Genomic DNA, 126,294 nt, shown 5'->3' with positions numbered 1-126,294 from the left:
GCTCCTTCAGCGTGCAGCATTTATGGACAGGGGATCAAATTTGCAAAGTCAACAACAGCACCCGCTACGAGGCCGACCACACCCAGGCTGTGAAGTCAAAGAAACCTCTTACGTGTATTTACGGAGAGAGATAATTCAATGAACAATGTTAAAGTCACCAATGAGTAAAAAACATTGAAATGACGCTCAAGTGCCAGAAACAACCAATCGTGGATTATTTACTCAAAGATTGATTGCCCAAAAGTTCGAGCCATACTTCAGAATTTAAACTAAAATATTGTAATGTATTTTTGTTTTCAGCAAAAGGATTATAAAAATTCAGTTGAAACGTTAAAGGTGAAAAACAAACATATGAAACTATGGACTCTTTAAAATGTTTGTTCGCAGTCAGAAAAACTAATCAAATTCTTTATAATCTTTTAGCGAAACACATTAGCCAACGGGACCTTTTAGCCGATTATAATCCCTCTGTTTGATTTAGTGCATAATGTCACTACTTCATGACCATTGATTACTTCAATCTGTAGGCTACTGAAATTACAAAAACTTTGATTCGACAAAAAAACAATGTTTTTGCATAAGACAATATTTAAGTTTTTGCACAGTAAACAATTCAAAATATCTGACTATTGAAGTGACCCATGTAAGAAAATATTGTGATCAGGCCGATAAAAATGCATTAATTTTAATAAAAACATTTCAAAAGGACGACTCGAATTTTTTTTTCTCAGATTCGACACAGTCGTTCAGTTTGAAATAATTTTGTAATTTCTTCAACCATCATTGAAACCACTAAAGGCACTGGACACTATGATTGACTATTGTGGCAAAGACAAGTTTTCTCAGACAAAGACAAGTTTTCGTGTGTCCAAACGATAGGCTTATAACAATGAGTCCGTAAAAAGATTTGACTCAATTTCCATCGAAGAGAATAATGAAGGACACCATAGTCTGAAGTGTTTTAATTTAGTGAGAAATATCTCAGTTCTCAAAAACTACAATACTTCACATGGAGCCGTTTCTCACAGTTACTATTGTTATCAGTAATTGGTCGTTAACTGAGTTTTTATGCTAACAACTATTTTTGAGTAATTACCAATATAGTACGGTTTAATCACCCTTAAAATTAATTATGACAATAAAAGCTTTATTGTAGAGTCTCACAGCAGCTTCCGTTCAGCAGTTGAGGACAGCATTAGTTTAGTAACATTTCATTTCAAAATAATGTGGTAGGCTAATGCATTATAATGGAAACTTGAATCAGGTTTAATCCTCCAAAAAATTGAATCTGAAAAGCGTTAAATGTCAGTAACGTTTCTCAAATTGTGTATTTCTATTATTAGGGATTATGCTTCCAGCGGGACATCCTTATTCGGTCCGGATTTTCGGTGATAATTATCCCAAAGGCGCTCTCACCTTATGAAATGAAATGATCACATAACTGCAGGATTAAACACTTGAACGGTTCCAAAAACCAAATGCATACTTTGCCTTGAAAATGAGTTTGTGAGTTTATCAGGTACAGTCATGTTTATATAATGCATGATACAGCAAACAAATGCATGCACAAGTTTAGACATTGTTGTGTGTGTGTGAAAAGTTAAACTTCATGAACTTCTTAAGATGAAGAATTTCTCAGGCGATTGTCATTGTGTGGAGCTGTTCGTCATTTTCCTCAAGTTGTACAGAGTTGTAAAGTCGAGACATGAAAGTCTCATATCGATGCTGAGAGGTGGCTTCGGGTGCGGTGTTGACTTCAGTCGACCTACAATGCTGATAAATGATGATAAACTACTAATCAATAACTACCGATATACATCATGCAAATAAATGCATTCTCTCTGGCGCAGTTCTCATCATTCCATCCTATTTTGCCAGAATTGTTCCAGAAGTCAACGCAATGCTCATCCTCCCCTTCGTCTGGTTGGCCAGGAAGCCAGACATCAGTTGGTATGCCGCGTGTCCCGCTTGATATCCAAGTATAGGCACCCTCTGTGACTTGGTCGTTTAGCCCAATCCAAACACGATCCCCTTCGCTTTGAATGGAAATCAGTGAAGTTTTCCACATCTCGATGAGTAAGTGGTTGGTACTGGATTCCCGGATGGTCGCAAGATGGGCCTGGCTCTTACTGGTGAAGAACCCATTGCAGTGATCTTCAGCATCGTGCCACGATTTCCTCTGGCCGAAGAAGCGGTAGCAGTTCCCTTGGTATACTGACCAGAGAGGTGGACACTCGGCTTGAGAAAGACATATGACAGACAAGAACACGAGAGAAATTTTCCAGACGGTAGCCATGCTTCTAGATCGAGATGTCCTTCTTTTTCAGCAGTGAGGCTGTTTTATGGTTGTCTTTTCATTAAAGGCCTACTAGGTCAGGTCAGGTTTTGATGCTGTTTATTGACAAACTTTAAAAATCAAATCGTACCAAAGTACAATGTCCAACTGTTATCATGCAATCAACTTGACTTTCTTGTATCTGATTTAGAGTATTTGCTACGAAGACTTTATACCAATAATTGTATTATTTCTCGACAAAAGGTGCCTACGCCATTTTTGTATAATAGGCCCAGCCATTTTGTTTTTATATTATATTTTACGGGCAACTTGGGGTTGTTGCCAAATGCGAAACCAAATTGATCTTAGTAAACGTTGTAAAAGAAATTGTGGGGGTAAATGTGTGCATTTTGCGGATTACGCAAAAGCGCGTTTTTTTGAAAACATCATCACCATTTTGTTGAAAACGTGCAAACTAATAATTGTTGTTCAATATTGGTAATTAAGCCCATTAAAAAAACACAAACTTACTTGGTCACGACCAACGGAGAGCTGTCGATCGTATGACTCCCACTGGGGTAAATTTAGGTTCTGTGAGTGTGGTAATTTTCCACTAAAACTTGAATCTGAAAGACTTCAGGTATCTGAAAGCACACAATGATGTTGTGCAACAAATAAGGGTGTATTTTCCTTTATTATTTGCTTGCAACTTCGATGACGAATCTTGGCCTATATTTTTACTTGTGTGTCATTTTATGCATATTGGGAAACACCAAGTAAATACTGGTCTTTGACAATATTATTTTACAAAACATGTCAAGTACATTTTTTTAGTCCGCAACTGCATGGGCTTTAGTTTCAGGTAAGTGGGCAAAATTAACGTTACGTTACATATTTCTCATTATATATAAACTGCGTCAAATACTCATTTTACTTGAATACCCCCCCCCCCCCACCAACCTCATCCCCATGTTTTACTTTATTTTCAACCATGTTCACAATAGAACCCTGGGATGGAAACTTCTTACTTGGACCCTGATTGGACAACGAATTTACAATTAGAATGTGTTCCATATTTATACAGCCAGCCGCCGGCAACCAACAATGTACAAACAAGCTATTAAATCTGGTACCGTACTAAGAGTACGAAGATGTGAATTTCGAAAAGTAGCCAGACTATTTGAATTTGTATATACGTATCCAAAATTTTGGATATGCAAATGTTCAAATACCAGGGTGAGAGAGCGGTCAAACTTGTAACCGCTCGACACACATGGGGACGAGGTTGATCTTACTGGACTGGGCCCCTGTCTCAGGTTCCAGTTTGTCATATCCAGTGATTCCATTGGATGCAATCAAACAGCACACTGCTCTCAAGTCCGCAATAGAATTTGAAATGAAAAGGTCAAACTACACGCCGGTTTTTGTTGCCGGTCTCTGGCGTTATTCTCGAGCCTCGAAGAATGACGTCAGACGTTCGGTCTATGGGTGCGTTCGTTTAGCTTCCCTGGGTCGACCCCGGTGTGTGGCGGTTTTTTTTTCCAGGACGAATGTGTGCAGATAATTACCCACGTTCGGCCTGGGAGTAAAAACCAAAAATCAAATTCTTGCCATTACTTGTTACAAAGTAAGGTTTTATGCTAATAATTATTTTGAGTCATTACCAATATAGTTTCCCGGCACTCTTTAAGACAGAAAACTTCTTGAAAAGAGGGAGCTATCATACTTGAAGTAATTTACTTCGCCGTACAACACTGAATCCCCGGGGGCGGGGAGTGGGGGAAGGGAGCGGAATGTCTTGCTACATCCAGCAGGCTAAATAGCCGGGTTAAATTGAAGGTGTGTATATAGCCATTGCAAAACTTCATCAGTTAAACAACAAACAAAACGGAAAGCAAACAGTTACACCAAGTCTGAAAATCTCATATGAAATTCTAAAATCGCACCCGTGTCAAACCATGGAGGTAGAAATAGATTAATGTGAGTGGCGAGTGGCTGAGGATAAGCGCAATGTGTCGCGGGCAGCACTGACAAACTGCGTCACTCCGGACGTTAAAGCGTCAACATCTCCAGGTGCGTCCCACCCCACCCCTCCCACCAATTCTGTCCCCCGTTACGATTATGGCTAACTTTTTACACATACTGTTGATAGCACCCTCTTTTGAACCAACCTCCTTCAGCCAATCTTGTTGTTCAATCTTTGTGACAGAATTGAACTACCTGGTTACAGAATTGGGGCACCGGGTACGAGCGCTTGATGCAGCCATTTGATAACGATTTGGCAAACGTTCTAAGAGAATATAACACAAACTGTTTTAAAAAATTGGCAAGGCACCAAGTATAGACTAAACTGGCCTTGGGCCCATGTCTTTTATTCACGAATTAGTGTGACGTCAGGATGTTCAGGCTACAAGTAGGCTGACTGATTACTTGGAAAGGCAAACAACTTCAAGTTTCATAGAACAATGTTTAGCTAATAATGATAAGCAACCTGTGTCAGTAAATATTGATCTTGAAGTTTTAAAGTGTTTTATTGGTAAATAAAACAATGGGGGACTTTGTTCGCAGATTATATTCCCTCGATTTGATTTAGTGCATATATCATGTCACTACTGCATCCACTAATACTTCAATCTGTAGGTTACTGCACTTCGATTCGACACTTGTTGTTTACATTTATTTAGTCAAATTTAAAGTTTTTGCAAAGAAAAACAAAGTGAGAAATACAAATTTCAGGTTGAAATCAGTAGTTTTACCATCATTGAAACCACTAAAAAGGCATTGGACCCATTATTGGTAATTGTGGCAAAGACCAGTTTTCTCACTTGTGTATCCAAACATAGGGTTATAGGCTATATAATGATGCATAAAATAGCAAGTCTGTGAAAATGTTTACTCAATTGGTGTGTTAAAGGCAGTGGACACTATTGGTAATTGTCAAAGCCTAGCCTCCACAGTTGGTGTATCTCAACATATGCATCAAATAACAAACCTGTGAAAACTTGAGCTCAATCGGTCATCGAAGTTGCGAGATAATAAAACAAGAAAAAGAAAAAAACAATTGTCACACGAAGTTGTGTGCGTTTAGATGGTTGATTTCGAGACCTCAAGTTCTAAATCTGAGGTCTCGAAATCAAATTCATGGAAAATTACTTCTTTCTCGAAAACTATGGCACTTCAGAGGGAGCCGTTTATCACAATGTTTTAAACTATCAACCTTTCCCCATTCTCATTACCAAGTAAGGTTTTTTGCTGATAATTATATTGAGTAGATGTTTATGTTTTGGACACCCGCGGTGCTCGGATTAACGGCTAGTTTAACCACACGTCTGAATCCCATGTGTCCACTGCCTTTAATCACCCTTAAAATTAACGACAATAAAAACTTTAAATTGGAGCCTACACAGCAGCTTCCGTCCAGCAGTGGAGGAGAGCATAATATTTGAAAAAATATTTCATTTCGAAGTAGTGGTAATGTAAAGGTTTTATCCTGATTTAAGATGTGTTACTGTCAGTAACGTTTCTCAAAGTGTATTCCTATTATGGATCATTCATCCAGCGTGGACATACTTATTTGCTCCGTATTATCGGTGATTAACGGTGCTAAACCAAAGATACTTTTGCCTTTAAAATTAAGTTTGTGGTTTTCTTAGGTATATTATGCAATTACGGTACAGCAAACAGAAGTATGCATTTACACATTGTTGTGTGAAAAGAATTTCTCTTGGTGATTGAACTTCCTGATGTGGAGCTGTCTGTCATTCAAAGTATTAATGTATAGAGTTAGCATAGTCGAGACATGAAAGTCTGAAGTCGATGCTGGGGGTGGTATTTTTTATGTAGGTGTTGTGCAGTCAGTCGACAATGCTGTTCTTACAATTAATCAGTCACTACCGACACCCATCATGCAAATAAAAGCATTCTCTCTGGCGCAGTTCTCATCATTCCATCCTATTTTGCCAGAATTGTTCCAGAAGTCAACGCAATGCTCACCCTCCCCTCCGTCTGGTTGGCCAGGAAGCCAGACATCCGGTGGTCTTTGTCCCCAGCGGATTGATTGTGTCCCCTCTGATATCCAACGATAGGCACCCTCTGCGACTTGGTCGTTTAGCCCAATCCAAACACGATCCCCTTCGCTTTGAATGGAAATCAGTGAAGTTTTCCACATCTCAAGGAGTAAGTCGTTGGTGCTGGAATCCCGGATGGTCGCAAGGTGGCCTTGGCTGTCACTGTTGAAGAACCCACGGCAGTGCTTTTCAGCATCGTGCCACGATTTCCTCTGGCCGAAGAAGCGGTAGCATTTCGAACCGTATTTTGACCAGAGAGGTGGACACGTCACGGAGTGAGAGACACATATGACGGACAAGAACAAGACAGAAATTTTCCAGACGACAGCCATGATGCTTGATCAAGTGTCTGTCATGCACTTTTCAGCAGCGTGATCTACGTTTTTATTTTATAGATAATCTTGTCTGTTATAGCTATGAATAAAGGCCTATAGAAACGTGGGGCAACGCACTAAAGGGATTGTCAGGTCAGGTTTTGATGTTGTTTATTGACAAAACTTCCAAAGTTATTAATCGTAACAAAGTACAATGTTCAACTGTTATCAAGCAACCAACTTGTCTTTCTTGTATCTGATTTAATAGAGTATTTGCAACTGAATTGATCGTCTATCATACTAATAACTGTATTAATTATCGATAAATAGACCAAGCCATTTTTTGTGTTCATAAAATTATATTTTACGGGCAACTTGGGGTTATTGCCAAACTGAATGCGAAACAAAAATGATTTTAGTAATTGTTGTAAAAGACATTATGGAGGTATGTTGTGTGCATTTTACACAAAAGTGTGATTTTTTGAAAACATCATCACCTTTGTTGCAAACGTGCAAACTAATAATTATTGTTTAATTGGTCATTAAACCCATTTAAAAAGCAGCAACTTACTGGGTCACGACCAACGGAGAGTTGTTGATAGTATGGCTCCCTCTGATGTAATGTAGTTTTTGTGAATGTGGTTATTTCTCACTACAAACTTGAATCTGAAAGTTTTCAGGCATCTGAAAGCACACAATGACCTTGTGCGACAAAAGGGTGTGTTGTCTTTTATTATTCAATTTTGCTTTCATCAACTTCGATGTCAAAATTTGGCCCATACATTATTTTCACTTGTTTGTCATTTTATGCATGTTGGGAAACATCAATCGTCTTTGACAATATTACCAAGATTGTGTCACAAGTGCATTTTTCTAGCATTGTTAACTGCAGCATGGGCTTTGTTTCAGGTTAATGGACGAAAATACCATTACGTTACAAATTTACCATAAACTGCGTCATGATATACTAATTTCAACTTAAAGACAGTGTACAGTATTGGTAATTGTCAAAGATCAGTCTTCTCACTTGGTGTATCTCAACATAAATGCATAAAATAACAAACCTGTGAAAATTTGAGCTCGATCGATCGTTCGTCGGAGTTGCAAGATAACTATGAAAGAAAAAAACACCCTTGGCACACGAATTTGTGTGCGTTTAGATGGTTGCAATTGATTTCGAGACCTCAAGTTCTAAACTTGAGGTCTCGAAATCAAATTCGTGGAAAATTACCCCTTTCTCCAAAACTAGGTCATTTCAGAGGGAGCTGTTTCTCAGAATGTTGTATACCACCAACCTCTCCACATTACTCGTTACAAAGTAAGGTTTTATGCCAATAATTATTTTGAGTAATTACCAATAGTAAGTGTCCACTGCCTCTAACACGTGGAGTGATCGCAACGTGTTTTACCAGAACTCAGAATGGAATGAGGTATAAGTTCCCGATAGGCGGATTACCCATTACCCGGATCCGGTTCCGTGGTTCTGAACCATTGTGTGGAGTGACCTGGACTCATGAGAATGTCGTTGGCTGCGACCCGGCTACGCTTATAAAAGCCGCGTGGGGAGAGAATGCAGCTTCCCGACCTGGTAGATCTCACCCGACCAAACCACGCCCATGGAGATCCTCCCACTTGGCCCGCGATGGTCCCCCGTGATTGGCCACGCTCTCGGCGGCGGACACTTGTCCATAGTAGTAGCGCGCGGCGTCCATGTGTGAACGGGGTATAAGCAGGGCAAAAGAGAGGTTTCGGATACGGTTAACCGTATCCGTTCACGAGCCGCGTGTTGGATTTTGTTTCGCAAACTATAGGTGTTTCACTTGAGTGCGTTTGCATCATGAGTGTTTTTTTTAACAAACATGACCTATCGAGACCGTGTTGTGTTCACTGGTCTCATCGTTTTGCTTAAAAAATGAATAGCAATTTTCTACATTTTCTAGCACGATACGGATACGCGTCACGTGAATACACAAAGTGTCGGACGTATCAGTATCTGTATTCTGTGTTCGACGATTGCGAAACCTCTCTATTGACCCGATGTGGCTAGAAATTATACGGCTACAGGATTCGACTGCGAATCTCCTTTTAAAAACATACGACTTTTGCAGCCGATGATTTCACGAAACGCTATATCGAGTTAGGACGAGTAACTAAGGATGGGTTCAATGCGTCCTAACGTCTTGTGATACGGAACTTAACATTTCCTAAGTCTTAAGATTAATCCTAATGTGGAGGCAGCGTTGTGCCGTCCTTGAGGCAGCGAGAGGCAGACGGTGAGTTAGGAGGGCGCCACCATGCGGCGGAGTTTGGTTATGCCATTCTAATGCCTCCGTCGCTGGTCGGTTGCTTTTCCGACTTCCAATTACAGAGTCAATCCGAACCCACTGATGTTTCGAGGTTTCAAATTATTTTAGGCCTCGTTCGTCACCCCCCCTCCACACTAAGTTTTAGAGAAGAGTTTGGGATCGACGGCTGTCTGTGGACCAGACATATCGAGCCCGCCGGCCGCATGCCGCTTTTGAAAAGAGCAAAAAAGGGACAAAGCCAGTGTGGCGCCCTCAACTGGTAGTTTGTTTCTTACTGCCAAATGACTTTTGACCCCGATGCGGGAAAATCAAAACAAACTGTAAGAAGGACAGAACTATATCAGTATATCGTTTTGATGCCAGCAATGTGATTGCTTTCATCGTTCTCGTTGGGCCTCATAATAAATATCGTTGGTGTAAAGTTCTCTTAGTTTTATTAACGAGTACAAAATGAAGCTTTTCTCCCCAAAGTAGGCATGGCAGCTGGTGAGAATTTAGACTTTGTACCGCATCGGTTTTGGCATACAGATTCCGTGTACAAATCACATGTCAAACTTTACATCGTTGATATTGTATCTTTATTGGACTACCCGATGGGGAAAGGTAATGTTCACTTTGAATATTCATAGTGTGTTCTTTTGTTTGTTTGTCAGGGTGTTTGTATGTTTAGATGATCTTCCCATCAAGACAGGTCAAGGAAACTCGGCAAAGTCCGACTAGCTAGTACTAGGTTACAGGTAGGTGACTCCGATCCGAGTCCTACCTATAACCTATCATCCATATTACTCAATAGAACTATTTTGATTTCGACCGCTATCGTCTCCCGTAGGCGTAACCTCATAGGGTTACATCTCTCACGACATAAACGATGATGGTTCAATCGTGGATCAATGAATTTTGTAATCGCAAATCACATTTTTTTCTTCTTTTTTTTCTCCACAATTAGGCTCCACAATGTATGTGTCCTTTGATATCTCATTGTCCGAGGGGACGACAGAAAATCCTTTCCGCCATCTCAAAAATTGAAAAAAAAGATAAATTCTTACCGTAATTCAGTCCCCAACTACTCCGTTTTTCCATTGCACAACAAAGCCGATTGTTATGGTTGTCCCCGACCGTGCGCATATTTTTTTCCCAGGACAAACGTGGAGAATTATCTGCACACGTTCGTCCTGGAAAAAAGTAATAAAGTAGTAACCATCCTCCCTATTTGTTTTTCTAGGGAGGAGGGTCACATTATTGCAGCTAGGTTTGGTAGGATTCAAACCTACATTCCTGCCTCTTGCTACCGGGTAATCTCGGTACTTGGTAAGACATACTCTTGAATGGCAAGGGTTTTGGGTTTGCATCCCACCCGAGTTATATGCATGGTTTTTTGCCCACAGGACTCGGGGAAGTACCTGGTGGCAACTTAAAGCAACTGACTTGTTGAAGACTATTAAAAGAGAAACAAGTTAGCTCACAGCCTAGTCTTAGTCTTTTGGGGATTTGCCCATCAATTAAAATTACTGGTCAGATAATTTTATTATTGTAGAAGAGTCTTTTTCAACTTGGCTAAACAACAAGTAGACCCAAATGGGGTCTCCTTTTTAAAATCAAAATTGCCACTGTTTAGGCCTACTGTTTTTCCAATCTATTTTCTTTTTTTTAGGAGCCTTTGCCTATAAGAACCATCCTGTGTACAGAGTTGACATCTTGGGATGGATTGTGAGAGTGGAGGAAAGAGCAAAGATGTTCAACTATGGAGGTCAGTCATTTTTCACCATTGTCTCAATATTCATGGATGATATAACTGTAAGACACACAATCCTAGCCAAAATGCTTGTGCCTAACCTCACATAGATATTCAGCAATATCTCAAGAAATGCCACCACCTTTTGAAACTAATTTTTCACAGGTTTTATTGGACATCTTCCTTTAGTATCAAAACAATCAAAATGGTTCTTTAACATAAAGACCCTGGATACTATTGGTAATTGTCAAAGACCAGTCTTCTCACTTGGTGTATCTCAACAAATGCAAAACAACAAACCTGTAAACATTTGAACTCAATAGGTCATCACAGTTGCGAGATAATAATGGAAGAAAAAACACCCCTGCAGGGCCCTGGTCACACGAAGTTGTTTGCTTTCAGATGCTTGATTTCGGGACCTCAAAATCTAATTATGAAGTCTCAAAATCAAATTAAAATATTTTAACGTTACTTCAGGGGGAGCCGTTCCTCACAATGTTTTAAATACTAACAACAGCACTCCATTGCTTGTTACCAAGTAAGTTGTTATGCTAACAATAGCCTTGCTCAAGGCAGTCACATTATTCGCTCCGAAAAGACGCCGCTGTAAACCCACCCGTATACCCTGTGCGTGATCACATCGTACGACTACTGTGCACACAAGTCATTCGCACTCGTACCACTAACCGCATGCAGAGGCTGTCAGGCCGACAGCCTTGTCGGGTCTGTAACTTCCGGGTTTAATGTGTTGTATTGAAAAATTTCCACTAGTGGACAAAATTGGGGGGGCTCTCGGATATGCTAGTATGCAGTCCATGAATATGTATATCTTTCGTCAGACCTATCAGACAACACAGGATGTGAGGCAAATGAGTTATTCATTTTGACGTCCAATCACGCACGCCTATCATGCTCGCTGAGCATCCGTGGTGGTGGTGTGTGATGTAGACATGTCTCGTCTTTCGCGGGCATTATGGTAATGAGCTGACCATGGGAACTCTTCGCTTATTATAGTAATGAGGTCAGTGGCTTCAACACAGACCCTACAAGTCTGTCAGCCTGACGGCCGACGCATGCGGATAGTGTACGGGGGCATCGTGTCGTGTGATGTTACGCACAGTGAATACGGGTGGGTTTTTATACAGCGGCGGTCTTTTTTCAGAGTGAATAATTCGACTGCCTTGAGCAAGGCTATGCTAAAAATTATTTTGAAAATTACCAAGTGTCCAGTGCCTTTAAACTAAAGCCTTAAATGTGTACGCATAGGCCACTGTTCACTTGATGTAGATCAAGATGTAGATTGTAGGGCTAACCGCATAGGCCACTGTTCACTTGATGTAGATCAAGATGTAGATTGTAGGGCTAACCGCATAGGCCACTGTTCACTTGATGTAGATCAAGATGTAGATTGTAGGGCTAACCGCATAGGCCACTGTTCACTTGATGTAGATCAAGATGTAGATTGTAGGGCTAACCGCATAGGCCACTGTTCACTTGATGTAGATCAAGATGTAGATTGTAGGGCTAACCGCATAGGCCACTGTTCACTTGATGTAGATCAAGATGTAGATTGTAGGGCTAACATTAGAGTTTGCACATTTATCAACAATTCAAATTGACCAGTTCTGTTTGGCATTCTTGCCATAAAACTGTGAACTGATGTAATTTTCCTATGTCTAAAGTAGGCCCTAATCATTGTTTTATCAATGGATTTGTTTGAAAGGAATAACACCCCTATTGGCAATTGTCTTTATATCCACCTTCAGTCGACGACGGAACAGGAGTTGTTAATTGCTGTTGCTGGAAACCAAAGGGGAGAGATAAACCAGCAGGTAAAATACAATATACATAAATTATTTTATAGATGTTATTTGCATCAGGCTTTTTGTCATTTAACAACAATTGAAAGCTTTAATATATATTTTTCAAAAAAAATTTGGATGTTGAGAAACGGATACTAGCTTCAGATATTGTCCAACAAATCCACTAACTCAGACCAAGATACATGAATTAAATGGGGGCCATGGCCGATCTGTTGCCCCAGGTCTGGCCTTGATACCCCTTCATAAATGTTCAATGGAAGTCCTCTGTACAGTATGAAAATAGACTTTTCCTCTCAAAGTTGAAATCCGTTCCTTACAGTTTGCTAATTTTTCCTCAAAATACTAATTCTCTGAAAAAAACAGCTGTCAACCCAGATTCCTCATTCCGAGAATTCGTCACAGACAAAATACAGACCCACCAGATGCAGCAGTTAACGTGCATGGAGCTGGGTGACATCATCCATGTCAGAGGTCGTCTCAATCGTTATCGAAACAGAGTGGAGGTATCTGCATCCTACTTCAGTAAGTGTAATAGTTGGCAGTTTAACATTTGCAAATTCTGAGTCAAGTCACGAGTCATTATTTTTTAATTCTTGAAATAATTATTTCCATAAAACCTTACTTGGTCTTGGTTACGAGTATTGGGGAGATGTTAATGGTATAAAACATTGTGAGAAACGGCTCCCTCTGAAGTGAAATAGTTTTTGAGAACGAAGTAATTTTCCACAAATTTGATTTCGAGACCTTGCAGGTTAAAACTTGAGGTCTCGAAATCAACCATCTAAACGCACACAACTGCGTGTGACAAGGGTGTTTTTTCTTTCATTATTATCTCGCAACTTCGACGACCAATTAAGCTCAAATTTTCACAGGTTTACTATTTTATGCATATGTTGACATACATTAAGTGAGACGACTGGTCTTTAACAATTACCAATAGTGTCCAGGGTCTTTAAGTCACAGGTCATGGTGCAGTCAGACGTCACGTGGTGTCAAGTTAAGTCACAATTGGTCCAAACACAAGGCAAGTCACATACTTTGAATACAGCTGTATTATGCAGTCAGGCTTGGGCATCAACTTCAAATTACAAGTATCAAGTCACTGGGGCTTGAGCAAAAAAGAAGACCAGATTTAAAGTTGGAAGTTGAAGCAGCTAGCCGAACAAAGTCTGATGATGCAATGTGTAATTAAAAAAAAAAATGTTTATTGAGTCGCTCAAGTAGCATATGACTTATGTTGGTAACAAGTCAAGTCATTATTTCCAACTCAAAGTCGAGGCACAAGTAATTTTTGTGCAAGTCCAAGTTAAGTCACTGCTAAAAAAAAATCAAGCGACTCATGGCCAACTCGAGTCAACAAACCTGGTCAGTAATTCTGTCTCAACCACAATGTATAAAAAACCCTCATCTCAGTTATAACTGTTAGGCCACACATCAAAATAAACCAGTTTCTCACCCCTGCCTGCTTCCTCTTTCACATCTGCCTTGATATAGCATCCAGACCACTGGCTAATAATTCATGAAGGTACTCAAGAAAGTACTTTAGTATAAACATAGTCAAGTAAGTCATGAAATATGAAAGTACTCAAGTCTCATGAAACTATTCAAGTGCTCAAAAAGAGTATGCTATGAGGTATAAACTCAACTGAATACATTATGCATGTTTCGGGGGTTCTTTGTTTTTGCAGGAAAAGTTGAAGATCAGTCCTGCAAAGCTGAGATATACCGCATGGAAGAACTACCTAACATGTACCAGAATGTGTATGATCGGCCTTTTGTTCTCCCAAGCATTGTTACAAGTCAGTTGCGACTTGAGTCTGAAGAATCAGAGAGCGGAGTCCAAAGGGAGGTCAGTTGTTTTGGAGAAAATTTAAAACAGAGAGAGGAATAATCATTTATAGTATACACCACCTCGAAAATAAAATAAAAGACGCAAGATCATACGGTGGACTGAGAGGAGAGTATTGCACTATTGCAAAATCCAGTCATGTAAGATAGAGAACTTGTCATGCTTGTCCTTGGGTCAATTTCACACAGATAGTTATAACTTAGGACTAGTCCTAGGTGTTATTTAAAACTCAAGTCTAGTCCTAAGCTAGAATGAGTAACTCGTCCTTACTCAAGATAAGTTTAGTCTTCACTTTTTGTGAAACCCACCCCTGAATCTGGTAGTGCTACTTCTGTATGGTTGAATTTAGCGTGATATCTGAGTGACAATGATGATACATGTACTCGGAGAGTGGAAACCATTCAGAGAACTGTCGAGAGGAGCAAGCTTTTGTGGAAAAAACTCTGTAATGTTGTTCTCGCCTTACATGAAGTAATTCCCGTCCAGTTTTGTTAGGGCTTCTCGATAGGATGTGCAGGGCTCCAAAACCCATGGCACCACAGCCACTGCTGAGATATGCTTTTGCCATGGTGCCCTCTGCAAATTTCCAACTCAAATTTACATTTTCCTCATATAAGTGCCCTCTACCATAGTAAAATTGCGGTGCCATTTCAAAAATGGAGTTCAAGGTCTTAATGTGTGCTGTGTACCAATTTGATATTTCTGGTCGGTGTCGTAGCCACACTGGGCGGTGCTGGACGGGCCTGCCCACCAGAACTCACAATTTTTGCCCAGCAGTGCACTCTGAGCGCAATACAATGTGCTGCCCAGCACAGATCTGAGACACAGCTATTAAAATGATAAGGAGTATCAAATGCCATAGAGAAAGAACACAGACAAAAGGCCGTTCAACTTATTGCATGGCCCCATAACAAGAATAGTTTGGAAACCTTGTATCATGCCTTCCTGAAGCTTGCACCTCAGAAATGATGAATAATTTTTTGCTCGCTCGCCCTTTGGAATAAAATTGAAAAAAAGGATTTATAGCTCACCAATAATACTGGTCTAGCTTCAACCCTGTGCGGTGTCGTGGCCGAACGGTTAAGAGCACCAAACTCAAGCTCTGGTGCTTCTGTTCAGCAGAGTGTGGGTTTGAATCCCGGTTGTGACACTTGTGATTCTGAGCAAGACACTTAACTATAATTGCTTCTCTCCACCCAGGTGTAAATGGGTACCTGTGAGGGCAGAGATGTCTCTTGTGATTGATTAAGCCGAGTAGCGCATATCAATGTTGCACAAGGCTTTATGCTCCCCACCAGGGAGCTGAGATGGCTTAAGGAGTGAATTAAGGGCCAGTGACCAGGGGTAATAAGCACTTTGGGATGCCCTCCGGGTGTGAAAAGCGCTATATAAAAACAGGTTATTATTATCATTATTATTATTATTATATGATTTATTAATATTTCTCTATCTGAAAGGCTGACTTGGTGGATCGGTTATGCATTTATCTGCGCAGTCAACTAGGAGACCCTTCTAACGGATTCCAAAACTTCTTCCTGAGAGAATTGGAGACAATTGAAGCAGTTATGGACATAGCATCGTGTCCGTGTCTGGAGTACAAACAAGTAAGTGTTTGGTGTGTCATGGCCTAGCGGTTAAGAGCACCGAAAGTTCAACTGCCACATTATAAACCGATACATGTAGATCTGTATCATCAAGTTATAAGTGTGGGTACAATTGCAACCTCACCTGCATTGAAATTGGGTCACGTGGTCTGGTCACTCCTGAAACCGCTTCTAGGATTTCGGACATTTGCTCATTCACTACAACCAAAGCTCCTAAGTCTCTCCAAAAGGAACTTAGTAGAATTGCCATCCTCTGTAGCTATGTACAATGTACACCATATGGAATGCTCGCCACGAACTATCTTGGGGGTCTACTGACCAACCTTATCTGCAACTGTAGTTTTTGTTCTTAGAAGTTAACTTACAATGTATATGTGTTGCTCATTAATTTGCTTTTCACTCGGTGTTATGTCTTGCGTTTATTTTTGTTTTGTCTGCCCTGCACTATACCATGGCCAACTTTGTTGGTCATTCTAAATGACCTGGGCTTAAGTGTACTTTCTTTATCCTCTGCCTATTGATGTATTGTATATTGATTTGCTCAATAAAGACTGATTTACCCCAAGTTTTATCAAGTTTCAAATCACAAGACTACCGTAACTGACTTCGTAAACTTAAAATAGTTTGGGGTTGAAAATTGAACCATCCCAAATCCTAAACTAATATATTTTGCTTTGTGTGGAAACAAAGTTGCTATAAGAAGGTGAAATACAATCTGTACCAAAAGAAAAATACAAAAAAAAAACACAATACATTTAACCATGTATAACAGCTTGAAATGGTTATGCAAGTATCGAAGCATGATGCATAAAAGTGCTATAAATCCTGCTGAATTAACTCACCTTTTTTGGCCTTTCATTCCCCCAGGATAGTGTAGGAGGAAAGGCACCCATCAGACAGATCCGTAACATCATCAAACAATCAGTAGACCGCTTAGACAGAGAGGGCATAGTTATCAGAAGTGGAAACGAAAAAGAGATGTTCCAGGTAATAGACCCTTCCCATGAAATATGTAAATTGCACATAGCGCGTGCGCACTAACGTTTTGGTTGGCAAAATGAGGGAACATCACGCTGTTTTGCTCACTGGTAATGGGTGTGACGCAGACGCGATTGCGCGCCTGCTTAGTGCACAACTCTATGGCGTTTGCCAACCAACAGGGTCTGTACGCATGTGTGAATGTAATTAGCATATTTCATGGGAAGGGTCCATTATTATAGAAGAGTCCAAATTCACAGAATGTAAAATATAAAGCATGTCCCAGCTTTTAAAGGCAAGGGATAATTTTAGTTGTCACAGACCAGTATCCTCACTCGGTATATCCCAACATTTCCATAAAATAACAAACCTGTGAAAATTGTGGCTTTATTGTGAAATGCGCAACTGAGTGGTAACCAGGGGCAACACCCAAGGGAACCAGTCATCGAGAGTAAAAAGTTTATTGTAGATAACATTGGGTGCGTTCAATTAGTTTCCCTGTGTCGACCTGTGGTTCTCATTCGGGTGAGCCCCTGAAAAGAGCTAATCGAATCATCACTCGCCTTCTCGTAGTGACATCATGCACCTCGGGCAAGCCCCAAGTGACCCGTTCAACAAGCAGGGCACTTGGGGCTGACCCGGCTGAGCCCCTGGAATGACGTCAAAGCTATTCAAACATACCGGGGAAGCTAATCGAATGCACCCATAGTTGTTAGAATTACTGGTTCAGCTGCAATGAAGCTTATTTGTATAGAAAAACATCTAAATTTCCATTTGATTTCTTGCCCCTCACAGGTAGCTCAGGAAAGTTTGACTTCATGGCTAGAAAAGACGATCCTTAAAATTCTGAGAGCTGATTGTCAACTTCCCAAATGTAAGCTGAACTAAATTAAAATAATAAATTCAGGTAGGGATTGTGATGTCACTATATGTGTAAAAATTCCTTTGAGTGGTGGTGGTTGTGAGAAGAAACACTGGTTTGACAACTCGATGTTTCAATCAGTGTGCTCTGATCATCTTCAGGAGAATGCTGCATTCTGTCGCTGGATATTTCTCAAAAAAGTTTTTTGTAGGGGGTGGGGCATTTAGCCTCTAGGAAAGTGCGTGCCAACCTAGACTAAATTAAAGGCAGTGGACACTATTGGTAATTACTCAAAATAATTATTAGCATAAAACCCTTCTTGATTATAAGTATTATGGGGAGAGGTTGATAGTATACAAATATTGAGTGGCTCAGAGTGGAATGGGAGGAATATTATTGCAAGGTAAAATTTGGACCGTTCGCCTCGTGAAATGGAACAGTCAAAATTTTACCGAGCGAAAATGTTCCTTCCATTCCACGAATTAAAGCCACTCAATATTTGTTTTATACAACTGACATATAGATCCTTGTCATTTGATGTATTTTGAAAGTGTAATATTATGAAAAATCACACAAATTGACAACCAAAAATCATATAGCGCCGCGTATTGGCAACAATGAACAAATCGGATCACGACCTTGTGCACAGGTGCTCCTTTGTTTTAGCAGCGGCGGGCGACGCTGTACTGCTCAAAAACATCTTCGTGTGACCAAGGGTGTTTTTCTTTCATTAATATCTCGCAGCTTCGACAACCGATTGAGCTCAAATTTTCACAGGTTTCTAATTTTGTGCATATGTTGAGATACACCAACTGTGAAGACTAGTCTTTGGCAATTACCAATAGTGTCCAGTGTCTTTAAGTCATCTATTTTGAGATGCTGACAAAAGTTCTTCACTTTATCTCCCAGATGAGAAAGGCTGCCATTATTTGCACGTGATGGACCGACTGCACAACTTAAACCCTTTCCAGAATATTTCAGCTCAAGCTGTCAAACTGGCATTAGATCGGCTGGAGGAACAGAGCGAAGTTATCAGCACAACATTCAAGCACTTCATCCCTTTCAGCTGACCAGGAGAAAGAAAATGGGGACATTTTTCCTAGGGATAAGTTGCCTAGTGATTTGATCTTACAATCGCTAAACAAAATGTCATTTTCATTTCATTTATTCTGGTTGTGAAGCCATAGACTCTAAGAAAAGAGTGAACATAAGATAAGACTATAGTCTTAACTCTTTGTGAAATCCACCCCGGAGCTTCTACCAGGAATCATGTCCACACTCTGGCAATGCCATAATTTGAGTCCGGTTGCTAGACTTCTCAGCCATGACACTCTACAACTGTCATTTGTAATAACAGGAACAAGAAAAAATGAGACAATACTACAGTTGATTCAAATATTCAAGCAATCTTTTGTTATTAGTATGCATATTATTAGATTGATGGTATTGACTGGTTATCTTTACTTCAGAGTTCACAGGTACATGTTTAACTTTCTTGTGCAAAAAGAGGTACAACTGGTATAAAAGGCTTTACAGGAGATATTATACAAAGTATTAGACTTATTGTTACATATTGTGTAACCCTTTAGAGACAGTAGCAGCTTGTACCAAAATGCCCATAGCGGCCACTACAACATTTGACCTCCTTTTGGTCAAATAAGTCAAAGAAAAGGTATCGGACCGACTTGAAATTTTCCAACATAACATACGTGAAGAATTTACAAGTCTTAATCAAACCATTTATTTCTGTGTCTAAAGCCCTGTTCGCATTGGACTTAATTTGGGTAAACTAACAGAGCCATTTGGGTAACTTGCCCATTTTAAGTCCAATGCGAACATCCGTCCGTGACCCGAAGAAGCTGACATGTTTTGTCATGGAAGAATAATACTTTCGTGATTATCGAACTATTCAATGTTACGCAGGGGGCCAGCTCGGTTAGTTTACCTACGGTCTCGGTTAGTTTAGCCGAGTCAAATAAATCCAAGTGCGGAGTTAACCCATCGGAATGTTACCCAGCGTCATGGTTAAGTTACCTAAAATATTAGCCCAGTGCGAACACTGCTTTATTCATTTTCATGATATTTTGTTCATGATAATCATGGGACAAGATTAGCAATGTCTGGGCATATGGTCAGAAATAAGCGACTTCTAAAGGGTCAACCCATCTACTGTTTCCATTGTTCAGTCTTCAAAATAAACTCGGTCTGGATTTCATTAAGCACTAAGATTTATCTTCAGACGAGTTGTCAGTATCACTATATTGATTTGTATTGTGACATCACATTTTGCTTACCAGTTAACTCTTTCAGTGTCAACTTACTTGTGTGTTTTGAACTTACATGTAATAAATTATATTTTTTTTCACCAAACAAAATGTCAATGTGTTGCTTTGTAGGCCCACCTCCCAAAGTCATTTTAAAAGCCCTTTTGAGGTATGGCGGACACAATGATAGAACACTAAGGTGCAGATGCAGTGCACTACTATCATGCGCCATATCTAAAAAAGGCTAATAGTAAAATGTATCTTGCTGATTTGTGTTGCTTTGTACTTCCCAAAGCCAATAGTAATTCCTGAGAATGTCCTCTCATTAGGAGGGCTACATCTTACATTTGATGACCACAGCCTAATGATGATGATGATGAATGCCCTCTCATATACCATGATGACACTTTCTGAGTACATACATGTACAACAGACCTTATATGTAGGCCTATTTTTTAAAGACGTTTCTCTGAAGCGTGATGGAGCATTGTTTTTTTGATGGATTTGGCGCTAATATACATTTTTGCTATTATTATTTGTATGTACTGTATGATAACGGCGCTTTCTTGTACATGAAAATAGATCATACATGAAAGTACATGTACATGTACGACCTTGGCACTGAAAGAGTCAAGATTGATACACAGCTTAAGATCGATCTTAGCTCTTTGTGAAATCAGCCCTAGGGTACAGTTTATAATTCACTTATTATCAAAGTCTGGGCAATTTGTAGGAAAACATACATGAATAATTAATCACCTTATATTTAACAATTTACAAAGAAAATGCATAGTACATGTAGTACAACGTATCTAGCAGCAGATGAATGTAGTTTAAATTAACAGAACGTAGTAGTCAACAAAAGACATAATAATATAATTTACATTAGGACTTATAAAGCGCATTTTCCAATAATACAATACACTGCTAAAAAATGCTACAAAATGGACAGTTTATGGGCGAGAAGAGAAATAACAAGTTAAAATTTAAAACGCCTACATGTATGAGTGAGTTGATGTTGGGCATGTGGTTTGGTATACATGAACATATGTAGTTCCAGCATTGGGGACCAGCAATTAATTTAAAATTTTAAGTTTCTAGTTTTGGCAGGAAGTGCCAGGTTTTACAATGGCAATTTACACCATGTTAACGAGTGGTTAGAGACGTGTAATTTGTCCCAAATCACACGAGGAAAAAAAGATAACATCACACAAATAATAGGAGACTTTTGAGATGCTTGGTGGCAGCAGACTTACCAGGTAAAATCTATTGTTCTCGGTAATGTGCGCACGCTCAGAACTACGTAAACAATGGAATGTTACCTGGTTAGTCTGCTGCCACCTAGCATTCCAAAGTCTCCCATTAAATTTGTCATTTCCTCTCCATTTTAAACCTAGTAGCAGCGCCTTTTATTAACTTCTTCTTTTTGGAGAAACTGAAAACCCCCACAATTCTACAGCTAAAGTCAAATGTTGAGCTCATACCAGCTATTTATTGCCATGATTTTGCCAGCAACAGCAATTACTGTACACAATTCACATTTTACGGAAGTCAAATCAAATACTGAGTATACAGTGCTAGCACACATCGGTGTATGGGTAAAAACCAAAATTAATATTCAAATCATTTTGTTGTTTTTAATTTTGGCAAGTTCTGCACTATCGAGTTTAAACATGAAACATAAGAGGAAGTGTAAATTGTGCACATGACTGTGAAGGCATAACTTCCACATGTCAACATGGTCTAGTTGTTAGTGTCACATGAATAATGTTCTGTATTTGTCTACTGTGACAAACCACATCCGCACCACAAGCTTTATCTGCAGTCCACTTCCTAGTGAGTTTTTCATGCCCCGTTTTAAATAGCTGAATTTTTTTAATCAGGGATACAAAATAAAAATAAATAGTCTTTAGGCGTCCACCGGTATGTTTTAGAAACGGCATACTCAGTACTTTTCTGTAATCTGTGAAAACAAATCTAAAGGCAAATAACTTGGGTGGGATGTACACCCACAGCCTTTACATTGCTAGAGCAGATGTGAGGCAGTTTGAATCCCACATGTATGTGTTAGCAGTGCGTACTGCAGTGATTTAATAGATGTTAGTTTTGCATCAAGGATAAAGACTACAATTTGTTTTTACCCTGACACCAATGTACATATATAAAGCACTGTATACTCAATACCGTACTACCTAAAAACCTGTGATTATAAAAAGCTGTTTAAAAAAAAACTAATTATTTCAGTTACTGTACATGTAACTAATTATTTTAGTAGATAGTTTTTGTTTTGCTATTGCACGAAAAAATTAAATAAATTTAACAAAAGTTTTCTTATTCAACAATTTTAAACATTTCAGCAACTTTCCAAACTGACATGATGTATAATAAAACCATCTCCAAAACAGCTCCCTCTGATGTAACGTACAACTGCATAGTTTTTGAGAAAGAAGTAATTTCTCACTTAAATGAATTTGATTTTGAGACCTTCAAACTTTATTTTGAGGTCTTGCAATCAAGCATCTGAAAGCACACAACTTGTGCAACAATGGCGTTTTTTCTTCAATTATTTTATCGCAACTTTGATGACTAATTTGATGACCAATAAAGCTCAAATCTTCACAGCGATACACCGAGTGAGAAGATTGGTCTTTGACAATTACCAATAGTGTCCAGTGTCTTTAAAAGATACAAACCAATGCCTTTTTCTTTAGGTTTCATCCACTTATTCACTTTTCAGCGCATGACAAGTAAAACTCAGACAGAGACCTTTTTTAAGGTTACTGTGAAAGTTCTGAGATACACCAGCCCTGTGGTCTCACGATGCTGTTTGGGAAATTTTAAGCGCTTATTGATGATCAAAAAATAGATAGCAAAATCCAAAAATACAAGAGTTGTAAACATGCCTGCTTTGGCTAAAAGAAAACGTTTTACTTTAAAATGCTATTTAAAATTAATATTATTAAAATATTTAAAATCAGATTTTTACAGTACTGTGTTTAACACATAGAAAAGAACACGGCAATATTTTTTGTACAAAATAGTAACAGTTAATAGTAACAACAAATAAAAGACAAAGTTAATATTTTAGAAGCAATAAAAAAAAACATCTGAAGAGTCTAAAGAAGTCTGAACTAATTTGGAATTCACAAATGAGCGGGAACTTTGACAGCAAGTCTTTATGTAATTCACTTTTGTTTGCATTGTTGTTTCACTCGTCTGGGCCCAATTTCATAGAGTTACTTAAAAGCAGAAAATATTGCTTTTAAAAGCAGCAGCTGGTTACATTACTCTGGTTTAAGATACTTTTGTTATGCTTACATGTAGCTCCTTATTGTGTTTAAAGGCAGTGGACACTATTGGTAATTACTCAAAATATTTATTAGCATAAAACCATACTTGATGAGTAATGGAGAGCTGTTGATCGTATAAAACATTGTGAGAAACGGCTCCCCCTGAAGGTAATTAGTTTTCGAGAAAGTAGTGATGTTCCACGAATTTGATTTTGAAACCTCAGAATTAGATTTTGAGGTCTCAAAATCAAGCATCTCAAAGCACACAACTTCGAGTCACAAGGATGTCTTTTCTTTCATTATTGTCTCGCAACTTCGTCGACCAATTGAGCTCAAATTTTCACAGGTTTGTTATTTTGTGCGTATGTTGAGATACACCAAGTGAGAAGACTGGTCTTTGACAACTACCAATAGTGTCCAGTGTCTCTAAGCAGCTCTATGAAATTGGGTCCTGTTCTATGAAATTGGGACTAAGCATGCTTATTGCTTTGCTAAGTCAAGCAGTGTTTAATATAGAAACTGTGCTAAGCACCTCTCTGAATGCAGACAATTAGCGCAGATATTTTGTTCCTGCTACTGCGTGCACCAATTTTGTTCACTTGAACAAAGTACTGGTTTTCAAACATTTATTTTACATTTAAAATTGGCGATTAATAAAGAATTTAAAGGCGGTTCAACGGATTAAATATATTTTACTCACAAAAATCAGTACAAAAAAGACATCTTGATTAACATCATTGCATAATTAGTTAGTATAATTAGAATTTTAAACAGAGTTCTCTCACTGTCCTAACATTATATGTATTTTTGTTACACAATTGGATGTGAAACTAAAAGCACCGCTTTCAAAAGCTGAGAACTGGCAAATTGAGTTTTGAATGAGCCTCTTTTTTTAAGACGTGTGTATCGGAGCTTTGCAACTGCAAGAAGCTTCAATGTACATGTACATGTATTGTTGTTTAATACATTTATTTTATTTTCAAGGCAGGGTATACTTTTAGTAATTACTCTACAAGTTTTTGTAATGACCAAAAAACAAACTTTGTATCAAGCATTGAAAAGCGGTTGACAGAACAAAACACTCAAGAGATGACTCCCAATAGACCGTATTGAATCACCCCTGTTTGCTATGAAAGTTACTATCTTGTAGGGCAAACCGTATGCGCCTCCAAACGCGTACATCAATGAGGCACGCAGTACTCCCGGTTTGATTGCTACAGCAAATGCACGCACACAGGCACGTCACACGCGCACAGACACCATGTTGTAGGTCAGATATTTGAACGGTGACGTCATATTCAATACGGTCTATTTGTCGAGTGTAGTTTTAGCGAAAGAGATAATTTTCACCCCCCACAATTGAATCTCAGTACGGCTTCAAGCATCTGAAAGCAAATAACTCTAAGCAACAAACTTTTTGTACATGCAACTTATATGTAGATGACCAATTGAGCCAAACATTTTTACAGGTTTGCTATTTTACATGCAACATTTTGGGGTATACAAAGTTAGGATACTGGTCTTTGACAAAAAATTACCGAAAGTATACCCCGCCTTCAAAAGCTGCAGTCTGACTTAAAAAACTCATTCAACGTAAATTTTGTAAAAACATTTTTAGATCTGTCAACACTCCCAAACATATTCTACTTTAATATGAAAATATGAAAATTTTCTGTATCAAAAATTTAGATTTTTACATGTAAAAATTTTGATTGATACACAATTAACACATGTCATTATTGTTTTGAGTGAATGTACAGTTATTTCAATCCTGTGATTTGTAATGCTTAATTACAAACCTTGTTCTTGTTCCAACATGTCCAATGCATGCAGCCTGATGGGATTGTCCTCCATGTAGTCAGCCTCTTCTAATCGCTTCCATCGCCTCCTGAATATCATCAGAGAATGGAAACATAATATAGTCAGCTCTCTTTAATACAATACAAGATGCCGGTTTATATGAAATTTTCACTGGTCTCGAACTGTCCCATGCTGGTTTAAAATTAAAAAAAACAAAAAATAAAAGATACGACCACGGTCGTTACGAGAACACAGAAAATACAAGTAACTTTAGCTGCCGTATCATAGCAAAATATAATAGATGTTGGAAATTGCATACTTTTGTAGCAAGATATAGTTGTGTACCGCTCATTTAAAGTTCAGAAAATATTTATCTGATAGGACTGGCCATACAGCTCCAGCCAATCCCAACAGTAGGAACATTGCGCTGGTAACCATGGTAACCTACATTTCAAATGCACATTTTTGCACACTTGGACGACTATCCACAAAACAATTAGGATCAACATTTTATACGCGATACCGATTTTGTCACGTAATTGTCGCATGAGCAGTTGCTGTGATAATGCACAAATTGTATCATTGATATTTTTGTGTCGGGATTCTCGTACGATCTGTACCACGAAGCAACCGCTCCATTCTAGCCTATACAGGTGTGTAGTGCATGTTATGACGAATTTACCTTCCAGTATGCGCTAATCCTCCAATCAGATGCTCGAACTGGAGTGTGATATCAGGCTATAATCTACTCCTAGTTTTTATATTGCATATATATATTTATATAAATTCTTTATCACTCTCGCGATCTTGGAATACAGAAAAATATAGTGCGTCTGCGTCCCATATGCAACTCGGCCTTCAGCCCTGTTGAATATGGGACGCAGGCGCTTGTGTGATAACTTATAATGTGTACTATACCTGTTATGCGTTTTTAAACGACGATGTATGAAAAATACGAGGAAAACGGGCCAGTCTTCTGCGGACCTCGATTCACATTTTGGGGGGTAAAACCCTAAAAAACTACATTACTTTAAACGGGATCACTTACAAAATGTAGCTCACAATGTTTTATAATATCAAGAGCTCTTGTCTTCAGTGCGTTTTACCAAGTACATGTAAGTCATTCCTTTTTCAAGTAATTACCAAGGGAGGCCTATTACCCTACAGTAACTGGTTCACTTACCTCTTACAATAGCGAAACATGAAAATGGCGATGACTATGGCACCCGCAACCACACTCAGGATCGCAATGACTACGGGAATAACTGCAAGGTTAATAATAATCACATAAATCAACGTGTTAATAGACGATGTGACCTATGTTTACATTCAAACCGCCCTCTGTTGACAAAACACTACATGTATATACGCCATGTTTCGCCGGGCACTGAGTTGCGTAGTCATAGTAAGATTGCGTACACTTTCTAGCTGGCTGCCAAAACACAAAGGTTTTGCCCAGCGGTATGCGCGCGAATCATGTTATGGTTTTCGTGTGATGTCAGAGGTCAAATCATCTATACAGTGTATAGTACAATACGACCCTTCCCATGAAATATGTGAATTGCACATAGCGCATGCGCACTAACATTTCCGTTGGCAAAATGAAGGAACACCGCGCTGTTTTATACATGGCTAATGGCTGCATGACTCTCTGGCATTTGCCAACCAATAAAGCCTGTACGCATGCGTGAATGTAATTAGCTTATTTCATGGTAAGGGTCCATTGTAAGCCTCACTTGACCCCCCTGATACCTAAAGGTAGTGTCACATTAAATGTGGATACTGGTCTGAGACAATAACCAATGTGCAGGGCTTGAATTTGGGGGAAAAATCCACTTTCACCAATGGGCTCGTTGCTCAAGATTTGTACTGGCCCAGAATTGTCACTCATAACAAGTAGACCAGGGGTGGATTTCACAAAGGTAGTCCTAACTTAGCACTAGTCCTAGGCAATGCTAAGAGATAGGACTGGTCCGAACTTAGGACCAGTAAACTCATCCTAACTTAGGACTGGTATTGCCTAGGACTAGTCCTAAGTTAGGACTACCTTTGTGAAATTCACCCCAGAACAGTTTAACATGCAAACTGTTTTTATTTGAACAAGCACTACATGTACATGTATGGCATACAGTATTTAACAGGAGATTTCTCTCATTTATCTCTATCATGTCTATGGGCATGTATCACAAGAGAATTGAACGATGTTTATCAGACTCAAAGTCAATATTGCGATGAAATTTTACACAACGCACCTTGCGTGAAAGGACAACGATGTTAAAGACACTGGATACTTTGGTAATTGTCAAAGACCAGTCTTCTCACTAGGTGTATCTCAACATATGCATAAAACAACAAACCTGTGAAAACTTGAACTCAGTTGGTTGTTGAAATTGCGAGAAAATAATGGAAGAAAAAACACCCTGGTCACACAAAGTTGTGTGCTTTCAGATCCTTGATTTCGAGACATCAAAATCTAATTCTGAGGTCTCAAAATCAAATTCAAATATTTAAGTGGAAAATTACTTCTTTCTCGAAAACTACGTTACATCAGAGGGAGCCGTTTCTCACAATGTTTTATATAACTGACATACAGATCCTTGTCATTTGATTGGTGGAACTTACTTCATGTGACATTCACTATTACTCCCGCACCGGCGATCAAAAAGACCTATTCGCCCATGGGGAATAGCATTTCCCATTAAACAGTTAGGATCATCCTTGTTCCCAATGTTTTTTAGCAGTACAGCGCCGCCGTGCCGCTGCTAAAACATAGGAGCACCTGTGCAAAAGGTTGTGATCCGATTTGTGCATTGTTGCCGCTACGCAGCGCTATATTATTTTTGCTTGTCAGTAATTTGTGTGATTTTCCATAATGTTATACTTTTAAAATACATCAAATGACAAGGATCTATATACGTCAGTTATATAAAACAAATATTGAATGGCTTTAGTTCGTGGATTGGAAGGAATATTATCGCTCGGTAAAATTTGGACTGTTCCATTTCACTCGGCTTCGCCTCAAGAAATGGAACAGTCCAAATTTTACCTTGCGATAATATTCCTCCAATTCCACTCTGAGCCATTCAATATTTGTATACTATCAACCTCTCTCCATTGATTGTTAACAAGCAAGTTTTTATGCTAACAGCGATTACCATTAGTGTCTAGTGCCTTTAAATACCCTATAAAGTATGGAAAACTTGAGAAGATTCACAAGGGCCCTTCGGCAGTGAGTCCAAATATAGTTGTCCTTTCACACAAAGTGCAGCTTGTTAAAATTTACAACCTTGCTCAAATTATGCGAGGGACCTCCTGCTAAAATGCTGTCGTGTGAAAAGTGCTCAAAAAGTAATAGAGGAAAAGCAGATCAGATTAACTCACTTGTGCTACTTGCATTATTTGTCTGTTCCCCACCATGGATAGTAACAGATGGTTCAGATGGATCAGATTTGGCTGTTACTGTTGGTGGTTGGATGGTGATTAATTTTGTTGGGCAGAGATGTACTTTTTCCGATAGCTCCACGCCGCAAACCACCTGGTTTAGTTCTGTGGCCAGGATGTGTGCCGCAACGCCAGTCTCGGTAACAGTGTACAGAATAGCGGAGTAACTGCCTCTTGGATTATCTGGACTCACCTCCAGAGTGTAGACCCCTGGTTCTAGATCTTTGCTATAGCCACATATCGCTTCATCCTCACTTAAATGTATCACCGTGGACGACTGGGAAACGGTTGGAACAGTGCGAGGCCTTGTCGAGGAAATGCGCTGTAATAATATTTCATCATGGCACGGGTTTATGATAGTGATGAAGCTTTTCACTTGTGGTTGTTCTTTGTTGATGACTTTGTAAGTTGAGAAAGTTATAGTTTTACGAGTCAACTGTTCATGGGGTGGTACAGTCACCAAGGCGATGTCACTGGCCGGTACTCCTCTCTCAATATGATGCAACAGGAGAAAGGGTTTAGATCCTTTAATGTTGCCAACTTCATTCACGTTAAAACTCAGATCTCGGGTCTGACCGTTGGCGAGTGTCACATTCTCGCTGTCAGACCAGGAAATAACAGTGTTATTCCAAACTGCCACGGCACGGAAGGTTCCACTGACATCCCGGCTGTCGACAGCCACAGCCGTGTACCTCCGCCCAAGTGCAACCAGTGGGTAAAGGCTATCCATGGAGTGACCTAAACAACCACTTGCCTCGTCTGAGCATCTACTTTCAACTATTGCCATGAGGGGATCAGGGGACTGGAGATGACCACCTTTGAAATCATTGCTGGTTTGGTAAACGCATGACTGGTTGCGTAACACATTGCAGGACAGCGGCCTTACACCCCCCTGACTTTGCAGAGTAACATTATCTGCATTTTCGTTGAAGGTTATACTCTGTGTGGGCGCTGTGCCGACTACAGTGAGCTCTGATAAATTATCTTCCAGCAAACCATAAGAAGCAACCAAGTGGACCTTATCCAAAGACGCTATGGGCATCGCTGTGTAGGCGCTTAAGGTCTCACCAATTTGTACGAACAATGTGACGACGATGTCCAAGTCCGATTTTATGTAGAGAATATTTGTACTTGTATTTAGGAGGAATCGTTTGAAGCTTGTGAGAACTATTGAAGCAAATGGTTCGGCAGTAAACGTCTCTGAGTAACCTCTCCCATTTAGAGTTATAGAGCCGTTAGCCTTTGGACTACAAATAAAACAAATGAAAACAAATCTTTAAGATCTTTAAAAAAGATAATATTTAAGTAGGATTTAATGGTGGGAGTATTCAGAAATAACATGCAAAGGTTTCGTTTGAGTAGTATTGCTTCTGAAAAGAACCGGTGGTCGACAACTCAAAGTTTAAGCCCTGCAAAATAAAGTCAAAATAATAGTGGCTTCTTATTAGCGCTCAGGTCCGTCACATAGTGACGCTCATGGCGCTTCAACATTATTACCCCTGGTCACTGGGCCTTAAATGACCTTAAACCATCTTAGCTCCCTGGGAGTATACAACCTGTGCCGCCAAATATGTAGTGCACTTAATCACAAGAACCAACTCTGCCCTCACAGTTTGGTCCTCTTATCTGCTCAGCCACGACACCCCCATGTAGCGGTACGATCATCGCAACACACAACAAAATATGTATCAAAAACTTGTTTGAAACACTTACTCTAATCCACCAGAGACACAAGCAATCTGAAGGAAAGAACCAGCTGCTTCCAGTTTCCAACCATCAAGGGGTAGTGCAACAATGAAGTCCCGTCCACACATGTGGGTCTGTCGGTTCGGCTCTGTTGTTGACAAATAAATAACAACAATAACAAATACATGAACATGAATTAAATAACCTGGCATATAAGTGAGCACTATACAATTAGCTAACTACATGTAGTCTTGCTACATGTAGTTGTATCGGGTCGGTACAGATTGTTCATTTTGTTTTGTTTGTTTGTTCAAGTTTGTTTGTTTAAGTTTGTTTGTTTGGGGAAAACACAAGACCAGGAGGCTTTGGCTCAAAATGTTCATCTGTCCAGACAAAAATTTGATATTTACACCCCAAGTTGACAAGACCAGAATCCAATATAAAAAACACTCCGTACCCAAACTTTTACATGCGTAAGATTAACTGTTTAAACGAGCGCTAAGACATTGATACTATTTCTTCAAGATACAAACAAAGTCAGAAAGTGAGGCATATTATTCTTCATAATCTGATATTTAAAAAAAAACAAGACCACCGAACTTGTTCAGTCAAGAGTTTACTGGCCTGCTGACACCAAAACTAATGGCCTGGGGTCTGTGGTCCAGTGTACATTTCAAGCCCTGCTGTGTTTATTATAAATTACATGAACTGTATGTAGTGGTGGTAGGCAATACTAGGATGAGTTACTTTGTTCACATCAAAAATATTGCACTGGAGCAACCCACCTCAAATTATGTCAGTAGTTCTACTCGACTGACACACATGCTAATGATGAAGCTTTTGCCTTCAACTCGCTTGGACAGTTTGCGCGTGAATATGGTGAACGTGCATAAAGCCATCATAATGCCATTAGTCTTCTTGCATGGTTGCACTTCACTATCAAGATAGGCCCCTGACTGCGTATAATGACACTCGCCTGACACCAAGAGATGTGTGTACATCTACACAATTAAACTCATCACTCCTGTGGCCAAAATTAATGGGCCTTTAAAGGCACTGTACACATTTGCTCATTGCCAAAGAGCATGGCCAGTATTCTCAGTTGGTTGGTGTATCCCAACATGTATAGTATGCATAAAATAAAAACAATTAAAATCAGTGAACATTTTTTTACTGATGGATCATCGAGGTTGCAAGAGAATAGGGGAAAAAAACACAATAATGCACATACATGTATCTGTGTGCTTCAGATGCCTAAAGGCTTCAGACATAAAGTTTTTTTCATTATTTAAAAAAAAAAACAATGTACGTAATGTACAAATTTGTGTGCTTTCAGATGCCTAAATGCTTCAGGTATGAAGTTTTTTTTAATTATTTGAGTGAGAAATTACTTTAGAGGGGGCTGTTTCTCAAAATGTTTTGTAATATCAACAGCTCTCCATTGCTCGTTACAAAGTACATTTTTATGCTAACAATTATTGTGAGTATGGTATTCACCAATAGTGTCCAGTGCCTTTAAAGGCAATGGGCTTATGAACTGTGTGTATGTGCAGCTCAGCGTTAATTGTATTAGAGCTCACATTGATTAAGGTGTTCAATCAAGCTATCAGTAATCCGGACAACAAATTTCAAAGATATTAATTAAAGGCAGTGGACACTATTGGTAATTACTCAAAATAATTGTTAGCATAAACCTTACTTGGTAACGAGTCATGGGGAGAGGTTGATAGTATAAAACACTGTGAGAAATGGCTCCCTCTGAAGTGCCATAGTTTTCGAGAAAGAAGACATTTTACACGAATTTGATTTCTAGACCTCAGATTTAGAACTTGACGTCTCAAAATCAACCATCTAACATGTCTAAATGCACACAACTTCGTGTGACAAGGGTGTTTTTCTCTTTCATTAATATCTCAAAACTTTGATGACCGATTGAGCCCAAATTTCCACAGGTTTGTTATTTAATGCATATGTTGAGATACACCAAGTGAGAAGACTAGTATTTGACAATTACCAACAGTGTCCACTGTCTTTAAGTCAGAAAACAAAAGAGGGAAACTTTACTTCAGAAATTGTGTTACTTACAAATGTACAAGTAAGACAATTACTTGGTAAATTTATAAACGTGTGGTTATTTGATAAATTTGTACAAAATTGCTGAAGCGTACATGTAGCTATTCAGGAAAAACAGTTTCAACAATTTCAAACTATGAAATACATGTACGTGTAGGCCTATCGTTTGTGATTTACGCGCAAATCTGTGAACACAGTTCAATCTTACCAATGTTACACAGACCCTTGATCAAGACGGTTGAATACCCAAATTACACAGTATATTGGATGCAGTTCAGTGCATTTTCATAGAATATTACGATGTAACTATATTAATTTAATTTCTCTTGGCTTGGTCTTGTGAAAAGTAAAAGCCAGATTTCACTGACATGATTGATAACCAGTCAAGGAGGTCTACATTTTACAACAATGCACGAACAATGCATCAATATTTGTTTCATATTTTCACACACAAAAAGTTCTTCTTTGATTTTGTTTTTTCTTACAATAAACAGGGATGTGATGGGCCTTCTGAAAAAAAACAATGCATATAAGAGCACAAGGCGTGATTAGTTTGCAGACTACGAAACGTAAAAAACCCCATCCCGGCAATATAAGTACTGTCGAGGAAACTTGTCCATCACACAATCCAAAACAATCTTGAGAAAAACCTTCTTTTAAAAACAACAGGTTTGAAACCAACTTGCCATAACACTGATGTGAGATACTTACAGTCTGGTACCCTGTTTTCATTATGTGGCATCATACATGTATATCTATTCCATTGGCTTACTCTAGAGATACGGTTCTTTTCACAACCACCGCAAGTCATTAGAGATAGTCATTACATGGTGTTACCGCAAACCTTTCCATATCGTACCGACATTGTATTTCCACCATGCAAAGTTTCAAATCCTATGTGCAGCCTTGTTTCATTGGGACTAAAAGACGGGAACAATTTTTTAATGTATTTTTTAACGATGCTGCAAAGTATCGCTTGGAAGCGTCCCAAGCGTCCTATAATATGAACATGGGAGTCCTACATGTACATGTAGTATTCAAATATTAAATTTCATCACGACAGTAATACACTATGTAAAACAACCATGTAAAACACAATCTTATATCAATTATAAATTTATACATTTTATACATCCTATTTGTCCTCTTCGCTCTAATGGACAATGACTCAAACCACCTTTTCCAATCAATTCTATGATTAACGAGCCTTCCACTTCATTGCACCTTCGAACAGCTAACCTCTTCATATTCGCCAGGCTTACTCTCTTCAGATTTTCAAGGGACTCTTTAAGAATCGATTTTTTTAAATCTTTCTTTTGTAACAATTGTATATTATTTTCATATTTTGTTGTTGCGCATATAGAGGCAAATGTATAAAAATTGTATTATTGTTTACACTATAATTAGGAGTCCTAACATACATGTACAGTATATTTTATAAATAGGACTCCAATATCAAAATTTCATCAATCACAGACAGGGATAATTAATGGATTACCATTCAAATATTTTTCCTAAGTTATGTTTTATTTAAATATGTTTTATGAGCATCAGTTTCCCTAGTCATACCTGAAGCGTTGTATGTTCCTTGCACTACCGCTATAAAGAGACATGTAGCTACAATGGGGAGTCTTGCAGAGCATCCTAATGGCAACATCTTGTGTGTGTTTGTGTGTGAATACCTGTGTAGCACCAAGTCAACTTGTAGACAGACCTGAACTGCACCAGCTGCAAGAATAAAAATAACATCATCAAAATTCCATACTGGGAAACTGAACAATGATTAAAATAAGATTTTGCCTAACAAGTACATTCTACACTGTACTATACACATACGTGTACGTTACGTACATTATTTCCAAACCTGAACAATTTAAGGGCACTGGACACCTTTGGCAATTGTCAACGACAAACTCTTCTCACTTGGTGTATGCTCAACATGCGTTTAAAAATAACAAACCTGTAAAACTTTGAACTCAATTGGTCGTCGAAGTTGCGAGAGAATAAAGGTAGAAAAAACACCCTTGTAGACAAGTTGTGTGCTTGAATGGGTCTCGAAATCAACTCCAATATTTTAGCAAGAAATTGCTTCCTTCTCAAAAACTACATTACTTATGTAAGAGGGAGCCGTTTGGCACAATGTTTTATACTATCAACAGCTCTCCATTGCACGTTACCAAGTAAGTTGTTATGCTAACAACTATTTTGAGTGATTACCAACTAGTGTCCAGTGCCTTTAAGTTAGATTTTGCCCAAAAAGTACATTTAACACTTCACATTTATGTAAAGAAAAATCAAAATACTGTACATTATTCCCGATCCAAGAAAAACTATCTGAGCATCCTCCTCTTACCAGTTTTCATGGTATTATGCCTTTTTCTTAGAATTGCAAAAAAAATAATGATGCAATACATCTATACTATTAAAGCCGTAACCCGCACCATCTTGGATTGAAATTAGACGGTCCAGTGGCATGGCATCCTTGTGGAATTCAACACTGTTGTGTCGTTTCCGACGTCAGGTTGCAAGTCTACAAAACCCTGACTAAAACTCCCTCTTACTGATGGCTGTATATCAACCGATGCCCTAATTATCTTCATTTGTTTATATTAAAGACAGTGGACACTAATTGGTAATTGTCAAAGACTAGTCTTCACAGCTGGTGTATCTCCACATATGCATAAAATAACAAACCTGTGAGAAGTCAAAAAACAAAGTTGTGTGCATTCTGATGCTTGATTTCAAGACCTCAAATTCTAAACTTGAGGTCTCAAAATCAAATTCGTGGAAAATTACTTCTTTCTCGAAAACTATGGCACTTCAGACGGAGCCGTTTATCACAATGTTTTATACCATCAATTACTCGTAATCAAGAAAGGTTTTATGATGATAAATGTTTTGAGTAATTACCAATAGTGTCCACTGCCTTTAAGTATGCAAACATAAATTAAATCTTGATGAACATTGAAATTTTCACACCACACACCAATCTTCAATGACTTCAACTGGTCCCATTTGTTTTGATTTTTTTCTGTTTTCAAGGCAAACGAGAAAGAATGGTTTCCCGGTGAAGCCATACGTGGAAGAAGTATCTGCAGTGACTGCAAGTGTACTGTGAGACTCTGTGTATGACTCTATAGCCAGCAGTTGTCTTCATTTTATTCACAATATTTGTTTATGACATTTTGAAAAATACCAGGGTAATTTGCAAAAAAATAAAAAATAAAAAAATAAAAATAAAAAGTGTGGATAATTATTGGCTTCAAAAAAATTCCCCCTTAATATTTATAACAAAGCGTAAAAATAAAAAGTGATAATTGAATCACCAAGCTGATGTTGAAATTTTAATAATATGTATACTAATATTGATACGAGGGTTAAAAAAAAATCTAAAAAAAAAGAATTAGAAAAAATATTTAAGGCACATGGCTTCTTTAAGCATCCTGTATTTTTTTTCCAGAATGCTCAGCGAATGTTCAGTCACATGATTTGATCATCGTGAATTGTGAATTGAAATAGTGTTTGATGAAACTTTTTTGGTGGGCAATTTTTTTATATATGTATGCCCTCAACATTATGACATATTCTTGTACCATGTAGAAATGCCTAAAATACCAAACTTTTACATTTACGTACAAGTGCAAATAACAAGTGGAGCCTTACATGTTTCTAAGTTTTGGTCAAGGGAAAGGAGACTCTTTGCTTGGCAAATAAAAACCAAAAGTTCTGTATCTAGGGACTGTTTACATCGTGCACAGAGAGGTAAAAGATTTGCCACGATTTTAGGGACACCTTGAAAACATCGTGCACAGAGAGGTAAAAGATTTGCCACGATTTTAGGGACACCTTGAAAACAGGACCTCCTACGATACATTATTACATAATGGTTAAGTTAAAAATGAAATTGAGTGCTTACTGAAATTGACCTAAGAAAGGATGATAAAACATTCTGAAAAATTAAATGAATGAAATTGTGAAAGAACCCTAAAACCTAACAACCATGGTCTGAACTTCACAAGATTCTTGAATTGAACAAATTTAGGCTACTTGACATTGTAAGAACCTTTCTTTCATCTTTGCCACAATCAGATACTGTAACTTAAAATTTAACTGTGGAGCAATTGCTCCATGATTCAACTGATCAAAGGCGTATAAAATGCAAACTATGGATATTTCACACTGCTTATTTATGATGTCACATTTTGGAAGAAACATGTACCCGGCACAATTTGATTTCTTTTAGTCATGTCTACTTTGGCATAGAAATGCCCATACTCCTAAAACTATGAGGTTCGTTCCGCCATGGAGCTATGTTAATGTATATATATTGTGGCGGGACCGGGGGGTGGGGCCAAAAAGTCTGGTCTTGTTCAACAGGGACACCGGCCCCCGGGTTAATTATCACACCCCAAAATATATTTATGAGCCCTGGTGCTCAGGTGAGCGGCTACCCAAACACAAGGGGGGGACTAATAACGAGCGGCGGCTAAAGCCTGCGGGCGGTTCGTTTGGTGGAGATTTACCACTACCTAAACTTAGATTAACCTCAAATTATAAACGAGCAGTTAGGAAACCTCAAATAACCTCACGAGGATTCATAGGTTCCAAGGCACAATTAAATGGTTAATTTCAAGTACAACTAGACACGATTGCATTTGTGCACAAATGCAGAGGCTGTTTCGTTAAGAAAATTTCAAATTTTGTTCCACTTAATTTGAAATTTATTCATTTTTTTTACAGCAGTTACGACTAATCTAGGCTATTTAAAAATAATAATTTGAATTAAAGGTGCAAAAATTGAAAAAAATCATAAAAATTCATTTGATGACGTCATCATGACGTCATTTCACAATTCACAAGAACTTGTCAATATCCAACAACTTACCAAGTTTCAAAATGATCGCATAATCACTTACGGAGTTCTATTAGTTCAAAAAGTGCACCTTTAAGGCCGCGTCACGTGACCCCCGATTACGTCATTGATCTGAAACTTCACACATATGATGGCTGCCTGACAGTTAACATGTGTGTAAAATTTGAAGTGATTACAAAAACTTCACCACACACATCTTCAAAAAGTCCATTTTGACGAGTTTTCAACCTGCCGCTAGAGGGCGCTGTTGCAATTTGTGACGTCATCAATAATTTTTTTGAACTGCCCACCCTTGCTAGACACTTACGTCCTTGGAAAGCAACTTCATAACTTTTACCACTTTTGAGTTACAGGGCACTTCCGTTTTTTGCCCATTTCAACCGGAAGTAGAGGTCATGTGAGGTCACGCACACGAAACAAAATGAAGACCTAATTTATCCCTACCACATCCCGCAAACAGAAACCTACGGTCTCGTTTGGCTGATTTGATATAGATTTTCAAACATTTAACAAAAAACACCTTTAAGATGACGTCACGTGACCAGTGATGAGGTCATCATGACATCCTTGCTTTAGGATCATTATTGCACCATAACCTTCAATCCCTGAAAGTTTCATTGCAATTGCTCTTTGGGAACTATGCAAAAAATTGCGAGTACTGAATCAGACAAATAAAAAAAAAAACTAGACATAATTGCATTTGTGCACAAATGCAGAGCTGTTTCGTTAAGAAAAAAAAAAAAAATTCCACTTCATTTGAAATTCTCTTTGCATTAAAGTAGTTATGACCAATCCAGTCTATTTAAAAAAATAATATGGATTATACCATGTTCGGATAGCATTTTATGACTTAAAGGTGCAAAAATTGAAAAAATCATAAAAAATCATGTGATGACGTCATCATGACGTCATATCACAATTCACAAGAACTTGTCCATATCCAACCACCTTTAAAGTTTCAACATGATCGCATAGTTACTTGGGGAATTATATTAGTTCAAAAAGTGCACCTTTAAGGCCGCGTCACGTGATCCCCGATGGCGTCATTGATCTGAAACTTCACACATATGATGGCTGCCTGACAGTTAACGTGTACGTAAAATTTGAAGTGATTACAAAAAACTTCAGCACACACATCTTCAAAAAGTCCATTTTGACGAGTTTTCAACCTGCCGCTAGAGGGCGCTGTTGCAATTTGTGACGTCATCAATATTTTTTTTGAACTGCCCACCCTTGCTAGACACTTACGTCCTTGGAAAGCAACTTCATAACTTTTACCACTTTTGAGTTACAGGGCACTTCCGTTTTTTGCCCGTTTCAACCGGAAGTAGAGGTCATGTGAGGTCACGCACACGAAACAAAATGAAGACCTAATTTATCCCTACCACATCCCGCAAACAGAAACCTACGGTCTCGTTTGGCTGATTTGATATAGATTTTCAAACATTTAACAAAAAATACCTTTAAGATGACATCACGTGACCAGTGATGAGGTCATCATGACATCCTTGCTTTAGGACCATTATTGCACCATAACCTTCAATCCCTGAAAGTTTCATTGCAATTGCTCTTTGGGAACTATGCAAAAAATTGCGAGTACTGAATCAGACAAATAAAAAAAAAAAAAAAAAAAAAAAAAAAAAAAAAAAAAACAATAATAAACTAGACATAATTGCATTTGTGCACAAATGCAGAGGCTGTTTCGTTAAGAAAATTTTAAATTTTGTTCCACTTAATTTGAAATTTATTCATTTTTTTTACAGCAGTTATGACTAATCCAGGCTATTTAAAAAAATAATTTGAATTATACCATGTTCGGATAGCAATTTATGTGTTAAAGGTGCAAAAATAGAAAAAATCATAAAAAATCGTGTGATGACGTTATCATGACATCATTTCACAATTCACGAAAGCTTGCCAATATCTAACAACCTACCAAGTTTCAACATGATCGCATAGTTACTTAGGGAGTTATATTAGTTCAAAAGGTGCACCTTTAAGGCCGCTTCACGTGACCCCCGATGACGTCATTGATCTGAAACTTCACACATATGATGGCTGCCTGACAGTTAACGTGTGTGTAAAATTTGAAGTGATTACAAAAAACTTCACCACACACATCTTCAAAAAGTCCATTTTGACGAGTTTTCAACCTGCCGCTAGAGGGCGCTGTTGCAATTTGTGACGTCATCAATAATTTTTTTGAACTGCCCACCCTTGCTAGACACTTACGTCCTTGGAAAGCAACTTCATAACTTTTACCACTTTTGAGTTACAGGGCACTTCCGTTTTTTGCCCGTTTCAACCGGAAGTAGAGGTCATGTGAGGTCACGCACACAACAAAATGAAGACCTAATTTATCCCTACCACATCCCGCAAACAGAAACCTACGGTCTCGTTTGGCTGATTTGATATAGATTTTCAAACATTTAACATAAAACACCTTTAAGATGACGTCACGTGACCGCTGAGGATGTCATCATGACATCCTTGCTTTAGGATCATTATTGCACCATAACCTTCAATCCCTGAAAGTTTCATTGCAATTGCTCCTTGGGAACTATGCAAAAAAATGCGAGTACTGAAACAGACAAATAAAACAAAAAAAAATTAAAGGTGCAAAAATGGAAAAAATCATAAAAAATCATGTGATGACGTCATCATGACGTCATTTCACATTACAAAAGAACTTGTCAATATCCAGCAACTTACTAAGTTTCAACATGATCGCATAATCACTTAGGGAGTAATATTAGTTCAAAAAGTGCACCTTTAAGGCCGCGTCACGTGACCCCCGATGACGTCATTGATCTGAAACTTCACACATATGATGGCTGTCTGACAGTTAACGTGTGTGTAAAATTTGAAGTGATTACAAAAAACTTCACCACAGACATCTTCATAAAGTCCATTTTGACAAGTTTTCAACCTGCCGCTAGAGGGCGCTATTGCAATTTGTGACGTCATCAATGTTTGTTTTGAACTCCCCACCCTTGCTAGACACTTACGTCCTTGGAAAGCAACTTCATAACTTTTACCACTTTTGAGTTACAGGGCACTTCCGTTTTTTGCCCGTTTCAACCGGAAGTAGAGGTCATGTGAGGTCACGCACACGAAACGAAATGAAGACCTAATTTATCCCTACCACATCCCGCAAACAGAAACCTACGGTCTCGTTTGGCTGATTTGATATAGATTTTCAAACATTTAACATAAAACACCTTTAAGATGACGTCACGTGACCAGTGATGAGGTCATCATGACATCCTTGCTTTAGGATCATTATTGCACCATAACCTTCAATCCCTGAAAGTTTCATTGCAATTGCTCTTTGGGAACTATGCAAAAAATTGCGAGTACTGAATCAGACAAATAAAAAAAACAATAACTAGACATAATTGCATTTGTGCACAAATGCAGAGGCTGTTTCGTTGAAATAAATTTTTAATTTTGTTCCACTTAATTTGAAATTTATTCATTTTTTTTTACAGCAGTTATGACTAATCCAGGCTATTTAAAAAAATAATTTGAATTATACCATGTTCGGATAGCAATTTATGTGTTAAAGGTGCAAAAATAGAAAAAATCTTAAAAAATCGTGTGATGAGGTTATCATGACGTCATTTCACAATTCACGACAGCTTGCCAATATCTAACAACCTACTAAGTTTCAACATGATCGCATAATCACTTAGGGAGTTATATTAGTTCAAAAAGTGCACCTTTAAGGCCGCGTCACGTGACCCCCGATTACGTCATTGATCTGAAACTTCACACATATGATGGCTGCCTGACAGTTAACGTGTGTGTAAAATTTGAAGTGATTACAAAAAACTTCACCACACACATCTTCAAAAAGTCCATTTTGACGTGTTTTCAACCTGCCGCTAGAGGGCGCTGTTGCAATTTGTGACGTCATCAATATTTTTTTTGAACTGCCCACCCTTGCTAGACACTTACGTCCTTGGAAAGCAACTTCATAACTCTTACCACTTTTGAGTTACAGGGCACTTCCGTTTTTTGCCCGTTTCAACCGGAAGTAGAGGTCATGTGAGGTCACGCACACTAAACAAAATGAAGACCTAATTTATCCCTACCACATCCCGCAAAAAGAAACCTACGGTCTCGTTTGGCTGATTTGATATAGATTTTCAAACATTTAACATAAAACACCTTTAAGATGACGTCACGTGACCGCTGATGACGTCATCATGACATCCTTGCTTTAGGATCATTATTGCACCATAACCTTCAATCCCTGAAAGTTTCATTGCAATTGCTCCTTGGGAACTATGCAAAAAATTGCGAGTACTGAATCAGACAAATAAAAAAAAAAATTAAAGGTGCAAAAATGGAAAAATCATAAAAAATATTGTGATGACGTCAACATGACGTCATTACACAATTCACGAGAACCTACCAATATCTAACAATCTACAAAGTTTCAACAAAATCGCGTCAGTACTTCGAGAGTTATACGACTTCAAAAAGTGCCCCTTTAAGGCCGCGTCACGTGACCCCCGATGACGTCATTGATCTGAAACTTCACACATATGATGGCTGCCTGACAGTTAACGTGTGTGTAAAATTTGAAGTGATTACAAAAAACTTCACCACACACATCTTCAAAAAGTCCATTTTGACGAGTTTTCAACCTGCCGCTAGAGGGCGCTGTTGCAATTTGTGACGTCATCAATATTTTTTTTGAACTGCCCACCCTTGCTAGACACTTACGTCCTTGGAAAGCAACTTCATAACTTTTACCACTTTTGAGTTACAGGGCACTTCCTTTTTTTGCCCGTTTCAACCGGAAGTAGAGGTCATGTGAGGTCACGCACACAAAACAAAATGAAGACCTAATTTATCCCTACCACATCCCGCAAACAGAAACCTACGGTCTCGTTTGGCTGATTTGATAAAGATTTTCAAACATTTAACATAAAACACCTTTAAGATGACGTCACGTGACCGCTGATGACGTCATCATGACATCCTTGCTTTAGGATCATTATTGCACCATAACCTTCAATCCCTGAAAGTTTCATTGCAATTGCTCTTTGGGAACTATGCAAAAAATTGCGAGTACTGAATCAGACAAATAAAAAAAACAATAATAAACTAGACATAATTGCATTTGTGCACAAATGCAGAGCTGTTTCGTTAATGACATTTTAAATTTTGTCAACTGAATTTGAAATTTTTATTCATTTTTTTACAGCAGTCATGACCCATCCAGGCTATTTAAAAAAATAATTTGGATTATACCATGTTCGGATAGCAATTTATGTGTTAAAGGTGCAAAAATAGAAAAAATCTTAAAAAATCTTGTGATGACGTCAACATGACGTCATTTCACGATTCACGAGAACCTGCCAATATCTAACAATCTACAAAGTTTCAACAAAATGGCGTCATTACTTCGAGAGTTATACGACTTCAAAAAGTGCCCCTTTAAGGCCGCGTCACGTGATTCCCGATGACGTCATTGATCTGAAACTTCACACATATGATGGCTGCCTGACAGTTAACGTGTGTGTAAAATTTGAAGTTATTACACAAAATTTCACCACACACATCTTCAAAAAGTCCATTTTGACGAGTTTTCAACCTGCCGCTAGAGGGCGCTGTTGCAATTTGTGACGTCATCAATATTTTTTTTGAACTGCCCACCCTTGCTAGACACTTACGTCCTTGGAAAGCAACTTCATAACTTTTACCACTTTTGAGTTACAGGGCACTTCCGTTTTTTGCCGGTTTCAACCGGAAGTAGAGGTCATGTGAGGTCACGCACACAAAACAAAATGAAGACCTAATTTATCCCTACCACATCCCGCAAACAGAAACCTACGGTCTCGTTTGGCTGATTTGATATAGATTTTCAAACATTTAACAAAAAACACCTTTAAGATGACGTCACGTGACCAGTGATGAGGTCATCATGACATCCTTGCTTTAGGATCATTAATGCACCATAACCTTCAATCCCTGAAAGTTTCATTGCAATTGCTCTTTGGGAACTATGCAAAAAATTGCGAGTACTGAAACAGACAAATAAAAAAAAAAAAAAAAAAAAAAATAATAAAAAAAACTTTAACAAAAACAAGAGCTGTTTCGCTGCGCTTCGCTACGAAACAGCTAACTAGAGCTAAATTGCATTTGTGCACAAATGCAGAGCTGTTTCGCCATTAAAATTTTCAAATTTCTCAACTGAGTTTTTAGTTTGTTGGGTATTCAAAGCAATTTGCCCAATGTGGCATAAATAAAACAATAATTTGGGTTATACCATATTCAGATAGCAATTTATGTGTTAAAGGTGCAAAAATAACAAAAATCATAAAATATCATGTGATGACGTCATCATGACGTCATTTCACATTTCAAAAGAACTTGTCAATATCCAACAACTTACCAAGTTTCAACATGATCGCATAATCACTTAGGGAGTTATAATAGTGAAATAAGTGCACCTTTAAGGCCGCGTAACGTGACCCCCGATGACGTCATTGATCTGAAACTTCACACATATGATGGCTGCCTGACAGGTAACGTGTGTGTAAAATTTGAAGTGATTACAAAAAAACTTCACCACGAACATCTTCAAAAAGTCCATGTTGACGAGTTTTCAACCTGCCGCTAGAGGGCGCTGTTGCAATTTGTGACGTCATCAATATGTTTTTTGAACTGCCCACCCTTGCTAGACACTTACGTCCTTGGAAAGCAACTTCATAACTTTTACCACTTTTGAGTTACAGGGCACTTCCGTTTTTGCTCGTTTCAACCGGAAGTAGAGATCATTTGAGGTCACGCACACAAAACAAAACGAAGACCTAATTTATCCCTACCACATCCCGCAAACAGAAACCTACGGTCTCGTTTGGCTGATTTGATATAGATTTTCAAACATTTAACATAAAACATCTTTAAGATGACGTCACGTGACCGGTGATGAGGTCATCATGACATCCTTGCTTTAGGATCATTATTGCACCATATACTTCAATCCCTGAAAGTTTCATTGCAATTGCTCTCAAATGATTACGCACATTGGCATAGCATTGTACTTCGTGTACAAATGATTACGCACATTGGCATGGCATTGTACTTCGCTACGAAACAGCTAAAAAACTACTCTGCGGTAGTAGAATAAAAAGCAAGACAAGTTTTCAGAAGAACATACCAGCAAGTATATTTACACATGGTGTTATACCCCAAACCAAATAATACTTTGACATCACCTATGCATCAAATCCCTTTTAAAGCCATTGGACCCTTTCGGTAAACAGTATTGTCCAGGGCCCACACTTCGTGTATCACAACTTCTATATCAAATAACAAACCTGTGAAAATGTGGGCTTAATCGGTCATCGGAGTCGGGAGAAAATAACGGGAAAACCCACCCTTGTATCCGCGCGTTTCGCAGTGTCATGACATGTGTTTAAAATAAATCCGTAATTCTCGTTAACGAGAATTTATATTGTTTTACTGTTTTCTCAAAAAGTAAAGCATTTCATGGAATAATATTTCAAGAGAAGTATTTCACCACTACCTTCTGTAAACCCTGTAAGTTATTTGTAAATCTGTGAACTTTTTTTTTCTGTACCGAAAGGGTCCAATGGCTTTAAAGCCATTATAAATATACACACAAGTTCACAGATTTACAAATAACTTACAGGGTTTACAGAAGGTAATGGTAAAAGACGTCTCTTGAAATGTTATTCCATGAAATGCTTTACTTTTTTGAGAAAACATTAAACAATTATCAATTCTCGATATCGAGAATTACGGATTATAGTAAACACATGTCATGACACGGCGAAACGTGCGGAAACAAAGGTGGATTTTCCCGTTATTTTCTCCCGACTCCGATGACCGATTGAGCCTAAATTTCACAGGTTTGTTATTTTATATATACACATGTATGTTGTGATACACGAAGTGTGGGCCTTGGACAATACTGTTTACCGAAAGGGTCCAATAGCTTTAACATGATGCCAGCGTGTACATTTCCGTCAGCTTTCCCTTTAAATTTATTACAATGGGTTTGAACACATAGGGGCACCCCCTGAACTTTCCCGTTTGTTGTGACAAACATATTGTGCAAGTCATGACGAAATGCAACAGCCCGAAATAGTCACACCCTGTTGGTTAACAATATTGAACTTGCATTACATGGAATTGAAATCTGATTACATGGAATTGAAATCTGAATGCAGACAACCTTTTATGAAAGTTTGTATTCAAGGTTGTCTAGAACACAAACAACTCGTTTGCCTTTTTATTAAATGATTGGTTGATAAAAATATTGTGATTACACGCTCGTGTTTTCCAAGTAGAGAAAAGCTGCGCAGTAAGGCAGAGACTTGAAACCCAATCCACATACAAGACGCTATCTGAATAGACCGATAGACCGATAGACCGATAGACCCAATGTGGCATAAATAAAACAATAATTTGGGTTATACCATAATATTCAGATAGCAATTTATGTGTTAAAGGTGCAAAAATTGAAAAAATCATAAAATATCATGTGATGACGTCACCATGACGTCATTTCACATTTCAAAAGAACTTGTCAATATCCAACAACTTACCAAGTTTCAACATGATCGCATAATCACTTAGGGAGTTATAATAGTGAAATAAGTGCACCTTTAAGGCCGCGTAACGTGACCCCCGATGACGTCATTGATCTGAAACTTCACACATATGATGGCTGCCTGACAGGTAACGTGTGTGTAAAATTTGAAGTGATTACAAAAAAACTTCACTACGAACATCTTCAAAAAGTCCATGTTGACGAGTTTTCAACCTGCCGCTAGAGGGCGCTGTTGCAATTTGTGACGTCATCAATATGTTTTTTGAACTGCCCACCCTTGCTAGACACTTACGTCCTTGGAAAGCAACTTCATAACTTTTACCACTTTTGAGTTACAGGGCACTTCCGTTTTTGCCCGTTTCAACCGGAAGTAGAGATCATTTGAGGTCACGCACACAAAACAAAACGAAGACCTAATTTATCCCTACCACATCCCGCAAACAGAAACCTACGGTCTCGTTTGGCTGATTTGATATAGATTTTCAAACATTTAACATAAAACATCTTTAAGATGACGTCACGTGACCGGTGATGAGGTCATCATGACATCCTTGCTTTAGGATCATTATTGCACCATATACTTCAATCCCTGAAAGTTTCATTGCAATTGCTCTCAAATGATAACGCACATTGGCATAGCATTGTATTTCGTGTACAAATGATTACGCACATTGGCATCGCATTGTACTTCGTGTACAAATGATTACGCACATTGGCATGGTATTGTACTTCGTGTACAAATGATTACGCACATTGGCATGGCATTGTACTTCGTGTACAAATGATTACGCACATTGGCATGGCATTGTACTTCGTGTACAAATGATTACGCACATTGGCATGGTATTGTACATGTACTTCGTGTACAACAATGTGTGCGTGAGGCTTTGGCATGCAACCTTATGGCATTGCACAAATACATAGCTGTTTCGTCAATAACATTTCAAATTTCTCATTTGAGTTTTAAGTTATTTGTTGTGTATTCAAAGCAATTTGCCCAAATGTGGCATAGATAAAGAAATAATTTGGATTACACCATGTTCAGATAGCAATTGGTGTGTTAAAGGTGTAAAAATTAAAAAAATCATTAAAAATCATGTGATGACGTCATCATGACGTCATTTCATAATTCACGAGAACTTTCCAATATCTAATGATCTACATAATTTCAACATAATGGCGTCATTTCTTCGAGAGTTATACGACTTCAAAAAGTGCACCTTTAATGCTGCGTCGCGTGACCCCCGATGACGTCATTGATCTGAAACTTCACACATATGATGCCTGCCAGACAGTAAACGTGTGTGTAAAATTTAAAGTGATTACCAAAAACTTCGCCACAGACATCTTCAAAAAGTCCATTTTGAAGAATTTTCAACTTGCCACTAGAGGGCGCTGTTGCAATTTATGACGTCATCAATACTTTTTTTGAATTGCCCACCTTTGCTAGACACTTTTATCCCGGAGAAAAAAATTCATAACTTTTACCACTTTTGAGTTACAGGGTACTTTCGTTTTTGGCCCGTTTCGACCGGAAGTAGAGGTCATGTGAGGTCACGCACACAAAATAAAATAAAGACCTAATTTATTCCTACCTAATCCCGTTAACAGAAATCTACGGTCTATTGTGGTTGATTTGATATAGATGTTCAAAGATTTAAATAAAACACCTTTAAGATGACGTCACGTGACCGGTGATGATGTCATCATGACGAATTTCGTTTAGGACCCTCCTTGCACCAATGCCCTTCATCACTGAAAGTTTCATTGCAATTGCTCTTTAGGAACCATGCAAAAAAATGCGAGTACTGAATAATCCTGAAACAACCAAATAAAAAACCGAACAAAAACTAGACATAATTGCATTTGTGCACAAATGCAGAGCTGTTTCGTTAAGAAAAAAAAAAAAAATTCCACTTCATTTGAAATTCTCTTTGCATTAAAGTAGTTATGACCAATCCAGTCTATTTAAAAAAATAATATGGATTATACCATGTTCGGATAGCATTTTATGACTTAAAGGTGCAAAAATTGAAAAAATCATAAAAAATCATGTGATGACGTCATCATGACGTCATATCACAATTCACAAGAACTTGTCCATATCCAACAACCTTTAAAGTTTCAACATGATCGCATAGTTACTTGGGGAATTATATTAGTTCAAAAAGTGCACCTTTAAGGCCGCGTCACGTGATCCCCGATGACGTCATTGATCTGAAACTTCACACATAGATGGCTGCCTGACAGTTAACGTGTACGTAAAATTTGAAGTGATTACAAAAAACTTCAGCACACACATCTTCAAAAAGTCCATTTTGACGAGTTTTCAACCTGCCGCTAGAGGGCGCTGTTGCAATTTGTGACGTCATCAATATTTTTTTTGAACTGCCCACCCTTGCTAGACACTTACGTCCTTGGAAAGCAACTTCATAACTTTTACCACTTTTGAGTTACAGGGCACTTCCGTTTTTTGCCCGTTTCAACCGGAAGTAGAGGTCATGTGAGGTCACGCACACGAAACAAAATGAAGACCTAATTTATCCCTACCACATCCCGCAAACAGAAACGTACGGTCTCGTTTGGCTGATTTGATATAGATTTTCAAACATTTAACAAAAAATACCTTTAAGATGACATCACGTGACCAGTGATGAGGTCATCATGACATCCTTGCTTTAGGACCATTATTGCACCATAACCTTCAATCCCTGAAAGTTTCATTGCAATTGCTCTTTGGGAACTATGCAAAAAATTGCGAGTACTGAATCAGACAAATAAAAAAAAAAAAAAAAAAAAAAAAAAAAAAAACAATAATAAAAAAAACTTTAACAAAAACAAGAGCTGTTTCGCTGCGCTTCGCTACGAAACAGCTAACAATAGCTGTTTCGCTGCGCTACGCTGCGAAACAGCTAAAAAAACTTTAACAAAAACAAGAGCTGTTTCGCTGCGCTTCGCTACGAAACAGCTAAAAAAACTTTAACAAAAACAAGAGCTGTTTCGCTGCGCTTCGCTACGAAACAGCTAATAATCAATAGATAATTCACAGGTTTATAATCACAACACAACCCAATAACCTCGCCTTATAATAATATCAGGCCCTTAGACAATGCAATCAATAAATGCACTAAACCTCATACACAAGTTATACACAATTGGGCCCAAGTGACAGGTGAACCTCACACCTCATACAAGTTACACAATCTTTCAAATACAGACTATGCCTCACACGGCGTAACTTCTAACCCACAAAGGCTAAGCAGGAGGGAAACTCCCCAGGCACCTTCCAGCGATAAACAGTGTGCCTCACCGAACCACATACAAGTCGTGAATTCCCCGGGCTACACTCAACCGTTTTCTCTACCCGAGATGCGGTTATTCGCCCTCACCCGACCTCAGTATTAGAAGTTCCAACGTAAGGAAACACAACACACGCTCCCGTTCCCAAAATCCCGGTACTCAAACTTATTAGTTACCTCGCTCTTCTATCTATACGGTCGGCTGTTCAATCCTCGATCCCTCGACAACCCAGCAACACGTAATAAACCTCAATCCCTAAATGCTAGACTAGCCCAAGAGCAACACGTGGAGAGATAAACTTCGAGAACAGATAACAAAGCATGCCGCAGAGAGAGAGAGAGAGAGCACGCCTCCAGCGCCGCCTGTTTTATAACCAATGCGCAGACCCCACGCGGCGCAGAAGGGCGCAGTAGACTGGCCACAGTCCACCAACTACACTCAACTTACACCCTGTTCCGTCACAACATCATATGGTTTGGTATCGTCTCCACAAAGACAATAGCGGAACTAACCTCATAGTTCTAGTACTAGTAGTAGGCCTAATTGCCATGGGTTAGATATAGACTTTTCTTTTTCTTACATGGTCTATTTAGGCTATTTATTATTTTTAGACATGTTTTAGACCATCATGCCATGGTTGGAAGTACTTCTACTTTAGAATCTCTAACTAAAGCTCCCCCGCTCACAGCGGAGCCTTAATTTCTGTAGAAGTAGGTTAGTTTAGATGCAAAATGAGTACAGAGTAGGCCCTAGCATAGACCGAGTAACTGGGGGCGCTGTACTCTTTTTTTTTTAAATTTTGACATTCTCGGTCGTGCTAGTTTCGACCGAGAATGTCAACATTTCGAAAAGGAAGTACAGCGCCCCAGTTACTGGGTCTAGCCCTAGGATATTCCTCTACACAGCGCCACCACTGTAGCAGTTTAAACTAAAAAACACAACTGGGTATTTAAATAAAAGTTCGGTAAAAGAGAGATTCTGGTAATTAATGCAAAACGCACTATTAAATTGAGGATAAAAATAAGCAACAAGTTGTTTGAATTGGCAAGGCAACTAGAAAGTTAAACATTTTAGGTCAAGAGGACCTCCTGGCCAGGGACTAATAAATGATTTCTGAGAGAATGTGTAAAGGAGGATAACCAATGGATAATTTGTATCTTTAACACATTCAAGGGAATCTGTGAAAAAGAGAAGGATGGGCAGCATTGGAACCGCCCGAATGCAAACACAGGACGATGAAGAATACAGTGTACTTATATAAATTAATCTGAAACCGTGGTGAATTTGTATAAGACAGTTTGGTTTTAAGACATTTTATTTACCATTATTTAATACAGAATTAGGCCAGTAGGCAAACTTGTTTTGCACCGGGCGAAAGAGCACTGTTGGCTTATTGCTATCGATAAGGTTTTCTTTAGATCATCAATAGCTATCCTGGGGAAAGAATCTTAATTATACAAGGTCAGTGATTGACGTCGGCTTCATGGTCACGCGGCGTAGTTTGTTCACTAAAGTGGTTTCGGCCAATCAAAGTGCTTCAATGAGCTCCCGTCAATCATGATTGACGGGACAGATGATGTTGATGCCACTCTGACAGCTGTCAATGGCCCGCTGATTTCTTCATGTTAAAATTTCGAAGTGTTTTGTATTAATTTCAGTTGGATGAAGTCTTAAGCGTCATCCGAGTCATAGTTAAAATAAGATTTATTATAGTCATCACATGAAAACCTTTGCATATCGTATTTCCACCAATGCTAAGTTTCAAATGATTTTAAAACGGCTTTCTTTATGCGTGAGGGACGGACATAAATGAATTGGAAATAGATGTTCTTTACATTTTTATATTAATTATTGTGTTCAAACTTGAAAGTTGTATCAAATATGTGTCAGTAGTTATAGGAACAGACGTCACAGTAACAAGATTATAGCAAAAAAGGTATAAGCTGGATATTTTCACAACTATTATAAGACACGTTAATATAAGTTTTGGGGTTATGTGACTGCCGGCCCTCACTTTTTAAAATGAAACTAGGAACCACAAGGTATTAATTAGTGCATGACTTGCGGTATTCATTTCTGGAAAGCTGGTGAAGTGAGTTGAGTAAATATAGGAGGACATAGGTTGTATTTGGTCCGTGAGGGAACGGAAAAATACACACCAATGTGGGTTGACAATATATACGTCGAATGGTAATATCCTAAAATAATTTTAAAAGTGTTTATACCTCCATTGCGTGAAATGTAAAACCAACAAGAATGTTTTCACGTTAAAAAAATATTGAATTACTTGTGCTGGGAAACGTGCATGCAATTTTCAACAACCTGGTCTACCTTACCGAGCATCATTATTTATTTTATTTTTATGTATTTTTTTTTTTTTTAAAGATGGATATTTCTCTGTTAGTTGAAGTACTGTTTAATTTATTTCAGAAGTTTTATCGGAAGATCAACAGTAATCATAAAGTTTACCGTTGTTATGCTGCTCTTTCACATGCAATTTTCTTGTCTCCTATTATTTTTCTGTGACTCTGAACAATTGAGAACATTAATAAAATAAATTTCATAAAATTTGATGTAAAATTAATAAAATAAATTTCACATATTGAATGTAGGCTAAGTTTTTTATTGTTAATAATAATCATCAACATCCCTATCTTAATCATGTCACGAATGAGGCGAGGATAAATCTAGTTGCCATAAAACCGGGCCAATGCCAACCCCACCCGCCCGCGCACTGTTCTCCCCCCCCCCCGATCTTGTGTCACCCCTGTACCATAATGGAATGGTCGCAACACGGGTTGTCGGCCAAGATGGCGTCCAACCGTGCTCCGCGGATGTTCGCTTTTTTTCCGGGTAAAAAACTACGACTTTTCGTGAAGTAAAGCCGTTGTATTTATGTTATTATAAAATTGTGCACATAGTTTTAATAAACCGTTGGTTTGTTTGCTGTTTTTAAGGTGTCTGCAACGAGTTGTCGGCGCTCTGGCGAGTTGTCGGCGTTGTCGGCGAGTTGTCGGCTTTTAGTAGGACCGTCTCATTGCCTCACACACACAGGCGGTCACGGGCCGGGCGTAGGTGGCGTCTATCGTGACAGATGATGATGGGAAAAATTCGACGAATCTGCTGGCAGTCATGGGGTACGTGTTACTCTTAGTTGTCGGATTCAAAAACAAAATTGTCGATACAGTCTACAAAGTATTAGTTTACTCACTGTCTACTTTTTAAAAGCTGTTGCCGTCTGCTTGCTGAGTGACAGTCGTGGGATTTGTCATCCATCAATGTGCAGTATCGGCGGTAGGGGTAGACTCGATCGGCGCAGCTAGCGCTAGCAGCAGCAGAAATACAGAGTACAGCAACCAAAGCAAGGAAGCGCAGGGGAAAAAAACTGTTTCTAAACTACTGTTTTATGTTTAAACCTGCGTATTTTTTTCCCGATTTGTAAAACAAATTGCATGCAAGAGCCGTCAGAACAATAACGTTTTGCAAAGCATTATGGGTACGGGTTTGAGGTCAAAACGGGGCGCCGTACTGAAATGACGTAATGTGCATAAGTAGGCAGGTTCACAAGTCATCCAATAGAGGGCGCACTTCGCGATACATTTTTTACACACGGACTTGTGACTAGTCACGCACGCCCGAGTCGACCGTAGCCATAGACTTGATGACAAGTCGTTAGGCGCTGCCTATTTGCGACTGACTCACACACACATACTGGGATCGAGGGTGTGTGCATCGTTCCCGTAGCTACGCCGCACAGTGGGCCAGGCCGAAACCAAAGTGCGCCAAAAAGGGTGAAACGTGACCCTGCTAGTTTTAATTTTTTCAACACTTTTGAGGTTGCTTATACCCCATGGGACAATTTTATGAGGAAATTAAGCAAAATATAAAAAAAATTGACTTGTCATGACCTCTTAAAGGTATGCAAATCCACAGAAATTGACCATAAAATGAAAATAGTTGCAGACATCTTCATAAAGCAAAATTAGACACCTTGTATTGAGTTACGGAGCTAAACTTTCACTTGGCTCTAGTTTAGGGTTCATATTTGAAGGAAATTAAATCAGTTTTTATTTTTGTTGAAGTTTTCTATGAATAAATACTGACATATTGTGTCAACATTGACATGAAATTTACGTTTTTTGTGTTCAGCAATACGGAAACTAAAGATTGCCGTCGATTGCTGCCTAAAGTCTACTCATTTCTAATAGAGCAACTTGTTTGCATCATTTTGGTACCAAATGTAGCTGCGACAACCTGCGATACACGATTTTAGAGCAGTTTTTCTGAAGCGATCACTGTACGTTTTCGCCCTTTTCTGATTATTACATAATATGGCGCGCTCCATTGAGAAACACGACACCCGAGCAAGGCTGCGCTCGCCGATAGGTGCAATATGATACCCCTATTTATGTCTGATTGCGCAGTTGAAATTTCAATGTACTTGGTGTCTCATAATTATGTTGTGATGAGGGATACTGCCGCTAGTTGTCTTTAAATGTATCTGTCAGCTGTACCACAGTGCACAATGGCGTCTTTACCAAGCAAGCGATTATTTGAAGTTGTTAGTTCTGTTGATGATGCATCAAACATTGAAAACTCTTGTCGTGGTTGCTTAGAATTATTCACAGATGCAAGCAATTAGTCACAATTTAACCGCGATAAACAGTCCATTACATCAGGACCAATCAAAAATCGGTATTTTGCTGACGTCATACTCCGATCTAATTATCACCATTGGATTCTACGGGTCGGAAAAAGCTAAGTAGGTGAACCTTCCTGCACAAAACTTAATGATTTATATTTTTGGCGCACTTTCATCCCATTCTGGCCCACTGTGCGCCGCGCTGTAACTACACACCGCGCTTAACACGCCGCGCTGTAACTACACACCGCGCTTAACAATTACCGTCTTGACTTCAAGACTATGAGGCCGTGTCCGAAACGACGACTTCGGCTACAGCTACGTCTAGATAAGCGCGTCTACCAGTGTTGAAGAATAGGCAGACGCGCGCGATCTAGCCGTAGGTAGCTGTAGCCGAAGTCGCCGTTTCGGACACGGCCAATACTCGAAGTTACGCAGTAAGATCCATTGTGGTTTAAAGGGAAGGTACACCTTTGGTAATTGTCAAAGACCAGTCTTCGCAGTTGGTCTATCCCAACATAAGCATAAAATAACAAGCCTGTGAAAATGTGAGCTCAATTGGTCATCAGAGTTGCGAGAAAATTATGACAGAAAAAACACCCTTGTTGGACGAATTTGAGTGCTTTCAGATAGGAATAAAAGACTTCTAGCTGGAAGTCTTTTATTATTTTAGTGAGAAATTATCTCTTTCTCAAAATCTATGCTACTTCAGAGTGAGCCGTTTCTCACAATTTTGTATACCATCAACAGCTCTCTTATGCTCGTTACAGGGTCAGTCTTTAAGTATTATTTGTTTTGAGTAATTACCAAACATGTACCTTGGTACTTGAGATAAAGTATGTATTGTATATTCTATCTTCTCGTTTGGCTTATAAGAACGTTAACAATTTAGCTTAAATTGGTTCAGTTGCGAAATTGACATGACGATGACGTCATTATTTTGAGACTATGATTTCCTTTGAAACCGTTATCATACCAAATCACCCCATAAACTATTTTTAATTTCGTTCCGTCATTATTTTTTTATTACCGCGAACGTCACTCATACGTAAACTAAATATGAGTTAGCTATTAAACGATGCTGCCAAAACAACCCCATCAAATTCAGTGAACAGATCTACTCCAATTATTTAAAAAAATCCATTATGCACATCCTGCATATTGTTATGACCACCAACTGCAATAAATAACACCGCCATCAAGTCAAGAAGGCGTATTAGGGACAGGGAGCTTCCATACCGTGAGCTTTGTTATGAAATTGGTTGATGGAAAGATGTTCTAAAAGTAGAGAGATTCACACAAACATCGAAATAAAGTAGTCCACCAAAAGAGGGAAACTGGCTGCATGGGTAAACATTTTAATGAAAACACATTATTCAGCAAAATAAGTACCTACCAAGATGCTTGTAGTTGTATATCTTTGTGTATCGTTTTCATGTACTTATTAACAAACAATTACAGGGGATAATAAAATATTATATGTGTATTATAAGTACTATAAGTTATAATAAATTATAAGAGTATTAGTTATCGATTATTGAGGTGTGCTATCGATTTTAAGTTTGGCTTTCGATTACCATGTGGGACATCGGCCTTTAAAGCGTGTTATCGATTATTAGAGATAATTTATGTGGTATCGATTATTAACCGTCTACAATCGACTTTTAAAGGTGGGAAGGCTATCGATTATCAAAGGTCAATGTTGCCTTGATACAGTTTAAGTTTGTACTGTATGAGGACTGTAAGACAATACATGTATACAGATGAACAAAGATGTAATACCGTGGGTTTTCAATCTTTGACAATTTCATTTTACTGTTACTATACTGACTAATTCACACATTCCACACAAGGTTTTGTGACCAATTATTTGCCACTGTCTGATTACAATTAGACTGCGAATGTCTATCAGGCACAATACAGAAGCGATTTAATGCACCAGAATTCAGACAAAGCATTAAACTACGCATGGAGACTTGGATATTGTTGAAAGTTGATTAGGCCTATAATAAAAAAAATACCTTAAATTTAATTCAAGAGTAAAACACAATTAATTGAAAGTATACAAAAAAAGGCCTAAGTTAAGATTATTTAAAATAATTATAACCTTTGGCTATTTAGACCCATTGCGCTTTGCGCAGCACGCATACACACGTGTCTCCTGACCGCCATTTTGGGGGTAAAAAATGTGCTGATAGCCCGGATGTCCATATTCTCGCGAAAATTATTACATATCGAGGTCAACTTACGTAGTATTTTAGTACTAAACGTTTTGTTTAGTATTGTTCATTGCACACATCAAGCTTACATAAAAACAAAACATAGAATATTATACACATAATGAATGTTTATGAGTGCAATGGTGCGAATATGTTCATGAGTTGAAAGATGGAATGTTCTATTCAACGAGGCGGAGCCGAGTTGAATGGAACATTCCAGCTTTCAACGAATGAACATTTTCGCACCATTGCACGAATGAAAAACATTCATTATTTGTTTTATATAACATCCAAGTAGATCTTTGTCATTTTGATTGAAAGATACAACTTTCAAAACAAACAAAGCGTAGGCCTACAATTTTTAATTGTAGAAGCCGAATGCTAGTAATTTTACTAATATGCCTTGCAGTAACACTGCTGCGTTACCAAAGACACGCGCACGCAGTGATGTTTTTACTCAGCTTTTTCGTTCCATCCGAAAAGTACCATTGCACGCTGGCAGCGTGCCAGCGTGCAATGGTACTTTTCGGATGGAACGAAAAAGCACGGTGAGTGACTCAGCGTGTATTGGTACTTTTATTTGCTATCACGTGACGGACAATCCTCCAATCAAATGGCAAGGATCTGCTTGGGTGTTATATAAAAGTACTTATAGTTTTAAACTATACTTTAAATATTTTGTTATAGAGCGGAGCTGCACAATGAGCATCTTAATAATCTTTACTTTTGGAACCTCTGAGCTGAACCAAAGTCACAATTAACGCAATGTTGAACCATAACGTATAACTGTCCACACAACTTGTACAATACAAAGATTTAGTCAAACAAATATATAATTTTAATAATTAATACTACTGACATTTGTATTGTCTTTGTGTGCTTTTACAAAAGCGTGAGGCAACGACACATGTGCAATAATAATATACACATAATGAATGTTTATGAGTGCAATGGTGCGAATATGTTCATGAGTTGAAAGATGGAATGTTCTATTCAACGAGGCGGAGCCGAGTTGAATGGAACATTCCAGCTTTCAACGAATGAACATATTCGCACCATTGCACGAATGAAAAACATTCATTATTTGTTTTATATAACATCCAAGTAGAACTTTGTCATTTTGATTGAAAGAAACAACTTCCAAAACAAACAATTTCAACTGTAGAAGCCGAATGCTAGTAATTTTACTATGCTTTCTTGCAGTAACACCTGCTGCGTTACCAAAGACACGCGCACGCAGTGATGTTTTTACTCAGCTTTTTCGTTCCATCCGAAAAGTACCATTGCACGCTGGCAGCGTGCCAGCGTGCAATGGTACTTTTCGGATGGAACGAAAAAGCACGGCGAGTGACTCAGCGTGCAATGGTACTTTTATTTGCTATCACGTGACGGACAATCCTCCAATCAAATGGCAAGGATCTGCTTGGGTGTTATATAATACACATTATTTAACACTTGATACATTCTATATATTATATACTATTTATAATTTGTATTTCATATATTTTTTGCTGCAATTGAGTAAATGTGGCAAGTATTTGGTAATGAAATAAAAACAAAACGGTGTCATCTTGAAATAAATAAATACATAAATAAATGAAATACATAAATAAATAACACAGAAAATACATATAATAATGGTCTTATCGTTGACTGAAGAGTTCAATAGTCAGCCTATTTTATGTATCTATATTTTTTGTTGTGTTGAAAGAGTTGCATCATCCATTAGGGCAAGTAATGTTTTGTTATAGGATTTGAGGCATTGCATGGTGAGGTATCAATATATATTTGGTTTGCGGTAACACCGTGTGTGTATCTACTTACCAGGTAGAGTTTGTTCTCAGAGTCATTCGCACTACCGCCGAGTAGATATCGGATGTTCGGGAGATTTCTCATTTCTGAAAAGAACTGTCCTCCTTTAAAGACACTGTGAACACTATTGGTAAATGTCAAAAACCAGTCTTCTTACTTGATGTATCTCAACATATGCATAAAATAACAAACCTGTGAAAATTTGAGCTCAATCGGTCGTCGAAGTTGTGAGATAATAGTGAAAGAAAAAAACACCATTGTCCCACGAAGTTGTGTGCTTTCAGATGGTTGATTTCGAGACCTCAAACTCTAAATCTGAGGTCTCGAAATCAAATTCGCGGAAAATTACTTCTTTCTCGTAAACTACATCACTTCAGAGGGAACCGTTTCGCATAATGTTTTATACCATCAACCTCCCCCAGTTACTATACCAAGTAATGTTTTATTCTAATAATTATTTTGAGTAATTACCAATAGTGTCCACTGCCTTTAACTACTACCGGGCGAAAGGTATAGAACATTGGCTGGGACTACTTAGCTTATAGGATCGTAATTAATTGCACAACCGCGGAGTCAGTTCTTGAATCGGTCTCAACGTTTCGACAAGCTTGCTCTAGTCATCGTCAGGACCTTCCGCCCTGGTAATAGTTAAACAAAACAGAACAGTTCTTTTCACAACCGAGAAGTCTCCCGAACATCCGATAAATCTACTCCGCGGTAGTAGAGTAAAGAAAGACAGTCCTCTAAGAACAAACTCTACCTGGCAAGTAGATACACATCACGTGTTACCGCAAACCAAATATTTATTAATAGTCATCACATGAAGCAACGAAGCAAATTAAACTAATGTTAAGTCATGTTGGTTTGACTGCCTTCATCTATCCCACTCGAGGGATTTCCTGTAAACCTACCATTTGCCATGGAGTTTTCATTCTCATGTAACTCATGACTTTGACTGTTGACAGCAGCTTGTTGGACGATGGGCTTCTTGCGACAGAAAAGTCTGTGGATTGGAATCTGTGCAAAGTTGCCTTGTGGACCAATGACTCGACAAACAGAGAGAAAGAAAAAAGTAGCGTATACCCAACTAATAGTCATTACAAGCATGAGAAATGTACCCAGCTGAACATAGGTTATGACCGTTGAGGGCATCATCATGGCGCCTGCAGCAAATGTGGATAGCGCAGCTACAGTTATGGCGGATCCAACACTTCTCAATGAATGTAATGTCCGCTCCAGTCTCAACTTTGACGGAGCTAAGCGGTATGCAACACCATAGTGGATGGTAAAATCAACTGATAGCCCAACCGCTAAAGACAAAATGGCAGATTCAAATATATTCAGACGCCAACCTAGAAGAACAAGGGTGCCGACAGTAACAGAGAAAGTGCCTGCTATGGATAACATAGCATAGAGGGATATCAGAATATTCCACGTGGTAAGAATAAGCATGACTGCCGCAAACAGAAGTGATAAACCCATAGATAAAGGTGCCCCCGTAGCCAAACTCTTCTGCAGGTTAAAAAAATACAACTGTGTTCCATCTTCTGATCCAGCAACTAGCCATCCGCCAGTTAACCCCACTGGCTTGCTTTCCAATCTCTCGTCAAACCAACTGTTTGCCTCGGTCCAAAATGTATCAATGTAGTTGAAATTCATTGAATTCTCTATGGAGCTGCTGTCTCTCATATATAAAGCCTTTATTGAACCGTCTCTGCTAAACAGAGGTCCGGGAGAAACATAGCCATACAGACATCTTGGTGTGTCACACTCTGCTGCTGTTGTTAAACATGTTTCAAAGAGTTGAGAAGGATATGGGAAACTTGTTTGACCGCAGCAAGGAGTTGTTGCATCTATACAAGGAAATGACAAAACAAGTTTTATCATGTCCATCATTGCGCACAATGAGCCCTCGTCGGGATTATAAAAACTTTGGTTTTTCAAACTTTGGCATAAATCTTGGAGCCAAATCTGTACATCGGGATGAGACATGTTGAAATTTGGTTCCAGGTTTAACATCCCGTTATTATCAGGATCCCAATGGTCACCGTTGTCCTCGTCACGAACGCCAAATACTAAGGCAAGATAAAGTGGATTTTTTCTCTCGACATTAAAATCAAACTTTGGCTTATATTCGTTGTCGTATAACTCGAATAAGTCGGTGTCTCGAAATACTTGGAACTCCGCCCTGTTGGGTAGCTGCAACCTTGGGCTGATGAACACAACACAGAATGCACCAACACCGAGAGATGCAAATACAACGATCCACACAAACCTTAATTTGATTACTATGGTGGGTAGATAGTGTTCAAAGAACCCACGCCATGCATCAGACAACATTGTGTGCACAGATACGAGCTTCTTCACACCACTCGGACAACGGCAATTTGATGTAGAAGTCCAGTCCTGGAATCTTGAATAAATTACAACAGCAGCCGGCAACCAAGTCACTGTTAATATGAAATTAACAATGATAGCTGTACCACTGTAGACGCCAAAGCACCTCACAGCAGTGATTGAGCTAACGATGCTAGAATACAATGCTGAAGATGTAGTGAGGCTCGTCACTAACATAGTCAGCGAGGCATGCTGTAGGGTCTTCTTGAGGATGGTTTTAGTATGTGCCAATGGGTGAGCATTCTTAGTCTGACACCAAATGTCATAATACACAAACGTATCATCGGCACCTATGCCAATTATTAGAACAGCACTTGCTACATTTACGAACGGGAAAAAGGGTAGACTAAACAGTACGAGAAAGGCAAAATAAGCAATAAGCAAAGACATTAACATTCCTAAAACTGTTATAAAGGTGATGAACAGCGAGCCTGTGTAGACCCATATGATAAGTACTACCAAACCAGCTCCCAGCCCTATGTATAACGTATCTGAAAGGAGGAACTCTGCAAACAAACTAAATTTCAGATCAAAGCCAAGGGCAACCACAGCAGTCATCCCGTCACTCACGTGTTTATTCTGAAACATTGTTTTATACAAATCTACACTAACCCACCAGACCGGTAAGGCCACAATGGTCATACTCAAATCATAATTTCCCAATTTCGCATTTTTCGAAAAATCAGAGGGAACAAGGTAGTGGAATATTAAATAGACTGCATGGTTATAAGCTGTGCATTCCGCGGGTACACTTGTGGGACATTCACCATCATACTTGCATTTGTGCAGCGACTCATCGAGATAATGGGGAGCACAATCAGTGAGTAAATGTTGAACACGTGTGACGTCACTTTCCCGGATATCGAGACAACTCGACCTGTTGTTCATCAGCGCTACGTAATTACCAAGAGACCGGCTATTGGCACACTCACCATTGTCTTTATAAAAACAACATTGGGCGTAGATAAACTTGTCGATATGAGTTTCATACACTGTGCATGTCGATATCAGGGATTGACGGGTAAACATATCTTTCCCGCCGCCAACCAGTCCAAATACAACCCCTTCAAATCTGTCTGAAAATAGAATAAATAAAAAAAGGTTATTGATAAGAAATATGTATACTTTCTCATGCTATATCCATTTCAGCAATCGGGACCAATTTCATAGAGCTTAACAACTTTCCACTAAGCCGAAATCAGAGATGTGTAAGTTGCAAAATTAGAGGGTTCAGTTTTCTTTGATTTAAGCGGTTGCTCGAGCACAACCCATGACGCAGTCACATGCATACAATAACAAACCTGTGACAGTTGGGCTCAATATTACTCATTGGTGTTACAAGAGAATAATGAAGACAAAAATACTTTTGTTAGTGTGTGCTTTCAGATGAATAATAACAGGCTTCAGGCCTAAAGTCTGTTATGATTATTTCTCAAAAACTACGAGGGAGCCGTTTCTCATAATGGTTTATACTATCAACATCTCTCCATTGCTCGTTACCAAGTTCGTTTTCATGCCAAGTTTTTATACTAATCATGATTTTGACTAATTACCAAAAGCATTGCTTAAACATCAAATCACAAGCAATCGAAATTGTTTAAAAGTGCCTCACCTGAGTCTTGACAAAATTGTATACCCGAAGTGCCGCCTTCTTGGACTGTGTCAACGTTTCGCCTCTTTCTTCCGAACCCGTCGTTGGTGGCGTCCCTGAATGCCATTCGGTCGTCTGACATGTTGCCAACGTAAATGCCTGAGCTGAGTTGGTTTGGCCCCGGGTTACCTCCGAGTAAGTTCCGATGCGAAACAATCCTGGCGCTTAAATCCGTACCACGTGCCCGGAAACCCTGAAGCACAATTAATATTAAAAAGGTACTCAAAGTCTGTCATAATGAATGGGTTTTTTTCTACTGCCAATTTCAAACTTGTCAAAGCAGTTGAATTTAAAGAGCTTGAAATATACCCGATGTTAAAACTACAAGAGCATAATAAATTATGAATAATTATTTACCATCAGAACAATGTTTGCGTATGCTCCTTCAAATGAACTTTCTGGGATGCTATATTTGGCGTAAAGTGATGATAATTGACACTCCTCTTCAAATACTAATCATGCACCTCGCTATCAATCACAATCTTGAGCCGACATTGTATTTATGTACTAAAGGGGAGGTATTGCTATCACTCTTAAAATTAATGGATAAAAACATGTTGCTATAAAAAGCAGACAGCAGCTTTTCATAGTTATAGTTACAGAATTTTGAGAAATATTTCACTTCAAAGTAATGCGGTAGTGCAAGAGGATTACAGTGTTTATGCCCCAAAAATTGAATCTGAGGATACGCTTCTCAGAGTGTGGTTTGCTAATATCAGGGATTATTTTTCCACATGCGCGGACACTATTCGCTTAATAGATTTCGGCGATAATTCACACCAACTTTGTCAACGTTTTTTTATCATTTAAAATGTTATTCAGTGATTTGTAAACTAGGCCCAAAACGGTTTTGAAAAACTAGAAACATGGTTAATATTTGAAGATGTCAATACTGTTTAAAGGGAAGGTACACGTTTGGTAATTACTAAAACAAATATTAACTTAAAAACTGACTTGGTTATACGAGCATTGGAGAGTTGTTGATAGTATAAAACATTGTGAGACGACTCCCTCTGAAGTAATGTAGTTTTTGAGAAAGAGGTAATTTCTCACTGAAATAATAAAAGAATTTTAGCTAGAAGTCTTATATTCCTATCTGAAAGCACACAAATTCGTCCATTACAAGTGTGTTTTTTTTCTTTCATAATTTTCTCGCAACTTCGATGACCGATTGAGCCCAAATTTCCACAGGCTTGTTATTTTATGCACATGATGGGATACACCAAGTGAGAAGACTGGTCTTTGACAACTACCAAACGTGTGCCTTCCCTTTAAAGAAATACGCAATGGGAGCACGAAGGCCTACGACTTACTTTAGTGGGGTCACCGAAGTCGGGAATGTTGTAAAACAAGAATGCAACTACGGAACAGATACCCGTCAGTGCGAGCACACCAATGATCATCCCAATAGCGACAGGCAGTTTGGCAAGCTGCCTCGAATACCTGTTAAAAAATGATTGATTTGAGAAACGGTATAAAATCATCCACGACTAATATTGCACGGGTAAGCTTTTGTTACAAAAGACATCGACACCAAATGAACAACACTGTTTTGGTGTCAACCAAAACAACATCATTAAGACGAGCAAAGTGTACTGTTTGAAACGTCGAGACCACAACGGTTCTTTTCAGAGCCAACACTTCCCTCAAAAGAGATCTTATACAATGGTTGTAACCGCAAAGGTTACTACTTCTTATTTTTCACACCATGCAAAGCTTCAAACACCATTTACTCTGATCGTTCTTCTTTTCTCCAGAAGACGATCACATCATATTGATCGAAACGTCAAGTTGAAACCAACGGTTCTTTTTCAGAACGACCCCAAATAAATTAGTAATTAACATTTCGTGTTGTTACCGCAACCATTTCTGTATTGGTGAGATGAGGAGATCGTAATGAGTAAAGGCTAGAGTTAATTGATTTAATTACCATGTTATAAAGACACACGTGTCATCATTTACTTCGTCGTCTTCTGTGGCACCACTTGTTGATGTACTTTGCTGTTCATCGTAACTGCCTTGCGGTGGATCAACAGATAAAGGATTTACTGCTATTGTATTCTTTGCCATCGCCATGACTCAAATTCTTAGAAATCTATTGAACAAAAAAGATAATTATTATATAGATTGGATGGATTTTAAAGGAAGTGGACTCTATAATCACTCAAAATAATTATTTAGCATTAAACCAACGAGCATTGGAGAGCTGTTCATACTACAAAACATTGTGAGAAACAGCCCACTCTGAAGTATAGTATAGTTTTCGAGAATCAATTTTCCACGAATTTGATTTCGAGACCTCAGAATTAAATTTTGATTTTAAGGTCTCGAAATCAAGCATCTGAAAGCACACAACTTCGTGTGACAAGGATGTTTTTTCTTTCATTATTATCTCGCAACTTCGACGATCAATTGAGCTAACATTTTAACAGGTTTGTTTTGTTATACATGTTGAGATTGAAAAGACTTCTCTTTGACAATTACCAATAGTGTCCAGTGTGCCTGGACAAACATTTGTATCCAATATTCAAATACTTATTTCCCGAGCTCTGTTGCGTAGTGTTTGTAAATTTGAGCATGCCTAAATATTTCCCCCACAAACACTGTATAATTCGAGAAAAACACCATTTGAAGAACACAATTTCAGTAGAATACCTGAGGTTTTGGAATCGTGTTGACGTCTATAAAACTATGACGTGAAAATTTATATTCAAAAGGTGGTGCGTTTTTGATGAGTGTCACCGAAGATCCAGCGAATATTGTCCACGCAGGAAGAATAATCTATACGAGCATAATCTGAGCAGCATTACCTCAGTCTATACCATACTCTCATAAGAAACCTCTTTTGTGGTAGAATACTAGATTTATCAAACGTCAGAACATTCAAGTTCTTTGGGCTTTGTTTTGAGTTAAATGTGTTGTTTATCGAAAATACAGCCGATTGACACAAAGCCGGGTTCTCCCAAGAACCAAAATCAAAACTAGAGAAAATTGCACACCACAAAATTACAAATAAAAGCAGGGTTTTGAGTGATTGCGTTTCACGCTAACTTATTTTTTTACATAATATCAGGACTTGGACCAATTTAAAGCCATTGGACACTTTCGGTAAACAGTATCGTCCAAGGCCCACACTTTGTGTATCATAACTTCTAAATAAAATAACAAACATGTGAAAATTTAGGTACAAAATTACAAGTAAAAAACAGGGTTTTGAGTGATTGCGTTTCACGCTAACTTATTTTTTTTATACATAATATCAGCACTTGGACCAATTTTAAGCCATTGGACACTTCCGGTAAACAGTATTGTCGAAGGCCCACACTTTGTGTATCATAACTTCTATATAAAATAACAAACCTGTGAAAATTTAGGTTCAATCGGTCATGGAGTCGGGAGAAAATAACCGGAAACCCTCCCTTGTTTCCGCACGTTTCGCCATTCTGCACGTTTCGCCATGTCATGACATGATTGTGTTTAAAATAAATCCGTAATTCTCGATATCGAGAATTGATATTGTTTTAATGTTTTCTCAAAAAGTGAAGCATTTCATTTAATAATATTTCAAGAGAAGTCTTTCACCATTACCTTCTGTAAACCCTGCAAGTTATTTGTAAATCTGTGATTTTTTTTTTCTGTACCGAAAGTTAGTGTCAAATGGCTTTAAAGGCAGTGGACACTATTGGTAATTACTCAAAATAATTATTAGCATAAAACCTTACTTGGTAGCGAGTAATGGGGAGAGGTTGATGGTATAAAACATTGTGAGAAACGGCTCCCTCTGAAGTGACACAGTTTTCGAGAAAGAAGTAATTTTCCACGAATTTGATTTCGAGACCTCAAGTTTAGAAATTGAGGTCTCGAAATCAACCATCTAAACGCACACAACTTCGTGTGACAAGGGTGTTTTTTCCTTTCATATTTATCTCGCAACTCCGATGACCAATTGAGCTCAAATTTTCACAGGTTTGTTAGTTTATGCATATGTTGAGGTACATCAAGTGAGAAGACTGGTCTTTGACATTTACCAATAGTGTCTACTGGCTTTAACAAAGGACAATAAAACACGAATAAATTAACTAAAGATGTCGCAAATCAGATTCTCTTGACCCGCTTTCCTTCACTTAGTAAGGAGACCTCAGTCTAAGGTTTAGTTTTCAGTTCAAGATTGTTCTTTCAATGTCTTGACGACTAACTGCGTCCATGAATTTGCATTTGGTGTCCCCCACCAACTTCCTTGTGATCCATCGGTACGAGTCTTCCCATGCATGTATAGCTGTGTTTTGATCAGGGCATATGATCAATGTATGTCAACATTGGTCGCGCAATCAGTCTATTGAATTGAGACCACGAAAATAATAAATGCGTCATAGAAACTAAGTGTTTTCAGGATACTCAAAGACAAAATATGGGACTGGAAAGCACTCAATGTGCTTTAAAATTAGATTAAAATATGAAATTTATTTAAAAAATTATGACCAGTTGTCATCCATAAAATGTCGCCCTAACCCATATATTACAATACTTGCTAGTTTATCAGCAAACAATAGTTTTTAATATTGCTGCCCATGTTTTTGGTTGCTGTTGTCACATGTTCATCCGAGACTTGACTGTGACTAATTTAAAACTGCAATGCTTTCCTGATAGATTGACTCTTTGGTTGTGCAACTCAACTTTCACCTTAGTTTAATGTTTTTGTTTTGTATGTGCATTTCACCGGTTACTGCTTTTTATCGTATTAACTTCCTTATTATTGTACCCTATAAAGGGACCATAATTCATTATTTATACTGTCTTTCTTTAGTGAGGAGATAAATAATGAGGCTTTATGCATAGAATGGGCGGGGAGGTGACAGGGACGCGAAGGAGCATGCAAGTATAGTGAAAGGTAGACTTGATTCACTCCCGTTCTCGTGCGAGAGGTCCGGCCGTCGATTTCACAAAACTCTTCCTAACTTAGGACTAATGTTAGGACTTATGACGAGTCCCAACCCTGCACTGTAGCATGCAGACCTTAAGATTAATCCTAAGTTAGGACGAGTTCCGAGTCCTAACTCGAGATAAGACGAGTCCCAACTCTTAGTGAAACCGACGGCTGAGCATATACCCGCCGCCGTCAAAGTGTAGCGTGTGGTCCCGAGATTGGAACAGGTTAATGGGGAATGCAGAGCGACACAAATCAATAGTTTGCTGGGAGATTGGCACTGGATTGGGACTTGAGTCTAGTCTAAAGTGAAAGGGAAAGGTAGCAGAAACGGAAGGGAGGGGGGTGTGGGTTATAGAACGTGTTGTTCAATAGGCAAAGCGTTGCAGGAAAATGAAACCACTGTACGGATACAAAAAGTAGGTATTTGTGCCCATATTTACGCCACGCCAACCTAAGATTGTTTGAATCCTATATAAATGACTGTATGGATATATACAAAAACTAACCTATGAACATTTCATTGCAAAAGGTGGTCGCGTTTTTGATGTATCGCCGAAAATCCGGAGTGGATATACTGTCCAAGCAGAAAGAATTAGGCCTAAATCCGTATCTGAGAAGCTACGTTTCTCAAAATTGAAAATTTGGGGGAGGTAAGGGACACTACTTTCACTAACTCATTTAATATGAAGTGAAATTATTTAAAAAAATGCCATACTATCGAAAATCTGTTGTAAGTCCATCAAGTTATTTTTTATTTACCATTGAAACAGTGACTAGCCAAACGTACCAATCCCCTTGGTTCAATCAATGCAAGGAGAGAAGACAACGAAGTAAGTTTTAAATAATATTTTTGAGGAAAACCACAGAAACTTATTCAGGGGAAAACCCACGCAGTCAGGTACAGACTCAAAACCCAATCAACTTAATTTGACCCCGTGCGTGAACCGGACCCCAGAGGTAGGCCCCCTTACGTGGTAAGCGAGCGCGCGATAAGCACCACGCCACATCCCCACCACGTCCAGTTTAAAATGTACACTATACCACGTGGAATTTAGAATGAAAATAAAGCACATTTTTATTATTATGTAACAAATTGTTACAGTCATAACCTGCATAAAAACAAAATGAGTTATTGACTTACCTGTTAAGAATAGAGAGATACGAGGAGCAAGTGATGCTGGCTGATGTGGGCAAATAATTATTGCCGGTGCTCTGATTATGCTACAACATTTCAACACGCGTGGTAGTGGCTGAGTGGAGGCTAGGCTATGGCGAGCCAAAGTAGCATTTATTAGCATTAGCAACGTCTTTAAAACAATTTAGAGATATCTCTAAAAGATTTAGAGACATCTCTAAATATTTAGAGATATCTCCAAATGATTAAGAGATATCTCTAATTATTAAGAGATATCTCTAAATATTAAGAGATATCTCTAAATATTTAGAGATGTCTCTTAGTCGTTTGAAAGACAATTTGTTTTCTTAATAGGTGATTCACAGAACATCATTTTTTGTCAATGATTTAAAGATATCTTTAAATGGTTAAGCGATAAAGATCTCGAATTCGTTTGGAGATACCTGTAAATGTTTTAAAGATATCGCTAAATCACTCAAAGATATCTGTAAATCATTTAGAGATATCTCTAAATGTTGGCATCAACGATTGCTTTAAACACACCTGTTATTGCTCACAGCGATGTCCTTTAATTTCATAAAACATCATTGAAACATCGATGACTTGAAATGCGTGATTTTGTTGGCAACAATGCTGACATTAAGTACATTATTTGGCAAGGTGGATGACTTGAAACTCGTTCGTTTGCAAGTTCAATTAATGGAATGCATTTCGAGACTAACATCACTGACCTGAGTGTACAGCGCTTTCAAATTTGTGAACTTTACAGAGAGCCGTAACTGATTTAGAGATATCTCTAATTCATTGCGAGATATCTCTAAATCGTTTACATATAGATATCTTTAATTCATTTGGAGATATCTCTAATTCATTTAGAGATAATATCTAACTCATTTAGAGATATCTCTAAATATTTTAAAGATATCTCTAACTCATTTAGAGATATTTCTAAATCATTTAGAGATATCTCTAAATCATTTAGAGATATCTTTAAATTATTCCGGTTGCGCGTATGTGCATGGGGTCATGCGCACCATACGCACTGAATGCACAGAATGACGGTGGCATTTAAGAGCCAATAAACTCAACAGGCGACATCGTATTGGGAGTCACAAAAATGTACAATCACGGGAACACAGTGTCTTTCCTAACCACCAGAGCATACCCATAATTCAGGTTCAACCAGAGGCGATTTAGAGATATCTCTAAATGATTTAGAAATATCTCTAAATTTAGAGATATCTCTAAATGAATAAGAGATATCTTTAAATAATTTAGAGATACCTCTATACTATTTAGAGATATCTCTATATTATTTAGACATATATCTCTGAATGATTTAGAGATATCTCGTAATCATTTAGAGATATCTCTAGATGAATAAGAGATATCTCTAACTCATTTAGAGATAACTCTAAATCGGTTACGGTTTCGTCGAATCACAAAATACCATGCTCTGCACAATCAAGTAAATGGAGTTGCAATGAGTGGCTTTCAAGTTTCCGTTGATGACAGTCAAGTATTGCATTTTAAGTCAATGCTGATGCCAATTACTTTCATATCGTAAGTATATATCGTCGTGTGCCCGGCAAAAGGACGTAAGGGAAAGTTCCCGGCAGAAGGACGTAAGCAATTTATGTTAAAATTTGTGTTTCAAGAATTATGAGCGGGAAAGTTTGGTAAATTTGTTGCCATGCAAAAGTCATTCTAGAAAGGTTAAATTCTGCATGGGGAATGGGGAAACATGTCTTCATGGTAATTCTAGCAAAAGAACAAACAAAAATTACATATTTTTCATGTCAGGAGCCATTTTGTTGCTTACGTCCTTTTGTTACTGGGACGAACTACTTTATGTTCCCGGCAAAAGGGCGTAAGGCCTTACGCCCTTTTGCCGGGCACACGACGATATAGTCACAATGTTGTCAATACAAACAGCGTATTTTAAGAAGCCCATATGTTACCAACATTTTAACAACAGGTCAATGCAGTTGCCAAATAAAATATGGGGTACAGATATCTTTAAATCATTTAGAGATATCTCTAAATCCTTTAGAGATATCTTTAAATCATTTAGAGATATCTTTAAATCATTTAGAGCAATCTTCAAATGATTTAGAGATATCTCTTAATCATTTAAAGATATCTTTAATAATAATAATAATAATAATATGAAGCATTTATAAAGCGCTCTACGGAGAACAGAGCGCTTTACATGAGACTATGACAACAAAAGAAAAACAAACAAACTAGGATGGGTGGGGAAACAGAAATGTCTTGAGAAGGCTTTTACAGGCAACGAGATCGCCTCTCTCAGACCCGCGGGGAGCTCATTCCATAGGCGAGGGGCAGCTATTGAGAATGAGCTATCCCCAGCTTCCCGTCTAGTTCTAGGAACGGAAAGCCGGGTATGATCAGCTGATGAACGGAGTCGTTGCCTGTATGCATCAGCAGTATTGGAGGTGTGGGAATGGAGTTGTTTAAATACATTGAAGACATCGTCGATGGCATTAACCAAAAATAAAAAACGTTGCTAATGCTAATAAATTTTACTTTGGCTCGCCATACTAGGCATCATTAACATAATTGGCCTCAGCGATCCGAGAGGTGCATGACATTCCCCGTCATCCATGCATGCCGGCTCATGCAGAAGCAAAATTGAAATAATCACCATTGAAAAAAAGAAATTATTGCTGGACCACACATTAGAAACAATACTCTTATAAATATGTGTACAGCAACTGCGCAACGTACATACAAACAATCGACTGAACATGATATGGCGTGATATAATCCCCAACACACGTTGAGCATCAAATTTAATGGATATTGTGGCGAACACACAGAGTAGTCGATAGATAGAGCTATATTATAGGCAAACCTTGAATGTGTGTCCCCACGATGTTGAGGCACAGAGTGGATCATGTACCATGGTGTGGAACTTGATAATAAGTATCATCGCATGTAATAACCGAATGCTCACACTGTCCCACCCTTACCTTTAGTAGAATCGTCAGACAACCATGACAACAAAGTCGAACTCCTCATCCACTGTTGTTGCAGACATCTTCCTCGTATGCACACACGGATGTCAATATTGTTAAGTGTGCTGCAGCGCTCTCTCTCTGCTGCATGTATGTACGTGTGACTGTGGGTCCTAGCTCTATGCTGTGAGAGACTCTGTCATCTGGATGGCTGAACAAACATCCACCGTCATAATATCTGAGAACGACATACATTTTTAGTGTTGTGGTTCCTCGAAAGCGGGCGGCCTTTGACATTATACATGAAACAACATTAAAAACACAGAATAGTATGGTGGCCCTGAAGGAACATCGCATGATTGTTTAGGCCTACGTATAACTAACGCACATGCCCCTAAATTTTCACTATTTGGTCCCTTAAATCGCAAAAAAAACACGTCTGTCCTCCGCTAGTTTTGTTTCACTTTTATTTTATTTTTTGAGGGGGGGGGGCACCAAATGGTCAGTACGGTGTTTAGAAATTATTTTCCGTAAAAAAGTCCGAAGTCCCTTTTTTTCAAAAGTGCCAGCTTTGTTTTTTTTGTTTACTGATCGAGAAATGTTAAGTTGAGTCGTATTTTTTGGGGAGGAAGATATTATCAGAACCCCAGAAAATAATACAAAAAAGACTGTTCATCGTGAGTTGAAAAACGTCATGTTGAGACGGCCTTACTGAGAGAACAGAATAAAAATGAATATCACGGTAAATAGACCACATCAATTTAATGTGAAGCAATTATTAAAGGGACACACCGGCCCGAATTGGGCTTTTTTGGATACAAAACTATAGACTAAGATATGACTTCAGTGGTCTTCCAGGAATAAAGAAAAACAGTCCTTGAAAAAATCATCAAATTTAGCCGTTTTTGAGCATTTTAAGACAAAAACGAAGGTCGCGTGATATTGTTCTAACCAAAAAGCGGTACAAACAATCACGTGACCTTCCGGGCTAGTTTTACTTCCGGCCGTCTAAAAGTAACTTACCAAGCCAAATTTAAATCGTTTTTTTTACAAAATTATTAACGAGTAATTGACTAAAAAGATCATGTATTCAAATTATCGCTACAAAATGTAAATAATGGTGAAAAATCTAACGTAAGATTCGCATTCAAAGAGTCCGTGTAACGGAAGCTTGTTAATGGCCCCACGGCGTGGAGCAATCGGAACGTAAGCCTTGGGGCTAGCGCGGTTTGGCAGCGCAGGAAGTTCAAGTTGTTGCTAGGTTTATTGTTTATTGTTTATATAGGGTCAAGTTATGACAGATCCCAGTCACTTGTCAAATTGCTGCTTACCAGATCAGATCACTTTCTTTGTACTACTCGTCACTGTATAATTTATATTGTAAACTTGCGGGATCCAGAATTATTTATATTATAATAATAGTGTGTGATCGACAGATCTCTATTGACTTCACATTCGGTAAGATAAAAACCTCTTTGATTTAGTTCACGTATATGATTTTTGTTGTTCTATTTATTAAATCATAATTTCCCTGCTTTACGTGATATATCGGGCACCTCACGGAGGCCCGATTAGTAACTGTTCCTATAGCACCTCCTTATATAAGGAGAGAGCCGAGGTCCAGTAGTTGTTAGTGCGAGTACCCGGTCTTCACTGCGTGGTATGACCGGGTTGTGGTGGCTGGCGCTGTTAACGGACCGAGCCGGAGGCGAGGTCCGTTAACAGTGCCAGCCACCAACCAAGGTCATTACCACGCAGCGAAGACCGGGTACGAACACTGTTATTCCCATTATTAAATACCTTTTTTAGCGAATTAAACGGCTAAAATATTGTCCAAATTTTGTGACTTTTCTCTCGGCGGTACTTCCAGACATGTGGTGCACTGGGGTCAAAGGAGGCAAATGATTGGACGATAGCTGTTCCTTGTGCATTAAAACGCGCGCATGAGCTCGGCCTCAGTTTATACGCGCGCACATGTTACACGCGCGCACTCTAAATTAATACATTTTCAGCGCGCGTACGCGTAAGTGCGCGAAGTTGCAATGAAACTTACAGGGAGATAATATATTAGCGTGCGATACAGTGCAACGCGCAAGGTTTACACAATGTATGCTGATTTAGTGGCCAACTTATTCGCTATTTTCCAAAGCCGGTCTTTATCATAGAGTTATGTATAAGAACTAGAGGGCGCACGAGTGATGCTTCGTGCAAGATGACAAGCGCGTCATTCTGCACGCGCGTTGAATATGAAATACACGTTTGAGTTTTTTTATTGAACGCTCACGCGATGCTGTTTGTTCATTTTATTACAAAATGGCCGCACAAACTGGCCGAACACACGGTACGCGGTGAGATGCCATTTTCTCAAATTTTCACAGGTTGGTTATTTATGTTGAGATACACCAAGTGAGAAGACTGGCCTTTGACCATTACCAATAGTGTCCACTGTCTTTAAGTTACCGTTGATGACAGTCAAGTATTGTATTTTAAGTCAATGCTAGATGCCAATTACTTTCATATCGTAAATATAGTCACAATGTTGTCAATACAAACAATTCACAAGCCCATCATGTTACCAACATTTTAACAACAGGTCTAATGCAGTTGTCAAATAAAATATGGGGTACATATATCTTTAAGATATCTCTAAATCCTTTAGAGATCTTTAAATCATTGAGAGCTATCTTTAAATGATTAAGAGATATCTCTTAATCATTTTAAAGATATCTTTAAATACATTGAAGACATCGACGATGGCATTAAACAAAAAAAACGTTGCTAATGCTAATATTTGTTACTTTGGCTCGCCATATCAAACTCTGTATGCGCATCCCCATATATCATGTCATCCCAAGAAAAAACTTTTGACCCCTTTTGTTTTTTTAACTACAAATAAAAGCGGCAGCATATATATATCGGACTTGAAACCTATCCAACGCAACTTGTGTGTGGCTGGTCGCACGGAAACCGTGTCAAAGGTCAAATAACTAGTAAACAATCAACCATGAAACTATCTTGCACTCTCTATATACATACGGTGTGGTGCTATCTGCATAGATGGGACATTTTGTACAAAATATTTCGTGTTTTGAACATAGAGCAATTAAATGATCCGATGATGGTGCAGAAGCCATGTAGGTCTGGCCAAATACTACCTGCTAGATTGAGGTTTGTGTCTCTATCATAATCAATTAATTTAAATGTTTTCCAACATGTCCGAAGACTGGAACTTTTGGAAGAGCAAAGAAACAGCAATTGTTAATGTTATCAATTCCTCAGTCTTTCCAGTGACTCAGTGTTTTGTTGTGTGTGGAAGCATGGAGCTAAAAGAAGAAAGCAACTTCGTGTGACAAGGGTGTTTTTTCCTTTCATTATCATAATTATCTCGCAACTTCGATGGCCGATTGAGCTCAAATTTTCACACAGTCTTGTTATTTTATGCATGTTGAGATACACCAAGTGAGAAGACTGGTCTTTGACAATTACCAATACAGTCAGATAGTGTCCATCCAGTGTCTTTTATTTAAAGAGAATTATCTCATTGCCTTACGTAAGTAAGTTAAAGTTATAAATGGGTTACTTTGTATTTTGATTTAATTACAGACCAGTTTTAAAGTAATTATCAGAACTTCATTTCTGTCTGTTCAGAACATTACACAGTGGTTCAATTAAATACCACTTTATTTGAAGACCGCCGTGACTTGTCATTTACTTGTTTATGTACAAGCCCGAGGCTAAAATCACTCTGGCTTTTGGGTTGTGATCCTGTGGCTCAGTGTCAAATTTGAGTGCTGTCCAGTCACCTTGGTCAAGGCTAATTTTAATTCTCTAAATTTAGCAGTAATGAACCTCGCACATATGTACCACACCCACACATTTATTCATAGTTTGCTCCCAGTCAAAACTAAAGCCGCTATACATTAATAAAAGGAAATAAATAGCATTCGTAATTTATTTAAACAGGATGGGATTAAACAAAGCTTTGAATTATCATGAATTAAAGGTAGGCCTACACAAATAACCATAAGGGAAGGTACACGTTTGGTAGTTGTCAAAGACCAGTCTTCTCACTGAGTGTATCCCATCATAACCATTAAATAACAGGCCTGTAAAAATTGGTCATCGAAGTTGCGAGGAAATTATGAAAGTAAAAACAGCGTTGTTGGACGACTTTGTGTGCTTTCAGATAAGAGTAGAAGACTTCTAGCTAGAAGTCTTTTATTATTTTAGTGAGAAATTATCTCTTTCTCAAAAACTACGTTACTTCAGAGGGAAAGTGTATAATGGCTTTAAAGCCATTGGACCCTTTCAGTAAACAGTATTTTCCAAGGCCCACACTTTGTGTACATCACAACTTATATTATAAAATAACAAACCTGTGGAAATTTAGGCTCAATCGGTCATCGGACTCGGGAGAAAATAATGGGAAAACCCATCCTTGTACCCGCACATTTTGCCGTGTCTTGACATGTGTTTAAAATAGTTCCGTAATTCTCGCTATCGAGAATTGATATTGTTTTACTGTTTTCTCAAAAAGTAAAGCATTTCATGGACTAATATTTCAAGAGAAGTCTTTCACCACTACCTTCTGTAAACCCTGTAAAGGTATTTGTAAATCTGTGAACTTTTATTTTTTTTTTCTGTACCGAAAGGGTCCAATGGCTTTAAGGATGTAATCTCAATGACCTTTCACTCAATAATAGGGTTATTCTGCATGACTAGTTGATGAAGTGCCTTGCCATTTGACTCCATAGCAACATCCAACAACAGAATTTAATAATCCCCATGACTATGGGAATCAAACCTACACTCTGACTGAGCCTTGGGGATGAGTGAGTTTCAATAGTTGTAAGCTGCCATGGTGTGACATTTCCAAAAGTGAATTGATTTATTAAATTTGAGTCATTGCATGGTGAATATATATTTGGTTTGCGGTATAACCATGCGCGCAATTGCTCGAAAATAACCTATGTATGGCACCCTGCCACATAGGAGTTGCCATATAGTGCCCTGACGTGCTAAATAATATACATTTTCATCATAGAAGTGGAAAATTGCTGTGCTCCTCCAAGAATGAAATTCAAGGCCTGGCCATACTTTGCTGTAAATGTTCTTTTTAGGAAAGTCTAGGTCACGTTTTTTTCTACCTGCCACAGAGTAAGTTTCCGAATTCGGAAGGCCTACATAGTACATGTAGTTCTGAAAATGAAGAGTGGTTTCCTTGTTTGATATAATTTTAATAATGTTTGTCTATTGTATCTCATACAACAGATTACAGATGTCGCATTGATAAAGAATAGATCAGCAACTATGTCAACATCAGGAAGGTCGAGCAGTGCCAAAAGGTTTGTCAGTCCATTAACTGTGGATTTAAATTAGCCACAGTCTTGTAAATAACAACCACGTGTAATTTTTTCGTATAGGGATTGAGGACTGCTCAAATTTTGCCAGCGCACCAAATCCGCACCATGGTGGGCCACACCAAAGCAGAACCACACCTGTAAATGTGTGATGCTCTACAGGCTAATTTAAATAATTGGGACGCACCAAAAGTGAACCCTGTGTACAATTTCCAGGTTGAGATTCTACAGGGTGCACCAAAACGGCACCACTCCCAATTGTGGTGTCAATTTGGTGTACACACCAGCATGACCAGCTTTTGAAAAACACCCCCTTCACCAAAATTGCACCAAATGAGCACCATATCTGCACTTCATTAGGAAAAGCGTTAGACCTGACACATGTTCTTGGAAGCACTTGCATACAATTTATCTGAAATTACAGCATATCAAATTTCAAATCCAACCATGCCCAATGCAGCTAAATTTGGAAAACCATGAGAGAGGGTCTACAGTATAAATCTATGTTAATTAGCCCTAGATACATGTAGATCTGATGTCATGCTTTGAGTTTATTGCTCCATGCTTTGATGCATGGGAAGTATGCCAGGTACCATGGATACGAACTCTGGGCTTCTGGAGTCAATTTACAGTGATCTAGCAAACTGTTGACTCTATCATTGCACCTAGTATATTATATGGCTTTCTGCATAGCACAATGACAATTGGACACAAATGGTCAGATTGTCCAAAAGAGAGCTTTTCGTAAGAAGGAGATTTGAGACAAGAGTATGAATATTTCAAGGTCTGTAAACAAAAAGCTGTTTATTTGCAAAACTTGATAGATTACTGTGACCTTTAAAAGAAGCGTGTTATGCGTGTAACAAACACCGCCATGGCCTGGAAAGTGATCTGAGAAAGAAACCACAACAATATCCAGTGTGCCTGTTTTAACCCTAAAAGTAGGGTGATAAAAAGCACTGGATTAATATTATAAAACATTGTTAGAAATAACTTCCTTTGAAGTAGTGTAGTTTTAAAAAAGAGATAACGTTTCATTGCAAACCTAAATTTGTGCAATGAGGTTATTTTTTCGTTCAACATTTTCTCGTAGTTAGGATATTAGGTTTTGACAATTACCAAAAGTATAACCTGCCTTTAAAAACTAATGGATTTTACCCACTAGAGACTTTGGAACTGCAGATGGCAGCAGACGTACAATGTACCAGGTTAATTTCCATTGTTTATGCAGTTCTGAGCGTAGACATCTGGCAAGTCTGTTGCCTCCTAGAGTCCCAAAAAGTCTCCCTTTAAAGTGCTGCCATGCACTCATCCTTTCAAATAAAATATTGTCCCTTTTCGGAACATTTGTAACCTTCTATCACATAGAGCTTGATATTTCAAGATTTTTTATTGATATTTCAAGAGTACAAACGTGCATGAGTTTGAAAGGGTTTCTATTTAAACCAGTGTGATAATTTTGTGGTTTTTATTTGGATATTTGTCCACTAGGTCGGCCAGCAGACACCAGCAGTCACCAGGGGCTTCACAGTCTAGTGGAGTCCTTCTACCCAGACGACCAAAACAACACAACCATCAGGTAACCTTTATAGAGAAATCGCCCTGTCATTAATTCTTCAATTTCAATCCTTCAGTTTCAATGGGACTTTTGACTTTAGTTCAAAAGTCAGTCATGAGACTCGTAACATAATTTTAAAATTGTCTCAGAGACAATTTATGTCCTTACCGTTTGGGAAGAAAATCCACATGTTTATATTCACATTTTAATACGCCTCTCTTAATTTTCATGCATGACGTCATAATTCTTACCCAAGATGAGGCTAAAGGCGCATGTCAGCCACCACTTGCAGTGGCTGCGCCTATGGCTTCTTTTTGGGTTAGAATTGTGACACACTCATCATGCATAAATATAAAGAGAGGCATATACATATGCCTACGAAAAGTTTGAATTAAAAATAAAATGCCCTCAACTCCAGAAATGATCTTATAATGTAACAAACAAACACTTTTGAGTTTTTGATGGACTGACTTACTATTTACTATTATTTGTTTAATTTTGTTCATCAGCCATCTTTAAGGAAGCATAGGCGATCCCATACAGCCCCACAGTACACAGAGCGTAGTCTGAGCTCATGCAGTAGTTCATCCATTCAGAGTGGAGAAGAGACTAACCGCTCTTCTTGTTCATCTGATAATGGTAAGTACCCCCTTCCTGACTTCTGCTATTATTGCATGCAGTCTTGCAAGTTTGCAGACAGTCTTGCAATTATGCAGACAGTCTTGCAATTATGCAGGCAGTTTTGCAAGCATGCATGCAGTCTTGCGAGCTTGTAGACTGTCTTGGAAGCTTATATGCAGTCTTGCAATCTTGCAGGCAGTCTTGCAATCTTGCAGGCGGTCTTGCAAGATTGCAGGCAGTCTTGCAAGCTTGCAGGCAGTCTTGCAATCTTGCAGGCAGTCTTGCAATCTTGCAGGCAGTCATGTGAGCTTGCAGGCAGTCTTGCAAGCTTGCAGGCAGTCTTGCAATCTTGCAGGCAGTCTTGCAATCTTGCAGGCAGTCATGCGAGCTTGCAGGCAGACTTGCAAGCTTGCAGGCAGTCTTGCAATCTTGCAGGCAGTCATGCAAGCTTGTAGACTGTCTTGGAAGCTTATATGCAGTCTTGCAATCTTGCAGGCAGTTTTGCGAGCTTGCAGGCAGTCTTGCAAGCTTGCAGGCAAGCAAGCTAGGAGGCAGCCTACGGCTGGTTTTTGTACAATTATTTCTAACAGAAAGTATGTTTATTCATGACCCAGTCAGTCGTACTGTAGTCTTAAATTACAAACAGCACCGAGACACATCATTCGGTTCTTTGACCAAAAAATCAGATAAGGTTTTCCTTTTTTACTGTTTCAATAACACTGTTTTCTTACGCTTACCCACAACAGGGCAAGATGCCACCGAGCCGACTTATTCTTGCCATATCTCTTGCCGAGTATCCCCTGACAAGCCTGAACACTTTGAGTTTTTCAAACCGTACTCCGTCTACCGTGCCCCCCTGAAGCAATCCAAGAGCCTTCCATCCTGTTTCTCTGATAGCTACACAATGCAGCATCCTGACTTGGATAATGGTCAGAAGACGTATCTGTGGCATACAGCGTCGGTGTATAGTATGAGCAACATGAAGGCTTTGCAGCAGAGACGCTACAAGCAGCTACTGCAACATCAAGTTGATATTGGTGGGTAGGATTTCTATGGGTGCGTTCGTTTAGCTTCCCCGGGTTGTCCCCGGTCTGCCCCTAGTGCGTTTAAATAGCTTTGACGTCAGTCCAGGGGCTCACCTGGGTCAGCCCCCAGTGCCCTGCTTGAGGAACGAGGTCACTTGGGGCTGGTCCGAGAGGGCAAGTGTGATCGCTCTATTAGCTCTTGTCAGGGGCTCACCTGAGTGTGCACTGCGGGGTCGACATGGGGAAGCTAATCAAACGGACCCTATTATGAAAGTGTGATGACCTGGGGTGTTTTCACTACGTGGTTGGTGTCTGACCTTGGTTGTTTGTTTACCATTAGCAACAGTTGTCCGCCACTAGCCGGGTCATTATCAATGCTCATAACTCCTGGGAACACTGAGTCAAAAAACGGTCCAACCTAGATTATTGTAATGATGATGTCAGGTGAATTGGGTCAATAGACCCCTTGTAAATGGCGTCACAAGCCCTAACGGAGCCCTCACTGAGGTCAAAAGAAGCCTATCATTTGCTGAGAGTTGTGCACAGCCCAACACGTATGCACTTGGCGGCCAATACAAAGGGTCTACATGTATGCATGATTGTTATTACCATGTACCCGGAAACAAACTTCTTGTCCTTAAATTTCTTTTAAAAGCATTAGTGCTGCCTCCTTCGGATGGGAAGTATAAGCCATTGGTCCGGTGGGTTTGCCCAGTGTTCCTGGTTTGAATGGCTGCATATTGTGCCACAGCACCTTGTAAACCATTGCACGGTGCTACATGTATGTAAAGAAATGTCTGAAACTTCAAAATGTAGAGCTTCACAGAAACTTTGCAGAAAGTACTTGAGCTTCACCAAGTGAGGGATATATGTACGAATAAGAAGCCACTATTATAATTTTCAGAAAGCTCCAAATCTACTCTCACAGAATACTTGCTATTTGACATGAATCAGTGCATTATCAACACTTTGTCTTATATAGGGTTCCACACCCAAGAGGAATGTGATCGCTATCTGCAGTATCTTCTTAAAGCTCGGAAGCGTCAGTTCATAGCAGACCCAAGTGTATGGAGAGAACCGCCTAAAATTCCCGTCAGGCAGAAATCTTCCACCCTCCCACGACCTTCAAGAGCCAAATCCCATCGGGACTACAGATACTACCCCAGGGGATATGAAGACACCAAGGGGCAGCGGGCGGAGGAGGATGGTAGAGAAAGTCGTCAAGAGAAGAATGTAGATGAAAGAGAGGATCAAAGTCAGGAAGCTACTGATGAGGGCAAAGGTCATATTGAAACTGGAGGTCATGATGACAGTAAAGGTCAGACAGAGGTCAAAGGTAAAGATGATGTTGAAAAGGATGAAGGGAAGGAAGGTGGTCCGCAGGAAACTGATGCGAAGTCAGATTCTGACGACGATGATAAGCTTTCAGAGTCGATGCAAGGAGTGTCGCTGTACTATGACCCACAACGGAAGACAACTGTTACCCGTGGCAAGAAGGAGAAAGACGGAAAGGCTCAAGAAAATTCTGGTGATGAGGACGGGCAACAAAAATCCGAAGCAGCCAAAACAAGTCATCAAAACTGCTTTTGGGGATCCCATTGATTACAAACAATTTATCTACAAGTTTTTGTAACAACTTGCCGATTTTGATTTTCAGAGTGGAAGAACTAAGGCCTTTGGGCATGTCGTGGCCTAGTGATCCAGTTCACCGAACCCAAGCTCTACTGTTGTTATCTACGTACTGGTTGTTATAATATATTTTCCCAATCAGCGACCGTTATTGTTTGATAGTTAGTATACGGCACAAAGTGAATCTCGATGGGTGAGTGGTAATGAACAAGAAAATCTTGCACCAAGACTAAAGTATGACAAAATGTTTGAGGTGCGAACACTTGTAGGTTTTTAACACATAAGTATTAATGTCAAAATGATCAACATTTAAAGGCCTGGGACACTATTGGTAATTGTCAAAGACAAGTCTTCTCACTTACTGTATCTCAACCCATGCATAAAATAACAAACCTGTGAAAATTTGAGCTCAATTGGTCAACGAAATTGCGAGATAATAATGAAAGAAAAAACACCCTTGTCACACCAAGTTGTGTGCTTTCAGATGCTTGATTTCGAGACCTCGAATTCTAAACTTGAGGTCTCAAAATCAAACTCATGGAAAATTACTTCTTTCTCGAAAACTAAGTCACTTCAGAGGGAGCCGTTTCTCACAATGTTTTATACCATCAGCCTCTCCCCATTACTCGTTACCAAGTGAGGTTTTATGCTTATAATTATTTTGAGTAGTTACCAATAGTGTCCACTGCCTAAAGGGAATAATAACTTTCAAAATGATCAAGATTGCAATTGAAATATAGCAAGGTGTACATGTTTCTTAAAAAACAAATTAATTTAAAATAATCTTTTTTACAACCATGTGTGTCAGTATGTTATAAATGAATGGAACTAATCTATTTTATGATAGCGTTTTTTATAAACTAATATTTTGTTATCAGAGGAAACCATTTAAACATAGTTTGCAGTGGCATATGGTTGTGGAAAATGTGTGAGATGGGTTTTGTATGAAGTTTAAAAGCAATTTTTTTTTTAAGGTAATACTTTTACGATTACATACATATTTGCATATTTCTTGATGTCATCATGATCAAACACAGGCCTTTCTACATTTAGGGGCCATTTACATGAGCTTGATATTGTAGTATTGGCTGACTCGGGTTAGCCATCAGCATGAGTAAGTTCGAATGCGCACATTAATTGGTGGCATGGTTGGCTTGTGCGTAAAGCGCTGGCCTCTCACCAAGATGACCCTTGTTCGTTTCCGGGCCAGAGCCATATGTGTGTTGAGTTGTGCATTGGTTCTCTGCTGTGTCACGAGGGTTTTCCAGACTATCAGGTTTTCCTCCCTCGGGAAAAATCAAACACTTTCGATCTTGGCTGCTCTCCGTGGTCATAATGGGTTGATGTGGCTAGCAGCTGAAGGCGCCCTTGCATGCTGGCAGCTGAAGGCGCCCTTGCATGCCTGCTTCTTGAACACGTTGTAGCCGCGTCCTTCGCAATTCAGCTCTAGCTGCAAGTAAGGATGATTAGCCCCCCAAAAATTAATATTATATTATTAAGATGACTACTCACTCGAGCGCCTCGTTTCGCAGCTATAGTGTCACTGGTTCCCCTCTTTGCTTTACACATCATGTAAACATGACACAGGCTACCGGGACCAGAGTAGAAAGTTTGTTGTGAGTAGTACTAGTCATGAAGTTGGTTCCAAATTGTCGACCACATAGTCAACCAATCGACCAGTCTGGGCCCAATTTCATAGAGCTGCTTAAGCACAAAAAATAGCTAAACTTTACGATAGTTTAGCTTTAAACAGCGGCTACAGAATGCTCAGAAATATATAGTTGTTACATTTTTGTAATAGATGCAGTCCACAGAAAACAGAAAAAACATATAACAAGTCTCGTACCTCACGCTAAAACATGGTAAAAATGTTTTTTCCCTGAAACACTCCAAGCCCAAATTTCTGAAAAACGTAAGGTCAACAAACCCGCGTGGCAAAGGAATCGTGATGTCACTGGCAGCTATTTGATGTGGAAAATAGCGCCCTAAGTTTGCCAAAGCTGGAGAACTATGTTCAAACTCAATTAGGGGAAAGTAGCCACTGACGTCAAGGGGTCATTATAATAGATACGCCGTTTTTGACTCTCGGCTGAAAAAGCCCCGTGAAGAGGTGCATTTTGACTTGAATTATTTATTACCAAATGCAAATTTTAAGCGTAAAATGGTTATAAATCGTGGTATCTACGATGTCGGTTTGGCCATAAAAGGGTAATAGTTAAAATATTGAGATTATCCTGTAGCCGCTGTTTAAGCACAACCCGATTATGCTTACCAGAAAAATGTTACCAGTCAAAATACTACATGTATGTCACATGTTCAATCTGTAACTGGTGTCCTGCTCATTTCTGCTCTTAGTTTTTTTTCTGATCCGAAAGTTTCCAATGGCTTTAAACAATGTTGATTTTTAATATAGTTATTGAAAATACTTGGGAAGTGGGAACTTAAATCTAGTGCCAAATCGCTTGTTTCTATTTAATGCTGAAATAAAAAATAATGTTATTCATTACTGAACTTTATTTTGATTTCGTCTTCTTGTGTTTGGTGTGTGCAACCTACTCGCTCCTTGCACGGTCAGCCATTTGTGTGAATAGCCTTGAATTGGGGACAGCAGTGAATGAAAGCATTATGTAATGCTACAACACTTTATTCAAACAGATAAAAACAATATAAATGAAGCATGAAGTCAGGCTCTTTACGCACATAGCAGATCCATGCAAGTAGTGATGTATTGTAGATTAATGGCAGCTCGTCCAAGCCAGCAATAATACTTTGTGAATGTCCTTGATGGGGTGTCATGGTCGAGTGGTTAAAGGCAACAAGTTCAAATTCTGGTGATTAAGCCATTGGGGTGTTTGTTTGGGTCCCCAGTAGACTTGACTTCAAGTCTGAGACTGCGGTTATTTCTCATCATATCGCGTAGGCCAATGACCAAGATTAACTTAATGCATACAAACAAACATACAACTTTTCTTCACTATGATTATTTTCTTTATTTGGTTTTTATATACAATGTGTATCTTCTTTGTAATATTTGTAATACAAACAAATTAATAAAACAATACTCTATCTAAAAGTCTGGTACATCGCCCAATTTTTTGCAAATGGTAAAAATTTGATTCAAATTTTAGGTACATGCACTTTGAGAAAGTTGAGAAAACTTCTATTTTTCATTTGAGACACTACATAAAAGAAACCCACTAACAATTAGCTGAACAAATAACTGAGTTATTGACAGGACATCTCACAATTGACCCACCCCATAGAGTTGTGCACTAAGCAGACGCGCAATCGCGTCGCGCACCCATTAGCCGTGTACAAAACAGCGCGATGTTACCTCATTTTGCCAACCAAAATTAAGTGTGCACGCGCCAAGTGCATTTTCATGGGAAGGGTCTATTGCAGCAGCCATGTTTGCCCATTTGAAGTATTTTGAGCATTGTGCATGGCATACAAGACAGTTTGTTATTGTTGTTTTGTAACATCAACTGTCATTTCATAATTTCATTTCATTGACTTTGTTGTGAAACCAAGCACTCTCAGAAAGATGAACTTGATCACTGTACTAGCCAAGAACACATTATAAGAGAAGACAGCGAAGGAAGTTTCATTTTTAGAAAACCCCAGCGACTTATTCAAGGGGGAAAACCCACGCTGTCAGGTAGGGACTAAAAACCCTGTGTGCCCCCTGCCGAGATATGGAAGGCGAGGAAAGGCGAGGAAAGAAACTTCCAACAACAACCTGACCTGTCAAAATAAGTTAGGAGAAAGTGTTTTTACTTTTTAGGTTTTTTCAGCAACAAACTGGGTGATGTACATGTAACTTTATGATAGCAATCGGGCATCATTTTACATGAAACAAAAAAGAGAATGTTTCCCCTTGTGCATGTTTACAGATAATATACATGTGCTATTTTCAAATATATTGATTGATACTGACAATAACAGGTAGAGTAAATGTAACAAAAGCGACACGTACATGTATCTTTGAGTATTGAAATGGTAGTAAGCCATATTTTAAAAGAAATTGTATGGTAATGTACAGTAGGTTAAACTTTTGAAAAATCCATGGCTAGGATTCTGCAGAGTTACAGAATCGACTAAGCATATATAGTAACAAACATACATTGAATGACACCTGTTGACATCATGTGGCTCTCCAGGAAAATGCCGACTATACAATGAATTCCATTGGCTGTTTTTAAAATTGTGAGAAATCCGAGTGTCAATTATGAAACATGATTAAAATTACCAATTTCATAGAGCTGCTTAAGCACAAAATTTTGCTTTAGCAAAAAAATCCTTGCCTCGTAAAATCAGATTACCGGCCAAGACTCCACTCAATTGTTATGCTAAGTGAACAACAGCTAAATACCAGTCACAATCAATGTATATGGTTATTAATTTTTAATTTTGGTTTTTTACCCATGTATATGGCATAACATTTTGGCCAGTAACATGTGTAAAATTAGCGAGCTGTTTCGTGCTTAAGCAAAATTTTTGCTTAAGCAGCTCTATGAAATTGGCCCCTGATATGAGCCCAATTTCATGGCTCTGCTTACGACATAATTCTACGCTAGTGGCGTTCTTTAAGGTCAGCAATGCCAGCCTATACCAAATGTTTAGTTGGACATGCAACTCTGCTCCTCAATCATCAACCTAGCAAGGTAGGCAGACTTTGAATTGTACATGCTAAACACAGGTTGCTGTTGCTGGATTTTGTTGCATATGAGCATAGTGCCTTTAAAGGCCAGTAGGAGTTTTGAGTTGGCTGTATTTGCCGTGGAGTAACAAAAGAGTGGTTGGTACGCAGTGATACACAAGCTGTTGTCTTACTGTACTGTCTAGTTCTTCTTATATTCTATCCTCTCTACTTTGACATCATCTCCCATGAGTTGATAGACATAGGTAACCACTGTGGATGCTTGAATATCCATCAGGACAAACGAAGGGCTGATACTACTGTGAGAAGAAGAAGAAAAAACAATATACAACACCTTTTTAAAGGGACAGTATCATGTAGTTTACCATTAGTTTTTTGGAACTGTTTGATTGTTTTAAAATCCTTTATTGACCCTATTCACTTGACGCCGTCACCAGAATAATCTTGGATGCCCCATTTTGGTGGTCAATGTCACTGTGCGTTATTCAGTGAAGTGCGCATTTTAAGCGACGCAGCGTTTACACTTAAACCTATTGACCACCAAAATGGTGAGCGTGGCATTGTTGCCGCGTGCGACGTGCGTGCAAGGGGTCAATCCATGTACGTACAAATGTACCATAAAACTAATCTGTACAAACTTCATTTAAAAAGGTGGTCTGAAAATCAGAAGCTACATGTATTATGTCAATGCAGGAAGAATAATCTGTCCTTGGAATAAACAATCTGATAAAATTGTCTGACAGTAACATTTATCAGATTCAAATTTGGGGGGATAAGTGCAATGGTTCTCAAAATGCGTTATTATATCAAAAGTTGATGTAGGCTTGTAACCAGAGTGAAGGGGAAACCCCGCAGTTATCTTTGTGGGACAATCTTGCTCAGCCTGCATGTGAAGAATTAAACACACAGTACATATTGAGCTTGACGCCCATTACTGTACCCTCCAAATCTTACACCCAAGTAAATAGGAATCTTACAAGCATGTAATTGGTAAAGGAGGGAAACAAACAATTTGATCATAAAAATCAGGCATACATGTAATCTTCCTGCAGAAATGGCGTGTCGTGGCTGAGCGGTCAAGAGCACCAAACTCAAGCTCTGGTGTTTTTGGTCAACGGAATGTTGGTTTGAGTCTGCAGCAGAGTTTGGGTTTGAATCCGAGTGAAAAATTGTGTGCCCTTGAGCGAGGCATTTAAAACCAGCAATTGCTTCGAAGAAAGTTGTGATGGTAACATTCTGCTCTACCAGCCAGGCTCCTAGTGGATAATACCCATGCCTATACATCCTTACTGACTGAGAAGAGAGTAACCCTGTTTCAGCCGAAGGAGTAGGTGGTTCCGAGTGGATGATACCCATGCCTACATCCTTACAGACTGAGAAGGGAGTAACCCTGTTTCAGCCCTAGGAGTAGGTGGTTCCGAGTGGATGATACCCATGCCTACATCCTTACAGACTGAGAAGGGAGTAACCCTGTTTCAGCCGTAGGAGTAGGTGGTTCCGAGTGGATGATACCCATGCCTACATCCTTACAGACTGAGAAGGGAGTAACCCTGTTTCAGCCGTAGGAGTAGGTGGTTCCGAGTGGATGATACCCATGCCTACATCCTTACAGACTGAGAAGGGAGTAACCCTGTTTCAGCCCTAGGAGTAGGTGGTTCCGAGTGGATGATACCCATGCCTACATCCTTACAGACTGAGAAGGGAGTAACCCTGTTTCAGCCCTAGGAGTAGGTGGTTCCGAGTGGATGATACCCATGCCTACATCCTTACAGACTGAGAAGGGAGTAACCCTGTTTCAGCCCTAGGAGTAGGTGGCTCCTAGTGGATGATACCCATGCCTACATCCTTACAGACTGAGAAGGGAGTAACCCTGTTTCAGCCCCAGGAGTAGGTGGCTCCTAGTGGATGATACCCATGCCTACATCCTTACAGACTGAGAAGGGAGTAACCCTGTTTCAGCCCTAGGAGTAGGTGGCTCCTAGTGGATGATACCCATGCCTACATCCTTACAGACTGAGAAGGGAGTAACCCTGTTTCAGCCCCAGGAGTAGGTGGCTCCTAGTGGATGATACCCATGCCTACATCCTTACAGACTGAGAAGGGAGTAACCCTGTTTCAGCCCTAGGAGTAGGTGGCTCCTAGTGGATGATACCCATGCCTACATCCTTACAGACTGAGAAGGGAGTAACCCTGTTTCAGCCCCAGGAGTAGGTGGCTCCTAGTGGATGATACCCATGCCTACATCCTTACAGACTGAGAAGGGAGTAACCCTGTTTCAGCCCTAGGAGTAGGTGGCTCCTAGTGGATGATACCCATGCCTACATCCTTACAGACTGAGAAGGGAGTAACCCTGTTTCAGCCCCAAGACAGGAGTAGTACATGTAAGTGTAGCCCTCACCTTGAAGTGGCCGACCTTGTCTTTGTGATGTTAGGCGATTCTCTCGCAAAAGAAATGATACTAATAATTAATGGCGAGGGCTGGGTCTATTGCATAAAACATACCTTTCTAATGCATTAAAAGCCCCCGTTGCTGATCCAGGATTGATGTAGAATTTATTCTCATGTTCAAATGCTTCAAATTTGTGCGTGTGTCCTGAGATAAGGATGTCTACATCTAGTTGCCTCTGTACCATGGCAAGACTCTCTACATCACCCCACGGTATGACCTGATGACCATGGCACAACCCAATACGAAACTGACCAACTGTCACCACCTTCTGCTCTGGATACGACACGTTCTACATATAAAAAAATAGACATGATAGAAGAGTAAAGAGAAACATTATTCATAAATACTTGGAAAGGTTTATCCATTCTGATTGGTCGAGAGGAGATCACATGGCCATGTTTGAACATGCTATTACATACATGTTAAAGTAAGTTGTGTTTTACATACGCCTCAAGGGGTTTCCCTTAACTTTTTTTTCAATTGCCGCCGGGCGAGTCAACCACAGTTCTCGATCGCCCGCAGGTTTTTTCACTAGCCCGCATGTATTTATACACACAATTTTTAAAACGAAAACAAAATATATATATACAAAAAAGACACGAAAATTAAGCCCTTAAAACTGCTTTTTTTGGAGGATTTTATATCTGAAGTTTTACCTTCATGGTTAGGGGGGTCGGTTCATTTGAACATGTTTTGAACTCCGTTTGCAACAAAATTTTCATAATTCAACGATCAGTCAACAACGCACATCGAGAAATAATTCAATGAACTTTGCCCCGCAACGCCCCCTGTCGGCAAACGTTGTCCATGTTATTGGAATTCCTCCAAGGCTGTACATTGTGTACAGTCTGCAGGCATTATGCACCACGTGCGGCAATTATTTACTCCATTCGTGAACGTGTACTTGCATTGAAGTCTAGTCAAGAACATCATGAATATGGAATTATCAACAGCCATCAACGGCCAATCACAGCGTGCAGAGTGTTGGTCAGAATGGACTTTGGACGACTGCATACATGTATGTGTGTGTTGTGTATGTGCTGTGCATACGGCATGGACATACCAGTGGGCGACCGTGTACTGTACTCGGCACCATGTGGTTTGTGCATCGTGTTTTCAATTGATTGTACGTGTTTTCAATTGATTGTACGTGTTTTCAATTGATTGTACGTGTTTTCTGAAACGAACGACAGCAATTCCGGTCCCGATCACGGCAAAATTAAATCTAGCAAGTATCTAGAATTGTCAAACTTATTACTTTAAAAGCTTTAGTAAAAGTTTTCTGTGGGATTTTGCCACTGAACCCTCATTTATATGTGAAAAGGAATAATTATTTGACTAACCCGGCGGGCTAGTGAGAAAGGGTTTTCACTCGCCCGCCGCTATTTTCACTCGCATTTGGCGACCGGGCGCCCGCTAATTTCGAACCCTGGCCTCGTGGGCAAGCCTATGCAGTGCTAACTTAAGCGAAATGCAACAAATACATACCGGTACAGGCCTCAAAATAACACATGACACCCACAGCAATTGCTATGGTGAACTGTGCTTTTGCCGTGGTGCCCTTTGCAAAGTTCCAATACAACATTTTTTTTTACATAGAAGTGCCCCTATACCAGAGACTAAATTGCTGTGCCCCTTCAAGAGGGAAGTTCAAGTCCTGATTATTCATAAATACTCGGGACAGTTTATTCATTCTGATTGGTCGAGAGGAGGATATAAACACGGTCAGAAGTGTTTCAACATACATATGCTTGGTGTGCAAGCTTACGCAGTGCTAACTTACTTGTAATGCTGTGCCATCTACACCCCGGTATTCAATATAATATGTTAGTATGGGGGCGTTTGAACAATTGCTGACATTGCATGCAATTTGACCCTACACAAAGATGAGCCAAAGGGACAAGACATTGAAATGCGACTGGTCGGGTAGTGTATTTCACTAGTCGCCGATGCCAAAGTGTCAATTGTCTACTTTGTACCTCACATTTCAACCCAAGCAGCGGCCCAAAATATTTGGTTTTGAGAATAGCGGCTACTCGTTTCAAAGTTTGTTTGTTTGTTTGTTTGTTTTTTGTATCCAAATATCACAATTGTGACTAATTGAAGCGTGCCTTCAGGTAGTGAATTTCACTAGTCATCCAGGCCTACATCTCACCTCATCAAAATCTCCCCTGACAATATGTACATCACTGGCAAGTGTTTTCAGGTAGTCATAGGACTCTTTAGTACACAGATTGCCTGTACATAATATGTGCTGGATTTTGCCTGGAACAAGGAGCTTCTTAAACTTAGCTGGAAGGCCACTTTTCCGATGTGGAATGTGTAGGTCTCCTAACACAAGCACCAACTGCAAAAAGGACACAGGGATGGAAAAAGGTTATTTACAGTGAATAATTAGCAACAACAAATTACTTTATTATTATTTTTCTAAAAATAATACATTGAAGCAATCCTAAAAAAATAACACAAAACAATGTCACACTATCAAAATGTCACCTCATTTGTTACTATTATGTACACGTGAATCTTCTATTTACTTGTTTGTTTTTTATACATCTTGACAAAAAAATAGACAAAACATGACGTGGATGATGGATGTGAAGCAAGCAGTACTACAATCAAAGAGGGGAATTCCATGACGGACCAACACACTTTATTGTCTTCCAATTTTGTTAAAATTTATCTCTGTGCTTTGCCTGATAAAATTAATATGAGGGCTACCTGATGAGCAATGATCGAATGCACACCAATTTTTAGCCCAACCCCATCTGACCTACCTGATCTGGTCCAACACGTACAATTTCGACAGCTAGTCACCAGATTTGCCCCATTTTTACCACTTTCAAAAATCATGACACAAATTCTGAGGGTACGAACTTAATCCACAATGTCTAATGCAGCCTGCCATAATACTCAAAACACCATTTAGGAAATAAAAATGGACAAAAACTTACCAGATCCAGGAGCGAAATCCCAGGTTCATATTTTGAACCTGTCGCATCGCTTTGCAAACGCATTATTTTGTTGTTGGGCAAAACAATACTGTAAAAGGGATGTTACAATGTAGTTGCGATAATCGTAACCCTCCATCCTCCCGACGGTCGGAGACCTGAGGGTTACGACACAAGACTGATATTATCGGTGTAACTAGCAGTTTTGACCAGTTTTTGCCAGACTCGTGATCAGATTCGTCCTTTTTTTCCACTTTCCAAAATCATGACAGACATTCTAAACACATGGAGTTGATCTTTATTGTATGACAACGTCATCTGGAACCCTTAAAACTACATCATGAAAATATTTGGCAGAAAAAACGACAAAAACTTACCAAAAGACTGACCGAATATATCCATAATCCATAGCGGGACCAACTAGTGATTTTGATGTCGGACTTGCTTGGCAACAACCAATCAGCGTGACCCAACCATCGATGTCGTATGCGTATCGGCCATTCCAGCTTGCAAACTCACCGCACTGTGTGTGTAAGCACCGATCCCCGCACCGAGTGCGCAGCATGCAGGCATGTACATGTACATGTATTGTGTATTGCACACACACACAAAACATCAGGGTGTGTTTGGCCATGTGGGGGTATGGAGCAGCACACGGTACTTACGAGCTGTATAGTTTGTGCACGCACGATGTTCATACAGTACATGTACATGTACATGGGTCATTCCGTGTCAAATCAACCAGTGGTCCCCAGGTGACCCTCTCAGATTTTGATGAAACTTCATCAGAATGATTGGATGTTGCAAAAATGAACACATACAAAAAAGCTAAGTCATATTCCATGTCGTTTTCGAGATATGACCGTTTGAAATTTGGCTAAGGCGGCCATTTTGTGCTCGCGCGAGACGCGAAAAGTGATTTTTGTGATAATTTCCGACTTTGAAAGCTCATAATTTAGTTTTTGTACCAGGTAGAGAGCTCAAATTGAGTATTCCATCTTACTTTTTGCCAAATTTCATGAATCTGCACTCAATTTAAATGTATTTCCTTTAATTTTCTAGTTATGGTCACCCAAAGTAGGCACTTTAATCAGCCGAAAATGTTTTTTGTGATTTTTGGGGTCACCCTGTGCCCACATTAAAATGTGCCAAAAACATATAACATTCAAATTGCCACCACACCATGAAGGAGTTGAGTGCCAAAGCTGAAAATTGGTGTATAAGTAGATATAATATATATGTTTAACTGGTATCAATTTCAAAAAACATTTCAATTGATCGCGGGGTCAACCGGGGTCAAGACGGGCGGGGTCTTTTTGACCTTTTTCTGGCTGGAACCAACTTTGGGCCCATGCTATTTCTAAATTATTGCATTGGTGAGCTTATAATTGCTTATGGGTATAAACATGCACCCATAGATAATACCTAGGGAATATAGGATTTATTTGACCCCTCATGTGGGCACAGGGTGACCCCAAAAATCACAAAAAACATTTTTGGCTGATTAAAGTGCCTGTTTTAGGTGACCATAACTAGAAAATTAAAGGAGATACATCTAAATTGAGTGCAGATTCATGAAATTTGGCAAGAAGTAAGATGGAATACCAAATTTGAGCTCTCTACCTGGTACAATAATTAAATTATGAGCTTTCAAAGTCGGAAATTATCAAAAAAATCACTTTTCGCGTCCCGCGCGAGCACAAAATGGCCGCCTCGACCAAATTTCAATGGGTCATATCTCGCAAACAACATGGAGTATGACTTAGCTCTTTTGTATGTGTTCATTTGAGCCACATTCAATCATTCTGATGAAGTTTCATCAAAATCTGAGGGGGTCACCTGGGAACTTTTCTGAAAACTGGTTGATTTGACACGGAATGACCCACATGTACATGCCTGCATGCTGCGCACTCGGTGCGGGGGATCAGTGCTTACACACACAGGCGGTGAGTTTGCAAGCTGGAATGGCCGATACGCATACGACATCGATGGTTGGGTCACGCTGATTGGTTGTTGCCAAGCAAGTGCGACGTTCAAAGTCACTAGTTGGTCCCGCTATGGATTATGGATATATTCGGTCAGTCTTTTGGTAAGTTTTTGTCGTTTTTTCTGCCAAATATTTTCATGATGTTGCTTTAAGGGTTCCAGATGACGTTGTCATACAATAAAGATCAACTCCATGTGTTTAGAATGTCTGTCATGATTTTGGAAAGTGGAAAAAAAGGACGAATCTGATCACGAGTCTGGCAAAAAATGGTCAAAACTGCTAGTTACACCGATAATATCAGTCTTGTGTCGTAACCCTCCGGTCTCCGACCGTCGGGAGGATGGAGGGTTACGATTATCGCAACTAGTTACAATGTTGCAGTGCTACAGTGCGTGCGCGCCATTATGAGTGAACGGCGTGCAAAGCAAACGGACAGCGCGCACATGCACTGCAACATTGTAACATCGATTCTTCTACAGATGTAAATAAAAAGTCATCCCAGCACGTCTCCAGCTCTACAAATATTCATTTTTCCCACGAACGGTCTTGTGGTGGTGGAATGCCCTCCCCAGTCAGAATCTCGAGCTCCCATCCATCGGGGTGTTTAAATTAAGGGGACGGTTGGAATCTCCTTGTTTGGAGCAAACATCTACAAATCTAGCTACATTTTGTACCTCCCAACTTTTTATAATATGCACCTTGGTGGTTGGTACAATAAATGTACTCCTAGTCCTACTCCTAGAACTATTTCGGTTTCGTCCGGCTATCGTCTCCGATAGCCGGACGAAACCAAAATAGTTCTATCTAGGACTGGAGTACAATAAATGCACCTGCAACCCTTTTTGCACCGCATATATTATATAAGCAGTTATCTTTGTTTGGCGTTTATGTTTACGGAGCAATAAACTAGACCAATCCATGATGTCAAAAGTGATGTGGTCAGCAGTGCAGAAACCACAAAAATCAGATTTTTTTGAGTAAAATAAAAGTTACCAACCTGGCTTTGTTTGGTAAAATTAGGTCACGACCTTGTTAACTTTCATCCCGAATTTTGTATTAAAAAAAAAGAGAATTGCAAGCTCGATCCATGATCCACCATTTTGACCAGATAAAATAACAAAAAACGTAAAAAATTGTAGGCCTACCTACGGTTTTAAAAAAATAAAAATAAATTGGGCATTGTCACTTTGTTGAGAAGCTTTTTATATTTTTTATGATTACAAATACTTAAACTATATTTTAAATGATAAATAAACCAAACTCAAATATCAACATACCATGTTCTCCAATCAGAAAGGATTCGTTTCGAGTGTGTTTTGTAGATAAAGAGAACGGACTTGGGGGAAGTGGGCGAGGATTTTTTATTGTGCAGTGTTGAATGTAATAGACTGATCCTTGTACACATTTCGTATAGAGATCTATGAAGAGAACACTGGGAACTAGTTATGTTGTGTCCAAATGAAACCTCTGTTTTGATTGGCCAGAAAGGCAAGCTCTCTTCATATACGTCCAATCAAAGTTAAGTTTATTCAACCTGCAACTTAGCAAGAAACTCTTGAAAAGATGGCGGCTAATGTCAAAACATAAATCACGTCTGGTTGAACCAAAACATCGAGGAAAATCGACAACGCAAATAATGAAGTGCATGATACCTGGAAGCAACATTAAAGGTATATCTTTGTTATGCAAATTTTGAGAAACATTGTGACAATGTTTGAATATTTTTAAGCATAAACTTGGCTTGACAGTCAAGTTGACTTGTTTATTTACTACTAATTATTAATGTATATATTATTATTAACAACAACTCACGACAACAATTTTTAAATGCACTTTAACAGAACATTCGAACGTGATTCAACTGTTAAATATGTGCACAAGAGTCATATGCATCTAAATCACTTTCAAACTGTTGAAAAAAATTATATTTTTAACTGTAAAAAAAGGTGTTTTTAACCCCGAGTTTAGTAACGAACGGAAATATTCGCCATTTTTTCTTTCGACGTACTTGGACGATTCTATGTTACCGCAGGGGGTGGAGTAATTTCTGACTGAGGGCTGAGTTTTATTTTTTCGTTTTGGTTGTACTTGTAGCCGCTGATTTTTTCTTTCTTGTTAGTAACTAAGCCGCCACTCTGGAATTCAAAGTTAAAATAAAAGGGGAAACTGAAATATAATATTGTTTTAAACTCCATGAAATACATTTTTAAAAAGGTACATAATCATCTTGCATATTGTATCACCCCTGCAGTATAATAGAATCGTCCAAGTGCGTTGAAAGACAAAATGGCGGATATAACTGTTCGTTACTAAATTCGGTGTAAAAAAACACCTTTTTTACAGTTAAAAATACAATTTTTTCAACAGTTTGAAAGTGATTTGGGTGCATATGACTCTTGTTCATATATTTAACGGTTGACTTATGTTCAAATGTTTTGTTAAAGTGTATTTAAAAATTGTTGTCGTGAGTTGTCGTGAGGGGTCGTGAGTTGTCGGTATTTAGTGCGACCCGTTTTTTGGGGGTCATGTTTGTATGTTTACTTTTTATAAAATAAAAAGGCAGTGGACACTTTTGTCATGTAATTGTGTGTATGTATTGCGTGGTAATAATTACTAAAAATAATTGTTTGCATAAAAACTTACTTGGTCCTGGTAACAAGCAATGGAGAGCTGTTGATAGTATAAAACAATGTGAGAAACGGTGGATCTGGAATGGCTCCCTCCGAAGTATTACATAGTTTTTGAGACAGGTAATTTTCCACGAATTTGATTTCGAGACCTCAGCTCAGCTCACCCCATGGAGGAAGACACCTCAGGCTCAGGGGCAGGCTCAGAATTAGATTTTGAGGTCTCGAAATCAAGCATCTGAAAGCACACAAACTTTGTGTGACAAGGGTGTTTTTTCTTTCATTATCATCTCGCAACTTCGTCGACCAATTGATCTCAAGTAAAAAAACAACAAATTTAAAAAAAGAGTAAAAAACAACAACAATTAGCCTGATCATGCTGATACATAGGGCATACCTTTTCAAAACAAACAAACAAGTAAAATAAATGACTATCCTGACTCCACACAATCAGATTATGAATTAAAGTAAACTAAATGTTTTAACAAAAAAGTTGGAGCTTGGTTAGCACACATTAACACAATTATTCAAAAACACTTTATTGCAAGCAAATTATACATGTATATAAAAAAAAAAAAAGTTTAGGGCCTAGGTAAGTTATGAAAATTAAAAAAATCATTTCAATTTAAAAACTAATAATAAAAAAGTAAATAAAGTTTATAACCATCATATCACTTCGCTAAAGCAGAGAATAATATGTATCTTTTTGGTTTCACAGTAGCACAGTCGTCAGTGATGGTGATTAATGTATTTTTCTCTTTTGTCTCTGTTTAGTGTTTGGAAGGAGTATTCACTGTTTATCAAAGATTGGAGAAGATTTATACATTGAGCCGCTAGAAAATGGGGTAAGCGATAAGTGTACCTTGATGTGTGCATATTTATTAATTTGTTAAGACACTTAACCATTGCTTCGTTCTTCAGATGGGACGTAAAGCCGTTGGTCCCATGTGTTGTGTAACGCATGTTAAAGAACCCAGTGCACTTATCGAAAAGAGAAGGGGTTCGCCCCGTAGTTCCTGGCTGTAGCTGCTGAATGCGCCTTAAGCACCTTGTAATACCTTATAAGGTGCTATATAATTGGGTCTCAGAATCACTTCAATGACTTATCTTTCTGAAATTTTGTAGTTACTCAGCGTCTTGAGTACCTTGTATGGTGGATACATGCGCTGTATAAGACTATGATATTATTATTATTATTATTGTCTTTTCTTCACAGCTAGCTCTCAGGACTGCTAACTCATCAAGGTCAGCCTACGCCTGTTTTGTGTTTGCTCCGAGCTTTTTCTTGTCTTACACTACTTGGTCCCAGGCACAAGAAAATGGAACATCATCGGAGCAGGAGGAAGAAGACGGTTTGCGTTGTAGAATCACAATGAAGGTACGTACATGTATACAAACAACTACATTGTATCTGAAACCACTTCTCGATCCTTCCTTAAAGGCACTGAACACGTTTGGTAGTTGTCAAAGACCAGTATTCTCACTTGGTGTATATAATCCCTGAACATTAATATTTAATAACAAGCTTGTGAACAATTTGGACTCAATTGGTCATTGAAGTTGCAAGAAAATGATGAACATAAGACCCACCCTTGTTGTACAAAATAGTGTGCTTTCAGATAGGAATAAAAAGCTTATGGCCAGGTTTTTTATTATTTTGGTGAGAAATGACCTCTTACTAAAAAAATATGTTACTTAGAGGGAGTTGTTTCTCAAGATGTTTTATACTATCAACATATCTCTGTTGCTCGTTACCAAGTAAGGTTTTATGCTAATATATATTTTGCTTCATTACCAAACGTGTACAGTGCCTTTAGTTGTTTTACCCATGGTCTTTTTTACACCCATGTTGTTTCCCCTCCCTCCCCCTCCTCATTCTCAATCTTTCCTTGTTTCTTACTATGTCATGTCACTTTGTTCCCCCTGGTTTCCCTTTTTTTTTTTCAAAGTGACAAAGATGAAATTCCTGGGCTGCACTAGTGTCATAAACCGGGATTCGAACCCACACTCCGATGATCCACCCATCAGAGCTTCAGTTTGTTTGTTTGTTTGTTTAAATGATCTTCCCATCAAGGGAACTCTGCAAACTCCCACAAAGGGGTATAAACACCAAGCTTGCAACAGCCAATCTCTCTCATACAAACATTGGTTTAACGTCTATGATTATGAATTACACAGATCAAGTCCAATGCAGTAGATGGCTGGGTCACGACACAGCACAGAAAGCTGAACACATTATTAAGCAGCTAATAAACAGTTTAAATAATGTATTTTGCATTTCCCTGTTCGCTTTTTTAGAAACTTGTTATATATACTTTATGTAAAATAATTGGTTATTCATATTGTTTATTTGCAGTCTTGCCTGTCTGTCTTTAAGTCTCTGTCAACATTGGAAAAAACTGTGGATAAATGTCAGATGCACCTCGATCTAAAGGAGTGTAGGTTGGTGTTTCTACTGTACTGTAAACATGGTAAGTCATGCACATTGTATATTCAAATTGTAATGGCACATTCAATGACTGTCTCTGCTACCAGCTAGTGTCCCAGAAGTCCCCTATGGTTTTATAAGTGTATGTGTAAGTTAAAACTGTACTGCAGACATACATGTAAAGAGCATTCTTTGATTTGTTTATTTTCAGGCATTGTGAAGACCTATAATCTCACTTATCAAGAGACAGAATCGCTGCAGGCAGTGTATTCCAAGAACCTCTGCCCTAATCACATCATTTCTCATTCCAAGTAAGTTCCCTCCTTTAAAGGATTTGGGTACTCTTTAAAAATGTCCATAGATTTACATTAAACTTACAGGGTTTGAAGATAATGTTAGTGGAAAGCTTCCCTTCAAATATTACTTACTGATGAGGTGCTGTAGTTTTTGAGAAATGAGTAAAAAAGTCATGAAAATACGTTTGTAAATGATTAAAATAATTTTCGTCTCATGAGACAAAAGTTATTTTCATTACATTGTTTGACTCATTTCCCCAAAACTACAGCACCTCGGCACGTAATATTTTCAGGAGAGCTTTCTACTATCATTATCTTCAAACTGTGTAAGTTTAGTGTGAATCTGTGAACATTGTGTTTGTTGTCCTACAAAAGTTACATAGACCCTTTAATCTGAATCAATCATGAAATTATTCAAGTTGAACTTGAAAATCTCATGTTGCAACGTCTGTAAAATGTAAGATTGTTGTTTTCTTCTGTCAAGCTGTTGTGTCTGCAAGAAGTCCAGGCTCTGTGCACTTTGTGTTTTGTGAATGCGAGGCAAGTTTTGTTTGTGAGGGGTTCAAAACAACCTGAAGTTTCTCTCTTCCTTTTCAAGATAAACATCTATCCAACTGCCAGCATGGGCACCATCGTGAAATCAATTGAAAATGTTTAAACACTCAAATGGTTTTCACAAATTTGTTTAAAAACAGATAGCAAAACTAGTGTGCATTTCAATGCACATGTAATGCATCGTACAGATGCACAACCCTAGTGCTTGATCACAAGAGGATGCCATTTATACCAGGGGATGAGGAATTTCAGATTTTTATCTGAACTCCACATTTTTGGGGGTCTGCCTAGAACAAAAACTTTGGTAAATTCCTTCAGAAATCATGCAATTTGATCTGCTTCATTCTCACTGAGGATTCTGTTCCACAAAGCATCCATTCCAAAATGTCTAGGGGTCAATTTCACAAAGAGTTCGGATTAGTCATAACTTGGGGCTAGACCTCGGAGATAAACAAACATCTGAAGGTTGGCCCTAAGCTAGGACGAGTTATTCACTCGCGATAAGACTAGACTAACCTTTATCACTAAACTCTTTTCGGAACTCTTTCCAACTGATTCAAACTGAAGGCTCGTCCTAAGTAAGGAGGAATAACATACTGAAGTAATCCTAACTTTAGTTAAGACTAGTCTTACCTCTTTGTGAAATCGACCCCTGCAGTTACCAACAGGTTAAAATGACATAATTTCAACAAGTCTCCTGTACTTAATTTGGAGCCTAGTTTCAGTCCTTTTTGTCAGTAATATCTTTTACCCTTGTACGTTAGTATTCAAATATAACATGGTTTTAGGGCGACTAGTCAATATTTAGCTCCCCTTGAGGTTTTGGAAGTTGACAAACTAGTTTGTCAACTTCCAATACCGCAGGGAGCTCACATCCAATAGTCACCCGAAAGAAACCATATTATATTTGGTTTAGTACACTTCATACACATTCGGTTGTTTGGAGCAAGGGAAAAAGACTACTGTGAAGTAAAATGATTGCACCATGATAAGTTTGCTCATGTGTTGGATGTCACTAGAGCGATGTTCGTGCGTATGTACAAAACAGTACCATGATCGTAAAGCGCATCATAAAAATAGAATAGCGCCCAGGCTGACCGATCGCACATGGTAAATGTGGGTAAATGCGCATGACAAGTAGAACAGCACCCGGGCTGCCTGGGTGATATTATACTTGTCATGTGCATTTACCATGTGCATGGATACTCGCTTGCGCGCTCAGTAAATAGAAAAATAGCACCTGGCACGTGATGATGAATGGACCAGTAAGAACTCGACTCTCGGTCATGAATATAGGTATAGTAGTAGTAAATACTTGCAGTAAGTAACTTTGGGATGACTTGATGTGCATGTCTGTTTTATAGGACATTGGCCGATGTTGTTAGTGGTTTCCAAACGGCACAAGAGGAGATATCACTGACAGTCAACCCTCAACAGGTCACTTTCAAGAATTATGTTGAAGATGAACCAGGTATGTTACAGGGCTTGAATTAACAGGGAAATTAAAGGCAGTGGACACTATTGGTAATTAATCAAAATAATTATTGGCATAAAAAACTAATTTGGTAACGAGTAATGGGGAGCTGTTGATAGTATAAAACAATGTGAGAAATGGCTCCCTCTGAAGTAACATACGAGAAAGAAGTAATTTTCCATGAATTTGATTTCGTGACCACAAATTTAGAATTTGAGGTTACGAAATCAAGCATCTGAAAGCACACAACTTCGTGTGACAAGGGTGTTTTTCTCTTATTAATATCTCGCCACTTCGACGACCGATTGAGCTCAAATTTTCACAGGTTTGCAATTTTGTGTATATGTTGAGATACACCAAGTGAGAAGAATGGTCTTTGACAATTACCAATAGTGTCCACTGTCTTTAATCCACAAGACCAAAGGGCTTTTAGGTTACACTATTTACTCGAGCGTACGACATGATCTTAGTCTGCTTTCATTTCAATACAATTTTGTGCCCACCCACGATATTGTTTTCAGCAAAACTGTTGAGCTTCTGGAGTAATCGTTTTCTTTTGAAAATACCATTGCCATAACAAAACCCTGACTTGACAGAAGAGAGATAACGATGTTGTATTGTGAGAAAACTTAAGTAGGCACTCTCTGTGAGTTGCAGAACCTCGGATGTGAGCCACAGCAGATTATCTGTCCAGGGGGGGGATTGCACCAAGCGGTCTTAAACTGGTCTATGCACTATAGCAGGCTAACTTGAGATGCGCTTAGACAGTCTTTAATTATAGACCGATTGCAATAGCGCGGTCTATAATTATCATTATAGCCGGTCTTAAATCATAAGCCCGCTCAGAGCTGGCTATAAGCGGTCTTTGTTTTATTTTTTTAAATTATGGCATACATTTGTAAGGCCTAGTTAGCTGTTCCGACCTACCGTCGGAACAGGTATTGTTTCTGTCAAGATTTTTATTTTTTTTCTTATTCTTTGTTTCCGCCTAAAACCCATAGCAATTGCACACGTTTTTTTCTTTAAACCTAATCTCCTAAACCATAACTTCAAAAGAGTGAAATCATATACCAAATTGAAGCTTAGAACATAAGCTTTACTCTAAATGTAAACAAAATTAAAAATCTTAATTAATTAGTCATGTAATCTTCATTTGAATATAACTGGAAGCAGTCGCTTCCATGTTATTGTTAAATATTCTCTTTGGTAAATGCCATACAATATGTACCTATCATGAGTTGTGACTTCTTGAGATGAGTCTACGCGTTTGAACATAACTGGATGCAGTCACTTCCATGTTATTGTTAAACATTCTCTATGGTAAATGCAATTCAGTATGTACCTATCATGAGTTGTGACTTCTTGAGAGGAGTCTACTCAAGTCTCTTTTTCTTGTTTTTCTACATACGTTCTGGACCACAGCACAGTCTCTGTTTCTTCGTTTCCTAACCGAGTTCGGGACCAATATGCTTTGTACACGAAGGTTTAGGGTTTTCGTTTAACGAACGTGCGCATATAAATAGGGGTTTTTGACGACGACGACATACCATGGTGTCCACAGAAATACACTAAACTTAAACAGTTTGAAGATAATGACAGTTGAAAGCTTCCCTTAAAATATTACTTGCTGTGGTGTTGTAGTTTTTGAGAAATGAGTGAAAAAATGTCAAATTTAGACTCCAAGGTGGCGTCGTCCAGGGACGAACGTGCGTAATTGAATAGGGGTATTTGACGACGACGATCAAAAACCCCCTAAAGGCATCTAATACTACATTTCAACCCTACTTAATAGTTATAGGCGTTATTAGCAGTTCATATTTAGTGACAATGTTCGCAAAATCATGAAACAAGAATTATTTCGCCAGATCATAATCCCCTCTGTTGATATACATACATGTAAACCCTCGGCTTGTGCATTGGCCCTTATAGCCTAGTGGTCATCAGTCGCGCTTACTTCGCTGATACTTGCGAGTTCGAATCTCCGTACGATAATAACATTTTTTTTTATCCCCCAAAACTAAAACAATATTTCTTTTTGTAATATTTAAGTTAGATTCTTATCTTTATATCGATAGTGTTGCCTTTTCTTTTTCTCAATTGTTAGCCCAACATAACATGTGTGCATGCATGACACGATGATGTTTGAAAAACACAGTAAGCGGAAAATGGTGATCATAAGCGCAGAGTTTGGTGGTTAAGAGTTCTGTGAAATCAAATCGTACTAGATCAAACATCAAAACCACCGACCCCCAAAAATGTTAAAAATCGTAATTAATTAACCACGTGACCCATATTTGCATATTTAATTGGGAAGTCTTTGTAGCACCATATCTCAAGAAGTACACTGCCGTTTTTTAGACTGTTTGTAGTTAAAGACTCCTTGGGGATTGGAGATTAATTTTGAAAAACCGTGACCTCAAGTTGACCTCTACTTCCGGGTCAACCCAAAGTGTGGCAATATCGATTTTCAAACTGTTTTCAGTTAGAGACTCCTTGGGCATTGGAGATTAGCCTTCGGTTACCATGACCCCATGTCGACCTCTACTTCCGGGTCAACCGGAAGTGGCACCATAACTCATTCAGCATTTTCCTCTATTTTTCAATGGTAGACTCCTTGGTCATTTTAGCTCATAATCCAAGCAAAAGAACACGGAACAGCTTTGTGTTTGTTCACAAACACCTAATGTCTAGTTGTAGATGATTTGATGAAAAGAGCTCTACGATGATACCGTATATTTTTAGCAAGCAATGGAGAGTTGTTGATAGTATAAAACATTGTGATAAACTGCTCCCTCTGAATTTGAGAAAGAAGGAATTTTCCACGACATTGATTTCGATACCTCAGAATTAGATTTTGAGGTCCTGAAGTCAAGTTTCTGAAAGCACACAACTTTGTGCAACAAGTGTGTTTTTTTCTTCCATTATTATCTCACAACTTCGATAACCAATTGAGTTAAAACTTTCACAGGTTTGTTATTTTATGCATATGTTGAGATACACCAATTGCGAAGACTGGTCTTTGACAATTACGAATAGTGTCCAGTGTCTTCAAGTTGCTGATTACTAGATTATTTGTTTTTGTTTGAATTGTTCTTAGATCCCAATAAGGTTGTGCATTCTGAGATGTTTCTCAGCCCCAGTGAGTTTGAAGACTATACCATTGGTGTGGATGCTGAAATCACCTTCTGCCTGAAAGAACTCAGAGTAAGAGACCATCATATCATAATCACTCAAAACTATCATGGCTCAAAACTTCATGGGTCTGCTTAACCCTTTCATTATGAAATTGTTTTGTCATAAACAAACGCAGGGCCCGATTTCATAGAGTTGCTAAGCACACAAACTTGCTTAGCATGAAATTTCTTCCTTGATAAAAACAGGATTACCAACCAAACTTTCGTTTGTTGCATATTGCTTGTGACTGGTATTCAGCTGGTTGGTAATCCTATTTTTATCAAGGAAGATATTTCATGCTAAGCAAATTTTGCCCTGGTGACTGCATTGTTTGACCACTGGAGCCTGAAGCACACATTCATACACACAGAAAGCTTTCCTTTAAACAGTTAACATTTAAAGGCACTGTACACGTTTAGTTATCGCCAAAGACAAGTGTTCCCACTTGGTGTATCCCATCCATGCCACCATAAGCATAAATAACAAGCCTGTGAAAATTTGGGCTCAACTGGTCATAGAAAATGCGAGAAAATTATGAAAGAAAAAAACACCCTTGTTGTATGATTTTTGTGTGCTTTCAGATAAGAATAAGACTTCTAGCTAGAAGTCTTTTATTATTTTAGTGAGAAATGACCTCTTTCTCAAAAACTACGTTACTTCAGAGGAAGTTGTTTCCTACAATGTTTTATACTATCAAAAGCTCTCCAATGATCGTTAACAAGTCAGTTTTTAAGTTAACATTTGTTTGGAGTAATTACCAAACGTGTACCTTCCCTTTAAAGGCAATTTTTTTAAGAAATTGTTTTACAGCTGAATAAGTAACTAAAAAGTTCTTATGGAATTCCCTCTCATATAAAACAAACATCTTTGAGATCGGCCGAAAGAATCGCAGAGAAAGATACATTGATGACAATAGTATGTTTGAAATCTGGGCTACTAAAACTTCCTGGGGCATGTATCAAAAGTGCACCAGCCTGAGGATGACTGGAGCAAGCAAGTCAAAATGTTGAGACCAATTCAAGAACTGACTCCGTGGTAGTACAGTTAATTACGATCCTTAAAGCTAAAGTACATTGTAGTAGTCACAACTAATTTTTTATACATATGTACCTTCCGCCCGGGTAGTAGTTAAAAAGCAGGACAGTTCTTTTCAGAACTGAGAAGCCTCCCGATCATCCGATAAATCTACTCCGTGGTAGTAGGATAAAGGACAGTTCTCTAAGAACAAACTCTACCTGGCAAGTAGATACACACATGGTGTTACCGCAAACTAAATATATATTGATATCTCACCACACAATGCCTCAAATCCTATATTGACTAGCCTGGTTGGCTTCTTAAAAAGAAAGCTTCAGTGCAAGGCCTGTTTGTATAGCTCAGCATAATTTGATATCCGTTTCTTTGTTTGTTCTCATTTAGGCTATCTTGACTTTTGCCGATGCTGCAGGGTTGCCAGTTTCTCTCCACTTTGAGTCAACTGGAAAGTAAGTTTAACAAATGAAATATCTGGAGCACGTTGTGTTTCTTATTTTGATTGTTGATCATTCAATGACAATCATCGGTTAGGTCTCTGTGAATCAAAACTCAGTCAAGCAAAGATGATTAGGTATTCATTCAGACACACAAAATGTCAAGTTAGGAAATTTATTTGGCCTTTGATGCAAGTCATTGTTGGTTTGTGATTGCTCTATACATTCAAGAGAGGATAAACCTTTGGTAAATACTCCAAAACTTAATGACCACGAAAATTTACTTGGTCGAGAGCTCTGGAGAGCTTTTGTTATTATAAAACATTGTTGGAAACAACCCCCTGTGTAGTTTTAAAGAAAAAGTTTCAACCAAGTCTCCGGCAACAAGGGTGTTTTTTCCTTTCATTATTTTCTGGCAAATCAGATGACCAATTGGGCCCCAAATGTTCTCTAATTTGTTGTTTTGTGCATTTGTTGCAATACACCAAGTAAAGATACTGGTTTTTGAGTTACCAAAAGTATGCCCTGCCTTCAAGGAGTGGACCTAGTAGATAGATAAGCTTTTGATTAACCAAAGTTGACTTTATATAAAAAAAGAGAGAAGAACATTCATACATTATACATACAGTTTTGAAGGCCACCTACAATCTTTCAAGCTGGAAACTTTTATTCCATTTTTTAGGCCTGTTGTTTTTGCAATGGAGCTGGAGCAGACACTAGAAGCAACCTTTGTCTTAGCAACATTAGCTGATCTTCCATCTAGTCAAGGTTTATCTCAGAAGAAGAGTCTTCATCAAGCTAGTCAAAGGTCAGTTTACACCAACCTCCTTCTCAGTGGTGTACGATCTTGCTGCAACATTTTTCTTTCTTTCTCAGAATGCCTTGCTAGAACCCCTCAAATTTGAAATATTATGAGTTATCCCACAAGCGCGAGTGGGATGTGGAAAAATATAGTGCTTCTGCGTCCCATATCCAACTCAGCTGAAAAGCGCTTCTGCATACCATATCCAACGAGGCAGAAGGCCGAGTTGGATATGGGACGCAGACGCACTATACATGTAATTTTCCGTATTCCACAAGCGCGCGTTTTATAACGAATTTATCTCCCAGTTTCACGTGCAACGCACAAAGTTAAGAATGTAGTTTTTGCACTGTCCGTATGAGGAATGGACGCATTGACACTCACAATATACAGAGTGCAATTTGAAAACTGGGAGTAGGTTATAGCTTTTTATACCACCCTCCAGTTCGAGCATCTTATTGTTGGATTTGCATGTACTGGAAGATATTGTAGCGGCGGTGCCGATCGTGTCTGCTCGCCGGAGAGGGCGCTCTCTGGCTTAGGTTTTCTGTTTCGTGTAATTTCATGACTTGTTGTGTGTAAATAAACCTCCAAAGAAACGGACAGAAAAGGCAGGTAATTGTACCTCAATTGTGTCATTCAACTGTGTATAACGCAACCCACGGTCAATCATCACATTAAAGGAACACATTGCCTTGGATTGGTCAAGTTGGTCCATGAAAAGCATTTGAAACCGTTTGTTATGAAATCGATATGGTTAGAAAGATATTATAAAAGTAGAATATAATGATCCACACAAATTTGCCAAAACAAATTTGTGGTTTTTCCCAAAACACAGTCGACTGTTTTATGGAGTCAAAACTTGACTCCATAAATTGGCGTGTTCTGTTAGTTCATAAAGAAAACTATGCAATTTCAAGGCATGTTTTGGTGGATCGTTATATTCTACTTTTACAACAACTTTCTAACCATGCATTTTATAACAAACACTTTTCATGGACTAACTTGATTGATCCAAAGCAGTTTGTCCCTTTAGACCCTTTTCTCACCAAAGACAACTTCAGTCCATTGCATTTATACCCACTCTTCTTTACCATTTGTGACTAGTGGACCAAGTCCATTTGTTTAGAGTAAGTAAGTTTGATTTCTATGTATGAATTGTACAGGGTACTTGAGAAGCAAGCTGGGTCAGTCAGTTCTACATTAAGTAGAAGGCATACAGGCGACGGTGACAAATCACACAGGTAATTACAGCAATAAATAATAATAATAGTATAGAAGTCTTATACAGCACGCGTATCTACCAACAAGGTACTCAAGGCTTTGATGTATACATTTATACAGAAAGATAGGTTATTGAAAGTTATGAACTCTTGGAAATGGAATTTCTTTTTTTTCACAGAACTTGGTTAAGTACTGAGTATACACTTGCTAACATACATCAGTGTATTTTGGATATGATATAATTTTTTTAGAAGAGTAATTGTTGACTTAAATGTTATCACGACACAATGAATTAGTCGTCAAAGGTTACACTGAGTGGATCATAGGCAAATCACAGAAGCTCCTGCATTGGACTCTTGTAATACCTTCAAGTTTTTATAGTGTGTGCGTTTTGCGGTCGCAGAGGAGATCTTACTCTTATATTCAATTTGTCTCCTTTTTTTTTATTGGGTGTGGAGTTGATTTACTCTGGGTCCGCCTGACGCTTATTTTACGACTTTATTGTATATAATATGAATGTTTGTATTTCAATTTTTTACTCATTTTTTGCTTATTTTTAAACTGTTGTGTATTTTTAAACCATATTGTTATTACCATGATTACTGCTCATGTTTTTATCCTTCATGTTAATATTTTTTGCCTGTACAGCGCTTTGAAACGGTGTTAAAGCGCTTTATAAATACATTGAAGTTAAGTTAAGTTGAGTTAAAGTATAAGTTATCTGATGTTGGCAATTGGAGCATTTTGTAACTTTATTTATTTATTACACATACATGAACATGTACTATAGCACAATTAGGGCCATTAACAGGATGAATAGAAAACCAGTAGAAATACCAAGTTTAAAGGATTTGGGTACTTTTTGTAACACAAAACACAAGGTCCACACATTAAACTTATACCTTTTGAAGATATTGATAGTAGAAAACTTACTTAAAATATTACTTGCTGAGGTGCTGTAGTTTTGGATAAATGAGTAAATCAATGTCATGAGAATACGTTTTTACATGCAAAAATGATTTTTGTCTTATGATCACTGAGACGAAAATTATTTTCATGACATTGTTTTACTCATTTCTCAAAAACTACAGCATCTCGGTAACTAATATTTTCAGGGAAGCTTTCTACTATCATAATCTTCAAACTGTGTAAGTTTAATGTAAATCTGTGGACATTGTGTTTTTTGTCCTACATGTACAAAAAGTACTTAAGATGTGGAAGGAAAACCCCCAGACTAAAAACTTAATCTACATGCAAGGCTCTGGTCTGAGGTGGGATTTGAACCCGGTTCCATAGAGGTAGAAGTCAGGGGAAGGAACCACTCACTGAGCTAACCTGTTGCCTAATTTTATTCACAGGAAAGCCAGGAGTACAGCTATCAACCAAACAAGTGAAGTTGAATTCCCTAATGACTTGAATATGCAGAAGAACAACCATTGGAACAAGCCATCCAGTAAGATACATACAATAGACCTTAAAATTAATGCTATTATATATCTTTGCGCTACTCGCTACCAAAACATAGGGTTGGAGCTGCTGGGCAGTCTCGGTGGTGTAGGTGGTGAGACACTGCTTCAGAGTTGCAAGGGTCATTGACAGGACTCGGGTCAGTACTGAGTTGCAAGGGTCATTGACAGGACTCGGGTCAGTACTGAGTATACAGTGAACACACATCAGTGTATGGGTAAACAATAAAAAAATTTAAAAAAGAAGTTACATACCATTTGCATCCGTGCAGTCGCATTGCAAACCGTGGTCCATTCGTTACACTGCAGGGCTTAAACCCAACTGCCCACAAGGTTGGGTCGAATGCTACCAAACTAACCGCTTGTTTCACAATGACGAGAATAAGTATTGTCACCTACATGTACATGTAGTTACTGAATTTTTTTTTTTTTTATAATTTTGAAATTCGTTATCATAGACATTTAACCAATATTTGTATGAGAAAAGCTGGCTGTTTACAGCTTGGCACTTATATCCCCTTGTGGGAGCTGCCAAGTTTTCTTAGAAAATCATCTAAACAAACAAGCAAACGACGAACAAACCCTTGATAGTGTACTACAATGTAAACCTAATCCCTATCAAGAACCCCAACAATAAATACAATAATAAGTAATTAAAAAAATTAAATAAATAAGTGAACAAACAAATAACTAAACAACTGATTAAAGATAGAGTGAAATAAACATTGTTTGCTTGCACCATATCAATGGTACAAGTAATTGGTAATAATAGTTACTTAACGATTTGATGCAATAACTTTACCAACTGAAGTTTAACCGTAGTTTCCGATACGGTTGATGAGTTGATTTATGGCGTTTCATGGCTTAACGGATAAGAACACCGGCCTCAAGCTTTGGTGTTTCTGATCAGCAGAGTGTGGGTTGTTGGAGTACTGGTTGGGACGTACGTGTAAAGCCGTTGGCTCTGAGTGATGTGAAAGAACCCAGTGCAGGTATCAAAAAGAGAAGGGGTGCACCCTGGTGTTTCTGGTCTGCTTGGCTGCATGTTGCGCCACAGCATATGACAACCATTCCATTGTGCTATCTAAACGAGTTGGTCTCATACTTCAATGTAGCTCCACAATACCTTGCAGGAAATGCTGAATGTTGAAGCGCCACGAGTGTCACTGAGGGATGGATACATGTATGAGCGCTATAACTAAGCTTGGGCGATATCGATTTATTTTATTCACGATATATCGGCGACAATATATCGCGATATTCGATATAATCACGATTAATTAAATTTGACATCATCAGTCTTCAAACTCCCAGTGAAAGTTGTAGAAGAGACAGTCATAGCATAAGAGAAGTGTTCTAATGACATATTCTTCTGGTTTTACTCCAAATCTATGAGGTGCATGGTGTCTCAGCTAGAATCTACATTCCGATATTGCGATATTTAATCTATCGCGATATTTTGATAAAAACCAGATCGATCCGATATCGAAATTGTTTCCAAGTTAGTATCGCGATATTCGATAATATCGTGATATCGCCCAAGCTTAGCTATAACAAGCCACTATTATTTGAATATTTATTATTATTATTTATTATTACTTTTAGCCAATACGAATAATGAGTTGATTTTTTGTGTGCACAGCATCCACTGAGCGGCTACCAGATAGACAATCCCACAGTAACGTTCCAGTCAGGGGTTCCAGCAGCCCAGTCCTTCCTGTACACTCATTGCCAAAACCATCCAACAGACCAAGCCTATTCCCAGAACTCAATCAAAACCAAGTACATGTACAACATCAGGAAAGAACTCATGCAAAACAACCTGATAGGACCCAGCTTGTCAATGTAGAGGAGAGTAAGAAGCCATGTAACAGTGATCAGCATGAAGCAAACAGCAGTCATCTTGGTGACTCGGTTCATATGAGTGACAATGAAGATGATGACATTGTGCCTACAACACCACCAAGCAAAAAGGTAAACTTTCCTAAGCTGGTATTCCATCTTTGCCACTGTTAACACAAAGTAAGGATTGTGTAAACAAATTAAAAAAACCAGTACAGTTCATCATGTGGGTGGTGGGGGCATTTGCTGTGGTATTTCATGTGTGGTTTGACCCCAAAATGCATCATACAGTACCTCATCCCTGGTGTTCAAAACTGTAGGTGATGGTAAAACCTTGGAACAGCAGCTTTTAAAATCAGTTGCCAATTATGTGTTAGGTTAATCAATATTTTATTCAGTAAGAGTCCAGTTGACTGAGAAAGGACTGTCTGGAAAATTCAAGTTTTTGTAGGATTTGTGTAACCACCAAAAACACGTAAAATTTGACTTTTTATAAACAGTCATACCTTAAAAACTACATCCCCCCTATAGTCCGCCCTCGTTTGGTTGTTTAGAGCGGTTGTTGAGCTTTCGTTTGGTGTGATGTTCAACAGGGGGTGCTATTGAAAGTGTTTGAGATAAACACGGTTGAACATGTTCATTTTTTGCTTTAAACAAAAATTGATCTCTGCACCAAAGGGTTGACTAACAACTAAAGCTATGAATACATTGGAAGAGACAGAAAGCAACCAAGCTGCTGATGATGTTCAGGGATGCATTCTTTTTTATCATAGAAATGTATCAAAGAAATCAATGAAAAGCTTATAATCCTTAGTTCATGATGAAATAATGGGCTGTATGCACATTGGGTGGTCAATTATTTTCTCTCTTTTTTAAGTTCTCGCTAGCTGTTCTCGCTAGCTAAGTTAAATCTAGCTGTAGCCATAACTTTATCCCCCACTTGTCAAAGTAGCTGTAGCCATCACTTCAGACACGGTCTAAGCTTTTAATTTGTAGACGTCTTGTTGTTTGATACAAAGATGTAGCTTTGCTGTTTATATGTTTTTTATTTATTTCAGTTCAAGTCAATGTTCTTTGGTCCATCACAACAGAAGAGTCAGTCCTCCCAGCCTACTCAAGCAGCCCCTGCTGCTGTGGTCTTATGTGAAGACACAGATGATGATGACTCAGATTAAAGGACTGTCAGGGTTAGTTCTAGCCTCGGCCCAATTTCATACTTGGTAACGAGCAATGTATCAAACTTACTTACTTACTTGGTAACGAGCAATGGAGAGCTGTTGATAGTATAATCGATGTGAGAAACGTTTCCCTCTGACGTAACACAGTTTTTGAGAAAAAAGTAATTTCTCATTCAAATAATAAAAGACTTCAGCTGAAGTCTTTTATTATGACTTATAAAAGACTTCAGCTGAAGTCTTTTGTTATGCATCTAGAAGCACACCAAGTAAAGCCCAAATTTTCACAGGTTTGTTATTTTATGCAGAAATATGTTGGGTTAACCAAGTGTGAATACTGGTCCTTGACAATTACCGAAGGTGTGCAGTGCCTAAAAGCAGAAATATTGCTTAGTAATTTGCTGCTAATCGAACATGAGCAGGATACCAGTCACAAATTATACATGTGACATAGTATTTCGGCTAGTAATCACCTGGGACCAATTTAATTGAACACAAAAAAAGTACGCTCACTTAGTCTGGTGAGCGTAATGTTGTTGCAAGTTTGGTGAGCGTAATTTTGTTGCAAGTTTGCGTAATTTTGTTGTGCTGATTGAAATTGGGCCAAGGTGTGTATACTTTACAGACTTCAAAAGCAAAGTCCAATTTCAATCATCATCTCTTCGTAGTTGCTTCAGTGTAACTTCACAGCATAGTCGCAACTTTCACAAGTTTTATTTGTTGCCTGCAGTTTCACCCCATTTAAACCATTTCCAACGTTCTGCAAACTTTTGCAACTACACCCAATCAAATTTCTGTATTATTTACCACTTGATGGTGCATTTTGGGTATGAGCTCTAAAAGCTCGGGCACTGGGTAACAGAAAGTATACCTGAACATAAAGCAAACAGCAGTCATCACGGTGACTCGGAGAGTCTTAGTGACAATGAAGATGATAACATTGTGCCTACACTGTACAACACCACCAAGCAAAAAGGTAAACTTTCCTCATCATTTCGTCACTGTTTTCACAAACCAAACAATTTGTGAACAAATAAAAGAATCCAGTACACTCAGTTCATTTTGGAAAGGGGGGGGGGGGGGTTATATGAGTGTCCAAACTTAGTTTCATTGACACAACAATGGCCAGAGAAAAAAAGGTGATTTTTAACTAAAAATGGTCCTAACAGGTAGCCGGAAAATGGTTTTAAATTCAGAGGCAAACTGGTTCACGGCAAACATTTTTGAAGTGTTGATATCTCTGTGACAAGGATAATGTTCAAATTCACTTGGAGAAAAACACTTGTGTGTTAAAGCAAAATAAATTGAGTGGAACAGAAGAATTCGAGAAGCTTTTGAAGAAGTTGTAAAGCTTTTTTTATAATGCAGTCTTTTCCATTACTTGGACATTCCGTTTAAAAGTAAAAAGTTTTTAAGATTTGGTTTTTGTGTTAATGTTAGGCAAAATACAAACAGTGTAGTAGGTCAAAGGTGTAACGTTGTTGCTATGTAGACCAGGGCACAATTTCATGGCTCTGCTTGCCGCCAAAATTTGCGCTGACAATCACCATTCCCTGCTTACTGTGCCAGCGCCAAATTTCTGTGCAGGCAATGAAAGTGAAGAATGCCTAGTGGAGTACATTAAGGTGCTTATGTTAAGCAGAGCCATGAATATGAGCCCTGATCGTTTCATTTTTATTAAGAACTACGTACACAATACAAATGAATGTGCATTTTGTTTTGCACACTTTTTAAGTGAATGTATTTATGACTTTTCACTTTGGTCAGAATTAGTATAACAAAAACTTAACAACATTGTTTGTGTGTATGTTTAAAAAAAAAAAGAGTAAATGTTATTTATTTTCTATCTTTAGTTACTGATAAACTGATACCTTTTGTTGGTGAACCAAATACCTATCGCAGTGTCAACCATGCTTCAAGTTAGTTCCACAGCGAATATAAACTAGTATTAAAGACAAAAAAATTAATTGATTACATGCCTGGTACTTTACAGAGATTGCCCCTGGTCCATTGCCTTGGTGCCTCAAAGAGGTGCCCTTTACCAAGGAGAAAACGCCTTGGTGCCCTCGTCATTTAAAAACTAAAGCATCAGGCCTGTGATTGCCTAATGTCAAACAAATCATAAGTGTGTACACAAACTGTAACAGTGTTATTTTTGATTTACTTCAAGAACAGATTGCTGTGAATACTCAACATGTTTTTTTAATTTTTTATTGTCTGATTCATTGGAATCCTTTCAGAATTATGTTAATGTTTGTTTAAAGGTTTTTTTAGTTTATGCATGTCACTGCAGGATGTTTGCATGACTGGGAAAAAGTGAAATGAAAAATTGCAATAAAATTCCAATAACACTATTGTTGGAAAGATTTTTTTTGAATTAGTTTGACCCTTTCAAACCTCAATCTTTGAACAAAAGTGGAAATCTGTAACCATGTAGTGTCATTGAACAGGAAAGTCTGAAAAGCTCCTCAAGGAATTGACACCATCAGCAAGTTTGTTTTCAGGCCCGAAACCAAACGTCAAATTGATTTTGGTATATTTTTACTTGAATGCAACCTTCGTTGAAACTGTCTTGACTTAGACTTGTCTTGTTGTGAATTATTCTGTGCTTGTGAAATCACCAAGGAATTCAAAACAGTAACTCAGCCAAACTAAAACATCAACATAACATCGTAAGGAGTAGTGACTGGAAGATTATTTCTGTATTATTTCAGCACTGCAAGTAAAATATATACAACAAATACATGTGGTACTACTTCATACCCAGATGGTCATCAGACAATAACGAATCAATAAAAATATGCAGTAATACATGCAAGTACCAAATGATTTATTTGTTCACATTATAGTGACATTACAGGAAAGCTCCAACAAAGAGTGCCAGATCAAATCATCATTTTTGGGCAGCTCACACCTGACTGCCTAGGAAGATTAGCTGCTCATCCATTCAGTTTAAAGACACTGGACACTATTGGTAATTGTCAAAGACTAGCCTCCACAGTTGGTGTATCTCAACATATGCATAAAATAACAAACCTGTGAAAATTAGAGCTCAATCGGTCGTCGAAGTTGCGAGATAATAATGAAAGAAAAATAACCCTTGTCACACGAAGTTGTGTGCTTTCTGATGCTTGATTTCGAGACCTCAAATTCTAAACTTGAGGTCTCAAAATCAACTTCGTGGAAAATTACTTCTTTCTCGAAAACTATGTTACTTCAGAGGGAGCCGTTTCTCGCAATTTTTTATACCATCAACCTCTCCCCATTACTCGTAATCAAGAAAGGTTTTGTGACGATAATAATTTTGAGTAATTACCAATATTGTCCAGGAGCCTTTAATGACCCAGTACAAGTAAAAACACCCACTCACTCAAAAGGGCATTGTATACTTTCCAGGGTTTTTGTAGTTAAACTCAGAAATTCTTTAGTGGAGCTTTTCCATGTACATGTATAATTTACATAACAATGCGTTTTAGTTATAGATTATAAGTTTCAAGCCATCATTGAGTAAAAGTACAACAGATCAACTGTATCCATTGAACCAGAACAACTGCCAACAACCAATTTTGACCAATTATTATCATCACATGTAATATTGTATACAATTGTACATGTATTAGCAGCTGCATTGGGAAAGATCAAAATTACACTTAAACAATTTTAAGGCGATGAGTTTTTGGGAAGAGTGAATTCCTCCAAACTGGACTTACTTTAATTATCAATCTTTGCAATAACTGGAGTTTCACTATAATAGAATTCACTTCTAGATTTGTTTAGTTTTACATACATGTTCAAGGCAGGGTACACTTTTGGTTATTGTAAAAGAAAAGTTTTCGACCTTTGTGTATTCACAAGATTTTGTTGGGATTGTTCTAATGAATTAAGCAACAAACCCGTAAAAGTTCTCAATTTGTCATTTAAAGTCACCTGGAAATATAATGTTTTTTCTTTCAAACATAAGAGTATATGCTTACGAACAATAAAACAATTTTTTTAGTAATTGTTTGTCACGATTTATATGTTTAAAAAATATATAAAGTTGTTTGGGGGCTGACTCCGCCTACCCCTTTTGTGACGTCAATCGAGGCAGACTTTGCCTGCAATGCGTATAGTAAACACAAGTGCAAAGTACATGTACGTCCAAGTCGTGAGTTGGTACATTTCAAAAAGTGTTTTTCTGCATTCGTACAAACTCACGACTTGGTCCGTACATGTACTTTGCAATTGTGTTTACTCTACGCATTACAGGCAAAGTCTGTCTCGATTGACGTCACGAACAGCGCCCTCTCGGGTCGGGGTCTACTCTTAAATTTGTAAATAATATAAGAACTGATTTTTTTAAACCTTAGTTAACTGTTTATTCACATTCCACTCATCAAAACACATATATTAGTGACAAAGGCTTTATTTTGAAAAAATACCACTTCCAGGTGACTTTAAGTTGCCAGAAAAATAAAAGAAAGAACACAAGCTGCGTTCAATTGTGTGTTTTCAGATGCCGCTGAAGCCTTTATCAAATTCAATTACTTTGTGTGAAAGAATTTACTCTTAGACTTAAAGACAGTGGACACTATTGGTTATTGTCAAAGACCAGTCTTTTCACTTGGTGTATCTCAACATATACATAAAATAACAAACCTTTGAGAATTTGAGCTCAATCGGTTATCGAAGTTGCGAGATAATAATGAAAGAAAAAACACCCTTGTCACACGAAGTTGTGTGCTTTTAGATGGTTGATATCGAGGCCTCAAATTCTAAACTTGAGGTCTCAAAATCAAATTCGTTGAAAAATACTTCTTTCTCGAAAACTATGTCACTTCAGAGGGAGCCATTTCTCACAATGTTTTTTACCATCAACCTCTCCCCATTACTCATTACCAAGTAAGGTTTTATGCTAATAATTATTTTAAGTAATTACCAATAGTGTCCACTGCCTTTAAAGTACACATCAGGGTTTGTTTCTAACAATCTCCAATTAGTGTTCTGTTTCAAATCTGGTTGAATTATCTTTAACTTTTGAGTAATATTATCAAGAGTTAACATGACTTTAAGAAACTTATACAAGAAGTTAACTTAGAGGCCAACAGCAAGGCCCTTGTGTCAGTATTTTGTTATAGTAAATAAAGTTCTGTGAAAACACCACAACACAAAGCCATTAACTTTGTTGGAAATATGAATACATCAATGAGCAGTTCTGTTTGTAAAAAAAAAAGAGAAAAAGAGAAAACCAGGCAAGAAAAAAAGAGGAAAAGATGCATGTGCAATATGTTGATCATTTACATGTATACTCATTGTTACTGTATTTACAATAGCTTTTACAAATACATTCTATATTATTTACATGGCCTATTATTAGTACACATTTCAGCAAAAACAACTTATTTCGTAAAAGGCAATAATCAAAGTTGTGAACAAAGTTGCCAAAACACAAAAGTATACACTCCAGCTTCAAAGACATTTACCATTATTGATCTTAATATCAATGTTTAAGTAACTATTTGACATATCGGTTGAGTGGTACTGGTAATAGTATACCAAAGAACAGAAAAAGAAACTGGGATCCTTCCTGGATTCCAACAGAATACCGCCCAAATAGAGAAATTTCGCCAGAATCCTCGTTTTTACTGGGATCCTGGTTTATAGGTCATTCAGATAAAGGTTTCTGGACAGATACGCCAGTGGGATTCCCAGCGGGCTATTTCATAACAAGGATCCTGGTTGGATTCTTTCTGTTTAGATTGTTGTAAACAGGAACTTTGTCGGTCTACCAACTGTGCTTTCTAGCCCGATTTTGGCAGTCTCCCTATTTTGTCAAAATTCTTTGATCAAGGGTGCAGTCATCCAGAAGCCTTACAAACGCTAGCTACCATATAGCAGGGGAACACAGCTAACTTTATGATACAACCTGTGAAGCAGCAGCCAGGGGATCACCAGTTAGTTTATAACTTCTTTTACAACAAGAGTTGACTGTGTATCTGTACCTAATCAGCCGTCGATTTCACAAAGAGTTAGGACTCGTCTTATCTCGAGTTAGGACTGTTAACTCGTCCTAACTTAGGATTAATCTTAAGGTCTGCATGCTACATGCTACAGTGCAGGGTTGGGACTCGTCCTAAGTCATAAGATTAGTCTTAAGTTAGGAAGAGTTTGGTGAAATCGACAGCTGTCAACTGTTTGCATTATAATTGTTGGAGTTGAATATGTATCTATCGTTAAGACATTCTGTAGGTTCCTCATGAATGCTGTACATACAGTGTATGATCATGTATTTATGTCATATGAGAAGACAGATGTGCTGTAATAAAAACCTTGGCATGACTTGATCAAGTTTGTCATATCTCCACCGGTCAAAAAGCAGCCACTCAAGTCGACTTTCTTGATATTCTTCAAGTGATGACACCATGATTCAACAGTACCACTCAAAGCTGTACAACCATAAAGCACTAATTCTGCTAGGTTCGTCATTTGACCGAGTGAGACTGCCATATGAAGCATATCAGCACCTGTAAGGCAGCAATTACCAAAGTTAAGTATCTTGACCTGTGTCATACCTTTCAGATTAACTGACCACAAATCCACAGAGCCACTCAAGTCTTTATTTGAATAGAGTTTGAACTCGATTAAGTTTGGCAGGTGGCAAATTGCATCAAGAATGCATGGCATATCTTTGCCAGTCATTGCACAGAAACCCAAGTCAAACTTTTGTAAGTTTTCCAAGTTGCTCAAATGAGAGGCCCATGTTGATGCAGAACCACCCAACTTTGGGTTTGAGGGAAGCCTCAATTCAACCAGGTTGGGTAACTGACAAACGTGTTCCATATCTGGACCTGTCAGCGCACATTTGGCCATCTCTAGCTCTTTGAGGGACTTTAAGTTCTTCAGTTGGCCCGACCATAGGTCAACAGAGTTGCCCAAAGCCATATTTCCATCTAGTATCAGCACAGTCAACATGGGCAGAAATCCAAGTGAATCAGTAACATAACCCATATCTTCCCCCGTTAGAGAGCAGAATCTCAAACCAAGTATCTTGAGACGTTTCAGATGCCTTAAACTGTGAGCCCATGTTGCAGCACAGGCACCCAGAGATGTATTTCCTATCAGCTGCAACTCTTCCAAGTTGGTCAGACCACACAGTGACATTGCAACATGTACCATATCTACATCTATCAAAGAGCAACCACCAATGAAGAGTTTCTGTAGCTTTTCCAGATACCTCAACCGAGAGGACCAAACTGCTGCACAGCTTCCCAAGTTTTTATTCTTGAAGAGCTTCAATTCCACCAGATTCGGCAGGTCATTTGGCGATTCAGAAATGTGAGCCACATGTTGACCTGTCAATGAGCAAGAACTCATGTCCAACTTTTCAAGATGTTTCAACAGCCTCAAATGGGATAAGGCTGGTTCATGGCCACCAATCGCCAAGGTGTGACTTTCTTTTAGTACCAAATTGGTAAATCCAGGAAGCTCACACAGGGAATATATTACATATTTCAAATCGTCACCTCTCAATAAGCAGCCACTCAAGTCGAGCTTATGAAGCTGTGTCATGTATCTCAAATGATGGCACCACAGTTTTGCACAGCCGCCCAATGCCTCATTGTTAGCGATTGCCAACTCAGTCAAGCCAGTCCTATGGCTAAGAACTGCTGCAACAACAGCGGCTGTCAATGAGCAATCATTCAAGTGTAGTACCGAGAGGTTTTTGATGAACTGCACCTGATCTACCCAAGCTGCAGCATTCTGGTTTCTTTTGTCATCTGTCATTTCATTTTCTGAAAGCTCTAACCGAGACAGTTTGGCTGCTTTGCTCAAAGCCGATACAATGCAATGCATTTTTCTTCCAGTCATTTTGCACCGAGTCAGTGTCAGAGCCGTTAGATTCGTCATTGCAGTGAAGGACTTTGCTAAACCTTCACAGAACCTCATTGGTAGATCACACATTTCTATGTGTATCTTTGAAACCTTTGCAAGGTAATTATACCCGCCATTGTTCATCATGATGGTTATATGATCCAGGAACCATATAAATGAGTTGAGGCAGTCTTGGTCCAATTGCTGAAAAGACATTTCTTGAGTTATTAGTGATTGAACAATTTTATTTGGGGGCAACTGATCTGACTGGCCTTCAAAGTAGCAATCAAGAACTAGCTTCCAAACCCTTTGGTCATTTGGGAGCCTTTCTACAAGTGACTCAAGAATCATGTTTGTACAGGCCTCATCATCACCACAGCAAAAGCGTAAAAGATACTCAAACTCACAAGGATCCTTTACTGATGAACAGACAATATGACGGAGAGTTTTCTGAAAGTCTACTGTTGCTTCTTTCAACAAGCTGTTCAAGTATTTCCCAGCACAAAGTTCTTGAAAGGTCTTGTGAATGAACTGAATACTGTTATGACTTTCAAAACACTTTAAGACTCTCTGTTTTGTCAGAATGCCGGCTTTTATAGCCATATCAAGAGTGGTCCTGTCAAACTCTCTTTCTGGAAATGACATGATTGAACTGCTACTAAGTAGACCACGAAGGCCAATCTTTCCGATTTCAATGATGACTTTTGATACTTCTTCTTGAGGCACATCTGACTTTCGCTTGAACATATACAAGAATGCTTGACCGTAGAGCTGTGACATTGTCTCAGGTAGGCTGGATTCTTCTCTCCAAAGTATACACATGAGGAGCAGAAGCATTGGACTCTTCGCCAAATCAGAAAGGATGTTAGAGGACTTGATTCTCTGTATAAGACCATCTTCTTTCTCTACATCCTCAGCAAAGAATCTCTTGACATATTTTACAATACTCTCAGAATCAAATCCATTCACCCTGACACTTGCGAACGGTTTTTGAATCAAATTTCTTGTAATCAGTCTGTCAAAATGAGAGGGGCGAGTTGAAACAACGACAAAGCATTCTCGACCTATCTTCCGATTCAGAATCTTAAAGATAGAACCAATTGAAGTTGTATCATGAGAAATTAACTCATCAAAACCGTCAAACAGGATCAGAACCTTGTCTGGATTCTTGGTGATGAATGAATCCAAATCTGTACGGTTGACTAACGTATCCTCATCTAAAAGTTGGTCAAAAATTGCATCAATAAGCTCTGAGGTTTTGTCAAGTGCACTCATTTTCAAAGTAAAGACAAGTTTGTAGCTTTGCATTGCAGTAGAAGCGCCAACTGCCCAATCATATGCCATTTTATCAACAAGAGTGGACTTCCCTCTTCCAGCTACTCCGTTTAAAATAACTCGTTTAATAGGAAGACCCTCTTTTGAGGCCAGATGAAAGATTTCATTATAGGATTTTAAACTCTCATTAGTTTCTAACAACAATTTGGTATAGATGTCCTTGACATGTTTAGTGTCATCATCTTCCCATGGAATGCCTTTTACAAAGCTCCCTGTGCTCGTGTATCGTCTTTTTATTGCTGTCTCACAGTGGTCTGCCGCTGTTTGCTCCAACCTTGTCTGGTGTTTGATCGCCTTAGTCTCATCTGCATACAGGGAGAGAGAAACAAGAGAAGAAAACAACCGTAAACTCAAACACTCAATGAAGAATGAAAATATCTGTTAAAAAACATTCATTTGTAAGTTGCTCTGCCACTCTCATCTTTATTTGGCTTAAAGGCCCGGTCCCACTGCAGCGATAACAAAAACGATAACGACCACGACGCAAAGAAAACGCATTCTACTGGTAGAATTGCTCCTGCAGAATACGCACACGCTCATTCAACCAATGGAATGCGTTTTCTTTGCGTCATTATTGTTATCGCTGCAGTGGGACCGGGCCTTTACTGTCAGTTGAGTCATGAGGCCTGTCTTAAAACAGTCAGTAAAAAAGATTCCTTAAAGCCGGGAAATTTTTAGAATTTTTGAAGAAACCTGACCAAAATCTCCTTCTTTGCAGTAAAAATGTGACCCTTCTGGGCATTTGACAGTTACTACATTCAGCTGCCCAGTGTGTGTACAGATACATGCCCAACATCCTGCAGCCTTACTGCCCTCGTTACCCTGGGACTAGCTGTAGCAATCTCTCAAGTTACTAACCCCCTGAATGTGGTTGCTGAAAAAAATGTTGTATCATTATTATGGTTTGGCTACTAGTCCATATTACTTACAACTATTTGGACAATCAGTAAAAAAACTTACCTCCCCTTCCGGTTTCCTTACAAACATTGAAGGTATTTCCCGAGACAGGTCCTAGGAAGATGAAATTCCCACTACCTTCAACATTTATATCTCCAATGACCGATGGCTGGGTACATGTACATGTTGGTGTTGATGGTGGTACAAAACATTGCTGGGGTTGACATGCTTCTGTGAAAATCAATAATGGGAAAAGTTTCAAATCTCAAGAAACTTTTGTTTGGACAACAAGGTTACTACTGGAAATGATATTAATTTGTCTGACTCAAATTCTCGTTTTTTTTCTCTGCACTCTCCAAATCTGCCTGCTGTATAGACTGTGCAAGTCTCATGCAAAACACAACTAGAAACAAGTCAATCGAAGATCTTTTTTTCTAAAAACAAAGCTTTGTTTTGATAAGCTTTGTGATCGGAGGTTGGCACAAGTTCTATTTTCAGTAACATGAAGCTGAGATTAGTTTTAATTCTTGAGTTTTCTTTGTTACGTTGTTGAAATGAGTTTAATTTCATATTTTTTATCACTTATATACATGTCATGGTCACATACCTGTTAAATTAAAATAAGTGACGAAATCTCGCCAATTTAAAACTCCATAAATTATGGTTGGGTTGGGACCACAATGGTCCAAGAAGTTAGAATACGCATGAAAACTTGCACAAAAATGCCTTGTTCAAATTACCCTGAGTGCTTTGCAAGTGTTGACAGTGCATTTGGTGCAGTGGTTGTTGCTCTTCATGACAACTATCGCCGTGGTTATTAGCTCCTCCTCCATGCTGCTCCTGGGCATCACATGATGCTACTCCTCCATGCTGCTCCTGGGCATCACATGATGCTACTCCTCCATGCTGCTCCTGGGCATCACATGATGCTACTCCTCCATGCTGCTCCTGGGCATCACATGATGCTACTCCTCCATGCTGCTCCTGGGCATCACATGATGCTACTCCTCCATGCTGCTCCTGGGCATCACATGATGCTACTCCTCCATGCTGCTCCTGGGCATCACATGATGCTACTCCTCCATGCTGCTCCTGGGCATCACATGATGCTACTCCTCCATGCTGCTCCTGGGCATCACATGATGCTACTCCTCCATGCTGCTCCTGGGCATCACATGATGCTACTCCTCCATGCTGCTCCTGGGCATCACATGATGCTACTCCTCCATGCTGCTCCTGGGCATCACATGATGCTACTCCTCCATGCTGCTCCTGGGCATCACATGATGCTACTCCTCCATGCTGCTCCTGGGCATCACATGATGCTACTCCTCCATGCTGCTCCTGGGCATCACATGATGCTACTCCTCCATGCTGCTCCTGGGCATCACATGATGCTACTCCTCCATGCTGCTCCTGGGCATCACATGATGCTCCTCCTCCATGCTGCTCCTGGGCATCACATGATGCTACTCCTCCATGCTGCTCCTGGGCATCACATGATGCTACTCCTCCATGCTGCTCCTGGGCATCACATGATGCTACTCCTCCATGCTGCTCCTGGGCATCACATGATGCTACTCCTCCATGCTGCTCCTGGGCATCACATGATGCTACTCCTCCATGCTGCTCCTGGGCATCACATGATGCTACTCCTCCATGCTGCTCCTGGGCATCACATGATGCTACTCCTCCATGCTGCTCCTGGGCATCACATGATGCTACTCCTCCATGCTGCTCCTGGGCATCACATGATGCTACTGTTGTCTTTTTCTCCACATCTTCCATGATGAAGAGAACAGATCTAAATAAAGTCAGTTAACAAAAAAACAATAAATATTGATAAAGAAACTAATTACGTTTTTGCAGATATATTAAAGGCCATTCTAAAGTAAAATGAAGCATGGAGTTAGGATTAGACTGCATATAAGTTACAAATGTTACCCTTTCACGCTTTGGTGTGGTGTCATTTAGCCTTCAAGGATATTGAAACACAACAACGTTCCATGTTGGGTACCACAGGGAGGAGTGTTGGCTCCGTGTGGGAGCGCCCCCACCCCTCAATGATCTCTGGCGTACGTTGCGGTGAGGAACAGAACAGTTTCTTTTGAAGCCGCTCCTCCATCTCCAGGCATGCAAGGTGAACGAGTTTCTCAATCCTACAGCAAGAGAGCACCACGAGCAACTAGCTCCACCATTGAGCTGTGCTGGCGCCCTCCTGGTTGATTGGCACGAATGTTACAGTACTTAGGGTCGGTACTTCAGGTATTCAGGTATTAACCTTTTTTCACATATGTGGAAAGTATTGCAACACATAGTAAAGACTGGTGCGCATTGCTTCATTAACTTATTGAAGCGACAATCAAGCCAAGGAGCTTGAAGGGTTGCCACTCGATAAAGTAGTACCTCTAGGGGAACACCACTTTGCAAAATTTAACATGTAAATTAATAGTAATTAAGTGTAATTAATAGAAAGTGAAAGTTGAAAGTTCATTTTACTCTTATAGTCCCTTGCACTTTCAGTGGGTTCACATACACTGATAGATATTATTTTCATGGATGAAGTTATTACCGAAAATAAGACAAAGTTCTGCATTAGCAAAACGATCAACATGTAACAATTGATAATGTGGCATTATGACGGGTGTAATATTTATGCACGATGTACGTCACAATGCTGACCCAAAACGAGGCGATGGGCGCAGCCACTGCAAGTGATGGGGGACTTGCGCCCATAACCTCATTTTGGGTAAGAATTATGACATCATGCATTTAAACATTTAGAGGCGTATAGAGGGCGGTAGTGATCAATGCAAGAAAGTGCTAGGAAGAAATCTGTTCAAGGACGTGGCTGGGAGAGTTTACATTTTATTTTCAAAAAATATTGTCATCACAAAAAGTGTAGCTCCCTGAATCCATTTGTTGGTACCAGTATTTATAAATTTACTTATTGACCTCATAAACACAGCCTCCATCTGACTCGACCCTCCAGAAAACACAATCTCCAATTCCATCAAATTCGTCAGTCAACCAAAATCTACGGCAGCAGTTTTGGTGCAGTTATATAATACAGGGCCACTCCAGGGTTAGGGATATAAGCCATTAGGGTTGGGGTTAATAGGCCATTAGCGTTAGGGTTAGAGTTGGGGTTAGGGTAAGGGTTAGGTTAGGGTTAGGGTTATTGTTAGCAGGTTAGGGCTGTCGCCGAGTGTGGCCCTGTATTCTACAGTTACCCCGAAGTAAAACAAATTTTTGCATTTATTTTACTTTTTGACCAAAAAGTGATGATGTTTTTGACCGAAAAGGTATTAATGAATGGGAATCAAAGTGTGTTGAATCGGTTTTCAACTAGTGGTTTAAACCCGCCGAGGCCTGGTTCTTGATAATTTACCTCGACTTTGTCTCGGTAAATTATCAAGAACCAGGCCTCGTTGGGATTAAACCACTAGTTGAAAACCTCGTCACCACACATTGATTCCCTTAAAGGCATGCAGTGGACACTATTGGTAATCGTCAAAGACTAGCCTTCACAGTTGGTGTATCTCAACATGCATAATATAACAAACCTGTGAAAATTTGAGCTCAATCGGTCATGGAACTTGCGCGATGAAAATGAAAGAAAAAAACACCCTTGTCACACAAAGTTGTGTGCGTTTTAGATGGTTGATTTCGAGACCTCAAGTTCTAAATGTGAGGTTTTGAAATCAAATCCGTGGAAAATTACTTCTTTCTCGAAAACTATGTCACTTCAGAGGGAGCCGTTTCGCACAATAGTTTATACCATCAACCTCTCCCCATTACTCGTCTCCAAGAAAGGTTTTATGCTAATAACTATTTTGAGTAATTACCTTAGTGTTCACTGCCTTTAATACTCACACTTCACAGTCACACGACCAGTTGCTGGATCGTAAATTCCTATGTAAGGAAATTAACTTGCACTCCTGATCAACTGTGTACTATAAATTCTCCCTGCGGTGCACTCGTTTGATCAGATCATTCTTGTAAGTTCCCCCGCGGAAGTTTCAGGAGGATGCTACAAACCGCTTACCAAGCATGAGTAGATCTCAGCATAGAGCTTGCTCTATGATAACACTAACTAGGTTACTGTCTTCATTTCACAAGAGGTATACAATACATAATTATTATGCAGGATGGGACAACTAAGTGAAAGTTACATCGATCCCCGTACAAAGAGTCATTGCTACCTGTGCAATCGCAACGCGACGCCATTATTATAGTGCTTGCAACACAATACGAGAACGACCACTTTATTTAGACGTGCGGGAAAAACCTATTTATAATAATATGGGGAAAACCCAGGGTGTGTGTTAACAAACTATGCATTGGACCGCGGTATGGGCGGCCATCAGGACAAAAGCAAAACAAATCAACATGACAAAAACACGTGCGGAATATAGACGATGTGACCTATGTTTACATTTAAACCGCCCTCTGTTGACAAAACACTGTATATGTCATGTTTCGCCCGGCAAAAAGACACGTAGAGATGGTAAGATTGCATACAGTTTCTAGCTGGCTGCC

General features: G+C 38.8%; 9 protein-coding genes across 15 annotated transcripts; 3 read left to right on the top strand and 6 right to left on the bottom strand.

The window, feature by feature from the left end:
- Positions 1-755: 755 nt before the first annotated feature.
- On the bottom strand, positions 756-2,313 carry LOC117290826 (alpha-N-acetylgalactosamine-specific lectin-like). The gene has a single exon (XM_033772386.1). It carries the CDS (start codon positions 2,294-2,296, stop codon positions 1,799-1,801), a length of 498 nt encoding a protein of 165 aa, XP_033628277.1. The 5' UTR covers positions 2,297-2,313; the 3' UTR covers positions 756-1,798.
- Positions 2,314-5,484: 3,171 nt separating this feature from the next.
- LOC117290839 (alpha-N-acetylgalactosamine-specific lectin-like) lies at positions 5,485-6,713 on the bottom strand. Its single transcript, XM_033772399.1, has one exon. It carries the CDS (start codon positions 6,672-6,674, stop codon positions 6,159-6,161), a length of 516 nt encoding a protein of 171 aa, XP_033628290.1. The 5' UTR covers positions 6,675-6,713; the 3' UTR covers positions 5,485-6,158.
- Positions 6,714-9,247: 2,534 nt separating this feature from the next.
- On the top strand, positions 9,248-20,668 carry LOC117289890 (CST complex subunit STN1-like). 3 transcript variants are annotated; one of them, XM_033771083.1, is made up of 10 exons: positions 9,248-9,282; positions 9,616-9,699; positions 10,614-10,709; positions 12,461-12,526; positions 12,881-13,039; positions 14,206-14,366; positions 15,824-15,970; positions 16,838-16,957; positions 17,744-17,822; positions 18,720-20,668. In XM_033771083.1, the coding sequence occupies exons 3-10, from the start codon at positions 10,694-10,696 to the stop codon at positions 18,878-18,880; spliced, it is 909 nt and encodes a 302-aa protein (XP_033626974.1). In that variant the 5' UTR covers positions 9,248-9,282; positions 9,616-9,699; positions 10,614-10,693; the 3' UTR covers positions 18,881-20,668. The 3 variants fall into 3 exon arrangements, with proteins under 3 accessions (XP_033626974.1, XP_033626973.1, XP_033626972.1); XM_033771082.1 differs by lacking the exon at positions 9,248-9,282 and adding an exon at positions 9,290-9,448; XM_033771081.1 differs by lacking the exons at positions 9,248-9,282; positions 9,616-9,699 and adding an exon at positions 9,290-9,565.
- Positions 20,669-23,760: 3,092 nt separating this feature from the next.
- Positions 23,761-52,578, bottom strand: LOC117289888. 2 transcript variants are annotated; one of them, XM_033771079.1, is made up of 6 exons: positions 52,345-52,578; positions 33,934-34,092; positions 30,319-30,439; positions 28,546-29,852; positions 26,348-26,429; positions 23,761-25,252 (listed from the first exon to the last, which is right to left on the bottom strand). In XM_033771079.1, the coding sequence occupies exons 2-6, from the start codon at positions 34,019-34,021 to the stop codon at positions 25,156-25,158; spliced, it is 1,695 nt and encodes a 564-aa protein (XP_033626970.1). In that variant the 5' UTR covers positions 34,022-34,092; positions 52,345-52,578; the 3' UTR covers positions 23,761-25,155. The 2 variants fall into 2 exon arrangements, with proteins under 2 accessions (XP_033626970.1, XP_033626971.1); XM_033771080.1 differs by lacking the exon at positions 52,345-52,578 and adding an exon at positions 49,310-49,479.
- Positions 52,579-58,543: 5,965 nt separating this feature from the next.
- Positions 58,544-71,076, bottom strand: LOC117290659 (protein dispatched homolog 1-like). 2 transcript variants are annotated; one of them, XM_033772179.1, is made up of 6 exons: positions 70,913-71,076; positions 67,923-68,047; positions 63,785-63,949; positions 63,168-63,297; positions 61,816-62,047; positions 58,544-61,279 (listed from the first exon to the last, which is right to left on the bottom strand). In XM_033772179.1, exons 3-6 carry the CDS (start codon positions 63,928-63,930, stop codon positions 58,656-58,658), a joined length of 3,132 nt encoding a protein of 1,043 aa, XP_033628070.1. In that variant the 5' UTR covers positions 63,931-63,949; positions 67,923-68,047; positions 70,913-71,076; the 3' UTR covers positions 58,544-58,655. The 2 variants fall into 2 exon arrangements, with proteins under 2 accessions (XP_033628070.1, XP_033628069.1); XM_033772178.1 differs by lacking the exon at positions 67,923-68,047.
- Positions 71,077-73,823: 2,747 nt separating this feature from the next.
- LOC117290584 (protein FAM216A-like) lies at positions 73,824-81,479 on the top strand. Its single transcript, XM_033772042.1, has 6 exons — positions 73,824-73,875; positions 76,169-76,242; positions 77,749-77,836; positions 78,325-78,454; positions 79,183-79,473; positions 80,444-81,479. The coding sequence occupies exons 2-6, from the start codon at positions 76,208-76,210 to the stop codon at positions 81,061-81,063; spliced, it is 1,164 nt and encodes a 387-aa protein (XP_033627933.1). The 5' UTR covers positions 73,824-73,875; positions 76,169-76,207; the 3' UTR covers positions 81,064-81,479.
- Positions 81,480-85,577: 4,098 nt separating this feature from the next.
- LOC117290445 (vacuolar protein sorting-associated protein 29) lies at positions 85,578-94,508 on the bottom strand. 2 transcript variants are annotated; one of them, XM_033771861.1, is made up of 4 exons: positions 94,415-94,508; positions 90,355-90,546; positions 88,253-88,488; positions 85,578-86,049 (listed from the first exon to the last, which is right to left on the bottom strand). In XM_033771861.1, exons 1-4 carry the CDS (start codon positions 94,415-94,417, stop codon positions 85,932-85,934), a joined length of 549 nt encoding a protein of 182 aa, XP_033627752.1. In that variant the 5' UTR covers positions 94,418-94,508; the 3' UTR covers positions 85,578-85,931. The 2 variants fall into 2 exon arrangements, with proteins under 2 accessions (XP_033627752.1, XP_033627753.1); XM_033771862.1 differs by having other exon boundaries at positions 85,578-86,046.
- A 197-nt stretch (positions 94,509-94,705) lies between these two features.
- LOC117289956 (cell cycle checkpoint control protein RAD9A-like) lies at positions 94,706-111,886 on the top strand. The gene is made up of 13 exons (XM_033771166.1): positions 94,706-94,807; positions 96,539-96,609; positions 96,981-97,142; positions 98,121-98,235; positions 98,404-98,503; positions 100,408-100,514; positions 103,615-103,721; positions 105,111-105,175; positions 105,843-105,968; positions 107,129-107,206; positions 108,545-108,639; positions 110,295-110,626; positions 111,553-111,886. The coding sequence occupies exons 1-13, from the start codon at positions 94,711-94,713 to the stop codon at positions 111,667-111,669; spliced, it is 1,572 nt and encodes a 523-aa protein (XP_033627057.1). The 5' UTR covers positions 94,706-94,710; the 3' UTR covers positions 111,670-111,886.
- A 5,876-nt stretch (positions 111,887-117,762) lies between these two features.
- Positions 117,763-126,006, bottom strand: LOC117289955. Of its 2 annotated transcripts, none has more exons than XM_033771164.1 (4): positions 125,601-126,006; positions 122,493-123,556; positions 121,816-121,983; positions 117,763-121,160 (listed from the first exon to the last, which is right to left on the bottom strand). In XM_033771164.1, the coding sequence occupies exons 2-4, from the start codon at positions 123,538-123,540 to the stop codon at positions 117,931-117,933; spliced, it is 4,446 nt and encodes a 1,481-aa protein (XP_033627055.1). In that variant the 5' UTR covers positions 123,541-123,556; positions 125,601-126,006; the 3' UTR covers positions 117,763-117,930. The 2 variants fall into 2 exon arrangements, with proteins under 2 accessions (XP_033627055.1, XP_033627056.1); XM_033771165.1 differs by having other exon boundaries at positions 125,629-126,006.
- Between the last annotated feature and the right edge of the window lie 288 nt (positions 126,007-126,294).

The sequence above is a fragment of the Asterias rubens genome, chromosome 5 (assembly GCF_902459465.1).
Source record: "Asterias rubens chromosome 5, eAstRub1.3, whole genome shotgun sequence".
Taxonomy (NCBI): domain Eukaryota; kingdom Metazoa; phylum Echinodermata; class Asteroidea; order Forcipulatida; family Asteriidae; genus Asterias; species Asterias rubens.
The sequence above is the reverse complement of the archived record's forward strand: the minus strand, read 5'-3'. Positions and strand labels throughout refer to the sequence as shown.

Excerpts from the sequence above, each read along its gene's own strand:
- LOC117290826 (XM_033772386.1), bottom strand. The coding sequence starts at position 2,296 with ATGGCTACCGTCTGGAAAATTTCTCTCGTGTTCTTGTCTGTCATATGT.
- LOC117290659 (XM_033772179.1), bottom strand. The coding sequence starts at position 63,930 with ATGGCGATGGCAAAGAATACAATAGCAGTAAATCCTTTATCTGTTGAT. Across the intron at positions 62,048-63,167 it reads ACTTCGGTGACCCCACTAAA|GGTTTCCGGGCACGTGGTAC; the intron begins GTAAGTCGTAGG and ends ATTGTGCTTCAG. Across the intron at positions 61,280-61,815 it reads ACAATTTTGTCAAGACTCAG|ACAGATTTGAAGGGGTTGTA; the intron begins GTGAGGCACTTT and ends TTCTATTTTCAG.
- LOC117289890 (XM_033771081.1), top strand. The coding sequence starts at position 9,439 with ATGGCAGCTGGTGAGAATTTAGACTTTGTACCGCATCGGTTTTGGCAT. Across the intron at positions 15,971-16,837 it reads CGTGTCTGGAGTACAAACAA|GATAGTGTAGGAGGAAAGGC; the intron begins GTAAGTGTTTGG and ends TCATTCCCCCAG. Across the intron at positions 16,958-17,743 it reads ACGAAAAAGAGATGTTCCAG|GTAGCTCAGGAAAGTTTGAC; the intron begins GTAATAGACCCT and ends TGCCCCTCACAG.
- LOC117289888 (XM_033771079.1), bottom strand. The coding sequence starts at position 34,021 with ATGTTGCCATTAGGATGCTCTGCAAGACTCCCCATTGTAGCTACATGT. Across the intron at positions 30,440-33,933 it reads AGGAACATACAACGCTTCAG|AGCCGAACCGACAGACCCAC; the intron begins GTATGACTAGGG and ends TGTCAACAACAG. Across the intron at positions 29,853-30,318 it reads TGTGTCTCTGGTGGATTAGA|TCCAAAGGCTAACGGCTCTA; the intron begins GTAAGTGTTTCA and ends TTTTATTTGTAG.
- LOC117290839 (XM_033772399.1), bottom strand. The coding sequence starts at position 6,674 with ATGGCTGTCGTCTGGAAAATTTCTGTCTTGTTCTTGTCCGTCATATGT.
- LOC117289956 (XM_033771166.1), top strand. The coding sequence starts at position 94,711 with ATGTCAAAACATAAATCACGTCTGGTTGAACCAAAACATCGAGGAAAA. Across the intron at positions 98,236-98,403 it reads TCTACTGTACTGTAAACATG|GCATTGTGAAGACCTATAAT; the intron begins GTAAGTCATGCA and ends GTTTATTTTCAG. Across the intron at positions 98,504-100,407 it reads CACATCATTTCTCATTCCAA|GACATTGGCCGATGTTGTTA; the intron begins GTAAGTTCCCTC and ends TCTGTTTTATAG.
- LOC117289955 (XM_033771164.1), bottom strand. The coding sequence starts at position 123,540 with ATGGAAGATGTGGAGAAAAAGACAACAGTAGCATCATGTGATGCCCAG. Across the intron at positions 121,984-122,492 it reads ACACTTGCAAAGCACTCAGG|AAGCATGTCAACCCCAGCAA; the intron begins GTAATTTGAACA and ends TGATTTTCACAG. Across the intron at positions 121,161-121,815 it reads TAAGGAAACCGGAAGGGGAG|ATGAGACTAAGGCGATCAAA; the intron begins GTAAGTTTTTTT and ends CCCTGTATGCAG.
- LOC117290584 (XM_033772042.1), top strand. The coding sequence starts at position 76,208 with ATGTCAACATCAGGAAGGTCGAGCAGTGCCAAAAG. Across the intron at positions 76,243-77,748 it reads AGGTCGAGCAGTGCCAAAAG|GTCGGCCAGCAGACACCAGC; the intron begins GTTTGTCAGTCC and ends TTTGTCCACTAG. Across the intron at positions 78,455-79,182 it reads TTCTTGTTCATCTGATAATG|GGCAAGATGCCACCGAGCCG; the intron begins GTAAGTACCCCC and ends TACCCACAACAG.
- LOC117290445 (XM_033771861.1), bottom strand. Across the intron at positions 88,489-90,354 it reads TCAGGGGAGATTTTGATGAG|AACGTGTCGTATCCAGAGCA; the intron begins GTGAGATGTAGG and ends TTTTATATGTAG. Across the intron at positions 86,050-88,252 it reads GCTTTTAATGCATTAGAAAG|TAGTATCAGCCCTTCGTTTG; the intron begins GTATGTTTTATG and ends TTCTTCTCACAG.